At 43.1% G+C, this 144179-nt stretch overlaps 4 protein-coding genes, 1 long non-coding RNA gene and 1 pseudogene across 6 annotated transcripts in view; 2 read left to right on the forward strand and 4 right to left on the reverse strand.

Annotated features, from left to right (window-relative positions):
* The window catches only part of LOC130558868 (zinc finger MYM-type protein 1-like), a 4692-nt gene extending 976 nt beyond the window's left edge, over positions 1 to 3716 (forward strand). The window contains exons 1-3 of the mRNA XM_057341574.1: positions 1 to 2202; positions 2281 to 2383; positions 2976 to 3716. The exon at positions 1 to 2202 is cut by the window's left edge and continues 976 nt beyond it. Of these exons, the coding sequence (XP_057197557.1) occupies positions 707 to 2202; positions 2281 to 2383; positions 2976 to 3503 (2127 nt within the window). The 5' untranslated portion in view covers positions 1 to 706 and the 3' untranslated portion in view covers positions 3504 to 3716. The remainder of the gene's footprint in view (positions 2203 to 2280; positions 2384 to 2975) is intronic.
* A 10779-nt stretch (positions 3717 to 14495) lies between these two features.
* LOC130558867 (stonin-1-like) lies at positions 14496 to 31446 on the reverse strand (annotated as a pseudogene).
* LOC130558869 (stonin-1-like) lies at positions 17135 to 45220 on the reverse strand. The gene is made up of 4 exons (XM_057341576.1): positions 44755 to 45220; positions 42912 to 43007; positions 41129 to 42805; positions 17135 to 18473 (listed from the first exon to the last, which is right to left on the reverse strand). Exons 1-4 carry the CDS (start codon positions 44999 to 45001, stop codon positions 18469 to 18471), a joined length of 2025 nt encoding a protein of 674 aa, XP_057197559.1. The 5' UTR covers positions 45002 to 45220; the 3' UTR covers positions 17135 to 18468.
* Positions 45221 to 52929: 7709 nt separating this feature from the next.
* On the reverse strand, positions 52930 to 104181 carry ppp1r21 (protein phosphatase 1, regulatory subunit 21). Of its 2 annotated transcripts, XM_057341572.1 has the most exons (22): positions 103644 to 104181; positions 102603 to 102671; positions 101098 to 101244; positions 100896 to 100997; positions 95723 to 95887; positions 94499 to 94557; positions 94315 to 94409; positions 94041 to 94093; positions 89920 to 90069; positions 89752 to 89853; positions 88548 to 88636; positions 83789 to 83925; positions 83624 to 83716; positions 83416 to 83543; positions 83192 to 83338; positions 82937 to 83029; positions 66989 to 67213; positions 66868 to 66903; positions 66657 to 66773; positions 56729 to 56827; positions 56520 to 56648; positions 52930 to 53382 (listed from the first exon to the last, which is right to left on the reverse strand). In XM_057341572.1, the coding sequence occupies exons 1-22, from the start codon at positions 103701 to 103703 to the stop codon at positions 53353 to 53355; spliced, it is 2325 nt and encodes a 774-aa protein (XP_057197555.1). In that variant the 5' UTR covers positions 103704 to 104181; the 3' UTR covers positions 52930 to 53352. The 2 variants fall into 2 exon arrangements, with proteins under 2 accessions (XP_057197555.1, XP_057197556.1); XM_057341573.1 differs by lacking the exons at positions 52930 to 53382; positions 56520 to 56648; positions 56729 to 56827 and adding an exon at positions 63336 to 63663.
* A 2086-nt stretch (positions 104182 to 106267) lies between these two features.
* On the forward strand, positions 106268 to 113557 carry LOC130558881 (uncharacterized). Its single transcript, XR_008963510.1, has 2 exons — positions 106268 to 108659; positions 112792 to 113557. It is a non-coding gene; the product is annotated as an uncharacterized LOC130558881 (long non-coding RNA).
* A 23702-nt stretch (positions 113558 to 137259) lies between these two features.
* Positions 137260 to 144179, reverse strand: part of rtn4b (reticulon 4b) — a 45896-nt gene continuing 38976 nt past the window's right edge. Inside the window, exons 7-10 of the mRNA XM_057341586.1 lie at positions 142547 to 142615; positions 142441 to 142488; positions 137869 to 137927; positions 137260 to 137786 (exon numbers count right to left, since the gene is read on the reverse strand). Of these exons, the coding sequence (XP_057197569.1) occupies positions 137747 to 137786; positions 137869 to 137927; positions 142441 to 142488; positions 142547 to 142615 (216 nt within the window). The 3' untranslated portion in view covers positions 137260 to 137746. The remainder of the gene's footprint in view (positions 137787 to 137868; positions 137928 to 142440; positions 142489 to 142546; positions 142616 to 144179) is intronic.

Raw genomic sequence — 144179 nt, forward strand, 5'->3', positions numbered from 1 at the left:
CCAGGACCTTCATCACATGCGATGTTAGGGCTACTGGTCTATAGTCTGCTGGGTCGGATGGCCTCGACTTCTTGGGGACTGGGACCAAGCAGGAGGTCTTCCACAGCAACGGGACTTTCTCCTGGCTCAGGCTCAGGTTGTAAAGATTAGTGGCAGTTGTGGCCTAATGGTTAGAGAGTCCACGTGACCAGAAGGTTGCCGGTTCGATTCCCAGGGCCGGCGGGTAACAACCAGTGGCGGCCGGTCAATAGGGGGCTCTGGGGCGCCGCCCCCTTAAAGTTATCCAGAGAAGAAAGCTACTTTAATATGCCAACAATAAGTTTAATATATATCGCAAATTAATAATGTAATAAAATAATTTAGTCGTACTATTCCACCATTAGTCATATTATCATTTATTAAAAAATCAAAAAATCAAAATTGTATTTTGTTCATACGTGTGCGGGGCGCCGGACAAACGAGTGTGTATGTAGGCACGAACATTTTTGAAAAGCATGTGATTTGAGGCTGAGCTCTAATTGGCTTGTTTCAAATCGTCCTTGGGGCGCAGAACCCTCCCACTTTTGTTGTAAGCGAATCAATATTGTTTTTATATTTTTGGCCTCATGTGATTGGACCGTTCTTAACGCCTCTCATTACCGCTCAGCAGATTGTCATTTGACTGACAGGTACTGATTAACGTGGAAGCAAGCGAAATTATCTCGAGATGAAAGAAAATTCGGTTTTATCTTTACAAGAATACCCGTTCCAAAGGCGTTCGGATGAAGAAAAAAAACGGATCAAGGAGCTTGGACCAGATCGACCCAACTTGCAAATTCAGCAGCAGTCAAGTGATCGCGGTCGATCTTACACTCGGTGCTTTTCCGGCACTTCTTATGGAAAACGGAGTTGGCTAGCTGGATGCGATGTAAGTCATGCCTTTTATTGTTTTCCCTGTTTGCTGTTTCAAAGTCTTGGCACCGAAACGTTGTGGACAACAACAGGGGTTTGCGATTTAAAACATCTCTCTGATAAGTGCAAGCGACATGAAAGTAGCCGCAGCCATCTTGACAACGCTATGAGGCTCCAGTTTTTTGGGAAGCTTAGCATTGCTGAACAGCTAGATGAAGGCTACAGGATTGGCATTAGAAGGCACAATGAAGAGGTCACAAAAAATCGACACATCCTGTCTAGAATAATAGACTGTGTAAAATTTTGTGGCGCATTTGAGCTGGCTTTGCGTGGCCACAATGAGAGCGAGAGCTCAGATAACCCCGGGATATTCCGTGACTTGGTCGACTTTGTTGCTTCTCTTGATGGAGTTTTGAAAGAGCACCTCGAGAATGCCTCTGTGTTTAAGGGAACTTCGAAAACCGTGCAGAACGAGCTGTTGGACTGTATGTTGTCTGTTATGAGGGAACACATAATCCAAGAAGCACAAAACAGCGATTTTCTATCAATCCAGGCCGACGAGACCACCGATATTGCCACACAGTGCCAACTTGTGCTTGTGCTGCGCTACATTGATGGCAAAAGCAACGTACAGGAGAGGTTTTTTGCTTTTATTCATCTGCATTCAACTACAGCTGATTCCATCGCTACAGCACTAAAAGAGCATCTTACTGTCATCCTTCCAGAGGATCAGAAGAGTAAACTCATCTCCCAAGCGTATGATGGAGCCAGCGTGATGAGAGGTGCCACTGCAGGTGTTCAAAGGAAGATTCAAGATGTGTACCCAAATGCCCATTACATCCACTGCTATGCTCATCAGCTCAATCTAATAATGCAAAAGGCCACTTCTCACATACCCAAAGTTAGAATTTTTTTTTCTAACCTTGGAGGATTTGCCAGCTTTTTTTCAAGATCACCCAAGCGCACAGATGTTCTTGATAAAGTAGTTGCCCATAGACTACCAACATCAAGCAGTGTTAGATGGAACTTCCACAGCCGTGCCATCAATACAGTGTTTGAGCACAGAGAGGGCCTCATTCGCTGTTTTGAAACTATTCGAGACTCAGGTGACTTTGACCCTGTTACCACCAGAGAGGCAGGAGGCTTTGCCATGCTGCTGGAGGATCAGGATTTTAATTTTTTTCTGCAACTTTTCCACAACATCATGCCACACGTGGACATCCTCTATGCCAAACTCCAGAAGAAGGACATAGATTCAGTCCACATTAAGGGGAGCATCCAGCAGTTCCAGCAGGACATACAGAAGATCAGGTAGCAGCTGTATTCCTTCTTTTGAATTTGTTATCATTATTATTGTTATTAGTCATACATTTTCTTAATCCTTTGCAGAAATTCTCTCCATTCTCTGGTTAACCAAAGCAGTGAAGGAGCTTCTCAACCAAAGAGGCGGCGGTTGCTTAGTCCAGACGTCCATGAACGGATTGCAACAGAGGTAAGTTTATTGTAGTCCTTGTTACTCTGCAGTTTTTCATAGAAAAGCTATCAAAGGAAGCTATCAAAAAGAAAGTAAATATTAACAACAAGTTAAACGGCATGGTTTCATTTACCCTCTTTGGGTACTAAATGTGTTCTCATGTCTTTGAGTTTATAATTTTTTTGCTTAAATATTGTAGCAAAGAGTAGATCCTTTGATATTGGGCTTTATTAAACTTTATGAAACTATACTACATTTATTTGCAATGCATATTTTACTACAAGTCAATCTATTTAACCATTTTCATAGTCTTTAAATAGTGATCTAAATAGATTTGTTATTCTTAGGTTTCCTCTAGTGGTGTGCCCTTTTTATCTGATTGATATGAAAATGGCTGATAATAAAAAAATGCTATTAGCGCCCTAAGCATCAGAAGTTCATGAAACTTGGCATGTTTGTCTAGTCCATATGTATGAAGTTTGGATAAATCAGGGATTCAAACACTGAAACTGGTCTCCGTCTCTCTATGACTTACAACTGATCATGTTGCAGTTGAAATTGACATTTTGTCATCACTACATCATTTTTGTTTTTGTCCTTCACTCTGTAGGTCTGTGACACCATACTCCAACACACCATGGAACGGTTCTGCTTCACAAGCCACCTCGTTAGTGCCACCCTGCTGCAAGCAGACAGGTTTGAACAGTACACAGTGGCGTTTCCTGAAGATGCACTGAGTAGGACTTTGAAGGCCTATCCAGTGCTCAATGGGAGTAAGCTAAAGACAGAGCTTAGTCTCATCTACTGCAAGGAAGAGTTCAGAACCTGTTGTGGTGCTGTGGACCTACTGCAGCTGTTTAAGGAGAACAATCTTGAAGAAGTCTTTTCAGAGACTGTCACTCTCCTAAAGATCCTCATCACCACACCCATGACCACAGCAGAGGCTGAGAGGTGTTTCTCAACTTTGAAAAGAGTTAAGACTTTTCTGAGAAATAGCATGACCCAGGAGAGACTAAATGCATTGGCCATGCTGTCAATGGAGAAGAGAATGGTGACTGAGATCATTGACTTTAACCAGAAGGTCATTGAGAAATTTGCAAGTCAGAAAGAAAGGAGAGCAAAATTTATTTTCAAATAGTGTTAATGGCCAATGATTAGGTAACTATAGTGTGTTGTGTTTTTTTTAATGATTACCTTGATTACTTCATTACTGATAATAAACCCACATTCAATTCAAATTCACTGATTCATAGTACATTTATTTGCATGTATTAACATTGACTGTAATAATGATACATCACCTGATTAATGGCTATTTATAGTCCTGCATTACTGACAGTTGTTGTTTGCGCCCCCCCCCCCCAAATATTTGTAGCACCAGCCTCCACTGGTAACAACTGAGGTGCCCTTGAGCACCTTACCCCTACTTGCTCCCCGGGCCCTGCAGTGATAGCTGCCCACTGCTCCGGGGGTACGTGTGTTCACCATTTGCTGTGCGTGTGTTCACTACTCTCTGGATGGGTTAAATGCCTTGAACTTGTACATGTGCAATGACAATAAAGTTGAATCATCGAATCATCATCTAAAGATGTCCCAGTACCGGAGACAGCTGGCTGGCACAGGTCTTCAGGATCCTGGGTGAGATGCCATCAGGGCCTGCAGCCTTTCGCTGATGCAGTCTTTCCAGCTGCCTCTTTACCTGGCCTGTAGTCACCGTTGGGTGGGGGTTGGGGCAGTTCTTTTTGTTCAGGAGTGCCTTCAGGTCACTGGTAATCCAGGGCTTGTTATTGGAGAAGCAGTGAACTGTCCGGGCTGGCATGGTGGTGCCCTCACAGAATCTGATATAGTCCGTAATGCAGTCGATCATCTTATCGATGTCCTCCCCATGTGGCTCACAGAGTACATCCCAGTCTGTCGACTCGAAGCAGTCCTGCAGTGCCTCAGCAGTCTCCCGTGTCCAACTCCTCACTGTCCTAGTGTGCACAGGCTGCCTTCTCACAAGAGGGACATACTTGGGAGTAATCATGACCAGGTTGTGGTCTGACCTGCCAAGGGGGGGAAGGGCTGTGGCGTCATATGCATCCACGGCATTAGCATATAATAAATCCAATGTTTTATTGTCTCATATTGATGGAAGTTATTTAAAGTGTTGTTCAGTGAGGCATGATTAAAATCACCTGTAATGACCATGAGCGCATACTGATGTTCAGTCTGCAGTTTAGCGGTGGCGGAACTGATGACTTCACAGGCCACCGCTGCCTCAGCTGAGAGGGGATGTAGACAGCGATAACAATGGTGGACGTATACTCCCTCGGCAAATAATATGGGCGCATTCCCACTGCCAGCAGTTCAATGTCCGGGGTACATAGACGTTCCTTCACACTGACATGTCCAGGATTGCACCACCTCTCACTCACATAAAGTGCAAGCCCACCACCCTTCTTCTTCCGACTTATGCAAAAATCTCTGTCTCCACGTACCAAACTGTAACCGGAACCTCAACGCTGCAGTCCGGGATGTGCGAGTGCAGCCAAGTTTCACTGAAGCAAAATAAGCTACACTCGCGGTATTCTCTCTTGGTCTTCACCAGCCCTGAAAGTTCGTCCATCTTATTTCCCTAGGACCTCACATTTCCCATTATGATCGCTAGGACCGCTGGATTGTGTCGTCTCCTTTTCTCCCTCCGTTTTGTTCCAGCCCTGCAACCCCGGCATCTCCTTCGTAACTCCTGCGGGACCGCAGGTCTGTCCCCGGGCAGCAGCACAGGCTTACACAGCGCAATCAGCTGTTCACGTGTGTAAACAATGCCCCCACTACTACCGGCAAGGTTCTCTGTCACAAAAATAAAAAAGTAACAGAAGAACGCGGAGAAAAGTAACAAAACTTAGTCCAGCCATTGTCTCAACGTTTATACACGGATTGTGATTAATTCGAAAAAACAACCGAAGATTGAAACCAACAAATAAATAAAGTTAGAAAAAGCACGACGGGAGCTGCGGCTACAAGCTGCCGCCTGAGACAGCTCCATTTTACATTGTACTGGCCGCAGATAGAGTCCTTGTCGTTGGTGACTTTAACATCCATGTAGATAACGATACAGATGCCTTAGGAATGGCTTTCAAAGACACTCTTAACTCCATGGGCGTTAGTCAACATGTGTCAGGACCCACTCACCTTCGTAATCATACTTTAGATTTAATACTGTTTTACAGTATAAATGTGGATGACGTTAAAATCCTTCAGCAGAGTGAAGACATTTCGGATCATTATCTGGTATTATGTTTGCTTCACTGGTCTACGGCTGCAAATAAAACTCCTTGTTACAAATATGGTAGAACAATAACTTCAACTACCAAAGATGCGTTTCTCGATAATCTGCCTGAATTGTCTCAAATCGCTAGCATGAGAAATAAAGTTGAAGATCTTGACATTACCACTGAAAATTTTAATTCCACCTTCTCGTTAACGCTAGACACAGTTGCTCCTCTACGTTTGAAGAAGATTAAAAATGGCAGCCCCACACCATGGTATAATGAACACACTCAGGCTCAAATGAAAGCGGCCCGAAAAATGGAGAAAAATAAGAAAAATAAACATTAAGAAACATTAAGAAAAATAAATTAGAGGTATTTCGTACAGCATGGAAGGATAGTATTCGAAAATACAGGAAAGCCCTAAAAACGTCTAGATCCGCCTACTTTTCATCACTAATAGAAGAAAACCAGCACAACCCTAGGTATTTATTTAACACAGTGGCTAAATTAACAAAAAATAAATTGTCAGTAACTTCTGATCCTGTATTGTCACGATCACAAGTGGAGGAAGAACCCGAGTGCAGGCAGGCGTGAAAGGGTTAACAAAACAAGACTTTAATAATGAATATAAACACAAAACAAAAACCCACGCGGGGGTAAAATAACCAAGACAAGGGGAATAAGGATGGCAGACTTAACAGGAACAATCAACTACTAACTAGACTAACAGAACACTTAAACTAAACTGACAACAACTAGATAAACATTTACTCACAAACAGGAACAAGGTACAAAGACTAAACAGGCTTGGGGAAACACTACGGTGGCACACTGGATACACAGGTACATAGAACGTAAGTACATACACAATCCATGAGCACAGGACAAAGAAACATGAGGGCATTTTAAAAGCAAGACAAACGCAGGATAATGACACAGGGCAGGTGGGAAACATTAGACACGGCAGGGAAGCAAGACATGAAACGAGAGGGGCGGGGCCAATGACAAGACACGAGAAAGCACATGAGATGTCATAACATAAACAACTCATGGCTTTCTCACATAAAACCTAAGGGCTCCGTCCCGATCCTGCCACATGACTAGAAATACAGAACCAAGAAGGCAGGACCGTGACAGAGCCCCCCCCTTAATGAACACCCCCAGGTGTTCACCAAGGGGTCGACTAACAAGACATGACAGACTGGGACAAAGACAAAAAGCAGACAAACATGATGAACAAGACAAGGGGCAGACAAGCAAAAATTACAAATGGGTCAGGGTGGGTCAACAAAAATAACAAACATGGGAGGGGGGGTGGGACAAAACAAGGGTTCGTGGGGGGAACAGTCCTAGTCCCCGAGTGCGCTTGAGGGCGCGGAGTTTTGGGGGACTTAGGGGGAAAGTCCTGGAGGGAAGTCGGCGGGACAAGGCTGGGACCCGGCTGGAAGGCCGGCTGCTGCACCGGCTGGGCAGGACCGGACACCGGAATGGGCTCCGGCTGCACCGGACTGAATGCCGGCTGCACCGGACTGGACGCCGGCCGCACCGGACTGGATTTCGGCTGCACCGGACTGGGTACCGTTCTGGATGTCGGCCTGGTTGCCGGCTGGGACGCCGGACTGGATTCCGGCTGCACCGGACTGGATGCCGGCCGCACCGGACTGGACGCCGGCTACTGCACCGGACTGGACTCCTGCTGGATCACCGGCTGGGACGCCGGCTGGATGACCGGCTGGGATGCCGGCTGCTGCACCGGACTGGATGCCGGCTGCACCGGTGTGGACGCTCCTCCGCTGCTCCTCTCCCTCCTTCTCCGAACCACCGGATCCATAGCCGACCTTGGCGAATCCGTGGGGACTGGAGGGAGTTCCGCAGCGGAGGAGTCCACCAACTTCATCCCCGGATCCGCCCTCTCCCGCCCGCTACTGGTGCTGCCAGAGTGAACGGGGACCGTGGAGCTCAAGCCGGTGGGTACTGAGCCCCCCGGGTAGCGGCAGCCAGGTCGAGGCCCTACGGGGTGATCAACCGCGAGGTGGAAGTCCCACATGGGACCCCACCCCCGGGATCGTCCCGGTTGGCCACGAACCTGACCATTTCCGCGAACCCAAGGGGGGCCAGCAGCCTCTTCTCAGACGGGGTTAGGCGCTTAGTGAGGCAGCAGTTGAAGATCGTCTTCAACTGTGCCTCGTTGAACTCAGTCGCCTCTGCCACTTCCGAGAATGCCCCGACGAACTCCCGGCTCCCGTAGTCCCCCTGACGGAACCCCAGCAGCAAGCGGGCTAGGGCGGACAGTGAGGACGATGCCATGCTGTCCATCTTGCTGCCCGCTGGGTTCAGTATGGCTCGTGGATTCTGTCACGATCACACGTGGAGGAAAAACCTATGGGCTCCTTCCCGATCCTGCCACACAACTAGAAATACAGAACCAAGAAGGCAGGACGTGACAGTATATCAGCATAACAGTGATGAATTTATGAACTACTTCATATTAGAGAAAAATTATAACAATGAAATCAGAAGTGGAACCCGCTGAACAAACTAACTACAGCACCCTTAAGGATAAAATGCAATTATTTTATACCGTAGATCAAGATGAGCTGTCTAAAATTATTAGATCATCTAAATCAACAACATGCATGCTAGACCCTATACCTACAAATCTACTGAAAGAGATGCTCCCAGAAATTATAGATCCTCTTCTTAGTATTATTAACTCATCTCTGACATTAGGACATGTGCCTAAAGCATATAAGGTGGCTGTTATAAGGCCCCTTGTCAAAAAACCCCAACTCGACCCTAGAGAACTATGGAACTACAGGCCTATATCGAATCTACCTTTCATATCTAAAGTTCTGGAAAAAATAGTTTCAACTCAATTATGCTCCTTCCTCCAAAGGAATGACATCAACGAAGAATTCCAGTCTGGATTTAGAGCATGTCACAGTACAGAGACTGCTTTGATCAGAGTTACAAATGATCTGCTATTGGCGTCTGACTGAGGTTGTATCTCGTTATTGGTGCTGCTAGACCGTAGTGCTGCATTCGACAACATTGACCACAGCACACTCCTACATAGACTCGAAAATTATGTCGGCATTAAGGGAATAGCTTTGAAATGGTTTAAATCTTATTTATCCGACCGTTTTCAATTTGTAGCAATAAACAATGAGGTGTCACGCAAATCGCAAGTCCAGTACGGTGTACCACAGGGCTCAGTCTTAGGGCCTCTGCTCTTCGCATACATGCTACCTCTAGGAGAGATAATAAAGCGACACGGAGTTAGCTTTCACTGTTATGCTGATGATACTCAACTTTATATTTCCTCGAAGCCTCATGAAACACAGCAGTTCCATCGAATAATGGAATGCATAGTCGATCTAAAAAACTGGATGAGTAACAACTTTTTATTACTGAACTCGGACAAAACAGAAGTGTTACTTATTGGACCGAAAACCTCCATACGTAACAACCAAGAATACTGCTTAACTATTGATGGATGTTCCTTTCAGGGTTCCTGTTTAGTGTGTCTTTGTATCCTCATTATTGTTTCACTCTTCTCACCTTCCACCTATCATTCCCTTGTTAGCCTTAGTGTACTCAGCTGGTGCTTGTTAGTTTTTACTCATTTATTCACTGCCACTTCTCACTGTCTTTGTGCGATCTTCTTCTCAGGTTAGCTCCGTACCTGGTATTTGCCATATCTCCAGTCTAATCTTGTCTTGCCAAGTTTAGGAAACCCTTGTCTTGTCGTGTGGTAGTTTACCCCTGTGGTTTACCGTGTTATTGAACTGTCTTGAACTTTTAATTTGGTTAGACTCTTAAACCCCGTTTACCTTTTGTTTTGCCTAGGCTCTAGTCGTTTGTTTTTTTGTTCTTTTGTTTTGTTAGCATTCCTTGGGAGTTGTTTCCCTGCCTCAGCGCCACCCTTAGTCAGCTGACGCTGCCGTCTCAATGGCCACTGGACTCTCTGTCGGTTCGTATCGCCTTTTCAATAGCCATGGGACTCTCTTACCGCCAGCTCATCTGTATCTGCCGGGTCTCAAGTGGACTTCTGCCTGCTGTTCCCGATTCCAACTTCCCTTTGCCTGTGTGTTGTGTCACTAAATAAATTCTTTATTACCCGCAATTGAATCTGTGTGTTTCACATCCCTGACAGTTCCATAAAACCCTCGTCGTCAGCTAAGAATCTTGCCGTTCTATTCGATAGTAATCTGTCATTTGAGAGCCACATCGCCAACACCTGAAAATTTGTGTTTTTCCATTTTAAGAATATATCTAAACTACGTCATATGCTGTCAAAGTCAGATGCAGAGAAGTTAATTCATGCATTCATGACATCAAGACTAGATTACTGTAATGCACTGTTAGGTGGTTGCCCTGCAGGCTTATTACAAAAACTCCAACTGGTCCAAAACGCGGCAGCTCGAGTTCTTACACGTACAAAAAGTATGAACATATTAGCCCGGTTCTGTCAACCTTGCACCGGTTACCTATAAAGCATCGCATTAACTTTAAAATCTTGCTTATTACCTATAAAGCCCTACATGGTTTAGCTCCTCAGTACTTGAGTGAACTCCTCTTGTATTACAGTCCTTCACGTGCATTACGCTCTCAGGCAACCTGTCAGCTGGTAATACCTAGAATTTCAAAATCAAGTGCAGGTGGTAGATCCTTTTCCTATCTAGCGCCTAAACTTTGGAATAGTCTTCCCTGCACTGTCCGGGAGGCAGTGTGTGTGCGTGCTTGTCTGTGCGTGTGCTTGTCTCTGTGTGTGTTTGTGTGTGCATGCTTGTCTGTGTGTGTGTGTTCGTGTGTGCGTGCTTGTCTGTGTGTGTGTGTGTGTGTGTGTGTGTGTGTGTGTGTGTGTGTGAGCGTGCACGTCCGTGTGTGTGTTAGTACGTGTGCATATTGTGTGTGTGGGTGTTTTTTATGTGGGTGTGTCTGTCTTCTGTGTTTTCACCTTTTTCTTGTTTTTACAGGTATAACTTTAATTGTATTGCTTATAGTCAATATGTCTCATGTACAGCTGCTTTGTAACAATGAAAATTGTAAAAAGCGTTATATAAATAAAGTTGAGTTGAGAACCGTCTTCATCGTGAGATGAGGTAGAGCGGCTTCCCCTAGGGGCTCAAATGGGGCCCTTCCCAGGCCCACAAGAACCACATTAAGGTCCCAAGAGGGTACGGAGAGTGGTTGGGGAGGATTCACCCTCCTCGCGCCCTTCAAGAATCTTATGACCAGGTCGTGCTGTCTGAGAGACTTACCTGCCACAAGTGAGTGATGTGCAGCGATAGCGGCGACATACACTTTGATCGTGGAGGGAGAGAGGTTGCTCTCTATCCTTCCTTGAAGGAAGGACAGCACGACACAATGCACACAATTCTGTGGGTCTTCCCTGCGGGGCTGGGATCTTGCCTGAGTGATTGTGCACACGACTGCGGGGTGCAGGTCACTCAGGATCTCCTCGTCCCGTCCAGGAGCCAGACGTGGAGGTTCCAGAGGTCTGGTCTCGGGTGCCAGAACGTGCCCTTCCCCTGTGAAAGAAGGTCCTTCATCAGGGGAATCGGCCAGGGGGAGTTGTCATCAGAAGCGTAGCTCTGAGAACCAAGTCTGGTTGAGCCAAAAGGGCGCAACTAACAGAACTTTGTGCTCATCTTCCCTGACCTTGCACAGGATCTGTGCAAGGAGGCTCACTGGGGGGGAAGGTGTACTTCCGCTTGTCCCGCAACCAGCTGTGCACAAAGGCATCCGTGCTGACTGGGGCCTCGGTCAGGAAGTACCAAAGTGGACAATGGGAGGTGTCTAGGGAGGCAAACATTTCCACCTGCGCCTGCCCTAACTGCTCTCAATGAGCTGGACGGTGCGGGGCATGGAGTAACCACTACCCGCGGAGCGTGACGGCTGACTGGTTGAGGTCGCCCGAGATATAATTGGCCCGCAGGGATTCCATCAGCTGCTGACTCCAGAGGAGGAGGCGTCGGGCGAGTTGCGACATCTGCCGTGAGCGCATACTATGTACACCACGGGAGCTGTGCTGTCTGAGCGAAGCATCACGTGCTTGCACTGAATGAGAGGAAGGATCTCTTTATAGCAAACCAAGCAGTCAGCAACTCCAGGAAATTGATATGCCACTGCAGGTGGGGGGCCTGTCCAACTGAATGCCCATTGCAGACAGCACCCCAGCTGAGCAGGGAGGTGTCTGTTGTCACCACTAAACTGAAAGGGCTGCTGCGCAGCAGATGCCGTCTGGGACTTCGACGCCCCGACGCTGCTTCTTCACCGCCAAAAACTGAAAAATATTTGACATTGTCACTAAACAGCCCACCTTGCGAGAGCGTACTCTCTGCGTGCATCTGCGCAAGATTGGGCCAAAGGTGTAGCTCTTGGACCATTAGAGTAGACATTGTTCAATCCAGCGCACGTGCCATCACCTTGATCGCCCGGAGAGCAAGGTCAGTGGCGGTGTGCAGTTCCTGCATAACTTCTGGGTCGCGCTAGGTCCATCTGCTTCAATGCCTTGGCCTGGTGGCAGGCCCGGATTAAGAATTCAGGGGCCCCTGGGCACAAGTGTTTTGTAGACCCCCCCCATACACACGGGCACACAATAAAGTTTTGAAATAGCCTACAGGGTACTACGTGTAGGATCACCTACATTTTATACAGGATTACTTTGCCAAGTTACAAACTATGATCACAACCTGAAAGATAATATCAACACCTGTTCACATTCTCCATCATGCAGGATTTACAACACAACAATGTTTTTCTGGACCAGCAACAACAATATCAAGACATTTCCCTGCATACTGTAACTCACTGGCATTTGCAAGCACACGATGCCTCACCTCTACCTATTAATTCAGTTCTATCAGATTCTTCCATAATTCACACACAAACACGCCAGATTAACAAAACTGTTTTTAAGAGAAAATATAAGAACTTTATTAAGATAAATTATAGGACGTTCTTAAGAATATTCTTAAAAGTAATTCTCAAATATTTTCTTATAAACATATTCATTTTTCTAAGAATTAATGGGCAGACTTTGTCAATGATTATACTATAAAAGTAATTTGTCAATTTGATAAACTTCATTTGTGTAACAAGCACCTCGCGACTCACGTTCTTATGTAAGCGTGTAAAGTGTTAAACGGCATTAACAAATATTATAGGTATACTTCTTTAGCCTATATGTTCAGAGTCTGTGTAAGTAAACATTTTGCAATGTATTTAAAAGCACTCTGGATTTTCTAATAACGAAGGCTAAAAATTCGGTAAAGTAAGGCAGTTACTGATCAACATTATATCAAAATTCATTATTGGCGAAGAAACACCACCAAATACATGTAAAAAAATCTTATTTTTTGAGATTTTAAAGACAACCGTGAGGGTATTCTAACTTATCCTATAGATTATATTTACAACAATAAAGCCGTTTTCATTTACATATTTTCAGTTTCTACTGTCAGTTCTAAGTAAACGCGACATGTTCTAACAAATCATCATAAAAAGCGGCAATTTTGGCTATATTCTTTCACACAGCCTCTGTCTAGGTAACCATATGCATATTTACAGACGAAATGTGTTCATGTTTACACATTCAAACAGTGGATAACAGTGACAGGTTGTTGGAAACGCTGTTTTGTACTCATTTCATTCAGGAGTCACCTGTGGAATGTTCTGCTTCTTCCTGCCGCTCACTGAGACGATCCCTGCACTGGGAAAAAGAGACATTGCGCTCGCGGGACATTTTCCCACTGAATGAAAGCTTTATCGGAAGGTCACTGGATATTTCGCTTTGTGCTTCTCCTTAACAAAATCTGCTAAAGGGTTTGTAAAAATTACTATATCAAGAGACAGACTCGCGTACGTTAGAAACACTGTTTTATGCGCACTTGCGTGTGTGCGGGCCAGAGAGGCACACGGCAGAATGAATATAGCGAAAACATTGTTATGTGAAATGTTCTCCCCCTTTCATGGGCCCCAAGCGCGCATGGGCCCCTGGGCCGGTTCCCATAATGCCCATTGGATAATCCGGCCCTGCCTAGTGGACCTGCAGGATGGCCATGGCATGAAGTGCTGAGGCAGCTTGACCCACAGCAGTGTAAGCACCCAAATGTACAATGAGTAGGTTCTTATTTTGTGTTTCTTTTTGTTGGCAGACATCAAATCTATGTAATAATGAGTGAACTGGACCACTTAAAACAACACACCAGCAGACACTTTAGTTGAACAGCTAAAATAAGTCTGTGTTCATATGTTTATGCGTCCATACAGTCATCACATTTTGAATCATAAATGCTCAAACAAGGTCAATAAGTGATTAGTTCTTGGAAACACTTGTTTGTTCATGCGTGTCATTCTCGCATCTTGAGGATGCTGTGATCAGTGCTGTGTTTGGCCAATCAGCGTTTGCTTACATCACAGGTCGTCCCTCTCCTGCTGGTTTCATTCTGCGTTTGAAAAAATTATTATGACGTAAAATATCCGACCTCAATCCTTTCCAGTCAACCACGCGTCACATTCGCATGTTAACAACGTGATGTCACTATGAGACGCCAAGAGAACGTTATATGGTAGCTATTCGAACGTTGGCATTTGGTCATAAACAGTTTCTGGATATATTAACTTTTATGTTTATACATATTACGTGTGGTAAAAATAGTTTAAAGTTTGTTTACGGTTCACATAAGCCTGCGATGAGCTAGCCGCCATATTGTCCGTGATGTCAAATGACGTGTCTCACTGAGGTCGGGGTTGATCGATCTGCCCCGAGTTCAGAGGTCGGATAACCGACTTCGTTTGGCGTTCCGGGTGAGGTCGGCAATGCCGGAAATTCGAGTTGTCTCGAACGCAGCATCAGACCTTGACTTGGAGAAGGAGCTAAAGTGTTCCTCCAAAAAGGTTCTCTCAAACTAATATGCCGGCTGGTTCCTGCGATGCGAACACAACAAAATGTTTGTTTCTGCTGTGCAAAAATCCCCTTATGACTTGAAAACTGTCCCAAAGCCCATCCCTTGGAGCGTGAATTGTCGGGTCCCATCAGGCTCAGGCTGAAATGCAGGGCTCTATTAGTTTGTCCTTTGTCCCTCGTGAGAGAGAGATATCTACTGAGACCTCGTGGGAGAAGAGGTGGACTGGATCTATACCTTGGTTGCATTTCTATTGAACTCAATGGCAGTTGCTTGGCTGGTGTATGCAGCAGATATTTTGAGACAGCAGAGACAAGTGAAGTGAACATTCTGCTTTTCTTTAATATACACATACCTTATGATCCTTCAAATGTATAAAACATATAAATAGTTGAAAAATGCATGAGTGTACCATAATGCTAGTAATCATCACAGGCAATGCTTTCTTCTGCTAAAACGGAAACATTTTGCAGGAGATTGGAAAGGTAAAGTGCAGCAATACTATAATTCACTGGACCAACACACAAACACTTTGGAGGTTATTATAAGATTGCATTCAGAAGTGTTTCTAATGGAATTATAAGACTTACATATATTATTATAGCAATAAATGGTAAAACAATACTTGAATAAAAGCAAACGTGTAATTCCTTGTATACTAGGGGTGTAACGATACAACAATGTCACGGTTCTGTTCAGACCACGGTTTTGGGACCACGGTTCAGTTCGGTTCGATGTGAGGTCAGGGTTCATACCATGGCACAAGCAATGCTACAGAACACTAGAATCTTTTTAACTTAATAACAGCAACAACAACAATAATTTAACTTCTTTACTTGAACTTTATTGACGTTAGTTTTATATATTTTTTAGAACAGTAAGCCTCAGTACACAAAAATGAAATAAATAATACTAATGTAAACTTAAACCTGTCAGAACAGGGCTCGAGACTAACACTTGAGAGTGGTGGCACTAGAGTTATTCAGTTGGTGGCACCAGCCCTTAATTTGATAGCACCAGAGTTGTGGGGTGAGATAAGAAAAAAGAATCACTAAAACTTAATTGAAATTTATTTAATACATTAATAAATCAATTAGAAATTAATACAAATCATTGTTTGATTGAATTATTTTTATTGTATATGTAAACTCTCTTTCAACACTTTACCATATTTAAAGCACATCATTCTTAAAGCTACTTTCTTCCTTTATTTGTTGTGAACGACTCCTATAAGAGAACACAATTCCTTTAATATCAGTGAGTGTTTTTGGGCCCGTCCTTTGTTGTTTGATGAACATTATAAAGAGAGATCTTTATTATGCTGCTGCCCCTTTAAGAGCTCACGCAATATACTAGAACACACGTTTTGTTTCCCAATTGTTTGTTCACGAAGCTGAATAACTTTACAAGGTTTCTTGTTAATATGGAATTTTTTAGGTTATTTTGTGTTAATATAACCGTTTCAGAGTAAGAAGGCGTGAAAGAGAACTCCGTTTAGTATTTTGTGCTCTGACTCTCTGGGCGCGCGCATATCTCAAACAACCCGCGAGACCTGAAGGCTTTTAGTGATTATTCTTCATGAAAGCTGCATTGATACACGTTTGGCTTCTATCAATAGCGATTTACAAATAAATAGTATTTAGCGTGATGTATAACGTTTTGTATGCTTTGCAGTATTGTTAGAGAGCTTTATACAATAGTTTAGTGCTTAAAGTTTAAACACATGGTTCACTTGGACGCTTTTAAGGAGAATTAGTTACTGAATATGTATTTGTTGTTTCTGTCAATCTATGTGCATTCTGGCCATTAACAATGCACTGTCATCACATTATTGAGCGTGATCAAAAGTTGCTGCACTGCTGCTTCAGCTTACGAAGTGATATGCTCTAACCTGCGCAAGGAAAAGCGGATCATGTATCGCGGATCATTCGGTTCTGTTCGAATATCGTTACACCCCTATTGTATACTGTCCAGCTGTCTGATGCTGTCAGTGCTGGAAACGGCTGAGATTCACTGGGGGGACTCAAGTTGGGGACATTTGATTTTTAAACCACAGATGCAGAAAATGCCACTTTATACAAGTATTAAATGTGCATAGCATTTGGAGGCTATTTAATAGATTAAAGATGGAACTCCATCCCCCTTGAAATTCACTTGCTGGACTCGACATCCCCCCCCCAAGCCCTGGCGAGGACATCTTCAAATCGTCACTGTGTTGCACAACTGGACTGCTTCAGCGGTTCGGTCTCAGTCAGCTTCTTATCGATTTCCACCTTTTATCACAACATAAAAGACATTCATTAGCGTTTATTAGCAGTAAGAATGCCGAATGAACACTAGGGGACAGAGACATTTATTTTATATCGACTTCTCTCATTACCTGGCAGTGATAGTATGATCTGTTTCTCACGTGTTTCTGGGGCTGAATGTCACATTCTGTAGCCAATGATTTTACCCTCGTGTGAGACGCCACCACCTCCGCCACCTCACACTCAACCGTGATAAACGGCAACCAATCAGCAGGAACCTCTTGATCTGATGCCAGCTCCAATTTATAAGCAAACGACTGAAGCTGATCCACAGCTGAAAGAAAAGACAAAACAACTGTCAACTGTCACATGAGAAAACATTGAATTACATACTCTTACATGTCTACAGAGCTTATTTGCAGAACTGATCTGTGATCTGCGTATGATGATACATGCGAATCCAGCCGACCAATCACAAAAACACTGGCTGAAACAGCTGATCAAGATCTTCAGGATCACTTGACAATTACAGGCAGGTGTGTAGTACAAGTTGGTGTTAAACCAGGGATGTTCCACCCCGCTCCAACACACCTGCCTGTCTTTTTAAAGGGACTCTGGTGGTTCATGCGTATTTGGTTGGAAACTCTCTCAGACAGTCGATGTCGAAGTGTAGGTTTGGGCTGGTAAAATATGTCAAGCAGCTATTAAATTAAATATATTTTTTATTTATATAGTGTTTTTCACTATTTGTATTGTTGCATAGCAGCTTTACATACATTATACTTCAAATAATAATAATGCTATACATGAATGAATAAAATACAGTATGTGGTAGGGGTGTAACGGTACGCGTATTCATACTGAACTGTCACGAGCCGTCATGGGAAAATTCCAAATTAAGTCATTGTAACAAGTTCACTAGATGTAGGAAGGAAGAGGCCTGGGTCGGGTTGACTACTACTGGCACTTAATTGTAATCCTTTTCCGTCTCACATGACGTTGCGCTATTGGCGCTTCAACACACAGTCAAATAAACACACACATAGTCTTATAACTGAAGATTCTCTCAAAGTTCTCTCGATGCTCCCTCAGAGTCCGTCTCAGCTGCCAGTAGTAGTCCAGGTCTCTCTCGCCGAGCTCTGCTACCGCGCTGGCTTTTAAGCTTCCCCACTCCAGTTACTGGAATAGGACACAGGTGTTCGTCATTTGCACTCGCCCCATTTACTCACCGCTCGTCTCCCAACTCTCTCCAACTCTCTCTGCAGTCCTCGCTGAACCATGCCCCCCTTGCCACATACCCCCACCGCCTGACTAAGGCCGGGGAGCCATCCGGTCTGCAGCCCCCCCTGCCTGGAGAGGAAGTCGGCCACAGCCATCTGTGCACCCGGCCTGTGGACCACCTTGAACTTGAATGGTTGCAAAGCAATATACCAACGAGTGATCCGCGCGTTGGTATCCTTCATGCGGTGGAGCCACAAGAGGGGAGCGTGATCCGAACAGAGGGTGAATTCCCGCCCCAGGAGATAATATCTGAGGGTGAGGACGGCCCACCTGATGGCCAAACACTCCTTCTCTATGGTGATGTACTTTGCTTCCCTCTTCGAGAGCTTCCGGCTAATGTACAGCACCGGCCGGTCCTCCCCCCCATCTCCTGGGACAGGACTGCACCCAGTCTCCTGTCCGACGCATCAGTCTGCAGCAAGAAAGGGAGAGAAGAGTTAGGAGAGTGTAAGAGCGGCCCTCCGCACAGGGCAGCCTTCACTTGGGTAAAGGCCTGCTGGCACCGGTCCGTCCACTGGACCGGATCTGGCGCTTCCTTTTTAGTGAGATCAGTCAGCGGGCTGGTGAGTTCCGAATATTTAGGTACGAACCTTCTATAATACCCCGCCAGCCCCAGGAACTGTCTCACCTCCTTTTTGGTCTTAGGTCTCGTGACCTAAGTGGAAGCCCAGATACCTGACCTCCACCCGCCCAACCACACACTTCTTCGGATTGGCCGTGAGCCCGGCCTCCCTCAGCAACCTCAGGACCGCTCTCAGATGCTCCGTATGCCGCTGCCAGTCATTGCTATAGATAATGATGGCCCGGGCCGATTCTATGTGCCCAAAGTTCCCACCACTCCCTTTCCACAAATGGGCCACACAAATTTTGCTACCTGGGTATAAGCATAAAAATAAGCCAGCTCAGTGGCAAAACACACTTGGACACTCGTCTTCTACGTCAAGCATGTAGAAAGGCAGAGCGCAAATGGAAGAAAGATAAATTGCATATTTCATTTGTTATTTAAAGACAGTTTGTCATCTTATCAATCTGCTGCTAAATCTGCAAAGGCTTCTTATCTCTCTGACTTAATTTTCAAACACCAATTCACTCCTAAAGTGCTGTTTTCTACTATTAACTCTGTTATAAATCCTACTGACAACACCCTGGCTGGTGCTTCTAATGCTCTGTGTCAAAGCTTCTTGAGACACTTCATTGAAAAAATATCAAATTTGAGACCCAAATTCAACTCCCTCCACACTGTACCTCCTCCGCTCTCTCTGCATCCTGTTTCTTGGGTTGTATTCAAACCCATTACTCTACAATCACTCAAAAGACATTATTGCTAATATCAAACCCTCTTTTTGCCCACATGACACCATACATCCTAAATTTCTACAATGAATCACTGACACCGTAGGGCCAGGCCAGACCATGTCTCTCTACTGGCTCAGTTCATGCTCCTCTAAAAGTAGCTACTGTCACCCCACTTCTCAAGAAGCCTTCACAAGACCCTTCTATTCTGAACAACTTTCGTCCCATTTCTGTCCTGCCTTTTATTTCAAAGGTGTTGGAAAAAATTGTGTTCGATCAACTGCAGTCCTTCCTAAAACAAAACTGCATTACAGAAATTTTTCTGTCTGGTTTTAAGCCCGCTCATAGTACGGAAACAGCCTTTCTTAGAGTGTTAAATGATATTATTTTAGCTACATATTCTGGTGATTCCGTGGTCCTGGTTCTTTTAGATCTTTCAGCAGCATTCAATACCGTGGACCACTCTATTTTATTATCCCAATTAGAGTCTGATGTGGGCATGAATGGGACGGTCCAAAAGTGGTTTCAGTCTTTTTTATCTGACAGAACATTTTTTGTCAAACTAGATAACTTCTCATCCTCCACTGCCCCACTCATATGTAGCCTGCCTCCACGTTGGCGTCCTCCCTCTTTTCCCTGTACATGCTTCCTCTGGGCTCCATCTTTAGATGGCATGGGGTGTCCTTTAATTTTTATGCTGACGATACCCAGATCTACCTATTAAGAGGAATGATCCTTCTCCTCTGAATACACTATTAAGGTGCATAGATGAGGTTAAAATCTGGCTAGGTCAAAAATGTTTAACACTAAATGAAGATAAAACAGAGGTGATTGTTTTCAGCCAGTCTGCTCATTCTCAGGCTCCCAGTCCTGATCTGGGCTGCATATCAGCCTTTAGATCTTCTCGCGCAATTTGGGTGTCCACTTTGATGAGTCGTTAAAATTAGACAAGCAACACTTTTTAAACACTACAATGCTAGAGATGGTCGTCCACGCTTTTATCACTTCATGCCTAGACTACTGCAACTCACTGTACTATGGTGTTGCTCAGTCACAAATCATCCGCTTACAATTGGTTCAGAATGCTGCTGCGAGATTCATTACAAAAAGCTGAAAATACGACCACATCACCCCTATTCTGAGGGCCCTCCACTGGCTGCCCATTCAATCCAGAATTGCTTTTAAAATTCTTTTATTGGTCTATAAGTCTTTACGCAACCAAGCCCCTAGTTATCTGTCAGAGCTGCTGCACTTTTACACCCCCACTAGAAGCCTACGCTCCATAAATCAGAATCTCCTTTTAGTCCCCAGTCCAGACTGAAATTTAGAGAAGACCGAGCTTTCTCTGTGGCTGGCCCTCTGTTGTGGAACAATCTGCCACTCGAGATCAGAGTGGCACCCTCTCTTTTCACTTTTAAATCTCATTTAAAACATATTTGTTTGATCTGGCCTACCTAATCCACTTTTCTTCCATTTTTACTATGTATTTTTATTACTATTACTGCGTTTTCTGTATGCTGTTCTGTTTTTATTACTGTTTATGTGGTTTTAGATTTTCATTCTAATGTACAACACTTTGGTCAGTCTTGTGGTTGTTTTAAATGTGCTCTATAAATAAATGAACTTGATTTTGGACTATATAGCTCAATTTGCCCTTCATGACAACTTTAAGGGAGGTGAATTTTTTGTATAACTCCTACTGATCAAAGAGCTGTAGTTCACAGAAGAGCTGTGCATAAAACACAGAATCGATTTAGACATGTATAATTAGTGTGAATCGCGATATATATCGCCAGTGGCGGCACTAGGTGTTGGCTTAGGGGGCTGAAGCACTGAATGTTTTCAGTAAAGCCCTGAATGTTTTATTACCATGCCGTGTACGAATCACTTAGGGGCCGTTTACATTTAGCGTCTTTTGCGTGTCTAACCCATGGGCAAATGTGAGTGGGTCCTTCTTGGAAAAAAACATTTAGAGTGTAAAAACAATGCAACTCTCACAGCAGCTTCTGTGGTGTAGTGAGTAAGACGTGTGACGTAGTACTGACGCTACATCTGAGTGCAATATCGAATCCATCTTTTACCAGTGTTTATAATAAAGTGTATGGTGAGGTTAAGGGTAGTAGAGAGGTCTTATTGGTCATCTATTTAATCATTTTAATACAAATAATCATTTACACTCTTATTATTATTGTATAATGTAAATTGAACAACATTGCTTGTTTACCTTTCTGTGTTGAAACGGAATGAAGTTTAATTTATATGAGCTCGTCAATATCAATCTAATTGAGGTGGTCAAACTAATGAAAGAAGGCGGGATTTGCTACGGACAGAAGCCGAGGTTAAGGTCCGCTTTAACTGTGAAAGAGCTGGACAGGAAAGCTTTGGTTAGAGACAAGAGAGTGGGACCGGCAAAGGACGCATGAGACGGAAATCGAACTCAGATCGTGCTGCAAGTGCTTTGGCACCACCGAGAACAGCTTGATGTCAGCAAATACAACTAAAACTGCCCGCTGACTGGCTCTAATGTCACTTTAGTGGTAACACAGGATATTATTAGTTTTGGTTACATTTCATAATGGGCAATCGTGGTCTGATGAATCTATTTGTTCCCAGACTAATCATTATGACTGAGGTCAGAGTTTCATAACTATACACAGCCTAGCTGTATGTATTTATTAGTTAAATGTACTCTTTGAGCACTACCTGTGTATTGTTTTTCCCTATTGCACAAACATCTTATACTTTAAAATAAAATATTGTGTTTTGTATCATATTTCATTTTATTAAAAATTAAAAGAATCACATCAGATGACCTAAACCACATACATATACACTATTTAAAATGAGTGAAAAACTGCACTAGCTTTATACTGTTCAAAAAAAGTACCTTGCGGCATGCCCATTTCTCCGACCTGCAGAGACCCCTACTTGCTCCCTTGGGGTCTGCCCAGGGATGGATTACTGACCGGGCCAGTGCTCAGGGGCCCTTGACTACCATGAGCCCGAGGGGGTCCTGGTCTTCAAGGTTGCGCCACCCAGTTTGGTACAGAAAACCCAACAACAATGAAAACAAATGTTTATCTTTGTTTAATTTATGGGTCCCATAGCCTTAACAAGGCCTCTGTGAATACCCTGTACAAAATGAAATCATGGCAACATTTGTTTTTATGTTACTTTAACTTATTCAATTAAATTTAACTTATTTATTAAATTACAGCACATTTAAATAGCATTTTCTGAATCTTTTGCTTGATGATTTGATGTTTACAGACTTGTCACAGGGGTCATTTCATGGTGAGAAACTTTTTTATTTATTTATATGATGCATTAAATACGTGTATGTTTGACAGTTAAATAAAGACGTGTGTTTCATACGCTTTAATTTTGTCAATGGTTGATTTTTCGCTGTGTAGCTAATATTAGACTTCTATAAACCCTGTACATATTATTTTTAGCACAGCGCAGGCATTTGACGCAGAGCGAGAACGGTTTTAATATTCATTATCATCTTAACTTTCACTTTCTATAACTGTGAATGCACAGCTAAGGGAAAGAACGGAAAAATTGTGGGAGGGGGGCCCATGAAGGTATCTGGCCCCGGGGCCTTTGAAGTCATAATCCGTCGCAGAGCGCAATTGACTCGCATTAACATTTAAATAACAAACCTGAGTAGGGATGGGTACCGAGAACTGGTACTTTTTTGGACCGGTACATAATTGGGTCAATACCAGAGTATCGATAAGCTTCATGACAAACGATACTGTTATCGATACTTGTGTTGTTTTATCTCTGTGTATTCGGGTGTTAAATGGCGAATTAGAGGCTGCTGGTGTCATTTTCCATCCCTGAATGATGTCCGAATGGCTGAAGTTTGCTCGACGTATGTGTGATATCTAGGACCATATGATTTCCGTGGTGTATTTGTAATCTGCTTGTTTTGCGTGTTTAAGAGTGAAAGAGTGGCATGGTTGCGCTTGTGGAGCTTTCAGCATCTGTGTTTCACAAGAGGAAGCTTCCGTCAAACACCCCTTTGCAGCAACCCGTCAAAATAAAAGTCCTTTATTTGAGAACAAGCTATAATATTGTTTTTAATAATTCGGCCACGGAGTATATTTACTTACTTTAGTTAGTACTTTAGTTTACTTACTTTGAAGTAAATGTGCTAGTAAAATTACAAAAAAGTACATATAATTTAAAAAATATTGCTTAGAAAATAGTACTAAAGTTTATTTAGACCTAAAACCAGAAAGGAAAAAAGAAATACGGTCTACCAGCCAAATAACCATAGTGATGTAAAGTAAATATGTTGAATTACATTATGATGTGCTCATGCTAAGTGCAGTAATTGGTATGCTAAGGAACACACACACGTTTTGTTATGTGGCATTTTCTGTGTGCTCAGAAGCATTTGTAAACTGCAGTTCTAAAGCTCAGCTGTAATAAAGAAACTTAAAATGTTTAACATCTTTTCACATCATGTGTTTTTGTAACAAATTATACAGCGTAGTATCGATAAGCAGTATCGATATTGATAATCTTAACAATACCCATCCCTAAACCTGAGTAAACAACCGATGTCCAGTAATGCACAACAAGTTCGCAAATAGACGAAGGTGCCCCGTAGAACCGCCCCTGTATATCACCCAGCCCAAGCGTGGTCGCTCAAGTGGCAGGTGGTTTCAGCAACCAGGCACCTCAGCTTCACCCACGTCCCGCCTCTTTGCCCATTTTAGATTATCTGGAAGTGACGCGCTGCTAAAATGGCTCTGCCCGGCCCACATTGGGCTTCAAAAGGCTCCTCAGAAACCTACGAGTGGCGTCACGGACACAATGTCCATGTTTTATACGGTCTATGGTTGTTTTTCAGTGTATTGCGTCAAAACAACTACACCACTGTCACTTGGCAGCCCAACCTGTAGATTAAAGGTATACTTCACCCAAAAATATTAGTAACTGACATTTCTGGGACATTATTGACTACTCAACTTTATTTATAAGACTACCATAGTAAGAAAAATTTAAATGGTTGTCAAATGTGCTTTGGAACTGTCTGCTTTATTAAATTCTACAAAGTATCTAATTTTGTGTTCAACAGAACCAAAAAATGATACAATTCAGTGTTTCCGCTAGGATTTTGTGAAACTGTGGCACTTGGTGACGTCCCATGCTAATTAACATACAGTATTTGTTACCTCATCACATAGTTTTAAAACTGCTTTCAATACACCTCGGAAGTGGGATATTTCCCACCACAAACACGGAAGTAAAATATGGTTTTACTAACATTAAAAGTATTTAGTAACTTTAATGCTACTCAGGCATGTGATCAGCCAAGGACAAAAGAGAAGGAAGACCGCACACACCCTCGCCCAACCCCAATCCCCCCAAAAATAGTCCTTAATGTTACTAATTAAATGAAACATGATTAAAAACAGGCAACTGTTTGCCAAAAATAGATATTTTTCACTTAGCAACACAAAAACTATTGTAATTGACCAATTTGGAAAATCAGCTCAAATGTTTATTAGTTTAACAATCCCCTAAACAATATTTAATAAAATAGGTTGATGCTTTGTGCAAATATCTTATGCTAATGTCAAATGAAATGACATTAACAAATGGCACTCCTTGAGTGGTTTATATTAGGCCTACTTTTAATTTCATTGTAATCAGCAATAATTAATTAAACAATAATTGAACACGAAAAGTAAAGAATACTGTCATGGCTCTGCTTCATTTAGTCATGTTTTTCTTGGTCCTGTAGCAGAGTCATGACAAAGCCTTTGGTTATGTGTGGAGAGAAACATATTATTGTCCTTTTGACAATAATATACGTTCTCTCCAGTGTCTCGTCATTGGCCCCGCCCCTCTCGTTTCCTTGTTATCTTTCCCTGAGTGTTTGATTACCCACACCTGCCTTCGTTCGTTATCCCTCGTTTGTCTTCCCTTTAAATACCCTCTTGTTTCTTTGTCCTGTGCTCGTGGATTGTCTTATGGATATGTTCTGTGTACGATTGCTTCGTGTTCGTGCCCGTGTCATTTATTCAAGTAAGTTTAGTCAGTGTATCTTTGTCTAGTGTTGTCTTAGTTTAGTTTATTTAGTGAGTGTTCCTGCTCTGTTTGTGTTATTATATTCCCCGTGTCGTTGTGTTTTACCCCCTCGTGGGTTTTTGTTTAGTTTAGTTTATTATTTGTAAAATTAATAAATCTGTTAACCCCTTCATTGCCACTGCCTGCCTGCAATTGGGTTCTCTTCCACGCACCTTTCTTGACAAATACTGTGTCCTCAAGAGACTTCCATACACAGCCTCTAGATGGCACATCTACGTCATTCATACAGCGTTCGTCCGCATTAATCCGCATGTAATAAAGGTATTTGCTAACGCTGCATGTTGCGGTTTTAGTTCGTTTAAATGTATGCATTCAGTAGAGAATTCAATGTGTTTATATATAGACAGTGACTAGATCGGCCATTTGTATAGTTTCAAGCCATTCAAATCATGTTCTGAATGAAGCGGTCGCTCTGCATTTATAACAAGCGTGTTCATGACGTAGAGAGCGTAGAAAGGATCCTGTTGGTCGGCTGTATGATGACTATGTTTACATTACCAAACCCCCACCCCCCAATCCCGTAACAAAATAAAATAAATTGAATTCATGCTATTTACGCGGGTGATCCCACTGACATCAAAAAATATAGAAAACCTTATTTATACAGAAAAATCACATCCCTGGTTAGTAATGATTTGATAGCATTAAAATAAAAAATCTTTTAACTTTAAAAAAGCACCGTTCCATAAATTATTTCCGGGTTGAAGTGGGAATTATCGAATTTCCGAGAGCGCGTGAAGGCAGCAAAAGTTGCAACTTCAGACCCATTTCGATTCTGCTCTTTGAACATTACACACAGCTTATTGCCCAATAAAACCCACTGATTTAAAGCAACCGTTTATCCAAAAAGAAGCTAGGTTTGTTGTTATGTCGTCTTCTGAACAAAAGCCACTAAAGTGGTCAGAAAAGTCACTAAATCTAGTGAAAGAGTTGCAAATTTAGCAACAATGGCCAGACAAATTATGAATGGGAAAAATCTAATCTAAATCTAAAAAAAAATCTAAATCTTGGTTACGGATGTAACCTAGGTTCCCTGATCCGTCTCGGCTACGCGATCCAGTCGCCTCACGCCCGCCAAGTTCAGCATTCGATATACCTCAGTCAGAGGCTAGGATGTCCCCGTACTTCGGGCTGAGGCCGCCACCCTTCTGGTGAAGAGAGTGATCGAGCCCGTCTCACCAGCCGAGATGTTCAGCGGGTTTTACAGCCTTTACTTCATTGTCCCCAAGAAAGGCGGGGGGTTGCGCCCTATCTTGGGTCTGTGTGTTCTGAACAGGCACCTACACAGTAGCTGCCTTTCAGGTTGATCACGAAGAAGCGCATCCTGACGTCCGTCAGGTGTCAGGACTGGTTCATGGCAATCGACCTGAAGGACGCGTACTTCATGTCTCGATCCTCCCTCGACATCGGCCGTTCCGACGGTTTGTTTTCTTTGGACGGGCATATCAGTACAGGGTCCTCCCCTTCGGTCTGTCCCTGTCTCCACGAGTCTTTACGAAGGTCGTGGAAGCCGCCCCTTAGGGAAGGAGGTGTGCGGGTACTAAACTATCTCGACGACTGGCTCAGTTTGGCGCACTCTTGAGATCTGTTGTGTACACACAGGGACCTGGTGCTCCGGCACCTAGATCGGTGGGGCTACAGGTCAACTGAGAAGAGCAAGCTCTCCCCGGTGCAGAGCGTCCTCTTTCTCAGTAGGGAACTCGACTCTGTCTTCATGAGCGGCCCTGCTCACCCCCCGCGGGGGGCGCGAGACCCGCGACAAGGAAGCCCGCACCCACGCGGCCTCCCAGAGGCAGTGCGACTGACTACAGAGCGCACCCGATCAGTGTTGAACTGCCTGAAGCTTTCAGACAGTCAGCGGTCCCCCTGAAACAATTTCAGAGGCTCCTGGGATACATGGCATCCTCAGCGGGGGTGGTCCCCCTCGGGTCGATGCACATACGACCGCTCCAACACTGGCTACAGAGTCAAGTTCCTTGGAGAGCGTGGCACACCGGCAGCAGGCGTATGGTCACACGCTTTCTGCCGACATACCCTAACCCCCTGGTCTCCATGACCTTCTTGGGGTTGGGGTGCCGTGTGCAAACGGGCAAGCAGTGTTGGGGCGGTGGACGGGCCCCCGCCTGCGTTGGCATTTCAACTGCCTAGACTTGTTGGTTGTGCTACTTGCATTGAGGAGGCTACTACCTCTCGTGCAGGGCAGGCACGTGCTGGTCCGGTCGGACAGCACAGCTGCTGTGGCGTATATCATTGGATTCGCTCACGGCAGCTAAACATGACTCGCCCGGCGCCTCCTCCTCTGGAGTCAGCAGGTGATCAGTTCCCTGCGAGCCACACACATCCCAGGCNATCCTGAACCAGACAGCCGATGCGCTCTCTCGTCAGTCGACGCCTCGCGGGGAGTGGCGACTCCATCCCCGCACAGCCAGCTCATTTGGGAGAGATTTCCCACCTTGCGGTTAACTCCTGCAGTCCGCACATTCCTCCCATGAGTTCTCCCCTGATGGTGAGACCATGTGGTGTCTCCACTATTCCTCCCTACGGTAGGCAGTGGCCTCTGCAGCGTTTTTCCCCCAGGGTGGAATAATGCTTACCCAGTGGCCCGTATGGTGCCGGGCGGCTTCTCGCCATTTAGAGAATTAGGCCTCCGCCCGTGACGGCCGGTGACAGGGGCTTCCCAACTTTGTGTAAAGCTCTGGGTCCCCCTTCCTCTCCACTGGAGGGTCATAATTTCGCGTTAGCGTGTTCGTCTGACTCGCCCAGGCCAGTCAACGTCGCTCCGCAGAGATTGTGACGCGGCTCAGTGCTGTGGCGTTTTCCATAGGAACCCCATTCTGTCGGTTCGACACAACGTCGAGAGACCGACAGAAAGGGAACGTCTTGGTTACGGATGTAACCTCGGTTCCCTGATGGAGGGAACGAGATGTTGTGTCCCTCATGCCACAACACTGGCCGCCCACCCCAGCGGTCGGGGGTGGATGCTTTAGGCTCTGAGAACACAAAGGTGAATGAATGAGCACGCCGGCTTCCCTCTTATACCCGGACATCCGGGGAGGAGCCCGGCATGCAAATTTCATTCGCCAATTTTCATTGGCCTTTTCTAAATACTCAGAAGATGATAGGTTCTCAAGACAAACCCCATTCTGTCGGTTCGACACAACGTCGGCCACAGAACCGAGGACATCCGTAACCACTATTGACCTATGATGTCGGTGGAGATTTTCGTACCCTCACGCAAATTGAATATTGTGAAACATTACACAATTATTTTCTTACAAGATTAGTCATCGTGTCTCCAGAATATGTCAGTTGCTCAAATTTTTCCAAATATCTTTCCTTGTGTTCAACAGAACCAATAAATGTATACAGGCTTGGAACAACTTGAGGGCGAGTAAATCGTGACAGAATTTTTAGGTGAATGGTCCCTTTAATGGGCGATAATATTATAATATGAACCCCTACCTATCAGAAGGGAAGAGAAATCTGATCAGCTCGTTATCTCACATGCTTGCAGAGAAAGGCTAACCAAAACAAAGTTAGTGGGTTCTCTTTTTTCACATTTCATGAGTTGGCACCGGGGACTAGATTATAGCAATTAAACACAGAAGTTTCATTTTTTTCCGATAAGCCCTTTAATGTAACACTGACGCAATTACATAGAGAATCAATACTGTGAGATTTTATGGAAATAACTAGGTGGAGAAATAACTTGTGGGAATAGGAAAAAAGATGTCCAGGTCTCTTCCATACTATTCTGCTTCTGGGTGACTATAGGTCATGACTGTAGTCATTGTCACGTGACAAAAGCACAAGGGTCTGGCGGAACTGGGATTCAGCCAAACACAAGTGGCTTCTGTTATACATTAAACATTAAATTCTCTGTACATCATTGTTGACAGAACTTAAAATGATGAAGATAAGTGTCAACTATGTCATACACGATCAATGCAAAACATCTCTGAAGTTACGTCTCACTGATATCATGTATAACGTAAATACTATTCACATCAAGTATTATGTGATGTAAATGTAGTTTCTTACCAACATTCTTCTGAGGAAGCCTGTCAATTCTCACACGAGGGCTCGGTACACATTCTCGTATTTTACTGTGCCGATGGACACTCGCATGACAGACTGAGATTTGCCATGTGCCCTGAGCCCAAGCATGCATTTCTGTTCATGCGAGCTTTGAGAGACCTCTGTCGCAGCAGTGACGTGCTGGTTAGGCACTTTCACCCAGTCACCTGGAAAGACGAATCTGAAGAGTGATGTTTCACACAGAGTTCTCTGGACACTCACATAAGACCTGCAGCTCAACACAGGCACCCTGCACAGTCACCACAGCTTTACGGACGGGGGCAACTCCCACTGTGAAGGGATGCAGTCCTGAAGCGCAGAGGCTCCACGCGACAAGCGTCAGGAGGACAGAATTCTTATCAGCCGCGTATCGCAAAGTGTGCTTTTCTCACAACGCGATGAAATGGTAGTCTGCGATCTCCATCCAGGGCTCACTGTCCTCCTCGGAACCAAATGCGGGAGCTTGTTTGAGAAGTCCAAGGTCGTTTAGTGCCAGGAAGCACTCCAAGGAACCATTAAGAAAGCTAAGCAGTGAAGATTTCGGAAAGTGCGATGGCCACACTTTGCGTATGCACCGTACTTATCCTGTCGTATCCAGATGTGGTCGGCTATCTCCAAGGTCAGCTCCTGCTCTTCGTAGTGTCTGTGGTGTTGGTGTGGTGCCGGTAAGCGCATCAGCTCTTCCTCAATGGACACCAGCAGGTCCTTCATGTCACCAAGTTCAGTGGTGCCGAACTTCAAAAGCTGCTCCACTTCTGCTTCGTGTATCACCTCATGCCTGGGGTGATAGCGTTTCCTCTCGACGTAGGACACGTGCTCAACCTTCAGTGTGGCGATCTTGCGTGGTTCACTGTAACTCTCTAATTTGGGACCCGAGAGGCCGCAGTTAGCATTAAGCTGAAATTCTTTGAAAGGTTTCTCCAAGCCCTTCTCATAGAACAACTGCAGGAGAGCTCCGGGCAGTAGCTGCAGGTATATCGGCCCCCACTGACGAGAAGACATGCGGTTCTTTTTCTCCGGAATTCTCAGCATCAGTGACCAACCGTGTCTACTCTGGCTGAGGAACAGTCCTTCAGGAACAAATGATGGAGTTCCCACCATCTCTTTATCCTTAACTATACCTACGGCTGAAAGATGATCCTCTTTGTCCATTTTCTCATTGTGATCTTCTTGTTTGTTCTCTTCTGCTCTCAGTCTTTCTAGTTTATGGCATATATAGGAGTAGGAGTACTGAGGCTGGTCTTGAGGTGGCTCATTACCATCTTTGGTGCGGATAAAGAAGCGAGGTAAAGTGGGAGCAGAGTCAGAGTCTGACGATGAGCTCCAAGACACTCGTTTATGATCGCCTTTTACCCAGGCAGGGTTAAGGTGACCTGCCTCGTCTCGGGATGTGTTCATTAAAGTGGAGCCTTCATTCGTTTTCATTAAGTCTTGCTGTAGTCCTGAAGAGAAGCTGGCAAAAGTGCTTGAAAACAAGTCTGGCTGCTCCTGAAGTCCATAATAAAAGGGTGACTGATCTGCTGGCGTTGCCTTTACCGGAGTGCACATGGGAGTGTTGCTGGGCACACACAAGCTTCCGTTAAAGCTAAAATCCATCAAAGGGGATTCCGGGCCAGTGCTGAAGCTCCATGTTTCATTCCCTAAAGACGGGAGAACAAGTTTTAAACCATTTGGGCGAGGTATTGAACCGGAGCGCAGCGTTTTTTTAGGTGAGGAGAAGGATGACCCTTCATCTTCAAATGTTACCCAGTTGCTGGGCTGATTCATGGAGCACATTGCTTTGTGTGTACACAGGAAGTCTTTCACAGTCCACTCCTCCACGGAAACAGCCACAAAAATAATCTGTAGAAGGAATTTAGACATTATGAAAAATGACATAAGAAACGTATCATCATCATCATGCACTCCTGTCTGATTAGGAGAATAAAACAGCAGCAGATATAATAAGCTAAATAGACAAGTGTAGGCTTCATGGCTTACCAAAATAAAATGTGTTTCAAACTACAAGTCTACGGGTCTGTGAGTGGTACAGGAGTGTCTGAATCAAGCATCAGAATGAGGAAAAATGTGATCTGGAATATGGCATGATTGTTGCAGGTATGCAGGCTCATCAGGTTGAAAAAGGTGACAGAGATGTGAGACTTCCCGCAACCAATGCTCTATCGCTCTCAAATGTATCCCATCATGTATCACATTCTGGAAATAAATCATGAGACTTTTTGCCCAGGTCTTGAGATGTTGCGGAATGTTGTTCCCAGTATATACTATTACTTTTTAAGGTTCTATCTTTATTATGTAGGGCAGTCTTGGCCTAATGGGGCACTAGTGGGGCTCGAGTCCGACTCTCTAAGGTTGCCGGTTCGATTCCCAGGGCCAGCGGGTAACAACTGGGGTGCCCTTGAGCAAGGCACCTTACCCCTACTTGCTCCCTGGGTGCTGCAGTGATAGCTGCCCACTGCTCCGGGTGTACGTGTGTTCACCACTTGCTGTGCGTTTCTCTAGTATCTTTGTGCAATTGTACAGTGCTACTGTTAGCCATGTATTTTATTTAAGTTTTTTGACACATTTTACAGAACTTGAAGAGTGTCATTTGTTTATAAATGCAAACATTTAAAATTGTAATGTAAAAAATATTTTCATTGAGCAGTGTTTTGTAATTTCTTTGTTTTGTTATTTAAAATAATAAACCTTAAGACCTCTCTTCAATTTATTGTTTTCATTATTACTATTATGAGTAATAAATATTCTGTTAGCGTGTTGCAAAATTAAGCTAGTAGTACAATATAAGACTTACAAACTAGAGATGCACCGATTACAATTTTCTTTGCCGATTCCGATTTCCGATTTTATTACAAGTGAAACCTGACTTTTCTTCAATACACATTTTTTTTATTTTCATTGAATAAATGATTGAACATTACAATTTCCCCAAATTTCCCTAAATGCAGTTCTCCAAGCTGCATTAAATTACAGAATCTTCTCTTTCCCAAACAACTCTTAAATTGAATAACTCTGTGACTGAAAATAAGTACAAATAATAAAATATAACTAAACATGTCACTTAATTTACCTTTTTCATTTTTGTACTCATCTCACAAAAGTCTAAGATAACAATAAAATACTTCAACTTTATTCTCGTCTGTTTCTGTTTATGAAACTAACATTGCTTTATTTCATTTTTTCTGAAATGTAAAATAAATTGTCTTTATCTTGGTCTGTAGTATTAAAAGAAGTGGGTTGATTTTTGCTGCAACTTCAATAAAAAGTTAAAAATCTTATGAGTGAATTCTACTCTAAAGATGTATATGTATTTGCAGTTTTTTGTGTTAGTAAAGAACTCAATCAGATATATATCACATATATTGGTTGATTTATTCATTTTTTTATATTTTGGATTTTTAAAAACAAGTAGAAGTCGTGTTGAATGTCATTTTACCTAGGTGAAATGACCACAGTTTTAACGTAAGACAAGGAATCAGGTTGAATGGAATTTACGTTTGTTTTACACAGAGTGAACGACTTCAACATGAGTTTAGCATGTGTCAGAGTTTAGCATGTTATAGCATGAGCTAATAGCATCACTGTTGGCATACATACCCCATGTAGACGGAGCAGCGAGAGATGAACTACAGTGCACCTTTTTGTCTGTACAGTACATGATGCGTGTGCACGCGCGTGCAGTCAGCGGACATGAGAGATGGCGTCATCAGCAGAAGACTCGCGGTCCGGTGGACACACATGCGAGTATAAACGAGCCGTGAAAGACAGGCTGTGCGCGCAACGTTTACATGTTTACTTGCGGCTTTGAGTGTACTGACGGCTGTGACGTTCTTGCCCGCATCACGGGAAACAGAAGATCGGCGGTTGGAATAACTCAACTCAACTTTATTTATATAGCGCTTTTACAATTTTCATTGTTACAAAGCAGCTGCACATGAGACACATTGACTACAAGCAAAACAATCAAAGTTGTACCTGCAAAAACAAGAAAAGGTTGAAAACACAGAAGACAGACACACCCACACACAAAACACTCCACACACACAACACGCACACACCAACACACACAGACACAGAGACACACACACACACGGATGCACACGCACACACACACAACACACACACACACACACACACAACACCAGTACGTACACAGACAAGTACGCACACACACACACGCTCAGTGAGAGCACACATTTAGGATAAAGGAGAGAGAAGCACAGGTCAAATATAACAGATAATAAATTCCTATATGCAATATTAATTAAGTAAAACTTTAAAATTCTAAAGCAGCCCCCCCGGTCAGGCAGATAGTGCAAAAACAGTATGCAAACGGTGGCAAGCGAGACTGACCGGCCGGTCACCGGTCGGGCCGATCATACGAAAAACCGGCCGATTCCGATCTCTTGCCGGTCAATCGGTGCACCTCTATTCTATCCCAGAACACATCCAGATAATCATTTTTTGCCAATATTGCACACCCCTACGCACAGCAAGCGGTGAACACACGTACACCCGGAGCAGTGGGCAGCTATCACTGCAGCACCCGGGGAGCAAGTGGGGGTAAGGTGCCTTGCTCAAGGGCACCTCAGTCGTTACCTGTCGGCCCAGAGAATCGAACCGGCAACCTTCTTGTCACGAGTCCAACTCTCTAACCATTAGGCCACGACTGCCCTGTTATGTTCTAGGCAACAATTACTCTACAATTATTATATGCACAACAGTAGTCAAGTTACAAACTAAGCAGCACTTAAACTCTCATATATAGTACACAACCCAGATAGCACAATCCATCTGGCTTACGTCTATTTGACGTCTGCATTTACATCTGCAAGACATCTGCAATACATAGTTTGCTCATCTGCAATACGTCTCGGAGACGTCTGAACGTCTGTAATACGTCTGCTAAAGATCTGGAGATCTGCTGCGTAAAAACATCTGATAAACATCTTAGAAAGAGCTGCTTTACATCCATTCTAAATCATAAACATCTTACAGACATCTTATAGATGTCTATATGACGTCTGACAGCAGATATCTCTGAGACGTATTGCAGATGAGCAAACTATGTATTGTAGATGTCTTGCAGATGTAAATGCAGACGTCAAATAGACGTAAACCAGATGTATGTGTGCTATCAGGGAATTATTTTAATGAAAACAACAGGCAAAACACAGTGACAGTCGGTTGTAGCAGAGGTTGCTAGACTTTTTCATTAGCCGTCATTTTGATGGACAGGCTCGTAAAAAATCTGTGTTGTCCATGTTTTTGACATCATCGCATTGTACGTTTACTCTCTGAACTTACTGTATTTTAATAGAACTGAAAACCCAATAAAGCCAAAGTCATTTACATATTTAATGTTTCTGTTGTCAGACATAAAATAATAATTACAGACAAAACGGAGAAGATGCAGAGAGACATTTTTCCACTCACTGAAAGTTAAGTTTTATCCAAAATGACGATATTCGCTATCGCTCTCTGAAGGAAAAAAGTCTGTAAACACCGCACCACTGGTTTGTGCGCGCCTGTGTGTGTATGTGAGCATGCGACGCGGGGGTCTGATTGAGTGACAGATGCTTGCTTCGCAGAATCAGATCACGAAACAATGCCATAGGGATGGGGAGTCGACTCCAAAATAGTCGATTCCTCGACTCTTAATGTCCCTAAAGTCCGAATCGACTCCAAGACAGGATTTGACTCTCGTCGACTCGTGGCGTAATTTTTAATGTTGTCATTGACTCAAATCGGTTAAATTGTCTTTGTGATTGGCGCAAAGCAATGAATAACATTTAAAAAACAATAAGGTAAAAGTCTTACCTCCACTCTCTCTGATTGTAAACGTTTACATCCGATCCAAAACACAGCGTTAATCAGAGCATGAGCGACGCCAACGGGTTCTCTCACAAAAGGGCACGCAATATTTCCCGTTCATTATTCACCTTCAATCCGATCACATTAAATTCTCAAATTCTTATTAAAAACACTCCTATATTTCGTCTGTCCCTCTTCAAGCTTATATTTCTCTAAACAACTGTTAAGACTTTGTAAGTTGCTTTAAATGAAAGCGTGGCACTATGCTTTAATGTGAGTCTGTGCGCATAACTGGAAAATCAAAATCAAGTTTGTGGAAACAAATTATACAGCGTTTCATCAAGCTTAAAAACAAAAAAAATCAGCAACAGCCAGGAAGTCACAAATCATATATTAAGTTCTTGTTGCTGGGTTATTATTATAGCATATCTGTTAGATTTAAAATGACATGTTGATATTTTTAAATACTTTGGTTAAATGCCCAACACAGAAAGGCAATGAGTTACATTAAGAAAACAAACACAAGGTAGGCTCAACGTCTTTGTGGCAAGGGGGGCGTGGTTTAGCGAAGTCTGCGCCGAAGGGAGCAGAGAGCAGCCGGGAGACGATTGAGCGTATCCACCAGGAAGAGGACAGAAGTCGATGACGAAAGCCAGAGCTTGCTTTATAGACGATAGTTATTTAATGTTTAAATGTGAGAAGCGCAGTGGAGCTACCTTATTGTGATTGTGTGTGAGAAAGAATAAAAGAATCTCCGTCTCCCAGCCACGCCGACCCCGCCTCCTTTCTTCCTACTCTCTACGAACCTCATTACAGTCTTTTTTTTAAAAATGTGTTGAACTTAGCCTAGGGTGAATATGTAAACTCTTAAACTAAATTAAATAAATAAATGTTTTAGGCTTGTTTAGCGCACATTTACGGAGCCTAAATTCAAAAAAATGAAATTAAGTACAAAACATATTCATTTGTGTAACTGTAACCCTACAAAATCTTTTTTTATAAAAAAAATTATAAAAATAATAAAGGAAACAAAATGTCTTAGCTTTACCATAAGTCTACAGCTACGGTTAGACCTGGGCCGTCATGTCCTTGTGCTGCGTGCGCTTGGAAAACCACATCGGTTTAGGAAAGAGTAACTGGTCTGACAGTAGGGCTGGGCAGAATGACGGAATATTCTGTTACCGCGGAATAAAATGTCAACCGTAAGAGATTTTTCTATTAGGTGTATTCCGCGGAATGTAAATAAGTAGGCGTGGTTAACTCGGCGCTCCGCAAATTAGGCGCTATTCTGAAAAAAACTAATGAATTAATCCACCCGTAACAAATGAACGTATCAAACATTCTTTTGACCTTCTTTCAGTCTGTAGTTTAGTGATCCGCTCCAGTCCGGCGCTTCTCTCACCCGCAGTGCTCGTGCAGGGATCTGCGCCAGCATTTAAAAAAGCTAATTCTCAACACGTATTGGACAGACGCATGCGCAGCTCATGCTAAAATTGTCATTTTAAGAGGGAAAAAGACGTGCTTGGTTTTAACTGTGCAGCTCGCAAGTGGTCACAGACCAACTAATCGATAATGAAATTCGTTAAAAACTATTTTCATTATCGATTTTATCGATTAGTTGTTGCAACCCTAGACTAAAGACGCATCTTTTCACCCTTGCATAAACTACACTTCCATAATATAAATCCTCTGAGGGTTTAGGCTGCATTAGTTAGATCAACCGGAACCAAAAACACAACTGATGTACTTGTTGCATCAAAGAGTGCAGAACAGTACTCTACTCTCAGCCAGTCTTGTCTCATTGTTCCAAGGTTACCACAGCGAGCAGGATGCAGTCCATGGCCAGACCTGATGGTAGAGCGGAGAATGGGAAGCGGCGACCTGACAAGAGCTGAGATGATAGAGCTGGATAAAGAAGGAAGCGGTCACTTGACACGTCTTCACTACAAAATTTCAAATGCTATTAGATTATTAATGATAATCTTAAAACTATAATTTACCTTATTAGTAAGTTTACTTATTTTTATTTAGCCTTGTTGTGCAAGCTCTGTTGAGCTTTTGCCAGAGAGGAACTGGAATCCCCTGGTTGGGCCTGGGTTCTCCTGAGGTTTTTTTCTCCATTGGAGTTTTGGGTTCCTCGCCACGTTTGCATACTGTTTTGCCTGGCCGGGGGGCTGCTTTAGAATTAGAATTTTAAAGTTTTACTTATTTAATATTACATATAGGAATGTATATTCTGTTTATATTTGACCTGTGTTTCTCTCTCCTTTATCTTAAATGTGTGCTTTCACTGTTCGTGTGTACGCGTGTCTGTGTGTGTTAGTATGTGTGTATTTTGTGTGTGTGGAGTTGTGAGTCCGTGTTTTGTATGTGGGTGTGTTTAAACCGGTGTGTGCGTGTCTGTCTGTCTGTCTGTGTTTTCACCTATTTTGTTTTTCCTAGTATAAATTTAGATGTTTTGCTTATAGTCAATATCTTTCATGTACAGCTGCTTTGTAACAATGCAGTGTTTCCCCTACCATTACCTTAGGGGGCGCCCCGCCCCCCTTGAAGGTCAAGTTAATTTATTTTCCCTTTCTGTCGGTTTCTCGACGTTGTGTTGAACCGACAGATGGGGTTTGTCTTGAGAACCTATCATCTTCTGACTATTTTGAAAAGGCCAATGAAATCGGCGAATGAAATTTGCATGCCGGACTCCGCCCTGGATATCCGGGTATAAAAGGAAGACGGCATGCTCATTCATTCACCTTTTGTTCTTCGGAGCCTTCGATCTTATGATCCTAAAAGCTATCTACACTGATTTTGTATACTGCTGGATTCGTACGACGTGGTGCAGCGGACTGTCCCTTCCTGTTCCCAGTTAAAAACCTTTTTTTTCCCGATTATATTGGTAAATAAATGATATTACCTTGGGTGATTTGTTGGATGACTCAAATAAAACTGAGAAACAATCTCAACATGCCTGTGTTATATTCCAGTGTTTCCCATACATTAATTTATTCGTGGCAGCAACGTCGAGTTTGCCATTCACCGTCGTGCAGAGGGTGGGAGCGGCTGTGATAACCCAGAGAGAGAGGAAACTCTCCTTAGAGAGTAAGTGGGTGCTAGCCCCCCGGAGGGGGCCAGCAGATGGAGAGACGGGGCAGGATCCATCCCTATCCGACATCCCAGCGATGTGGCTGGGGTCGAGCCCAATGGTAGCCTCAATCCCCCTGAGGTCTTCCCATGAGGGCCGCTTCACCGCGGCTGCTGATGGGGCGATGGTCTCCTCTTCGCTGTCTCCTCCAGGGGGGGGCGCCTGAGTGGGGGGCGCCAGAGCTGGAGGGCGTCGAAGAGGACCAGGGCTGCTGGGAAGCAGACAGTGCACGGGACTCGACGGCCGAGGCGGCCGAGTCGCGGCACGGAGGACTGCTTCTTTACTGTCGAGAACCCTCCAGGGGAGGCTGCGCGCGGGTCTCGCGCCCCCCGACGGGCGGGGGGTGAGCGGGGCTGCAGCGGCTCAACAGTAACACCAACCAGCCCCCCCTTGCGAGACAGGTGCGTCGAGAAAGCGGACCTTCTCGGCGTTACTCATCTGCGCAAGGATCGGCCAGAGGAGTTTCTCATGGACCACAAGTGTGGACATCGTCCGACCCAGGGCCCGCGTGGTCACCTTGGTCGCCTGTAGAGCGAGGTCGGTGGCGGCGCGGAGTTCCTGCATAAGCGCTGGGTCGGTCTTACCCTCGTGGAGCTCTCTCAACGCCCTGGCCTGGCAGGAGCCATAGCGTGGAGACACCAGAGATGCCGAGACCCCACATGCTTTGGAGCCGGAGTCTAGGTCGAGGGTGACGGAACTTTGTTTGACGTGAAACGTGCCGGAAAGGGGCGTTCCAGGTCTTACTAAGTTCCTCATGCACTTCCGGTAAACACGGCACTGGGGGCGGCGCGGCTTAGAGCCGCGCTCAAACCCGAGGCGCCATGTAGCCAGCCGCAAGCGCCAGGAGAGGCAGTGCGGGCACTGCAACCCAACACTCATGGCGGCCCGGGAAAGCATGGCTGACATTTCGACGTCCGCTACTTCCTGGGCTTGACCCCCCGAGGGAGGGAGCCCGAGGAATCGTCGGAGTCGGATGGCAGTACGTCACCCCCGATGCTGCAAGAGACATCTCATCATCACGCATCGTGTCCGAATACGTGATTGAGGAATAAGACGGCGGACCGTCTCCTGGGGAACGGTCAGACGAGCGAGACGAGGTGTGAACGGTCCGTGAGCCCGTGGCTGGCGGATTATCACTCACAGTAATCCTCATATCACCCTCGCTGCTTGCCGTAGCGGACGGCAGGGCCGTAGTCCTGCCGCCATGGAACGGGGAGCAAACGAGGTGGTGGCTGAGTCCTGTGGGAACACAGCCACCTGTGACGCAATGTCTGAATCGTCACCGCCCGCAGTGCGGGCAGGACATATCCACAACATCTGCCCCAGCGTACTGGAAGCAGGCATTGTGTCCGTCCCCCTCCTCGATGAGTGTGTTGCACCTGAGAGATGAGAACAGCGGGACATGCCACGCTGGAGAAATTTGCTCTTTTAGAAAAGGAAGTTTGCTCGAACACCTCCGGAACTGCCGAGACGCCCAGGGGAGAGTCACTGCGGGAAGGGACCGTCTGCTGTCCACGTCGTAGATTCCAGCAGAAAGAATGATCACCAAGATCGTAGAGAAGCTCATCAGATGCGTAGGCTCTGAAGAACAAAAGGTGAATGAATGAGCACGCCGGCTTCCATCTTATACCCGGACATCCGGGGAGGAGCCCGGCATGCAAATTTCATTCGCCAATTTTCATTGGCCTTTTCTAAATACTCAGAAGATGATAGGTTCTCAAGACAAACCCCATTCTGTCGGTTCGACACAACGTCGAGAGACCGACAGAAAGGGAACAGTGTGTCACCATAGTCGTGGTGGGGAGGATTTTCGGGGGACGGCCCGTCACGGCAAAATGAATATTGTGGAAACACTACAATTATTTTTCCTACTAAGATAGTCAACGGTGTCCCAGAAATGTCAGTTGCTCAAATTTTTCCAAATATCTTTCCTTGTGTTCAACAGAACCAATAAATGTATACAGGCTTGGAACAACTTGAGGGCGAGTAAATCGTGACAGAATTTTTAGGTGAATGGTCCCTTTAATGGGCGGTAATATTATAATATGAACCCCTACCTATCAGAAGGGAAGAGAAATCTGATCAGCTCGTTATCTCACATGCTTGCAGAGAAAGGCTAACCAAAACAAAGTTAGTGGGTTCTCTTTTTTCACTTTTCATGAGTTGGCACCGGGGACTTGATTATAGCATTTAAACACAGAAGTTTCATTTTTTTCCGATAAGCCCTTTAATGTAACACTGACGCAATTACATAGAGAATCAATACTGTGAGATTTTATGGAAATAACTAGGTGGAGAAATAACTTGTGGGAATAGGAAAAAAGATGTCCAGGTCTCTTCCATACTATTCTGCTTCTGGGTGACTATAGGTCATGACTGTAGTCATTGTCACGTGACAAAAGCACAAGGGTCTGGCGGAACTGGGATTCAGCCAAACACAAGTGGCTTCTGTTATACATTAAACATTAAATTCTCTGTACATCATTGTTGACAGAACTTAAAATGATGAAGATAAGTGTCAACTATGTCATACACGATCAATGCAAAACATCTCTGAAGTTACGTCTCACTGATATCATGTATAACGTAAATGCTATTCACATCAAGTATTATGTGATGTAAATGTAGTTTCTTACCAACATTCTTCTGAGGAAGCCTGTCAATTCTCCACACGAGGGCTCGGTACACATTCTCGTATTTTACTGTGCCGATGGACACTCGCATGACAGACTGAGATTCTGCCATGTGCCCTGAGCCCAAGCATGCATTTCTGTTCATGCGAGCTTTGAGAGACCTCTGTCGCAGCAGTGACGTGCTGGTAGGCACTTTCACCCAGTCACCTGGAAAGCGAATCTGAAGAGTGATGTTTTCACACAGAGTTCTCTGGACACTCAACATAAAGACCTGCAGCTCAACACAGGCACCCTGCACAGTCACCACAGCCTTAACGGACAGGGGCAACTCCCCACTGTGAAGGGATGCAGTCCTGAAGCGCAGAAGCTCCACGCGACAAGCGTCAGGAGGACAGAACTTTATCAGCCGCGTATCCGCAAAGTGTGCTTTTCTCACACACGGATGAAAATGGTAGTCTGCGATCTCCATCCAGGGCTCACTGTCCTCCTCGGAACCAAATGCGGGAGCTTGTTTGAGAAGTCCAAGGTCGTTTAGTGCCAGGAAGCACTCCAAGGTACCATTCAAGAAAGCTAAGCAGTGAATTCGAGTGATGGCCACACATTTTGCGATGCCACCGTACTTATCCTGTCGTATCCAGATGTGGTCGGCTATCTCCAAGGTCAGCTCCTGCTCTTCGTAGTGTCTGTGGTGTTGGTGTGGTGCCGGTAAGCGCATCAGCTCTTCCTCAATGGACACCAGCAGGTCCTTCATGTCACCAAGTTCAGTGGTGCCGAACTTCAAAAGCTGCTCCACTTCTGCTTCGTGTATCACCTCATGCCTGGGGTGATAGCGTTTCCTCTCGACGTAGGACACGTGCTCAACCTTCAGTGTGGCGATCTTGCGTGGTTCACTGTAACTCTCTAATTTGGGACCCGAGAGGCCGCAGTTAGCATTAAGCTGAAATTCTTTGAAAGGTTTCTCCAAGCCCTTCTCATAGAACAACTGCAGGAGAGCTCCGGGCAGTAGCTGCAGGTATATCGGCCCCCACTGTCGAGAAGACATGCGGTTCTTTTTCTCCGGAATTCTCAGCATCAGTGACCAACCGTGTCTACTCTGGCTGAGGAACAGTCCTTCAGGAACAAATGATGGAGTTCCCACCATCTCTTTATCCTTAACTATACCTACGGCTGAAAGATGATCCTCTTTGTCCATTTTCTCATTGTGATCTTCTTGTTTGTTCTCTTCTGCTCTCAGTCTTTCTAGTTTATGGCATATATAGGAGTAGGAGTACTGAGGCTGGTCTTGAGGTGGCTCATTACCATCTTTGGTGCGGATAAAGAAGCGAGGTAAAGTGGGAGCAGAGTCAGAGTCTGACGATGAGCTCCAAGACACTCGTTTATGATCGCCTTTTACCCAGGCAGGGTTAAGGTGACCTGCCTCGTCTCGGGATGTGTTCATTAAAGTGGAGCCTTCATTCGTTTTCATTAAGTCTTGCTGTAGTCCTGAAGAGAAGCTGGCAAAAGTGCTTGAAAACAAGTCTGGCTGCTCCTGAAGTCCATAATAAAAGGGTGACTGATCTGCTGGCGTTGCCTTTACCGGAGTGCACATGGGAGTGTTGCTGGGCACACACAAGCTTCCGTTAAAGCTAAAATCCATCAAAGGGGATTCCGGGCCAGTGCTGAAGCTCCATGTTTCATTCCCTAAAGACGGGAGAACAAGTTTTAAACCATTTGGGCGAGGTATTGAACCGGAGCGCAGCGTTTTTTTAGGTGAGGAGAAGGATGACCCTTCATCTTCAAATGTTACCCAGTTGCTGGGCTGATTCATGGAGCACATTGCTTTGTGTGTACACAGGAAGTCTTTCACAGTCCACTCCTCCACGGAAACAGCCACAAAAATAATCTGTAGAAGGAATTTAGACATTATGAAAAATGACATAAGAAACGTATCATCATCATCATGCACTCCTGTCTGATTAGGAGAATAAAACAGCAGCAGATATAATAAGCTACATAGTCAAGTGTAGGCTTCATGGCTTACCAAAATAAAATGTGTTTCAAACTACAAGTCTACGGGTCTGTGAGTGGTACAGGAGTGTCTGAATCAAGCATCAGAATGAGGAAAAATGTGATCTGGAATATGGCATGATTGTTGCAGGTATGCAGGCTCATCAGGTTGAAAAAGGTGACAGAGATGTGAGACTTCCCGCAACCAATGCTCTATCGCTCTCAAATGTATCCCATCATGTATCACATTCTGGAAATAAATCATGAGACTTTTTGCCCAGGTCTTGAGATGTTGCGGAATGTTGTTCCCAGTATATACTATTACTTTTTAAGGTTCTATCTTTATTATGTAGGGCAGTCTTGGCCTAATGGGGCACTAGTGGGGCTCGAGTCCGACTCTCTAAGGTTGCCGGTTCGATTCCCAGGGCCAGCGGGTAACTACTGGGGTGCCCTTGAGCAAGGCACCTTACCCCTACTTGCTCCCTGGGTGCTGCAGTGATAGCTGCCCACTGCTCCGGGTGTACGTGTGTTCACCACTTGCTGTGCGTTTCTCTAGTATCTTTGTGCAATTGTACAGTGCTACTGTTAGCCATGTATTTTATTTAAGTTTTTTGACACATTTTACAGAACTTGAAGAGTGTCATTTGTTTATAAATGCAAACATTTAAAATTGTAATGTAAAAAATATTTTCATTGAGCAGTGTTTTGTAATTTCTTTGTTTTGTTATTTAAAATAATAAACCTTAAGACCTCTCTTCAATTTATTGTTTTCATTATTACTATTATGAGTAATAAATATTCTGTTAGCGTGTTGCAAAATTAAGCTAGTAGTACAATATAAGACTTACAAACTAGAGATGCACCGATTACAATTTTCTTTGCCGATTCCGATTTCCGATTTTATTACAAGTGAAACCTGACTTTTCTTCAATACACATTTTTTTTATTTTCATTGAATAAATGATTGAACATTACAATTTCCCCAAATTTCCCTAAATGCAGTTCTCCAAGCTGCATTAAATTACAGAATCTTCTCTTTCCCAAACAACTCTTAATTTGAATAACTCTGTGACTGAAAATAAGTACAAATAATAAAATATAACTAAACATGTCACTTAATTTACCTTTTTCATTTTTGTACTCATCTCACAAAAGTCTAAGATAACAATAAAATACTTCAACTTTATTCTCGTCTGTTTCTGTTTATGAAACTAACATTGCTTTATTTCATTTTTTCTGAAATGTAAAATAAATTGTCTTTATCTTGGGTCTGTAGTATTAAAATAAGTGGGTTGATTTTTGCTGCAACTTCAATAAAAAGGTTAAAAATCTTATGAGTGAATTCTACTCTAACGATGTATATGTATTTGCAGTTTTTTGTGTTAGTAAAGAACTCAATCAGATATATATCACATATATTGGTTGATTTATTCATTTTTTTATATTTTGGATTTTTAAAAACACGTAGAAGTCGTGTTGAAAGTCATTTTACCTAGGTGAAATGACCACAGTTTTAACGTAGACAAGGAATCAGGTTGAATGGAATTTACGTTTGTTTTACACAGAGTGAACGACTTCAACATGAGTTTAGCATGTGTCAGAGTTTAGCATGATGCTAATAGCATCACTGTTAGCATACATACCCCATGTAGACGGAGCAGCGAGAGATGAACTACAGTGCACCTTGTTGTCTGTACAGTACATGATGCGTGTGCACGCGCATGCAGTCAGCGGACATGAGAGATGAGCGTCAGTCAGCAGAGACTCGCGGTACGGTGGACACACATGCGAGTATAAACGAGCCGTGAAAGACAGGCTGTTCGCGCACACGTTTATGTTTACTTGCGGCTTTGAGTGTACTGATAGCTGTGACGTTCTTGCCCGCATCATGGGCAACAGAAGATCGGCTTGGAATCAACTCAACTCAACTTTATTTATATAGCGCTTTTACAATTTTCATTGTTACAAAGCAGCTGCACATGAGACACATTGACTACAAGCAAAACAATCAAAGTTGTACCTGCAAAAACAAGAAAAGGTTGAAACACAGAAGACAGACACACCCACACACAAAACACTCCACACACACAACACGCACACGCACCAACACACACAACACGCACACGCACCAACACACACAGACACAGAGACACACACACACACACGGATGCGCACGCACACACACACAACACACACACACACGGATGCGCACGCACACACACACAACACACACACACACACGTACGTACACAGACAAGTACGCACACACACACACGCTCAGTGAGAGCACACATTTAGGATAAAGGAGAGAGAAGCACAGGTCAAATATAACAGATAATAAATTCCTATATGCAATATTAATTAAGTAAAACTTTAAAATTCTAAAGCAGCCCCCCCGGTCAGGCAGATAGTGCAAAAACAGTATGCAAACGGTGGCAAGCGAGACTGACCGGCCGGTCACCGGTCGGGCCGATCATACGAAAAACCGGCCGATTCCGATCTCTTGCCGGTCATTCGGTGCACCTCTATTCTATCCCAGAACACATCCAGATAATCATTTTTTGCCAATATTGCACACCCCTACGCACAGCAAGCGGTGAACACACTTACACCCGGAGCAGTGGGCAGCTATCACTGCAGCACCCGGGGAGCAAGTGGGGGTAAGGTGCCTTGCTCAAGGGCACCTCAGTCGTTACCTGTCGGCCCAGAGAATCGAACCGGCAACCTTCTTGTCACGAGTCCAACTCTCTAACCATTAGGCCACGACTGCCCTGTTATGTTCTAGGCAACAATTACTCTACAATTATTATATGCACAACAGTAGTCAAGTTACAAACTAAGCAGCACTTAAACTCTCATATATAGTACACAACCCAGATAGCACAATCCATCTGGCTTACGTCTATTTGACGTCTGCATTTACATCTGCAAGACATCTGCAATACATAGTTTGCTCATCTGCAATACGTCTCGGAGACGTCTGAACGTCTGTAATACGTCTGCTAAAGATCTGGAGATCTGCTGCGTAAAAACATCTGTTAAACATCTTAGAAAGAGCTGCTTTACATCCATTCTAAATCATAAACATCTTACAGACATCTTATAGATGTCTATATGACGTCTGACAGCAGATATCTCTGAGACGTATTGCAGATGAGCAAACTATGTATTGTAGATGTCTTGCAGATGTAAATGCAGACGTCAAATAGACGTAAACCAGATGTATGTGTGCTATCAGGGAATTATTTTATTGAAAACAACAGGCAAAACACAGTGACAGTCGGTTGTAGCAGAGGTTGCTAGACTTTTTCATTAGCCGTCATTTTGATGGACAGGCTCGTAAAAAATCTGTGTTGTCCATGTTTTTGACATCATCGCATTGTACGTTTACTCTCTGAACTTACTGTATTTTAATAGAACTGAAAACCCAATAAAGCCAAAGTCATTTACATATTTAATGTTTCTGTTGTCAGACATAAAATAATAATTACAGACAAAACGGAGAAGATGCAGAGAGACATTTTTCCACTCACTGAAAGTTAAGTTTTATCCAAAATGACGATATTCGCTATCGCTCTCTGAAGGAAAAAAGTCTGTAAACACCGCACCACTGGTTTGTGCGCGCCTGTGTGTGTATGTGAGCATGCGACGCGGGGGTCTGATTGAGTGACAGATGCTTGCTTCGCAGAATCAGATCACGAAACAATGCCATAGGGATGGGGAGTCGACTCCAAAATAGTCGATTCCTCGACTCTTAATGTCCCTAAAGTCCGAATCGACTCCAAGACAGGATTTGACTCTCGTCGACTCGTGGCGTAATTTTTAATGTTGTCATTGACTCAAATCGGTTAAATTGTCTTTGTGATTGGCGCAAAGCAATGAATAACATTTAAAAAACAATAAGGTAAAAGTCTTACCTCCACTCTCTCTGATTGTATACGTTTACATCCGATCCAAAACACAGCGTTAATCAGAGCATGAGCGACGCCAACGGGTTCTCTCACAAAAGGGCACGCAATATTTCCCGTTCATTTTTCACCTTCAATCCGATCACATTAAATTCTCAAATTCTTATTAAAAACACTCCTATATTTCGTCTGTCCCTCTTCAAGCTTTTATTTCTCTTAACAACTGTTAAGACTTTGTAAGTTGCTTTAAATGAAAGCGTGGCACTATGCTTTAATGTGAGTCTGTGCGCATAACTGGAAAATCAAAATCAAGTTTGTGGAAACAAATTATACAGCGTTTCATCAAGCTTAAAAACAAAAAAAATCAGCAACAGCCAGGAAGTCACAAATCATATATTAAGTTCTTGTTGCTGGGTTATTATTATAGCATATCTGTTAGATTTAAAATGACATGTTGATATTTTTAAATACTTTGGTTAAATGCCCAACACAGAAAGGCAATGAGTTACATTAAGAAAACAAACACAAGGTAGGCTCAACGTCTTTGTGGCAAGGGGGGCGTGGTTTAGCGAAGTCTGCGCCGAAGGGAGCAGAGAGCAGCCGGGAGACGATTGAGCGTATCCACCAGGAAGAGGACAGAAGTCGATGACGAAAGCCAGAGCTTGCTTTATAGACGATAGTTATTTAATGTTTAAATGTGAGAAGCGCAGTGGTGCTACCTTATTGTGATTGTGTGTGAGAAAGAATAAAAGAATCTCCGTCTCCCAGCCACGCCGACCCCGCCTCCTTTCTTCCTACTCTCTACGAACCTCATTACAGTCTTTTTTTTAAAAATGTGTTGAACTTAGCCTAGGGTGAATATGTAAACTCTTAAACTAAATTAAATAAATAAATGTTTTAGGCTTGTTTAGCGCACATTTACGGAGCCTAAATTCAAAAAAATGAAATTAAGTACAAAACATATTCATTTGTGTAACTGTAACCCTACAAAATCTTTTTTTATAAAAAAAATTATAAAAATAATAAAGGAAACAAAATGTCTTTGCTTTACCATAAGTCTACAGCTACGGTTAGACCTGGGCCGTCATGTCCTTGTGCTGCGTGCGCTTGGAAAACCACATCGGTTTAGGAAAGAGTAACTGGTCTGACAGTAGGGCTGGGCAGAATGACGGAATATTCTGTTACCGCGGAATAAAATGTCAACCGTAAGAGATTTTTCTATTAGGTGTATTCCGCGGAATGTAAATAAGTAGGCGTGGTTAACTCGGCGCTCCGCAAATTAGGCGCTATTCTGAAAAAAACTAATGAATTAATCCACCCGTAACAAATGAACGTATCAAACATTCTTTTGACCTTCTTTCAGTCTGTAGTTTAGTGATCCGCTCCAGTCCGGCGCTTCTCTCACCCGCAGTGCTCGTGCAGGGATCTGCGCCAGCATTTAAAAAAGCTTATTCTCAACACGTATTGGACAGACGCATGCGCAGCTCATGCTAAAATTGTCATTTTAAGAGGGAAAAAGACGTGCTTGGTTTTAACTGTGCAGCTCGCAAGTGGTCACAGACCAACTAATCGATAATGAAATTCGTTAAAAACTATTTTCATTATCGATTTTATCGATTAGTTGTTGCAACCCTAGACTAAAGACGCATCTTTTCACCCTTGCATAAACTACACTTCCATAATATAAATCCTCTGAGGGTTTAGGCTGCATTAGTTAGATCAACCGGAACCAAAAACACAACTGATGTACTTGTTGCATCAAAGAGTGCAGAACAGTACTCTACTCTCAGCCAGTCTTGTCTCATTGTTCCAAGGTTACCACAGCGAGCAGGATGCAGTTCATGGCCTGACCTGATGGTAGAGCGGAGAATGGGAAGCGGCGACCTGACAAGAGCTGAGATGATAGAGCTGGATAAAGAAGGATGCGGTCACTTGACACGTCTTCACTACAAAATTTCAAATGCTATTAGATTATTAATGATAATCTTAAAACTATAATTTACCTTATTAGTAAGTTTATTTATTTTATTTAGCCTTGTTGTGCAAGCTCTGTTGAGCTTTTGCCAGAGGGGAACTGGAATCCCCTGGTTGGGCCTGGGTTCTCCTGAGGTTTTTTTCTCCATTGGAGTTTTGGGTTCCTCGCCACGTTTGCATACTGTTTTGCCTGGCCGGGGGGCTGCTTTAGAATTAGAATTTTAAAGTTTTACTTATTTAATATTACATATAGGAATGTATATTCTGTTTATATTTGACCTGTGTTTCTCTCTCCTTTATCTTAAATGTGTGCTTTCACTGTTCGTGTGTACGCGTGTCTGTGTGTGTTAGTATGTGTGTATTTTGTGTGTGTGGAGTTGTGAGTCCGTGTTTTGTATGTGGGTGTGTTTAAACCGGTGTGTGCGTGTCTGTCTGTCTGTCTGTGTTTTCACCTATTTTGTTTTTCCTAGTATAAATTTAGATGTTTTGCTTATAGTCAATATCTTTCATGTACAGCTGCTTTGTAACAATGCAGTGTTTCCCCTACCATTACCTTAGGGGGCGCCCCGCCCCCCTTGAAGGTCAAGTTAATTTATTTTCCCTTTCTGTCGGTTTCTCGACGTTGTGTTGAACCGACAGATGGGGTTTGTCTTGAGAACCTATCATCTTCTGACTATTTTGAAAAGGCCAATGAAATCGGCGAATGAAATTTGCATGCCGGACTCCGCCCTGGATATCCGGGTATAAAAGGAAGACGGCATGCTCATTCATTCACCTTTTGTTCTTCGGAGCCTTCGATCTTATGATCCTAAAAGCTATCTACTCTGATTTTGTATACTGCTGGATTCGTACGACGTGGTGCAGCGGACTGTCCCTTCCTGTTCCCAGTTAAAAACCTTTTTTTTCCCGATTATATTGGTAAATAAATGATATTACCTTGGGTGTTTTGTTGGATGACTCAAATAAAACTGAGAAACAATCTCAACATGCCTGTGTTATATTCCAGTGTTTCCCATACATTAATTTATTCGTGGCTGCCCGCCACACAACACTGGCCGCCACGAATAGATTTTTCATGATTCCCCTTTAAATGTTTATTTTACTATTTAAAACAGTTTAAACATGCTGTAGTTGCAGCGCCCCTCTCTCTCTCACGTTGCGTGTAGCTCCGCCCTCGACGCTAAGCGCCACTCTCTCACATGACAGTGAACAAATTAAAATGTGGCGGTGTTTTCAATATGCGTTCCTCCTTTTACTTGCCTTTCCACGTAAACGTCAACAGTCTGACAGAGAAGACGGCTGACGGAGTTTATGTTAGCAGTGTTTCACGCACACCCTTTCTCTATTAGGGCTGTGCAAAAATATCGATACATGTAACTATCGCAATATATATTTTTTTCGATAGTGTATGGATAGTGATACCTCTACTATCGATATATTTTTTAAATCATGTCATATACATACGGCCAAAAGTAAGTGGAAGCGAGCATGGCAAAAAACATAAAGAAAATTATAAAACATAAGAACACTTGGAGCTCTCAGAGCTGATGTGTGGGTGTGCCTTGGTTTTCAAAATAAGTCATGGAGTAATGAGTTATTTAAAATAATGCTGATTGTAGTCTTCGCAAGTCATGACACAAGTCACTTGGCTGCTGCAGTGCATTAGACAAAAAGTTTATTAAGAAAAGTAACAATGACATTTATTGTGCTTTCACGGATGTGACACCAGCGCATTTACAGCACGGATGAACCAGAGGTTTTATACTGCCCATGTTCAGTGTTTTAACTGTAATGCACCACAACAGCCAAGTGACTTGCGTGAGCCACCTTATTCCCCTGTGCTACCCAATTGAGGGGCGCAATCCACAGTTTGAGAAGCCAAACCTCTGATCTAAAGGTCCATGCATCGCACATCATGGCCACTCTGCAGAGGTAAGGGATGTTTTTACACTTATCCTTACAGGAAACCCCCGGTGGTGCACAGCATGTTGTATTTCTAGCTCTAATTTTTACATTTTCTATTTGAAGTATTGCAATATATCGCAAATGTGTATCGTATCGAAATACATATCAATATATTGTATTGTGACTCATCTATCGTGATATGTATCTTATCGGGAGGCACTTGCCAATACACAGCCCTATTCTCTATGTGCTCGGTGTGTCTGTGTGCGAGCTCTTCTTGCCCTCTACCAGCGACTTTGGTTCCCATATTTCTGAATTTGTTCCAAATTGTGCGCGCTAATACGTGATCTACAATAAAACTATCACTCGCATTTAAAATCAAAGAAGCGCTCATAATACAGCAACACATTGATGAGAGGAGCAACAACAGCATGAGGAAAATAGATAATATAGCCAAATTCACCTCATATCGCCGATCTTTAATGTAGATGTATGGTGATTTTGTCAGTCGATGTTGTGTTTATAAATCAGGATTTTAGCAGCAATTAAAGCAACAGCTGGTTGTATTAAATACGAGGTGTTCTATTTTATATTAGTTTCATGTCTGACAACAGAACATATAATATGTGAGAATAGCATTCAGTTATATTAAAATACAGTATATGGTGTCAGAGCAAGAGTAAAACTGAAGCAGATTTCAAGTGCCAACACCAGAACAAACGCAAACACGACGTGATGACGTCACTGATATGCTAAGTAGGGTGTGACGTAAAGACCGCCACAAGTCTCTCAAGACCCGGTGTGAAACACTGTATTCTCGACTAATATTTCAATATGTGGTTGTTTTTATGCTGTTACTTGCCTTGCATATCCACAACATGTCACTAAACATGGTGACATAGTGGATTCTCATAAATAACAGGAACAATTAATGAATATTATTAAATACCTTATGACATAGATGAATTTACTAGATCTGACTATTGAGATATGAAGTAAAAGTGGTCTATATAATATGGCCGTTTTCATTTTCATCCGCCCATCATTTGTACAGAATACACTGCTATAATATAGGCCTACATTACTTACAAATTTTCCACTGACACCTTGCTGTATTACATACATTTGATCGCGAGTGTTAAAGTTTACTTTCTATTTCGTGTGCTTCTCTACATATTGTATGTTAAGTACTCGAAGCTCAACAAACTCCTTCATAATGATTCTGATCTGTCTTGATTGACACGTCTGATAACATAGCATGATCATACAGTGAAAGACAAGCTCACGTGTTTAAAACACCTCGTACATTTTAATGAAAACATCTCTGCATGAGTGTATTAATAACGTCTCAAAACAACGACCTGGCCCGTAATAAAGTATCATTAACATTAGAAAGAACTAAATTACTAAAGCACACATTTCTGTACCTCATTCTGTATCTGTCCTGGTGAAGTTATTTATAACCGAATCAAATCGAAACGAGCAGATTCACACTGTTAAACAATAACAGCGGATTCACTTTTCTCAAACTTCACTACCGTTAGAACGGATTTATTTGGGTCGGTTCTGGTTTTATTTGGTCTGCAGTGTCTTTAACCCTAAAAAATTACAAAACTTATGTAGATGTAAAAACGCTAGTTATATTTGTGTGATGTTAGTTTACCTCATGACTTTTGACAACTTGTCCAGTGCAAAGCGTTTTCCTCAAAATGGCAGAAATAACTGAAGCAGCGGACGCGATTCCTGCCAAAGCATCCCGAACAGGAAGCGGATTCAGCAGTCCAAATATGGCAAAATACCGATTCATATTCATGAGCATAGCTTCCGCCAATGGACGCTGACCGCTGAACGTCTGCACATTTCACTCAATATTCAAAAGCAGGGCTCACTTCATATTATAAGCCGAGGGTTAAATATCATTGAATATTCATGAGACACACTTCGGTCGCATTTCTTTAGAGGAAAAACAAGACGTAAAGAAAGTTTACATTGTACGCACATGATGAATGCATGAAATCACACGCGTTTTCGATTACACTTTGATTTTAATGGTACTTCGTACATTATGATGAGAAAGAAAACAGACTGGATGAGATTTAACAGTGATGTAAAATAATCACAAGGCTGAATGAAGATCAAGTCATTTTCAGTGATATGTTCCCTTTCATAACATGTTTGTGTGATCTATGACATCATCCCCATCCCTCCTCCGGTGGCACATGTCTGGCCATCAGTTTTACATCAGATTTCCGTCATCTCCAGACACAAGTGTGTTTATTTGTGTGTGTGAGGAACAAAACAACATGAATGCTGGAATTTGATAATCCCACAAACACACTCCATCACTCGGTCAGAACACAATCACTTTTACAGACTACACAACATTGTTTTCATGTGAAGCGCACACACACAGGCTGCAGATGCGTCAGTCGTGTGCCCCTGATGTCAAATGTACTATCGGCCTTTGTTCTTCTTTGAGTTTCCCTGTAACAGTAAAGCAGAAGAATGACACCAGTATAAACCTTCAATCACACTCAGAGCTTCAATAATTGTTCACTCACATTATGACAGACAGCAGCAAAACATTTATACAAAACAATATTTCACTGATTCAATTCCAAATTTTTTTAATGGTGCCATTTAAAATTGAGCAAAAAAAGCAGTTTTTCAGTAAATAAATGGAGAGAGTAGAGAAAATCAAACACAACAGGGTGGGGGAATTATCTTTTATAAGATGTACACATGATGCAACTATAAGAAAAACTGTCTGTAGGACTGTTATATTCACAAAGTGATGTCTTAATGTGAACCCTGGGTATAGACAGAAGTATGGCTTCATATATCAACAATGGCATTGACTTTATCAATTATATGATCAATTATATTTTGTTTTGCATCAAAATACTTGACGTCAAATGGTTACAACTTCAACCCGTTTACTTAACACTACGGCAAAGCACACACATTTTCCATAGATGTAAATATATATATCAGTAAAGATGAGACGTCAAACATAAGATCAGGGCCTAGTTGCAAGAAACCCCTTAAGTGTAATTGACAGTATTGTCACTAAGGGTTTTCTTACCAAGGGATAGTTCACCCGAAAATGAAAATTCTGTCATTATTTCCTCACCTTCAAGTTGTTCCAGATCTGTATAAATGTCTTTGTTCTGTTGAACACAGAGAAAGAATGCTTATAACCAGACAGATTTTGCCCCCCCATTGACTCCCATAGTCAAAAAAACCAATGGTAGTCAAAAGTGCCCCAGAACTGTTTGCTGTCCTACATTCTTCAAAATGTCTTTTGTGTTCAAGTATTTTTTCCTACTCTGGGAGTCAATGGGTGTTGAGATCTGTTTGGTTATAAGCATTCTTCCAAATATTTTTCTCTGTGTTCATCAGAACAAAGACATTTATACACTTTGGAATAACTCGAAAGTGAGGGAAGACAGAATTTTCGGTGAATCGTCCCTTTAAAGGGTTTCTGGCTGCAGATATATAATCCACACAAATGAACAGTAGGTGGCAGTATGTCCTCTTGACACAAGCCTGCCTGCCATAAAGAAGAACGCCTTCAGTAAGCCTCTGTTGAAGGTAATCACAGCTTTCAACCTTTGTCTTTAAGACAGTTAAGACTATTTAAGACATTATCATCCATACTTAATACATTATGAGAATATACTGACAAACCCAGTAGCAAGTTGCTTGCGGTTTAGTTATTTATTCTAATGACCGAGAGAGAGAGAAGACAATATTAACATAAAAAATTCCTAATCTGGATAAAATGCATTTTATAATGGCTAAAAATTTGTTGTATAAATTAAATTTACAATTATCTTTGGTTATGAATATGTACAGTATGTCTGTATTGTTTCTGACAAACAAGATTAAAATGTATAAAAATACACCAAATAGGGTCTTTATTTGAAGAGTTTGGTTCCAAAATGAGATAACTCCATTTTAAAATCATGTTTTTTTATTGTGCAATTAATATATCAATCAAACTGCAGTTGGTTTGTTTTGATTTAAGCCATAATAAGCTAACTATTCAACTATTCCCGGTGGTTTATTTAGCATATTCAGCATTAATGCTTTGCTGAAAAGATGTGTCTTTAATCTAGATTTAAATTGGGAGAGTATGTCTGACCCTTGAATAGTATCGGGAAGGCTATTCCAGAGTTTAGGTGCTACGTATGAGAAAGCTCCGCCCCCTTTGGTGGATTTAGTTATTCTAGGTGTTATCAAAAGTCTGGAGTTTTGAGATCTTAGAGAGCGTGATGGGTTGTAGTGTGGTAGAAGCTCTGTTATGTAGGTAGGGGCTAAACCGTTTAAGGCCGGATTCACATTTTGCGTCTTTTCCGCGCGCATATTCGTTATTTTAAATGTAGACGCGCGGAAATAGGGGGCGACGCGGTCGCGATGCGCATACGGTGCGACGTGCTCTTTTTTTCAGGCGCGTAAACGCCGCATCGAGATGAAAAAATCTCCTATAATGTAAACGTGCATGAAGTGCAATCCCTTGTACCCTATACCATTTGGCTTATACCAGCGTAAAGTGCAACAGAATCCACAAAGTGCAATAAACCTCAGCAACTTATAACAAACAGCAGAGGCATAGTAAACTATTGATGAATACTGCAGCAATGCATCGACCAGTTCACAGTGATTCCAGTTGTGTGTGTGTGTGTGTGTGATGACCTGGGTGTAGACTGAAGGGTGAGTCTGACTGCACTAGGGCAGAGGCTACGGGTCAGTCTGCTGGTTCTGGCTCTAATGGCCCGTATTGGCAACAGAATCTAGACTTTTTACATTATCTAAATAATGTAAAAGTCTAGAATGATTCCTATATTCATAACAGTAGTCAAGTTACAAACCGCTACTAAAAAAGTTTATACATGGACACAAGAAAGAAAACCACAGACAAAACAGAGCGGCAGGGGGTCTGTTCATGTAAACGGGCTTAAACAGCACTTCTGTCACAGTCCACATGAGCACTGAAAACTACATCAGCACTTACTGACAGATGATTCACAGGATATATCGCCCTTCCGAGGGTCCTTGAGAACAAAACCTCACAACCTCCCACCAAATAAAGAGAAAATGCCCTTGTTTTATTGCTCCTTTTGCCAAGTGAATTTTAAACGGACACATTAAGAGATTTGTATGATTGCGTTTTTTCCGCTAGTTTACACATTAAGAGCTGTACCCTTCGCAGGGCATAGGGGTGATCACTGTGGAATCGAACGCAGTACTGTATACTGTATGTGAATAGTGAGTTGGTTTGAGATCGGCTTTAAGCGCGATCTTGCGCAGTCTGGACAAACACAGAGCCTGCGTGTCATTTTCTGTTCACTGATGTGCTCCCTTATCTTCATAAAACTACGAATGTGTCCAAATATCAGCTTTTAAGGCATTCGGTGCGTTTATCAGCGCTGGCTCCTGCTCTCCCTTACGCCTAGAAGTGTCATTTACTTCCAAAGGTCACTTTTTTTCATTGTGTGCATGGATGCAGAATGCTTTGCCGTCAGCATGGGGATGCATGTATGGTAAAACCCCTTGTTTTCACAGCTCTATTGTGCAGGTTTGACAGGACAGGAGGAGAGTTGAGAGAGCCATCTGACCTTTGAGTTGAGTTTGAGCGTGTCGATCTCTTCTCTCTGTTTGCTCAGCGTGTCGTTCATACTGCACAGATGATCGCTCATCATGCTCAGCTGATCTTCATAACTTCTCTTTGTGGTGCTGAGTTCATCCTGAACAACAAACCATCGGCTCAATTTCAGCAGCTCATGGTCTACTATGGAAAGTTCTAAACTAGAAGTAAGGGCAGTACCTGTAAGCGAGTGATGTTGGTATTAGAAAGCTTCAGCTCCTCTGCCAAAGCCTCGCGACACTTTTCTGCAATGGAGAGACGTCGGGCAACAGCTCGACACTGAAAGAGGACATGACAACGTTCTTCAACTACGCGCCATATTCACTGGCCATTTCAAAGAACAACATCCAGTGATGGTTAGGAAAACCAGGATGTGAAATGTAAAGATGCATCTGGACTAGGGCTGTGCACGATTAACCGAAAATATAGCACACGTTAGTGATGCGCGGGTCCCGCTTTTATGAAATTATTTGGGCACCCGCACCGCACCACTATATCTATTTTTACAACCCATCGAGAACTGCGACCATTTAATAGACATACTAGGCATTGTAATGTAAATGAAAACAGACTTTATTTCAGCCTAAAAGTGCTTGGAAACAGCCATTAGATTACATCGCCCTGTTCACTGGCAACAACATACGTTTATGAACCATAGAAACCAGATTGGTCATATTAATAACAAGATAGGATGATGATAAACATTTTCAACATTTACAAAGCAGCGTTTGTATTCATCTGAAAAGAAGAACTATAAATACCTCTACTTTATAGTACTTGCGGTAATATTTCAAGACGTGTCGTCCTTTTTCTTACACCCCCACCACAAATATGTCTTGACATGCTGGAAGTGCCTGTTTTGTGGCTCTTGTGGATTTTGTAAGTTTGCCTTCTTACACAGAAATTAAGGATCTATTATTTTTATGCTAGGTTTATTTTAACTGATAGAGACAGAATATAAAAAATCAGGGGGAAAAAATGTTATATAAATGTTATAAATTTCAGTCAGTGAAATAAGTATTTGATCCCCTACTGACCAGCAAGAATTCTGGCTCCACAGATTGGTTATGTGCCTATATGGACCGCAGATTAGTCCTGTCACTTTAAGAAAGTACTCCTAAATCAGCTTGTTATGTATATAAAAGATGCCTGCCAACAGAATCTGTATCTTCCATTTCAGCCTCTCCACCACCATGGTCCAGACCAAATAGGTTTTAAAGGATGTCAGCGACAAGATTGTAGACCTGCACAAACCTTGAATAGGCTACAGACAGAAGCTAGGTGAGAAGGAGACAACTGTTGGTGCGATTATTTGTAAATAGAAGAAATACTAAATAACTATCAAATGAACTTGGTCTGGAGCTCCCTGCAAGATTTCCCCAATGGGGTAAAGATGATCATGAGAAAGGTCAAAGATCAGCCCAGAACTACACGGAAGAAGCTTGTTAATGATTTCAAGACAGTTGGGACCATAGCAGTGTTAATTTTGACAGCAAATTTTGATTTAGTTTTAGTCATAGTCTTTTGATGAAAATGCAATTTAGTTTTAGTCACATTTTAGTCAACCCCATCATTTTAGTTTTAGTCTAGTTTTAGTCGACGAAATATGAAAAACATTTTAGTCAAATAAATATACATTATATTTAGTCTACTAAAATCTTCTTCTTCTTTTCCTTTCGGCTGTTCCCTTCAGGGGTCGCCACAGCGAATCATCTGCCTCCATCTTGCCCTATCCCCTGCATCCTCTTCTCTCAGACCGACTACCTTCATGTCCTCCTTCACTACATCCATAAACCTCCTCTTTGGTCTTCCTCTTGGCCTCCTGCCTGGCAGCTCTAACCTCAGCATCCTTTTTCCGATATATTCACTCTCCCTCCTCTGAACATGTCCAAACCATCTCAACCTGGCCTCTCTAACTTTGTCTCCAAAACATCTCACATGTGCTGTCCCTCTGATGTACTCATTCCTGATCCTATCCATCCTCGTCACTCCCAAAGAGAACCTCAACATCTTCAGCTCTGCTACCTCTAACTCTTCCTCCTGTCTTTTCCTCAGTGCAACTGTCTCCAAACCATACAACATCGCTGGTCTCACTACTGCCCTGTACACCTTTCCTTTCATTCTTGCTGGTACTCTTTTATCACACAACAGACCTGACACTTTTCTCCACCCATTCCAACCTGCCTGTACACGCTTCTTCACCTCTTTTCCACACTCCCCATTACTCTGGACTGTTGACCCTAAGTACTTAAAATCATGCACCTTCTTTACCTCTTCTCCCTGTTACCTCACTGTTCCACTTGGATCCCTCTCATTCACACACATGTCTTCTGTCTTGCTACGACTAACCTTCATTCCTCTTCTCTCCAGAGCAAACCTCCACCTCTCTAGACTTTCCTCCACCTGCTCCCTGCTCTCACTACAGATCACAATATCATCCGCAAACATCATAGTCCATGGAGATTCCTGTCTGACCTCATCTGTCAGCCTGTCCATCACCATCGCAAACAAGAAGGGGCTCAGAGCCGATCCTTGATGCAGTCCCACCGTGAACTCCTCTGTCACACCTACCGCACACCTTACCACTGTCCTACTGCTCTCATACATATCCTGCACCACTCTAACATACTTCTCTGCCACTCCAGACCTCCTCATACAATACCACAACTCCTCTCTTGGCACCCTGTCATACGCTTTCTCTAAATCTACAAAGACACAATGCAGCTCTTTCTGACCCTCTCTGTACTTCTCCATCAACCTTCTCAAAGCAAATATCGCATCTGTAGTGCTCTTTCTTGGCATGAAACCATACTGCTGCTCACAAATGCTCACTTCTCCCCTTAGCCTTGCTTCCACTACTCTTTCCCACAACTTCATTGTATGGCTCATCAGCTTAATACCTCTGTAGTTTCCACAACTCTGCACATCTCCCTTGTTCTTAAAAATCGGCACCAAAACATTTCTCCTCCATTCCTCAGGCATCCTCTCACTCTCTAAGACCTCGTTGAACAACCTAGTTAAAAACTCTACTGCCATCTCTCCTAGACACTTCCATACCTCCACTGGTATGTCATCCAGACCAACCGCCTTTCCTCTCTTCATCCTCTTCAAAGCTCTCCTAACTTCACCCTTGCTAATCCTTTCTACTTCCTGCTCAACAATATTTGCCTCTACTACTCTTCTCTCCCTGCCATTTTCCTCATTCATCAGTTCCTCAAAGTACTCCTTCCATCTTTCCCTCACCCTCCTGTCACCTGTTAACACATTTCCATCTCTATCTTTAATCACTCTAACCTGCTGCACATCCTTTCCATCTCTATCCCTCTGCCTCACCAACCGATACAAATCCCTCTCACCTTCATTACTATCTAACCTTGCATACATGTCCTCATAAGCTTTCTGTTTGGCCTTTGCCACCTCTATCTTAACCTCACGCTGCATCTCCCTATATTCCTGTCTACTTTCCTCTGTCCTCTCACTGTCCCACTTCTTCCTAGCTAACCTCTTCCTCTGGATACTCTCCTGAACTTCCTCATTCCACCACCAAGTCTCCTTGTCTTCTTTCCTCCTTCCAGATGATACACCTAGCACCTTCCTACCTGTCTCCCTGATCACTTTGGCTGTAGTAGTCCAGTCATCTGGAAGCACCTCCTGACCACCTAAAGCCTGTCTCAACTCCTCCCTGAAAACAACACAGCACTCTTCCTTTTCCAACTTCCACCACTTTGTCTTCTGCTCTGCCTTTGCTCTCTTCATCTTCCTCACCACCAGAGTCATCTTACACACCACCATCCTATGCTGTCTAGCTACACTCTCTCCTACCACTACTTTGCAATCGCTAATCTCCATCAGATTACAGCGTCTACATAAAATATAGTCCACCTGTGTGCTCCTGCCACCACTCTTATATGTCACCCTGTGTTCCTGCCTCTTCTGAAAGTACGTGTTCACCACAGCCATCTCCATACTTTTAGCAAAGTCTACCAACCTCTGTCCTTCTGGGTTCCTTTCCTGAAGACCAAACCTGCCCATCACTTCCTCATCCCCACTATTCCCTTCACCAACATGTCCATTAAAGTCTGCGCCTATCACCACTCTCTCACCTCTGGGAACACTCTGCATCACTTCCTCAAACTCGCTCCAGAATCTGTCTTTCTCCTCTTGCTCACAACCTACTTGTGGAGCATAAGCACTGACAACATTCAACTTCACACCTTCAATTTCTAGCTTCAGACTCATCAACCTATCTGACACTCTCTTTACCTCCAGAACATTCTTCACAACTCCTCCTTCAGGATCACATCCTACTCCATTTCTCTTCCTGTCCGCACCATGATAAAACAGTTTAAACCCCTGCTCCAATGCTTCTAGCCTTGCTCCCTTTCCACCTGGTCTCCTGGACACACAGAATGTCGACTTTCCTCCTCTGCATCATATCTACCAGCTCTCTGCCTTTACCTGTCAACGTACCAACATTCAAAGTCCCTACTTTCAGTCTGAAACTCCTGCCTTTCCTCTTCTCTCTCTGCTACGGACACGCCTTCCATCCTCTAACACACCTTTCTCCTCTCCTTCTTGACCAACAGTAGCCCAATTTCCACCAGTGCCCTGTAGGTCAACCGGCACCGATTTTTTTTTGCGGGTCGTTTCTATTAACCCCGGGGGGCCCCCGGGAACCGAAAACTCCGGTAATAGGCAACGCTCCAATGTAGTGATTCGCAATATTGAATTTGCAAAGATTTCATGTCGGACTGCCCATCTGACACAACCCTCTCTATTTATCCGGCTTGGACCGGCCAAATAGTTTATAAAATCATCTGGCTCTTGTGACCATCCGTCGTGCTAATTTAGTCTACTAAAATCTAAATGGTTTAAATCATTTACTTGGTGTAATTAAATGTTCCATACAAAGATTCAACTGTTTTGACATAATTTACTTCACCTTAGAATAAAATTAAACCAGGTCATTACCTTTATTTTTCAGAAAATTCCAGTAACTAGATATGCATTGTTGGAACGCAGAGTATTAGACCATGAACGACATGTTCCAGTTCGTTCAATTCCATTTGACTCAATGACTCGTTAAGTAGGGCGTGTTCATTCAGTTCATTCAACCAATGAAACGCTCTGACAGGGCTCACACTCAAAGGCTATTGGCTCATGGCATGCCTCTTTGAAGAAAGAGCGCACTGTCTTTGCTTGATACAGCAATGAATGAGAATAGCTTTCAAAAAGACATATTATATAAATTGTATTACATTTCTTTAGTCATGCAAACATGTTACATACTTGGTTGGAATGTACAGTTTGACTCACTTCATCACTTCTATAATCAGTAGAGGACAGCGCTGGTTTCTTTTGGCTGACTCTATGTTGCATTTCACGTTATGCAGCAGCTCGTGTTAAGTTAACATGGCATATAAAACCTTTGAGCTGCCTTCGTAATGTGTTTCGGGGTGACTCGCCTGCAGTCGCGCTTCAAGTTTGCGGCGTTTTACCGGCGATCGTGAAGGAAAATAAGACGCTTTGTAACCCGCGTGGAGACACAGAATACATGTGTGTGCTTCCCCTTCTCCCAGAGACTTCTCTCTGCCGTTTATATGAGATAAGCAGCACATGCGCGCAAACTGATGTCCGCCAGGTGGGACAAGAATATTTTCGTCTCGTTTTTATTAGTTGACGAAAATGTCAGTATATTTTTATTACAGTTTTCGTTATAATGCATTCATTTTTATTTAGTTATCGTCTCGTTTTCGTCAGTGAAAACATGTCGTTAACGAATACTTTTCGTCATAGTTTTCGTTAACGAAATTAACACTGGACCACAGTAGCAAGCAAACCATTGGTAACATGCTGTGCCACAATAGATTGAAATCCTGAAGCACCCACAAGGTCCTCCTGCACAAGAAGACCCGCCTGGCTCGTCTGAAGTTTGACAATGAACATCAAGATGATTCAGAAAAGGCTTTGGAGAAAGTGCTGTGAGACCAAAATTGACTCCTGTGTTTGGAGGGAGAGAAATGCTGACTATGACCCCAGGAACACCATCCCTACAGAGAAGCACAGTGTTGGAAACATTCTGCTTTAGGGCTTTTTATCTCTGCTACGGGTATACAGGATGACTTCACCGCATTGAGGGTCTGAGGGACGGGCCAGTGTACTGTAAAATCTTGGACAAGAACCTCCTCCCCTTAACTAGATCACTGAAGATGGGTCGTGGATGTGCCTTTAACATGACAAAGACCCAAAACATATTGCCAAGACAACCAAAGAGTGGCTTAAGGAGAAGCACATTGAATGTCCTAGCCAGTCTCTAGACCCTAGTCCTATAGAACTTCTGTGAAGGAGGCTAAAACTTCAATTTTCTGAGCGACTGCCAAGAAACCTTAAAGATTGACAGAGGAGTGGACGGTTGACGGTTATAGAACCGTGCTGAAAATTCCGAGCCGAGAACAGTTATCGTGCCATGTCGAACCAGGCTCACGTGGAAACATAACTGTAACCGTTTCAGACTGTGCTTAGAACCGTTCAGCGCGATGGTGGAAAAACGCTCCTGGTGACCAACTATCAGAAATGTCTGACCTCTGTGCTTGCCAACAAGGGTTTCTCCACCAAGTACAAAGTTATGTTTTGCTCGGGGATCAAATACTTATTTCACTGACTGAAATGCAAATCAATTTATAACCTTTATATACATTTTTTTCCCCACATTTTTTTATTAATATTCTGTCTCTATCTGTTTAAATACCCACCATAAAAATGATAGACCCTTCATTTCTTTGTAAGCAGGCAAACTTCCAAAATCAGCAGGGGATCAAATACTTATGTCCCTCGCTGTATTTCTGAGAACCGGTCCCAAACATTAGGTTTAGCAGCTTGACCTTCTTTTCTTTTAATGACGTAAATTCCCGACCTTAATTTCTCCAGCACCTCGTCTTCAATCTTCACTTTTATTTCTCCGTTTGTTTTGCTGTTGTGGCGGGAGCTGCTTGGCGCTTTTGTGACGTGAGACCAAAAGACCAACACAGAACACTGTTCCCAGCCTTACAGTAGACGAGAGAGCAATGGATATATTTTGTTTTCAATGGAAATCCACCAGACTGAACGAGGCAAAGCTGCAAATAAAGACATTGTAAGTACCGTTATTTTTTAAGTAAGACCTCAGGGACCTGTGGCAACTTTAAAGTAGATAAAATGTCAACGTGACACGTTTGTCCATTTACTCATAGAAAGCAATGTGTGTGGCTTGTAAACACGCAACGGGATTGTCCTGTGTAACGTTACTTTCACTTAGAGAACACGCGATACGTTTGTCTTGAGTACCTTCGCTTATAGAAAGCAGTGTGTATGGTTTGTAAACATGCAACGGGTTTGTCATGGTAACATGATTTCCCGCCACCCTCCCGTTTTGTTATTTCACCCGAGAAACCCTGTGACGCAATCGCGGGTCTCACTCCCGAAAGCGGCCGTGACCGGACCAACAGGGACCGGAGCGCCTTCGCGAATGGCCCCGGGGGAAACAGGTGTGCTTATAGAAAACAATGTGTTTGGTGTTCAAAGACGAGACACAGTAGTTTCTCATTCGCTTTGTGACCCTTCTTTCTTGGGTAGGCTACTTTCACTTGTAGAAAGCAGTGTGTATGGTTTGTAAATACGCGATCGGTTTGTCATGTGTGTTTCCGCGTACAGAAAACGCGACGCCTTTGTTAGGAGTCTGTTCGCTTATAGAAAACAATGTGTTTGGTGTTTAAAGATGAGACTTTGTTTCTCATTCACTTTATGTGACCCTTCTTTTGTCGATGGTAGCACAGGCTCACAGCCCTGGCTGAGTTTTCTGCTGAAAAGGGGGCGGAGACTAGCAGCTCATTTGCACTTAAAGAGACACACACCAAAACAGCGCGTTTCTCCTCACATGCAAAACTGGGCAACTAGAGCATGGTATAATAAAAGATCTGCAGTGTATTTTGAGCTGAAACTTCACAGACACATTCTGTGGACCTCTAAGATTTATATTACCATTGTGTAAAAGGAGAAAAAAATCTCCCCTTTAAGGACTGTAGTCGAAAGCACTTGCTTGTTAACATATTAGCCCCAATGTTATAAGTTCTGTTTTATTTTTCCTGTATCGGAGTCGGAGAATTTCACAGCGGCAGCTCTCACAAACACTGCAGCTTGATTGAGGGCTACGTTACTCTGCGCCGCTCACAGACAGCACCGTGCTCGGAGACACAGAGCTGTCCTGACCTGGAGCAGCCCAGAAAGGTGTATGACATTTGTTCGGAAGCATGGTTTGATGCAGACAATAGCTGGGTTTCCATCAAACTTATTTGCACTAATGAAAATTCAGCTCAAGAATACGCGCATCTACGTGTGTTTCCATCAACTGTGTAATGCAAATAAAAATGGACATCATCCTAATAAAGTGACATGTTCTGACCAATGACAATATACAGGTGCTGGTCATATAATTAGAATATCATCAAAAAGTTGATTTATTTCACTAATTCCATGACCAGCACCTGTATATACGTTGCACAGTTATTATCCTCATTAAACCTGTCTAACGTTAACCGTCAAGAATGTCATAAAGAAGTCTTAAAGAGACAGCAGCCTATAATACCTGCTTCTGTCTGCTAATCATCTGTGTTTAACTTATGCAGTAAGCATTATTGTGTTGTTTTACACTTAATTTTTACATTTCTGCACCTGAATACTACTGTTACTGTCTTTATTCAAGTTCAGTTCAAGGTTCAAATCAGTGTTCAATAAATGATGATAAGTTTAGAAATGTTGTGCATCCACTTATTATTAGTGTGACATTTTAGCATGCAAATGAAGGCCCTAAAAATCGGCAGCACATATCGGCCATCGGCTGACCCTGACTTCTAAACATCGGCATCGCTTATAGAAAAACCCATATCGGTCAATCTCTAGTTGCTACGTAGGCCTTCGTATTGTAACCTGATCAAACCTAATAAAATCAGAAAATATTGTGGTGAGTCGCCTATCTCCCAATCAGCGTCGCCATGGAAACGCAGACAATCATCCCACACACCTGCCGGTCATCAACAGCTAAACCTCATCCCCAACCTGCATAAAAGAAAGAGCCACAGTCAGAACGGTGAGCGACGACTCTAAACGAGATGCTGACATTGACTCTGCCTTGTTCTGTCTCTTTTGTGTTTCTTGTTCAGACTACAGTGGTTGACGACCGGCAGCACGTACCTTCACCCGATCCGAACAGACCCGGCACGGCACCTTCTGGCACGGCACCTTCTGACACCCCCCCATTTTCACCTTGCACGAGTTGATCCTCGCATGAATCTCTAATTTATTTCTCTGTTGGTACACGTGTGACAATAAAATCCCTTCGGGCCTTTGATTTTCACTGCAATTGTGTTCATCTCGTGTCTTCCCTGCTACAATATACTGTATATTCCCAAATATTTAATATAGGTTATAGGGAATTGCACGCAACATACATTTTTTTTTTAACGCCCCGCAAATAAAGTGACAATTTCTTTACCCGCCCCTACCCGATCCGCCAGTTATGAGACGTCACTAGCGCACGTGATTTATGCACAGCTTGTAAGTGAAGTATGGTAAAATGCTGCTGCAACCGAAAGCCAGAGGGCACTCTTGTGCAGAAACTCCAAGTACACACTGCAGAAGAAGACCATAACACACGTAGTTCTAGGAAATGCCTAAGGACATGTTTTTATCACTGATCCTCAAGCCTCCTCAGGTATTTTCATGATAATAAAGTATATTTATAATGATCATGTTTGACGGGTGTTGCTTTTTTAAATGCACGTTATAAGCGACTCAAACTCACACTGCTTTTAGATGGAGCAGCATTTCCTACTGATCCCAGAGCCCTGCTTTACGGACAAGCTACGCATAAAAAAATGATTGATGCCTTGCATAATCGCAGCCAGCTCCATTTCAGCAGGATTTGGTGGTAACTGCAATTAATCGTGCACAGCCCGAAAATTCTGAAGTTCAGCCGACATCCGCACAGACCAATGTTTTCAAAACAAGCATCATTATTCAACACAAAGTGATGATGAGAAGTGAGCGTGATATGCGAGTTTGGGTTCAGACTGACCTCAGCGTAGAAGTGGACGGCTTTACTGTCACACATCTGCAGTTGTGCGGTGAGCTCGGACACGCGGTTCAGGTAATGTGTTTTTATCAGCCGTTCACGTGATTCCTGATCATCAGCCTACAGCGCACGAACACAAACACCACTCCATAACACTCATACACTGCACATGATGATCAACACCTCATTCAAACACATAAGAATAAATACATACGCTGTCACTGCAGGACGTGATCGTCACCATACCCACCTGATGATACAAAAACATGTGATTTCATGGTCAACAACCCTTTTAAATGGCAGGCGTTTCAAATCTTTGAGGCGTTTGTCCTCACCACACTGGTGTCCTGGATGAGCTCCGTGCTGTCTGTTTGTGCAGCATCAGAGCTTTCAGCGCTGCTGTGAGACTGCCCTCCATCCCCAGCCCAGGCCACTTTAGCCTCCAGTTGAGCGATACGCTGGTTCTCCTTCTCCAAACGCACCTGCCCCAGCTGAGCCTCCAGCAACCAGTGCTCCTTCTCCTGCTCCAGACGAGAGATCTTCTCCTGAGTCTGAAGCACCTGCCCACACACCAACAGAGAAAGAGAGAGATCTGTGATGAACAGTAACACTTTGGATGAGCTCCAGATATATTAAGAACATTTTGGAAAATGACCTCTTACTGTAGACAACTGACCCGGACATTTAGATATGATTGATTTTACTAAAAAATAAATCATGACACATATATGCCGACTAGGGATGCCACAATTCTCAATATAATATTGAACCATTCTGTACGACCTCAATGGTTCAATATGTGTAAGTGAATTGAGGTTTTTTGGTTGGGTTGCATCCCTAATGCTGATTCACTCAAATGTTTATGTATGTTCTCCGCGTGAGCGTAAAATGCTTTTGTTCTGTATCACTTTCCTAACACACTACATATTTTCGATTAATAAACTTAGAATATGAGGATATAGTTGATTTTAAGTTATATTACGAGTAATATATTATTGATTGTACAGTGATTTTTGTGTTGCATTGGTTTGGTGCAGTTACTGCTGCACAGATTTTGGCTTAGTTTTGTTTCATTTACACTTCGCTGTGTTCCGTTGTCATTTGCAGGCTAAACAATTAGCTTCCATTTGACAAATGATATTTAACTTAAGATGGCTAAGTGTAAAAATTTTCATAAAGGAAAAACGTAATTCTAATTGCACCTGTTGTCCGGCATTAAAGAATAACAATAGAAAGTGTTCAGATGCAAAACCCTCTAAAAGTCTCCGGCAAAAATGCTTTCACGATATTGAGTGAATGCTCTCCATGCATGATGTAGCCTATAGTATATGTTACTCGAAGCATTTTCCTTCAAAACCTGTTAAATACCCCAAATGCTCATTTAAAAGAAACAAGGTCTGACGAATTCAGAGGGTTTTGCATCTGAACACTTCATATGTATTTCCCGTTAAAACTGCCGTCTTTATTATTTTAAAACGTCTATATAATAACCCCAGAAAAGTTTATTCTTTTAGCTTATTTCTTTGAATTTAGTCAGCATTTCTCTCATTGTTACTGCCTGTATACCGTCTCCAGTGAGGCTGTGATGTCATCGGTCGCAGCCGCCAGTCGTAGATATTAAACACCAGTGTTGGGGGTAACGCGCGTTACGTAATCCGATTACTTTTTTAAGTAACGAGAAATGTAACAGTTACTTTATAAATTTACATATCAATACTCAAGTTACTTTGTTTTTCAAGTAACTCGAGTTACTTTTCAGTCTAATCATTGATTTATATGAACATATTTTTAAACTGCATAAGTGAAATTCTGAATTAAAAGTATTGTAGACATGATCGCTCATGCTAGCGCAGAAACAGTCGCTAGTCAGACATAAGCAGTGTTGCCATGTCTGCAGTGCTGCAGTGTTCCGGCTTCGTTTTTGTTACCCAAATCTGGCAACCCTTGACACAGCGATGGGAGGCCAGAGCTCAGATGTGGAGCTATAGTGTGGCTGCACTCGCCACCATGGACAAAATGCCTGCAAATGCTGGTCATTCTCAATAGATAACTTTCAGATCCTGAAATTAGCGCGAGTCACGAGTCGCAACAGCAATCAATTGTCCTGCAAATGCTGATCATGTTTGGAAAATAACTTTTTTATTGCGAAATTTGCGCAAGTCATTACGCAGAAGCAATCAATGGTCTCATGCATCGTGAATGTAAACATAAGCTGTGTTCGACTGTTTGTGGCGCTACACGCACAGACAGATCTGCAGATTTAAATGGGCATGGTCACAGTTAGAAGAAGGGTTGGGGAGCACGGGAGAAAGAGAGAAAACAACTGTCATCTGTTAGTCTCCTCGCCAAATACCAGCATATACAACATAATATGTTAAATGTCATTTTCCCCTCAAAATAATATAATATAATATAAGTAATATATTACAGTATACATTAGATTAATCATACTTTCTTATAACACTATCGAGTTGTTTTGGCTCATATCATATGTCATATCACTTATATATTACTTTTTTAAATCTAAAAAAATCACCCATATTTGCCGGCCAAAAATCCTCCTTTTCCCCACACAGTGTTATACGACTGGCTCACCGGCGCCATCTTCTAAGACTAGAATCATGAGACACTACACACTGAACCATTTGATCTGCGTTTCTTAACAACAACTGACCACATCTGGAGTAGACTAGGCACAGTTATTGGTTATGATCAAATTCCCTTCATAATGGTAGTGAAAACCGTTAAATGTGTCCCCAGCTTGACAATGATCCCAATCCTATGAGTAATCTGCTCTTCTACACTGAAAACAGCTCTTTATGGCATACTGCTTTTGGTCAACACTTCACCGTAAAAAAGGCATACGTAAAGGCAGACATATCTTATTATTTGAAGACGAGGAAAGAAATGAAGATTCAAGAATTCTATCCCTGAACATTTATCAAAATGGCACTGTCATGGTCCAAGGGTCAGAACCTGCCCTCCATTCATTTATAGTGGACTTTACATAAATGAAAAAGCAGTCATAGCTCGAAACAAGCTCCATACAAGCACATAAGGATCTTACTACTGACTCTTCTCCTAAAGACATCCAACAGACGACAACAACTACAACAGCCTTAACTCATTCTCCCATGTCAAAAATGAAAGAACATTTTTACCTCCTGGAGATGGAATTCATAATGTCCCAATGTCTGAATGACAACAGCAACATGGAGCAACTTAAAAAGGATATGATGACTCTAAGACAAGAGGTTGAATAGAGAAACAAGGAACAGATGTCAAAGGAACTCAAAAACAATGAACAGAACTTAAAGCAGAAATGCAGGAAGAGCTTTTTATCTTGAAATCAGAACTCCAAAAGAAAGATGAACTTATAAACAACATGAAGGAACAACTTTCTCGTGTTTGCATATGTAAAGAACACCTGACCTGTTCAGAAATTCTCACTGACAATCACTTACAGTGGATGAGAGTCAATCCTCACCAGAAGTCCACAGCACCACTTCAGACAACACTACTGAAACAGAAGCTCTAGTTCTGATCGACACGAACGGTAAATACGTCAACGAGAAACTCTTATTTCCTTTCTGTCGGTCTCTCGACGTTGTGTCGAGCTGACAGATGGGGTTCGTCCTTGAGAACCAATCGCTTCCGACTACTTAGAAAAGGCCAATGAAATTGGCGAATGAAATTTGCATGCCGGACTCCGCCCCCGGATATCCGGGTATAAAAGGGAGACGGCGTGCCTCATTCATTCACCTTTTGTTCTTCGGAGCCTTCGCTCATGAATTTCAGACCTTCGCAACTACTTAGCAACACAGACTGACGGTTCTACGACTTGGTGCTGTGACTCTCCCTGGTCGTCTCGGCGGTTCCAGAAGTGTTCGAGTTTTTTCTCTAAAAGAGCAAATTTCTCCGGCGTGGCATGTCCCGCTGTTCTCGTGGATGCAACACACTAATCGAGGAGGGGGACGGACACGAGGTCTGCTTCCAGTACGCTGGGGCAGCCCTTGTGGATACGTCCTGCCCGCATTGCGGGCGGTTGACGATTCAGACGTTGCGTCACGGGTGGCTGTGTTCCCACGGGACTCAGCCACCACCTCGTCTGCTTCCCGTTCCGTGACAGCAGTGGCTACGGCCCTGCCGTCCACTACAGCGAGCAGCGAGGGTGATATGAGGATTACTGTGAGCGCTAATCCGTCAGCCACCGGCTCGCGGACCATTTGCACATCGTCTCGCTCGTCTGACTGTTCCCCATGAGACGGTCCCACCGTTTCGTTCCTCAACCACGTATTCGGAAACGGTGCATAAAGATGAGATGTCCGTTGCAGCATCGGAGGGTGACTTACTGGCATCGGACTCCGACGATTCCTCGAAGCTCCCTCCCTCGGGTGGTCGAGCCCAGGAAGAAGCGGTCGTCGAAATGTCAGCCATGCTTTCCCGGGCCGCCGGCATTGGGTTGCAGTGCACCGCACTGCCTCTCCCAACGCTCGCGGCTGGATACATGGTACCTCGGGTTTGAGAGCGGCTCCAAGCCACACTCGCCCCCAGTGCCGTGTTTTCCTGAAGTGCATGAGGAACTTAGTACGACCTGGAATGCCCCCTTTCGTCGCGTGCACGTCAACTAGAGTTCCATCACCCTTTCTTCCCTCAATGGTGGGGAAGCTAGAGGATACGTCGATGTCCCCCAGGGGCTCGACCTAGACCCCCGTCCAAAGCATGTAGGTTTTTCAGCATCTTAGGTGTCGGGAGCTTACTCTGCTGTGGGCCAAGCTGTCCCCTCTCTCCACGCTATGGTCATCCTGCCATCAGGGCACGGCGTTGAGAGAGCTCCACGAGGGTAAGACCGACCCAGCACTTATGCAGGAACTCCGCGCCGTCACCGACCTCGCTCTACGGGCAACCCAGGTGACCGCGCGGGCCCTGGGTCTGGCGATGTCTGGCTGAACCTTGCACAGATGAGTAATGCCGAGAAAGTCCGCTGTTTGGTAATCCTGTTGAGCCGCAGTTCTCGACAGTAAAGAAGCAGACAGAGGATATCAAGCATACCTCCCCCGCCGCGATTCGGCCGCCCTCTGGCCGTCGAGATCCCGTGCACAGTCTGCTTCCCAGCAGCCCTGGTCCTCTTCGACGCCTTCCGGTTTTGGCGCCCCCCACGTAGGCGGCCCCCCGGAAGAAGACATTGAAGAGGAGACCCCCGTCAGCAGCCGCGGCGGAAGCCGAAGTGGCCCTCGTGGGAAGACCCCAGGGAGATCGAGAATACCTTCGGGCCCGACCCCAGCCATTCCATCGCTGGTTGGTCGATCCGGGACGGTTCCTGCCCCGTCCCAACAGCCCACTTCGAAGAGTTTTTCTCTCTCTCTGGGTGTTTATCACAGCCGCTCTCACCATCTACACGATGGTGTTCGGCAACTCGACGTTGCGTCACGGCGAGACCCAATGTCGAGGATAATCAGCAGCCTAAGCACTCTCAATCGACGGTGCGTTGTGCTAAATCATCGTCTGGGTATTATCACAGCCGCTCTCACCCTCTACACGAAGGTGTTCGGCAACTCAACGTTGAGGCAAAACCCAGTGTTGAGGATAATCATCAGCCTAAGCACTCTCAATTGATGGTGCCTTGTGCTACATCATCGCCACGCAGGTAAAACAGCAGAGCCGATCTCCTCTCCGGGGGCCTCCCCACGGCGAAGGATCCGCACTGCCAACCATCGAACCACCCCCCTGGATGTCGATGAAGCAGAACGTACCCCTAGCCTCCCTGTCTCGGTCCCTGGGAGTCTGACAAGAGCTTCCCAAACCGTCACGGGATACGGTCCGTCTCTGCTACACGGTCCAACTCCCCAGACGCCCGCCCAAGTTTTGGGGCATCCTCTCAACCTCAGGCAGAGGCAAGGATGCTCCCGTACTTCAGGCCGAGGTCGCCACCCCTCTGGAGAGGAAGTGATCGTGCTCATCCCTCTAGCCGAAATGTTCAACGGGTTTTACAGCCCGTACTTCATCGTCCCCAAAAAGGGGGTTGCTAGATCTGCGTACCCTGAACAGGCACCTACTCAAGCTGCTGTTCAGGATGCTCACGCAGAAGCGCATCCTGGCATCTATCAGATGTCAAGATTGGTTCATGGCAATCGACCTGAAGGACGGTTACTTTCATGTCTCAATTCTCCCTCGTCATCGCCCGTTCCTACGGTTCGCTTTTGAGGGTCGGGCATATTAGTACAGAGTCCTCCTCTTCGGTCTTTCCCTGTCCCCACGAGTCTTTACGAAGATCGTGGATGCCGCCTTCACTCCCCTCAGGGAGAGAGGTGTGCGGGTACTAAACTATATCGACGACTGGCTAATTTGACACACTCGCAAGATCTGTTATGTACACACAGGGATCTAGTGCTTCGGCACCTAGATCGATTGGGACCACAGGTCAACCGGGAAAAGAGCAAGCTCTCCCCTGTGCAGAGCATCCACTTTCTTGGTATGGAACGCAACTCTGTCTCCATTACAGCGCGACTGACTACAGAAAGCGCTCAGTCAGTGTTGAACTGCCTGGAATATTTCAAGCAGTCAGCGGTCCCCCTGAAACAAATTCAGAAGCTCCTGGGCACATGGCATCCTCGGCGGTGGTGATACCCCTCGGGTTAATGCACATGAGACCGCTTTAACACTGGCTACAGAGTCGAGTTCAGAGAGTGAGTGGCACACCGGCAGCAGGCGGATGGTGATTACGTCTCTCTGCCTACGCACCCTAACCCCTTGGTCTTCAATGACCTTTCTACGGACGGGGGTCCCTCTTGGGCAGGTCACGAGGCGCGTTGTGGTGATGCAGGGTTGGGGTGCCGTGTGCAATGGGCACACAGTGTCGGGGCAATGGACGGGCCCCCGCCTGCACAGGCATATCAACTGCCTAGAGTTGTTAGATGTGCTACTTGCACTGAAGGGGCTACAACCTCTCGTGCAGGACAAGCATGTGCTTGTCCGGTCGGACAGCACAACTGCCATAGCGTATATATCAACGCCAGGGTGGCGTTCGCTCACGGCAGCTAACACGACTCGCCCGACGCCTCCTCCTGTGGAGTCCGCAGGTGAGCAGATCCCTGCGAGCCACACATATCCCAGGTGACCTGAACCAGACAGACGATGCGCTCTCTTGTCAGTTGATGCCTCGCGGAGAGTGGTGACTCCACCCCCGTGCAGTCCAGCTCATTGGGTACAGTTCTGGCGGGCTCAGGTAGACCTGTTCGCCTCCCTGGACACCACCCATTTCCCGCTAGGGTACTCCCGTCCGAGGCCCCCCTCGGCACGGATGTTCTAGTGCACAGCTGGCCTTGGGACAAGCGGAAGTACGCCTTTCCCCCAGTGAGCCTCATTTCACAGACCCTGTGCAAGGTCAGGGAAGAGGAGCATCAAGTGTACTAGTTGCGCCATACTGGCCCAACCGGACTTGTTTCTTCGGAGCTAATGCTCTTGATGACAGCTCTCCCCTGGCCGATTGCCCTGACAAAGGACCTGCTTTCCCAGGGGAAGGGCACGTTATGGCATCCCAGGCCAGACCTCTGGAACCTCCATGTCTGGCCCCTGGATGGGACGAGGAGATCCTGAGTGGCCTACCCCCTGCGGCAGTTAAGACCATCACTCAGGCTAGGGCCCTGGCCACTAGGCGGCTATACGCCTGTAAGTGGTGCCTCTTCTCATCCTGGTGCTCTTCTCGAAGAGAAGACCTGCGGAGTTGCTCAACCGGGAACGTGCTGTCTTTCCAGAGACTCGAGAATAATCTCTCCCCTTCCACACTGAACGTGTATGTAGCCACTATTGCCGCTCATCACGACTCAGTTGCTGGTAGTCTCTAGGACAGCACAACCTGATCATTTTGTTCCTAAGGGGCTCGGGAAGGCTACCGCCTCACCCACGCTCTGTACCCTCTTGCGACCTTGATGTGGTCCTGGAGCCCCTCGGAGATGCCGCTCTTTCTCTCCTCACGATGAAGACGGCTCTCCGGATGGCGCTCAAGAGGGTAGCGGACCTACAAGCATTCTCCGTGTCCACAGATTGCCTAGAACTCGGGCCCGGTGATTCTCACGCTATCCTGAGACCCTGGGCCCGGCTATGTGCCCAAAGTTCCCACCTATGTGCCCAAAGTTCCCACCACTCCCCCCAGACACCAGGTGGTGAACTTACAGGCGTTCCCCACCGGGGAGGAAGACCCAACCCCATCTGTGTTGTGTCCAGTATGCGCATTACGCCTCTGCTTGGACCGAACGCAGAGCCGCAGGAGCTCTGAGCAGCTCTTTGTCTGTTTTGGAGATCAGCAGGGAGGGCTGTCTCAAACAGAGATTGGCGCACTGGATCATGGACGCCGTCACTACGGCGTACCTATCCGAAGTTCGCCCGCGCCCACTGAGTGAGAGCTCTCTCCACACAGAGTATAGCCTCCTTGTGGGCACTGGCTCGAGGCACCTCTCTGGCAGACATCTGCGGGTTGGGCTAAACCCATCACCTTCGCGAGGTCCTACAGCCTCCGCGTAAAACCGGTGTCAGCTCGAGTCTTGCAGGCATAAGGCAAGACTGGTGGCCGGTAGGGTGTACGCCTATGACAGTACCTTCCCCCCTTTCTTCTAGGGGGGGTCGGCGTACTTAACTAGCCTCCCTTCTTCCCCCACTGGGTGAAGAACAGGCACTCCATCCATCACTAAGCAAGCACCTCCTGCGGACGGGCTGGGCAGAGCAGCCCTGCCCCTTAGGCCAGGTACAACAGAGTTATCCACAACATAGTTCCGTCTGATGTATCCTCATGATTGGTTCCCACCTTGGTAACCCATGACCTTCCCTAGGTGGACCACCACTTTGCGGTTAACTCCTTCAGTCCGCACTTTCCTCCCATGAGTTCTCCCCTAACGGTGAGACCATGTTGGTATCTCCACTAAACTCCTCCCTGCGGTAGGAAGTGGTCTCTGTAGCGCATTCCCCATTTGAGGAAGTAGCGCTTACCCAGTGGCCTTACGGTACCGGGCATCTTCTCGCTGTTAGAGAAACAAGGCCGCCGCCTGTGAGGCCGAAGGCAGTGGCCTCCCCACCTTTCAATAAAAGCTCTGGGAGCCCCCCCTACCCTCTGGCAGGTTACAATTTCGCAGTAGCGCTCACGTCTGACACGCCCAGGCCAGTCACCTTCGCTTCGCTAGAGATTGTGACAGGGCACAGTGTTGTGGCATTTTCCATAGGAACCCCATGTCGGCTCGACACAACGTTGAGAGACCAACAGAAAGGGAACGTCTTGGTTACGGATGTAACCTCGGTTCCCTGATGGAGGGAACGAGACGTTGTGTTCTTCTTGCCACAACAGATGCTGCCCACTGCAGCAGTCGTGAGAGGTCTCAGGCTCCTCAGAACAAAGGTGAATGAATGAGGCACTCCGTCTCCCTTTTATACCCGGATATCCGGGGGCGGAGTCCGGCATGCAAATTTCATTTGCCAATTTCATTGGCCTTTTCCAAGTAGTCAGAAGCGATTGGTTCTCAAGGACGAACCCCATCTGTCGGCTCGACACAACGTCTCGTTCCCTCCATCAGGGAACTGAGGTTACATCTGTAACAAAGATGTTTCCAAAAATGAAAGCACAGAAGTTCTGGTGCCCAAACACAAGAAAGGCTCTTCCTATCTGACAAAAATCTGAATGAAACCTACAAGCCCATCATAATCCACACAGGGACGAATGACTGAAGAGCAAAGGAAGGTCACGTGGCTCCCGCACTTCATCAAAGCTTCAGAACCATTTCCAGAGACTAAAATAACACCCGTCATTGCTCCAAGAAACAGTTGTGACAATATCATCAACAGAAATGGGAAGCAGCTGTTAAAGCTTTGTAAAGGTCTAGGGCTGTATATCATAATGGCAGAACCAGAGGAGGTTCTTCTGCTAGATTTACTTACTGCTCCAAACTAGGAGCCAGTGTGGTAGATTACTCAGTGACAGATATTGAGCCAAACTTTATTAATGCCTTCACAGTCAGACCTCAACTTCCAGTTTCTGACCACTGCCAAACGTTGCTTTAGCTGAAGCAGTCAGAACATCACACAAACATGAAAAACTGTTCCCCTTAAAACCCAAGTTCATTTGGAATCAATCAAGATTGTTGAATGACAATCTTTTTTTTTTCAGATTTGAAGTTGTTTCGTGATTCAGTTAAGCTATTCATGAAAAACACTGTCAGATGTCCTTTACTGAAAAAGAAGTCTTTCGGCTCAGAAAAATAAAGCACAAATAGCGAATGATGCTTAAGTGTATTTTGTTTTTCTTTTTCTTTTGGGTTTACTTGCCTGGTCTGCTTTTACCTAATATGTGTGATGTAAAGCTAGCCTCTTTAAATATCTATGGTACCAGGGAGGATGTAAAGAGGGTTTCTCTTTTCAATCTGTTTAAAGTTACACAACTAAATGTTCTTTTTCTGCAAGAAACGCATAGCACTGTTGAAAATGAAGCAGCTTGGAAGAAGGAATGGGATGGGGAGGTTGTTCTCAGTCATAAGAACAGTAATAGTGGTGGAGTTGGATTTTTTACCAATTTCTTATGTTACTGAGAAAATCATTAAGGGCCATTTGCTTAAAATGTATGCTGTTTTTGAAAGTGTAAAAATGAAGTGTAAATGTGTATGCTGTATAACTGTAGGTACTGAAAGGGTTCTTTTTAAACATGTTAAGCTCTGTTTAATTGTAATTGTGATGATGATAGTTATTTGGTTCTGGGTGGTGATTTGAATTGTACTGCAGATGCAACTGTTGATAGAAACCATCTAGAACCACATGGTCCCAATAAAAAGTGTTTGCTTCAATTAATTGAATCAAATGATCTATGTGATGTTTGGAGGTCTTTTCATCCTACCCAGCGACAATATAGCTGGTCTCATGTTAAAGATAACTCTATATAGATAAAGATAACTCTCGTTAGCTAGACTTAATAGATTTTATTGTTTTAAACATCAGTGCATTGTTTTTAAAAATTGTTCAATACATCCTGATGGCATTTCAGATCATTACCTTGTCCAATGTTCCGTTTCTATTAAGGATGTGAAATGTAATAGTGCATATTGGCACTTTAATGTGGCATTGCTTGCTGACAATGTTTTTAGAGATGCTTTCAAGTTTTTTTTTTGGAATGGTTATACAAAGACAAAATCCAAGAACACTTCTTTACAACAGTGGTGGGACATAGGGAAGAGTAAGATAAAACAGTTATGTTTGCAGTGCACTTTCAATGTCACTGAAGACATGAACAGATCTATGAAGGATCTGGAGAGTGAAATAGTGAAGCTGCAAGAGTTGGCAGACTCCACAGGAGAAAGAGAACATTTGATCTGTCTAACTTGTTGGGTTTTTCTGCTCAAGGTGCTCTGGTCCGTTCCCGTTTTGAGAATGTTGTCAAGATGGATGCTCCTTCTCATTTTTTCTTGAACGTAAAAATGGACAGAAAAGACTTATGCATTCTGTACAGTCCAACACTGGGCCAACACAAGGCTGAATGCTGAAATCTCCGCAGACGAGCTGCACATTGCTTTGCAGAGCATGGAAGGAAAGTGGTAAAGCTTCAGGCATTGACGGACTCCCTGTGGACTACTACCTGTTGTATGTACTCAGGGACAGTGTAAAAAAAGGACAACTACCACTGAGTTGCAGGAGAGCAGTCTTCACTCTTTCCTAAAAAAGGGGATTCACAAGAGATTACGAATTGGCGGCCTGTGGCTCTGCTATGTACCGACTACAAGCTGTTGTCGAAGGTGTTAGCCATGAGGCTGAAAAAAGTGATGGAGCAAGTAGTTCATGTGGACCAGACCTATTGTATACCCAACAGGCTGATATCTGACAATATTATTTTTATTTGTGATGTTTTGGACCTCTCCAGTCCATTGGGTTATGAACTTGGTTTAATATCTATTGACCAAGAAAAGGCTTTTGACAGAGTCGAACATCAATACTTGTGGCAAACATTTGACAAGTTTGGGTTCCGCTCTAGTTTTATAGCAATGATCCAGGTCTTGTACAGTGACATTGAGAGTTTACTTAAGATTAACGGTGGTTTAAGTGCTCCTTTTAAGCTTCAGAGGGGTATTTTGCAGGGTTGTTCACTATCAGGCATGTTGTACTCCCTAGCCATCGAGCCTCTATTACATAAACTAAGAATGCTTCTTACAGGCATAACTTTTTCTGGTTGTGAATAAATTTTTAAAGTATCTGCTTATGCGGACGATGTAGTTGTTTTTGTCAAGAATCAAAATGATATTGATACTCTTGTAAAATGCATTAATAATTTTGGTGGTTTATCTTCAGCTAAAGTTAATTGTGGAAATACGAAGCCATAGCTGTTGGGGCTGAGCTAATTAAAACATAACCTTACCAGGGGGGTATCTTGGAGTCAAGGTGGTTTTAAGTATCTTGGTGTCTTTCTTGGTGAGTCTTTTGTGTTTAAAAATTGGGATAATGTCTTAGAAAAAGTTGAAGGTCGTCTTAAAGGGGTCATATGGCGTGAATACTTGTTTTTCTGTGTTTTTGGTGTGCTATAAGTTGCCCATGCATGTGTTAGACACGTAAAATTGCAAAAATTAAAGTGTTGGAACAAAAGATGCATTCTATCTAAAAGCGAATGCTCACCCAGACCTGCCTGAAAAGCCTCGTGTAACCACACCCCCACGAATGTACGTCATTTCGTGGTATGACTTGACTAAGACCGCCCAAATGTAAATGCAAGTGAGGTGGGCGTACTTGTAAATCTCACTGTATTGTCACCGCCGCGGCCATGCCGTGGAGACGCTGTGGTTCGTTTGCGAAAAGAAAGACTCTTTGTTTGCCCTTCTAAAAGATGAGACAACTAAAAACAAATGGTTACATTTTATTACAATACTGTTCCAGAACAGTACAAACAGTGCATTTCACAGATGATTGCTTCATGAACCTGGGAGAGATCTATTTCTGCTGTGCACGAAAGCTTTGGTTAAAAAATGGTGAAATTCCAACCATTACAACTTCACAAGCACATTCTGGCGTATCAAATTTGCAGCCTGTAAGTATATTTTCATTGCAAAAGACTTTGTTATGGACTAACGCGAGTTGAGTTTGTCGTGTGTTTGTGATCTGCAAATGCAGACACGCGCGCAATGTGAAAAAAGACAACATAAGTCCTAATTATCAGTAATTATGTTCCAACTAGAGGCAACAAATGTGGTGTTTATAATGGGGTTTATTGTCTTTGTTGAGTCGCGACGAGACATGGCGTAACACTGGTTGATCACTAACGGCAAATCTTTATAACGTCGTATATAAAAGTTAAAACAGTTAGCTATAGTTTTTAACTATTTAACATAATATATTTTTTTAAAACCTTACCAATCCTTTACATCCTGCTCAAGTCGCGCTGACAAAGTTGATGTATCGGCTTGATCATCTTCATTTTCCGGATCCGATTCTGGCTCGAATTGATAAGGAAAGTACCGATGACATTTTATCACCTGTCAGTACAATTGCTTTGGAACCTGATGTTCCAAATATGGTAAGAGGCGTTACATTTCCGTCACGCACTTGCAGTATTCCACCAAGCACTACGCACTGGTTAACTGGCCAATCATAGCACACCTCGCTTTTCAGAGCTTTGTAAAAAATCTGCACGTTTCAGAGAGGCGGGGCACAGAGGAGATACAAACATGCATGGTATGTGGAAAATACAGCGTTTTTTAACCTTAAATCGTGTATACACATTGCATTACATCTAAAACTAACCATAATATTCCTTTTAGCCCTGTCATTTGACACATTTAAAAAATGGAAATGGATTTTACCACACATGTCTTTTAGGGGGCGCAATTTAGTGATCAACAATTTGGTGTCTTCTGTTGTGGCACCGATTGATATGTATGGATCCTCCGCCACAGCTGCTAGTTAAGATACAAGTAGTACTGGTCAACTTTTTTGGGGATCGTTTGCACTAGGTCCCGCAGAGCGTGCTGTTTGAAAGAAACGTGGACTTATTCATCTCCACAGTAGGGGCGCTACCTTACGACTCCAGTTCATTCAAAGACTACTTGCTGGGCCTGCAGATCTTGTCTGGAGACCTTTGGCTCAGACTACATTGAGTAGTGGGGAAATTTGGTCTTGCTGAGCCTTTGTTTTTGATGGACCTGAACACGTACAAGTTGTGTAATCTCTCAAAGTTTTATCATGGACTTTTTACTGTCTGGGGAATTTTCCACAAACAGAGGATGAGTTGCTCCTTGTCATGGCTGTTGAAAGAACCAGTACTGCATGGGATTCATTTTAATGTTGAGCTCATAGCAAGGACCTTCATGCTGCAGCGCTTTCGTCTGGCTGGGACTGTCACTTTGGGTCAGGTTGCTGATCTGTGTGGACCTCATATGGCTAATGCTGAAAGGCTGGCGTCTCATGTAGGAGTCAGGTCTATCAGGATTATACATCACTTGCTCAGCACTTGGAAATGTGAACTTATAGATTCTGAACTCTCTTCTCTAAACAATTATTGCAATGGTCACTGTCAGCCTAATAATGATGATCCTTTTCCTGAAATGTTTTTTTCATGATTTTAAAAACTGTTCTGGTCAACTCTTAGAGTTAAGCGAAACTCTCACAAATAGGTTAGTTGACATGGGGGAAAAACATGTATTAGCTGTTTGTCAAGGTTTTAAATAAAGATAAACTAAGTGGTTGGGCTCATTTAGGGCTTTACAGCAAAGCCAGACCTGTGTGGAGAGTGCTATACAAACCACCGTTAACAAAGAAGGTTGGAGATTTACAATGGAGAGTCCTGCATGGAATTGTAGCTGTTAATGCTTTCGTTTCTGTTATTAATCCTAATGTAAGTGACAATTGTCCTTTTTGTCCACAAAGGCAAACTGTGTTTCACTGTTTTTTGGATTGTGACAGACTTCGTTCACTTTTTATGTTGTTACAGCAGATGTTTTTAATGTTTGGTGAAATGTTTTCTAAGGAGGTGTTTGTTTTTGGTTTTAAATACAGTCAGACGTGCAGGTTGAAATGTCAGTTATTTAATTTCATTCAAGGCCAAGCAAAAATGGCCATCTACATTAGTAGGAGGAATAAGATAGAGGGGTCTCTTGAAGCAAATACTATCTTTGTCAGAATGATGAAAGCCAGATTCTGTAGCCATCTTTAAGAATCGGCTGAAAACACATCTCTTCGATCAGCACCTGACTGATTAGTTCTGACTTCTATCTCTTTTCAACTCTTTCTATCCATAAAAAAACACTTAGCTCTGTATACTGTGGTAGGCTATATAAGACCAGTTTTACTGCACTTATGCTTTTTGTTGTCCTTATGTTTTTCCTAATGCTTCTATTGTTCTCCTCATTTGTAAGTGGCTTTGGATAAAAGCATCTGCTAAATCAGGGGTTCCCAAACTTTTCAGCCTGCAACCCCCAAAATAACAGTGCCAGTGAATCGAGACCCCCATGATCCTCGGAGGATTTTAAAGTATACAAACGTTGCGGGCACCTATTCTACCCAAATGCGCATAATGACAACACAAAAGAGCACAGTCTAACATAATATTATTGTATAGTAATTTACTCATTACTTTACTTGTTCTTCTACATAAACTATGAACTATTACTACAGATGGTCAAATTTCATCAAACTGCCTCTTTTCGTAACTGAGGTCGATAGCCTTTCTGACTGTGGCGCTTCTCCACCCTCCTCTCCACTGGTCTACCTGCGTTGTCTTTGGTCGATATTAATCAAACATTTATTTCAACAAGTAAGAATATCAAAAATTTATTGCTTAACTTAAAAATAATCTGCGTGCACATGGGGTTGTTTAACGTGGTGCTGTAAATGGACTTGCTGCACGTAACCTAATGCAGTTGCTAATGTCGTTAATGTGACGTAATCACCTCAGGGGTCATGATTGAGGGGGAGGAAATTCCTAAGGCTGATGGCTTTTTATTTACCTGGTTTTATTCTTAACTTAACTAATATTTTTATATTTTGTTACACTTATTGATTACATACGCTATTTCTAATAAAAAAAAAGATTTCTGGAAATCATCTTGCGACCCCGCCCTCGTGGACTTGAAACCCCCCGGGGTCCCCTACTACTTGGGAACCCCTGTGCTAAATGACTATGTAAATGATTAACGTTAGAGTTCGGTTGGTTTGGACGATGCACTCAGGTACCCCATAAAGCCAAGAGAATTTGAGTTACAGAGAGAGAGATAGTGATAGACAGAGAGGGACTGAGAGGTTTGCACAGAGTTTGTATCTTTGTGTTGTCATACCTGCTGCATGAGCCCCTCTCTGCTCTCTGTAGAGCTGGTGAGAATGTGTCGGTTCGATAAAGCTTCTCTGTATGGGACAGACTCGGATCTCTCCTGGAAGTACAACAACAGCATTATTACAAAAGACCGCAAGACGCTTTATGACTGGAACTGTAGGCTGCTGGTGATTTATTGTAGAAGTTGTCAGCCATTTTACAAATATGACATTGAAGAGAAGCACGTGTTCATAATCAAGACCAACAGCAAGATTCAGACCTTTCTGATGACGCTCATGTATCTGGAAGCGTGTCTCTTGTTAGCGATCATGCTGTCGGCCTGCAGCGGGTTCACGCCACACCCTCGTGGACTGTAACCAGGACATGAGGCAAAGAAATCCAGATTGTTGCTGAAGAAGGTGGTGATCTGCACAAAATACAGGACTTCAAAAATCACATCACCATAGACAACATGTCGACGCGTGCATGTGTGTGTATGAATACCTTGCTGCAGCTGTTGGTGAGGGACGCCAGCGAGGACAGCAAACACTCATTAGTGGTACGAAATTTCTGCGTGACGCTCGGCAGATCCTGCTCCACACAAACCTTCTGACTGTAGTGCTGAGACAACTCTGATTACAGACACGAGACAGACATGAGACTGCTGGCATTGCAGTCTTCTGCAGACGCTGAAATCATGACATCCTCTCACCTCTGGTTACGTCATGCAGGCCGTGTAAGCCTGCGCTCAACTGGGTGAAGACGGCGTTAGCGCTGCTTTGACACATGGCATCCAAACGAAGGCCTGCGGCACAAAACAATCTCCAATCATTCAGACGCACCAGAGGCGGCGCTGCACGCGGGACATGCTACTTACTCGGGACGGCTAACAGGCTGACGTAAGACTTGAGTTTGTCAAAGACGGCCGTCAGTCTCTTCATGTCGTTCTGTATCTCGCGGTTCTTGGCCTTCAGCGCTGACGTGCAGAGAGGAGCATCGCATTCCTCTTCCAGACTGCAGAAAACACACACAAACCTCACAACCTCTCAATTCATCTTCTCCTCGCAAGATATTTTCTTGCTAATAATAATCGCACAACACACAGCTTAGGCCACGTTCAGACAGTCAGCGACTGACTGACTGTGTGTCGTAGGGTTGGCTCAATACCAAAATTTTGGCTTTGGTACGGTACCAGAACCTAATACCGGTAATATCAGTACCACACCAGTACCATAGGTGATCAATAACCAGCTCCAAAATAAGAATTTAAGAAATACGAATAAGTTTTTCCACAGTTAGGGTTAGGGTTACCTAACCTTCCCAGCCATTCTATAACCGCCGCTCTCTTTATATAGAGCTTTGCTTATATATCTGTTTTTAGGGAGGGGTCACTAATCAATGTTTGTTTTACCGCATAAACAGCATAAATAAAACAGATGGAATTAACATATATGGCAAGCATTCATCAAACTTTTTGGCAATTAACTCTACAATTAAACAAACATTTCTCTTTCAGATGAATCTGTTTTTATCTGCGACACCTTTTGCATAAGTATAACAAACATACACATTCACAAACAATATTCATCACCATTAGAAATGAGAAAAGCCCTTAACTGATTGTCCGTGAGGATGGTAATGTTTGAGAGTGTAACATTAACGATTGTCCGTTCACAGCGGTAGATGAGTCAAAGTTCATAAAATCCCTAAAACCAAGTGAGTAATCCAAAAACGTTCCCAGTGTAGCTGTATTCCTTAACGTATTTCCAGACACGCTGTTAGCAAGAATTGCAGTTCGTAATCATGGTTCCTCAGAAGTGTTCACAGTTCATAGCTCACAGCCTTTAAACCCTTCACATCAGCTTTACTGATATGGGTTAAAACATAGGCTTACAAGACAGAAGGAATATATTTACCACCAAACTGTGGAAAATTCCCTAACCCTAAACCCTAACCCTAGCCCAAAGAATAAGAAATTGAAAAAATATTAAGACTGCATGAAACTGCTGTAACTGCTTTAAAGCGGCCCTAACACACGCGGTTTCTGCCAATCTCATATTAATCTTGAGTACCTATAGAGTAGTATTGCATACTTCGTATCTTCGAAGAGTATTTAGTTTGATCGCATTTATAAAAGATAGATACAGCTGTACAATTAGGTCCGTAAGCATATGGCGCGTGCGGGGGGGGAGGGGTAGGCAGAACTTAAGCACGTGCGTACCCATTGCCAACAAAACACAGACATCAGTTTCACTCACCGCATGCGGTTCATGTCCGGCATCTTTTAGCGCTGGGATGGCTCCATATATCAGTTTCAAACGATCTCCAAATCCAGCATTATATCCACCGTTTATATAACATTCATCACCCAAATGCAGTGAACAAACAAACACCTGAACTTCGCAAACGTATGCTCTCTCTCTCTCTCTCTCTCTCTCTCTCTCTCTCCTGCACACAAGTGTAAGTGACGTCTGCGCATGCTCCTTCTCCTGCTCTCCTTGCTGCCGCGTGGGAGTGCCGCATGCTTTTCTGGGAGAATTGTCCAATAAGGGACTAAGAAAAACTGTTTTACGAAACAGTTTTATATGTTCAAAAAAAACTTGTACGATCGCCGGGGGAGTGTATCGAGCACAGAAATACTACGTAATACGCCCAACTCGTTTTTTGACAAGTTGACCATGTTAAGCATGAGAAGACTGCACGTTTAACATTGTAGAGAAGTCAGAATGCATGACACACCGTTGCACCACCCCTTTAAACAGTAGCATTCAAGATGAAAACTGAATGATCAATAAAAATAAAACACTGCACAGTCTTCACTGTATAAAATAAATGTGCAATGACTCTAAATAAAGCTACAAAAGTTTCATTTTCTCTTTAATATGTGACACAGATGTATTAGGTTACTGTCACTTTAAGGCAAATTCTTTTTTTGATGCGGATAAACATTTAAAACACACCGGACTGTGCTTCTGTGAACCTTTTGTGTTTTTGACATAACAGCTTGTGTATTTGACAGTATAAGAACATATACAAGAGGCGAAAGAGAACTTCATGATGATTAGTAGACTAACTGAGATGTCTGGAATGGCGATAACGTTATATATGCTATGGATGCCGTTGAATGGGGATGTACAGATGCATCGCAGCATGTAGAATATACGTTACACTGTAAAACAATCTAAAGATCTCTCAGCAAAAGTAGAAAGAGCCGAATTTGTAATAATTCACTCCCAGTGTCTCAGTTTAAATTATCGCAAAAGCGTTTGTAGAGCGATTCATCTTGTTCTATGTTGCCGCTTCTGCGTCAGTTCTGTGGCATACTGCCGCATAGCGTTGAACTTTGGAACAGCAGCGTTTCAAGTACTGAAACAAGCAAAATTCTGGTAGTGAACCATTTGAAGTATAACATGTACCGGTAAATTTCCAGAACCGGTTTACCGCGCAACCCTAGTGTCTAGTTCTGGTTGTCCTAGCAACACTTGAGTGAATGAGAAGCTCATCGCTTGTCAAAGTTCTGCTTGCTGAGAAACAGTTGCCAGCGGTCACTGTTGTTTGCATCGTCGGAAGTTGCAAAACTCCCACTGAAATCAATCAGATGATGTCGCTCTGTTCATGAAATGACTTCAGAGGCACACGAAAACACACCTCCGAAGAACAGATTCAGACAGGCTTTACATTTTTATTTGAACCAGAATATAGAGAGCATCATTTAAAAACTACATCACTAACTTCTCCGCTAAAATGCACTCTAGATCGTGAAAAAAAAGACACTTAAACAGAAGCTGTGCTCCCACCACTTTCTAGGACGCTATTTTTTTCCAGCTAGACCCTTCGGGGGGACGCACGAGCACGGGATTGTGGGACGTGGAAGGAAGTGAAGGATACATTGATGTTGCCTTGATCGGATGAAGCAAGTGCCCTGATGTGTCCCTTCCTTCCACAGCCATTATTTTCCACATTAAATCTGTCCTGAGTGGCTGGTGCCAGTGGTTCAGTGGACTGAGCAAATCCTGCCTCCTGTAACCCTCTCCCTCCCAAGCCATCCGTGTGTTTATTTCTTCTATGGAAAACAAATTGAGGCTTTTGAGGAAAGCTCTCCAGGGTTCTTCTGCATATAATGCTCTTTAACGAGGGGCTGTTGGTAAAGGTCCAAATTTCAGTTTCATCACAGCTTCAAAAGACTCTACACGACATCAGCCGATGAATAAAGGTGTTGTCCAGCCAAACTATTGGTAACGAAAAAATGACATACTTTTTAAACATAAATACATGGTTTGCTCTGCCTCAGAGTGCCTCCAGGATGCGCGTCCACGACTTCACTTATTACGCACTCACTTTAGAAAGGCCACGCGTCACGTAGATTTCAAAAGATTGAAACATCCCTGATATGCACATGAACTGACCATTTTAAATAATAATCTTGCACAAAGCCATGCCATTCAACATCCATTGATGTGTGCGCGTGATCTGTTCTGGGAGAAATGCCCAGATGTAAGTGAGGTATATGCTCGAAATAATACTTTCTGAAATGTGTACGAACCCTGACGAAGTGTATCTGGCACCGAAAAACTCATTTATTGACACTTTGCCCATGGTCATCATGAGAATCCAGCACTTTTAACAGAACGAGAGCAAGATAAAGATCACGTCCATCAATGTGCTTGGTTGGGATTTTGGAAGGTGTAGGTGTAAGTGTGTGTTTTTGGTTGGGAGGGAAAGGTAACTCGGTTTAGTTTCCAGTAAACCCAGCGCTCAGGGAACATTGGATGCAGTTTGTTTTTCCAGGGCAGCAACTGAGTTGTGCAAGTGTGTTTGTTCACATCTTTTTGGTGATGAATGTTTTAAAAGGGTGCTTGGATTTGTGGATAGTTTGCAACCGAAATATGAAGCGGTCCCAGCAATAAAAGATCTGGATTATGAGTCGGAACTAGTGGTCTGCATTGCGGGACCTGATACGGATTCTTGCGACGTGGGATTACATTTTTTGGATAAAAGATGGTAGCGGTCGGAAAACTGTGGTACTATGGATGGGAGTGGGTCTTTGGACATTGTATTTAATGAATTGAATACATTTTTCTTATTAAGAAATAAGAAAATTTTTTTTTTTTGTCTACTGTATTGACATTAAAATGTAAGAACAATGTTGTATATTGACAAGACAATAAAAAATAACTGATATGTTTTTGTATAGCGTATTTTATATTTGTTATGGGATCCATCAGGTCGGGACGAAAATCAATCTAAGCAGATAGCGGCTGGACACAGAGTGAATTTTCAGCGGGAGCGGGTGGGTGCATAATAAAATTTAGCTGGCGCAGGCGGGACAAAAAAAACAGTCCCGCGCGGGCGGGACAAAGAAAAAACAGTCCCCGCGCAGACCTCTAGTCGGAACCGCAGGCGGTAAGTTTAACTGCATCAAATATCAGTGTGTGTTTGGCTATTGCCACGTAAGTGCATATCATGTAAACAACACAAATGTATAGTGAATCAAAAGTTATGCAGGGATAATGCAACGATGACTTAAAAAGCTAGAAAGTTAAGCAGAACATGAAAATAAAACAGAACTGTTCTCTTGGACTCTCAGCAACTTTACAGACAGATGAACAAACAAACCTTAGTGCAGATGAACAAACCTTGTGAGCTGATAGGGAAGAATCTTCTTGAGAAAACTGCTGTAGGCTGAGAATGATGTGGAGAAATCCTGCAGTTTTCCCACAGTCTCCTTGACAATAAAAACACAACGTGTCATTTCATGTTGAATAAGTAGCGCTGTCACTTCAACACATTCTTTAATAATGATAACACATGTGAGAGCTTTGACATGGTTTCCTCCAGTCAGCATTAGCCCTATTCGCATGAGATTAGTATTACCTGGGGACCTCTAGTCACTTCTCTGTCATGCCATATTTGGCAGAATATCGAGGTCATGTGATAATATTAGTCTCGTGAGAATTGACATCTATATGATTTGGGGGGTCATGTATCATTTTTTCAAAGTTTTTGTTTCCTGTGCGCCTTTTATCCATGTTTGGCAAAGGATGGAGGCTGCGGTGGAGTGTTTTGCTGCTGGGCAGTGGCGTAGCGGTATGCAGGTGCATCCACATATATTGGGCCCCATCACAAGCTGACGGAGGGGAAAGTGGAGAATGTGATCACAAACAGACGGAGGGGAGTCCCTGAAACGGGATTGTGAATAGGCGTGGACGCATTTAAATGTTTGCGTATGGGGCCGTGGATGACGCCACTGGTGCTGGGTCATATCGCCATACACCATACAACTATACCATTTGCAGAAAGAGAAAACTCCACACCATCAGAAATGGACGACATCTATAGCAGCATGCGGTAAGGAACATTCTTCTGTTCATGATATATCATACAGCTAGACCAATAACAACAAGACATTTTCAAGCAATAGCCCATCCGAAGTGCTGAAGTCTTGATACCGGGAGATGAGTCAGTTAAATCACAGGCTCCACTTATCCCGTGCGATCAGAGTTGAAGTGTTCTTAACATTTCTAACAGTGCCACACTTATTGGTCGATCATCACAAAATATGACTGTAGAGTCGCCTATTGTGTACAGTACACTGCCTCACATTCTGAAATGACTCCGTAAGAGCCATTCATATATGAAGGTTCAAGTTTGTTTGGTAATAACTGATCTTGAGATTCCAGATATACTTATTTTTTAAAAAGTACTTCATTATAAATCATCTTGAATGTTTACGCAGTTTGACACCAGACAAAAGTTGTGATGATATGACTAACTTGTGTATGAGAGTATGATGTGTGTATCAACGCACATGTAAAGTATTGATTTAGTTTTCAGATTTACCAGCGTTGTGATGGCGTCCTCTGTAATACTGTCATGTAAGTGTAGTAAGTCCTCCTCCAGCGGCCGCAGATATGATGCATTCTCATGCAGATACTGAGAGAACTAACAGACAAGCAAACGTAAGAAACATGTTTGACATCATGACATGAGGAGCGGCTGTGTTTGTACCTTCTGGTTGACGGGTGAGATGGCTTCAATGGACGAGTCCAGCGGGTAAATGTGGACCCTCTGTTCAGTGTAAGAGTGAAAGTTGAGCAGGGCGGACACCAGACACTGAACAAAACCCTGCGCCTGAGCACTGACATCACGAGCTTTCAGCTGAACACAAAACAACCAATCACACCTTTCTCTGGCATATAAAGTTCAATTCAAATCTAATGCTAGAATGCAATTCACAATACTGCACTGCATTAAAACAAAATTGAATCAGCTTTACAGCAAATGCAGAGAAGCAAAGTACTGGAAAGAAATAAAGGTGTATGAAATATATAGGGTTTATGGTATTATTACAAAATACCACAAAAAAATCAAATATTCAACACATTGGGGCAGTTTCCCGGACACGGATTAGATTAATCCAGGACTATGCCTTAGTTAAATGACCACATTTGAGCAGTTTTTACAAACATGCCTTACAAAAATAAAATATGACTCCAGTGCATTTTTAGACCAAACAACGACACTGATGTATTTTAAAATATGTTTTTAGTTTAGACACTCTCCTTTTTACTAGAGGTTCACAAGGATGTGCACTTTCCCCTGTCTGTTTATTCTTTGCACAAATGTCAGTGGGGAAGCATGTTGTTCTGAAGCATGCACTGTAATTGTCGGTCTGCTTCAGAACAATGAGATGAGTCATGGACCAGTCAGTGGTGTGAGGAGGCTCATCTTTAATGAATGGACTGAAGACTAAGGATGTGGTCATTGATTTCAGAAAGAATGCTCCTGTGCATGAAGTCACATCCATTAAGAGTCAAACACTGGAGTGTGTGCCATCTCACAAATACTTAGGGACAATCATTGATTTAAAGTTGAGTTTTGAAGCTGTCTGTGAAAAGCAGCATCAACGTCTGTTCTTTTTAAGGAAACTGTGTTTATTTCAGATTGATCAAACACTGCTGATTTTCTTTCATCATACTTTTATTGAATCTATTCTATTGTTTTCTTTGGTCTCTTGGTATGGGAATTTATCCTTAAAGAATCAGACCTCTATCAATCAAACTGTGAAATGGTCCAGCAGGTTGATTGGTGAGGCTGCTTCACGGTATCGGACAGGTCCAGCCAATGAGTGTTTCTATTCTAAACCATTGGCAACATCCCTTGAGTTTCAGTATCTCCCATCAAATCAACGGTTTGTCCCAGTAGCGATTAACCACGTGAATAGTAATAATTGGTCTACTGTCATGTAATGTGGGTTTTTTTGTGTTCTATTGTTTCGTCGTCTATATGTATGAGAAACTGCCTGAACTTTGTTCACTGAAATGTGCCTACGGGTACTGAATAAACTGAACCTGAACCTCATTTTGACTTTAGTCTAGGAATAGTCTTTAACCCTGTACAGGAAAGCAGCCCATTCAAATGTTACTATCAAAACATCACATGTGAGTGAATGTGATATACTTCTACGCAGTTATTAAGGTTCACTTATTTTTGCTCTGTGAATTGACCTAGGGCTGTGACGGTGGCAGTTTTTTACCACCGCGGTGGTAATAGACAAATCGACCGCGGTGGTGCGGTGGTTGAGAAATATATATTATTTATATAAATAATATTTATATTATTATATTTGCTTGTAGCAATCACATTACGAGTGGAAGAGAAATATAGACCTTATTTAAATACTTGAAATTGAAATATGATATCTGAAATAAATGAGGATGAAACATCCTTCAATGTTTAACACGCAAATCCATCAGTGAAACGGCACACTACAGCACATAAAACATTTAAATAAACATCAGTAAATAATGAAAACTTAAACGATATAAGAAAGCTAAATACTAAATAAAAAAGCTCTTGTTGCAGTAACTTCAGTCAGTGGCGTATTAACCCTTACAGTCCTTAACAATTCCATTTGAAACAAACCGTTTAATCCTACATTGGCTTTCCTGTTCAGATTGCCATAAAAACTTTACTTTTTCCGACTCGTTGATGTGACATTGTCCAGATTAAAATGTGTACAGCTGCACTAAATGCGCGTTCAGAAGATGTGCACAGGAGCGCAAATGAAGAGATGTCTCTCCGCCACCGCGGCAAAACCTGCGCGCGCTCCGACACTAAGCAAGCGGGTCATAGCCAGTTTTGATTTTACGTATCTGTTCATTTCACAACAAGATCCATTGCAAAACCCGCAGAATAACCTGGGTTTTGCCGTGGAGGCCTGCGCTCGAACGCACCAACAGAAACGTATGCCAATAATTTCTGTTAATGTAAAATCTTTTAAATAAAACCATCCACAACTGAAAGGCTACAACTAGCAATCGTTATCGCAACTCTCATATTTATTACACCTATATTTGTCAGAGTGACGTGCACTACCGCCGGTGGCAGTTCGCCACCGTCATGGCACTTTACCACCGCGGTGGTGCGGTTGTCATGGCCACCGTCACAGCCCTAAATTGACCCTTCTCAAAACCCCGCCCCCTTCGTTCCTGTTGCTATGTTCGACAAGCTTTGGGTCTCAGCCACGCGCTCCCAGTGTAAATGTGTGCACTCTCTGGGGAAATAGTGAAGAAGTTCTGTAAAAATGACACTGATTTCAGAAAGAAGGTCTGCGATATGCATTCAAGGGATACATTCAGGATTTGAGATAACAATAATTTTACCAATATTTGTGTCCACACCAGCAGACAATAACATTACGTTAATTCTAAACTCGGCTACGACTGTCACACAGATGGATGTATACTGTAGCTAACCTAAATGTGGTGTATTAAGTGTTTATATTTACTTTGTTTGTAGTAATAACAATTTTAGAGAGAGAGAGAGTAACTTCAGGCAGAGTTTTGGTAGGCCGTGATCTTTCTTTGTGAAAACAAAAGTAAACTTTTAAATTGTTCATACAGAAAGAATAACAGTCCATCAGTGTCTTAATCTTTAGTTGTGTTAAATACAACAAACACAGTACAACTGTTGCTTTACAACTTCATTTCTGAAAACGTCTTTCCTTTAAAATGTGACTGTAAATGCTGCTCTCTGAAGGTGCGCTCGCTCGCTCATCACATCACAGGGACACAAAGCATATCATATGTGAGGAATATATCAATAAGTATTATATTCCACCTTAAAACACCACTTCCTGAACGCTTCCGTCTGTAATTTGTAAAGTAATGATTCCAACAATATCGTGTCTGGGATCTGTATCGGTTTAGTTGTGATGTGCTATTCTCCTTCATTTACAATGATTTTGAAAAGTTATAACTTAGTTATTGTTTATCGTTATATAAAGCTGGGTATATAACTCTCTCTTTACTATCACAATTATTAAAAAGCAATTTTTTCATATTAATCACCAAAGCTCTACTACGCAGGGTTTGTCGCACTGGTTTAGTTTGTCGGACAAAATGGCAGTCAGTCACAGGGGCACATAATATCCGAGTTATGATGGTCAGATCGCCTGTCAATCAAACTGCTTGTGAAGGGTCAATTGTTACTGAGCGTTCACACCAGACGCGACTTGCACGAATGAATCGCGCTATTCGCACGTAGTTGGACGCTTGAACATTTTCAGTTTACTCGCTTCATTCGCGCGTGAAATTCGCTTCACAACAGACGCGAATTCGTGTCATGGGAGGGGCTTCTGCCAGGCGGCTCCAGTCTCGTATATATACAGTATATAGCTTAAATTGAGTAAAGAGCGTTTTTTACAATTTACCAGATTGTCCGACCTCCTCACTCACTTCTTCCAAGCAAGTTCCTTTTTATTCCTGTTTCAATAAAAGTAAGATGTATCGTACAGCTCCGGGAATCCACATACAGCGACGATGATTTTGTCCTCCATTGTTGTTTCTGCCTCCGCTCGCTACGTCATAATCACGTTACTACTAGAGCAAGCTCCTGATTGGTTAACTTGGCGCAAATATTCGCCAAAGTTCTGTTTTTTCAACTCGCCTGAAATGCTCAATTCACACGAATCACGTCATTCGCGCCGCAGGATGTCCTATCGGGTCTTTGCATTGACTTAACATGTAAATCACTTGCGCTTAACGCAGCATTATTGAGATCTTTTTCAAACAGAACTCGTGTATGCTGTGTACTCTCTCATCTGTACTACAGGAGAATGATCTCACCTGATGTCGTCTGTTGTGGATGGGAACATTCAGACTATTGTAGTCGCTCCGCTCTTAATAAAAAAAACATATTCACTGTTACAAACTGCTTTAATGCAAGAAAACTCATGAATACAGTGACTGAATATTCTCAATATGTCAATAAAATTCAATTAACATTCAGTGTCTTTAAGGACTGTGTGTGTGTGTGTGTGTGTGTGTGTGTGTGTGTGTGTGTGTGTGTGTGTGTGTGCGTGTGCGTGTGTGTGTGTGCGTGCGTGCGTGCGATACTCACGGGTGTCGTTGAAGGGCACTTTCTCCTGAATGACCCTGCTGCTGTGCTTTAACTGACCGCTCAGTTCAGTCTGATATTTCCTCAGCTGCTGCTGACTGACAACACAAACAGACAATGTTCATTATATAACATGTGAAATTATATCAATGTGAATGAATAAAATTCAGATGAAATGAAGATTTACCACTCCTCAGTTCTGATTCGGCAGTCTTTGGCTTCTCTTTCCAGGGTTTGAACTTTCACCTGTCATGACATTATTAAACAGAACATTTACAACATTCATGTGAAGTACACTCAGAGGTCAGCACAAACAAATGAAAAATATCTTTTTTACAAATACTTGCTCATAAAATACAAGACAAAACAATGTTGTGAAAATGGTCTTTGATTTAAAAACACAAAAATACATCCATAGATACATAGAACACTGGGTGCTGCACAGTGATGGGTCATTCATGTACGAGTTGTTTATTTTGAATTGGTTTTTGGCACAGGAGTGATGATAGATTCTTTCAAAGTACGCGGGGACTAAAGACTGAGCAAGTGACTCAATTAAAATGGATGTAAACCCGCCACTTAACACGGGATCTCAATACTTGGGAGGGGATACCGTCAGGGTGGGCTTCCTTCCTGATGTTCACACATTTCAGAGGCCTGTGTACCTTGTCCTCTGAAACCATGATTGCGTGGTCGTCACATACACGGTTGAATCCTTCTTCGGTGCTCGTTGGCAGACTGGTGTCGTCACCCTTGAAATATGCATAAACCAACACACCTTGTTCAGCTTGTTGGTTACCACGACAGATTTTCCCCCAAAGGTACTAAGAGTCCTCGGCCCTGCTACACGCATCATTTAGTTCGAATGTAACTCCCCTTGATGTCTGTGCTGTTGATTGGCAGTTCACAGTTCTCCTGATGTATACAGCCGTGCGCACATTTATCCCTGCTCAGATGGTTCTATCACCCACGGTTTCTGGTTGGAGAAAGTTAATATTGTAGTGGTGTGGGTAACATCCTAACTTCCCGACAAGCATCCCAGTCTACGTCATCCAGGGTCCTAGAACGCGGCTTCTGATTGGGCTCTTTACCACCCACCTTTCCAGCTTCCTGTAGCGCCTTTCTTCTGTTTGATTTCATCTGCCTGTTTTTTGCACCCTCCAATCATCTCAGGCTGGTGGAGACTCAAAACTAAATGTCCCCATACGTTGTGTCAACTTCAATTAAAGCAACCTCCGCTAACCAAGCATACAGTCAAACATAAATAACTATTTAACCATGGCTCTTTTGGCACATTCATCTGAACATCAGTGAAATGTTGCACATGCATAAATATTGTGTCATTACGGGCCCATCTGAGTACTGGAGCATTAAACATACGATCAGTTTTACACTGCAATGACTCTCTGACCTCTAGATGGGCTTTGTCGCTCTGGAGTTTCTCCATGCTTTCTGTGTATTTGTTGGTTAGGGCTTCCACAACAGCCTGATGTTGTTCAGACTCTTTCTGCAGCTGATGAAGTTGAGCTTTCAGATGAGCCTCCTGTCGACGATACTGCTCATCTGCTTCATAGAACTAAACACAATACATCATCAGAACACACACACACACACACACGCACACACACTCTCTCCAAAAACTCATCTCTCCAATTACCTAAGATGAATCGCTTTCTTTTAATAAAAGCATCTGCTAAATGCCTGAATGTAAAGTCAAGATTCAATGTCATACCCGTTATACAAAAAGAACACACACACACACACACACTCTCTCCAAAAACTCATCTCTCCAATTACCTAAGATGAATCGCTTTCTTTTAATAAAAGCATCTGCTAAATGCCTGAATGTAAAGTCAAGATTCAATGTCATACCCGTTATACAAAAAGAAAGACTTTTATCAAAATATGCTATCATCACTATGATCTTATACAGCATCCCACATGCAAAGCTGAAAGAAGCACAGACATTCATCACTGAAGTAACTGATAATAAAGGAAGTTGTCGTGATGTAAATCTAAGACTAACAGCTTCTTGACAGCGGTGGAACATACAGTACTTCAGTAGTTTTACTCTCAAGTACAGTTAGGGCCATTAATATTTGGACAGAGGCACATTTTTTGTTATTTTAGCTGTGTATCAATATGTTTTCGAGTTACAGTTTTATAATAGATATTGTCTTAAAGTGCACACTCTCAGCTTTATTTAGAGTGTATTCACATCCAGATTAGCTGAAGGATTTAGGAATTACAGCTCTTTAATATGAAGCGCCCCCCTTTTTCAAGGGACCAAAAGTAATTGGACAGTTGAATAAAAAGCTGTTTTATTCACATGTATGGGCTTTTCCTTAAATAATTTTGTCATAAATGAAGCATGTTAAAGGTCTGGAGTTGATTCTACATGTGGTGTTTGCATTTGGAAGCTGTTGCTGTGAACCCACATCATGGGGTTCAGGGAGATCGCCATGCAAGTGAAACAGACCATAGTTAGATTTCAAAAACACTACAAATCCGTCAAAAAGATGCCAGGAACATTAAGAGTGGCCAAATCAACAATTTGGGACATTCTAAGAAAAAAACAACACACCGCTGAGCTCAGTAACAAAACAATCCTGGGCGTCCATATGAGATAAAAGTGGTGGATGATGACATTATCCTCTCCATGATGAAGAAAAACACCTTCACAACGTCCGGACAAGTGCTACGAAAAAATGGGTCTGTGCTAAGAATAAATTCCCCAGTGTAGCACGCGTGCGATACAGTTTTGCAGGCTCAGTGTGTTTGCTGTCGTGCTTGTTAGTGTGTGACGTTAATCAATGGTGCACCGCTATTATTGTAACTATTACAATGTCCTTAAAATGCCATTTCATGCAGTGTGTAATGTTGCTGTGTGTGGATGTAAGCAGTCTGCCAAGTTGTAATGCCGAAAGTGAACTAATAAAGTTATTGGCTTTGGAAAAAAAGGAGTCGACTCTGAATCACGCGAACGAGTCGTCTGTCGTTCTAATTTCAGTTCCGGGTCAGATTTGCGTCACTCCGTGTAATGCCCGCCTACGTTCCATTTGCGAAACTGCACGCGGTAGACCAATCACAGCAGACTAGACCATTTGACCAATCAGACCAGTGTGGGCTGACAGACAAGAGGGGATTAGACGGATGAATCGCCGAACGAGGGTAACTGAAAACACAAACTTTTGAAAACGGGTCTCAAAGTGCAACTTTTTGAAAACACCGCCGTTTTGTTTTATGTAAACAGCAAGATGGAACTTTTTGAAAACGATGACGTCACGCGCATGCGTATTACGCGCTCAGTAGCGCGAGTATAGGCAAAACAAAATGGCAGCTTCTCTTACTGTGAGCTCTCACTGCTCGACTATGTATTAACATTTCCCCAGCAAAATGTGGATTTGCTGCACCAATAAGACCAGTGGAGACACACTATTTACATTCACCAGACTTTAAACACACATATACGTCGACCAACAGTATTAAAAAGCACTTTTAGCTTATAAATTTGCATTACACTGTCATGTGTACGTGAAACTTTTCAAAAACGCAAAGGAAAAACTTTCCGTTTTTAATCGTGTAAACATGGCCTGAGTCGAACACTCTCTCAAATGTCTACAGGATGACCTGCCAAAATAAAAGTCTTTTTAACAAGAACACTAAGACGACAAAACACTGTTGTGTAAATGTGGCAAGGGGGGCGTGGTTCAGAGAGGTCTGCAGCGGGAGAGAAAGCTGGGAGACCAGCGGTGAGTAAATGGGGCAAGTGCAAATGACAAACACCTGTGTCTCATTCCAGTAAGTGGCGTTGGGGAGCATAAAGCCTGCGGAGAAGCAGATTCAGAGGAGAGAGACCGGACTACTACTGGCTGCCTGAGAGATGGAACTACTGAAGAGAGAAAAAGACAATTATGTTTTGAGTGCGAGTTGCGCAACGTCGTGTGTGACGCACAGATTGTAATAAAAAGAGCCAGTAGTAGTCAAAGCTGACCCCGTCCTCTTCCTTCCTTGTCTTGAACTTGTTACAGTAAATTAATGAAAAACTATAGTAAACACTGTATTATGTTTTACTATTTATAACAATAAGGTTCCAAAACACTACAATATTAGGAATTTTACTGCAAAATATGCTGCAGTATTTTTATGTGGACAAATATATTACTATTGTAGTGTTGTCAAAAGTCACGGTACTTCTGGTCCAAGTCGAGTTTTGTGGTGAAAGGAGGAAACATCCAGATTTATTTGAATGAGTTCAAACGCCAAGTTTCAAATTCTTTTCAAAGCGGTTAGATTATGAATCTTGTATCATGTTAAATTAAATATAACATGAAAATAAATGTTCCTGTTTGTGTGTTCATTTGTTAGCACCAATGCTAATCCAGTCAAGTGTCCTTATTAACCATTTAGTGCTTTTTTAACTTTATTGAGGTAAAATAATTTGGAGGACATGATGGGGTTTACAGTACCTATTTTATAAATCTGAAATCCATGTGCTAGAAAACAATAGATGTATGACAATGACAAGCAATGTGTATGAAATCATTCAGTCAGAAACAATTATCTTGTAGCCTATACTTCATGTATACAAAATGGCATTGCATTTTATACATTTATATTAATAACAAGCTTTATTAATAAAATCGTGTTTCAATTGCCATGTACTGGTGAGAACCGTGGAATAGGGATACTCATTTCAGTTAATTTCCGTAGCCGAGAACCAACGCTCGTTATCCGAACATTAACCGTTAACTGATAAGATTGTAACATCAAATTGGAATTAAATAAAAACACATGCTGCGTCTCATTTTGAAGGCTGCGTTCTCCGGAGGACGTGTTTGTCGGCCACATACGCCTTTGCATGCAACATCCGGGGGACGCAGACTTTAAAATGAGACACAGCTACAGTTGACGAGGGTGTAGACACGCCAGGAAGACAGAGAATGTCACAGCATGTTGTGAGCGCGTCTACATTAAAAAAAAAAAAACTTGAGCAAGGCTGCCAGTGGAGGAGTAAAGACCTGACAGATGTGGCCTCAACGATCAGATGAATTTCACTTGTCCAGTTTCGTCAAGTGGTTTGCGTAATCGGATTTTAATCTGTCTCGAAAATTTTTCGGAGGGCATTTACACCTGGTGGCACGCGTGAGATTACACATGTAACTCCGTGAGTTAGCAGATGTATAGCATATTTTTCTTTCACTATACAGAAAACTAAAAAACATGTATGATATAATAGTTATTTAAAAACGCATTATTAAATTATTATTATTTAACTTAAGAAATAAACATACCTTTTAAATCGTTTATCTGATAGTATTAATCGGTCAAAATGTTTACTATCGGTTAACGGTTAAACGGTCAATATGAGCATCCCTATCGTGGAATTTTACTGGTATTGGTACACACTACTGAAATTTTGGTCCCGTGACAACACTATACCATTGTTTAGTAACAAAAAAAGAGAAAACACAGAATTTATGAATTTAGGTAAGGTTTTGTAGCACCAGTGCTACGTGCAAAAGAAGTTAACGTACATTCCTGGTATGACAATGGGCTAGTTGCACAAGATGGCACCGGTGAGCTTTTGTGACGCCAGGTTCAGCAAACTCATTTCCGGTCGTATAACACTATTGAGTTGTTTTGTTTTAGCAATCTAAAGAGGATCTGTCATACCATGATATATTACTTTCTTATTTTTTATCTAAGAAACACCCATATTTGCCGGCCAAAAATCCTCTTTTTCCCTTACAGTGTTATACGACCCTCATTTACACTGCTCGCGTGTGCGTCCACTCTAATCAATGCTTGTGTTTATACCAGCACGTTACTGAAGTGTCCCAGAAGTGGTTCTCTGCGCAGCCTCGTTAAAGATACGCACCTTGTCTATTTTTGACGGACGCCGTGTCCAAGCCGCACAGTGTTATGTCAAAATAAAAGTCCCTATTCAGACTTCCGTTCATATTTCACATCACATATCCCTGACATGAGGCAAGAAATGGACGACGAGAGGTTCATCCTCAAATGAAACCATGGTTATTTTGTGTTAAAATATTGTTTAACTATATTAGTCATGTTTTTTTTCTTTTAAGTGTAGTAAAACGATGGTTAAAGGGAACAAATCATGACTCATAGCAATAAACACAGCATTATAATGGACGAACATATCCATTTAGCCAACTTTCCTTTGGTATAACCCCCCAAATCATGAAAAAAAACATGATAAATGAAGAAAAATAACTTCGGACAGGCAAATCACGTGGTCTCACGAATTTAGCCGCTTCACGCTTGAGACACTCCTGGTGTACATTGGCACCACGTTGAGGACTGAACAAAACCTCGTCGGAGCCGTTACGTGCCGCAGATGCGTGCGGTGTAAACAAGCTGTTAGTCTGCTGAGTCTGGCGTCCCAAAAGCTCACCGGCGCCATCTAGTGCAACTAGTGAATTGAAATGATGAGTAATAACTGAACCCTGTTCAACAAAATGACAAACAGTAAGAAAATCAAACACAATCCCTGATCATTCTACAGTCCAGGGTGAAGCATTCTGGGGGAAAAAAGATCTTAAAATCACAGCAAATACCTGAATGTGAAGCCTTTCATTTTCCTGAATCTTCTTCTGCAGATCTTCATCAAACACACTCTGTGTCTGCAGATTCATTTGTGATGGGGAATCTCCTTTATTCTGCATGAACACACACACACAAACAAACATTTACTGCCATCACAGATGATATAAAGACTCCTCCTGCAGTGTGTGTGTGTGAGAGTGTGTGTAGCTTTACTTTACTCCTCTTGTTTTTATTCTCTGACGTTAGTAACTCCTCCTGCAGGAGCTCCACTCTTTTGGTCAGTTGTTGGTTTCTGAAGCTCAGGCTGTCCATTTCCTGATGCACTTTTCGTAAACTTTGTTCTTTCTGCTTCAGCTCATCCTGCAGATAAAGAATGTCATCAACACTGATTTCTTCTGCAGGGCTCCAAACTGCGCATAAAACGGTTGCATTAGCCATTAAAAATATTCATTTGCGAGTGATATTTTTGTGTGCAAATTTACTCGTTTTTAAAGTGTTTCCGACGGAAGCGTCACACTTTTTAAAAAACTCCAGGCTAGCGAGAGAGAGAGAGAGAGAGAGAGAGAGAGAGAGAGAGAGAGAGAGCTGTGCAGGTCTCAGGGAAGGTGCACTTCCCCACCTCAAGAGGTGCTCTAGCGGCAGACGCGACCGCCCAGTTCGAGGTCCCCTAGTAGCAGGAGCTGTGCGAGTGACAGGTTACACAAGCAGTTTCCCGCACGCTCAGCGCCAGCAATCCGTTTATTCCACACTCTGCGTGCGTACCGATGCTCCATGAGGCAGCACCGGAATAAGCGCTCGCAGATCTCCACAGATAACTTGGTGGAATCCCGTGGATGTTAGCGCTTGTTATTGACAAGTAGACACACACAATGTGAGCGTGTTTGTAGTATGCGTTGTTTGCTGTGACAGACTGTAATGAGCCTGAGAAGTTCAGGGAACGTATTTGTTATAAGGCACCGCTGTATCATTTCAAATCCGTTCACAGCAAGAATGAACGACAGGCGAATGCTCTTGTTAAGTGTTATTTGAAGTTATCTTTACGTTGTGTTGTGAACATGCGGAAAAGTGTCATTATTACAAACTAAAATCAAGCTAAGCCCTTTCGTAATAATAATAAAATATATAGCCTACTTTTTCTGACAGTATAATATATAAATATGGTCTTGACATGCACCTTTTCTGTTGGTTCAAATGAATTCAGAGGAATTTGGTCAGGTGTATTCAGAGTTTAATCAGTCTTAGCAATAATCAATAACACTTCTCTGCCTCTTTTAAACAAGCAGAACCCAATCTGCTGTCATCTGCCTTTAAATGCATAGACAGGCAGCATTTGAAGACTATTTGAACACATTTACACATATTTATATTTCTGTACAAATGTTAACACATTTCAAACTATTCTGTGGAATTCTGCAGATTTTTCCCAAAATTTAGGGTGGAATTAACAAAAACGTCCTGTATGTTCCGTATGACCCTGCTTATGAGGGAAAACAACTTGAAAAAAAAACTTCATGTGGGCAAAACCTATGAGAGGGAAGATTTACACACAACAGGATAACTAAAAGTATGTGATTAAAAATGTAAGGTCATGTTATGTGGCTCTTAAAAAAAATAATTTGGCACCTGTTATTATCCCCTATGGGAGCCAATGGCTCCTTAACTGATCTTTGTGTCTGGAGCCCTGTTGAGTTGTTATGAGTAACATGTGGATCACACACCTTTAATGAGTTGGAGGATGTCTGTTCGTCTACCACAGCCTTCTTCAGCACCTGATTCTGAGCCCGGAGCTTACAAACACAAACACACACTTTTGCTTTATAATACACAACACTTTGGTCAGTATTCATTCATGCCTTGCGTTCCAATTCGCCTACTTATACTAGCCCTAATAGTAGGTAGTGTTTTTGTGTTGGAATAGTAGGTACTTTGAGTGCACGGCAAAAGAGATTGCACACACTGGGACACTAACATGAAGAGAAAGTGGCCGTTGTTGCCTAGACAACATTGTGGCCATTAACTGTCACACACATCAAAATACAGCTCTTCTTTCCATTGAGGTATTTATTCATTCATTATTTCCTATGTAATGTTTACTGTATACTTACATTTGTTCATTTAGTGACGCATCAATTATATCATTTATTAATGCAGTGGAGCGTCACTAAACTCGCGGTGAGTTGTGGGTAATATCAGCCGTTTAAGTGTGCGTCGTTCAGCACTTAATTTCTATGTATTTGCATTTGCATCCGGGAATCTTTGTAATACTCTTTTCAACATACTACGATTTGGGACATTCTAATTCTAGGTTCGAATACTATTTAGGGCGGAGAGTATGCTGATTGGAACGCAGGGTAGGTCTTTGTGACATTTGATTGGTGAAATGAGAAACAGGAAGTTGTCACTCACTGCCGACTGCATGTGATCGGTCAGCTGACTTTATTCACAGATATTATGAGTTACAGTGCACAACATCTTCACACATACCAGCTATTATTTCCCTGTTCTAAGCACAAATCATGTCATACATTGCTACTGTTTTTCTCTTACGTGTAACGTTACAGACTGCAACATTCATTTATGTGACTGAACATTACGTTAACATGAGCTCTTACAATTCAATGTAATCCAACGTTATCTACTGAGTATTCAAATAAAGCCGTTTGTTCAATGACTGTTTCATAACGCAATATACTGACATTTTAACTGAAGTATGAAATGTCAGCTAACCGCTGTTTAATAAAACAATGCTGTAATCTTACCTTTGAATATTCTTGAGCCAGTTTACTGTATTTAGTCTGCAGATCAGACACGTTTGCCATGATGATGATGATGATGATGATGATGATATATTCCGCGTGTTTTTCTATAATATCTGCACTAACATGAAGCTTTCATTTCACATCACTGACAGTCAGTCATACATCATCTTATTTGTGTATGTGTCTGTCAGCCAGCTGCTAACGCTAATGCTAAGACACGAGTCAATATTATAATGTCCGCGTCTCAAACAGAAAACACTTTTTAACATCGATCGGATTTTCTATACGATCCTCGATCGTTTACATTAAAAGCTGTCAGAGTTTGTCAATAAACGCGCCTCTTCATCGCCTCAATAACTTCAATAACACAGAGATTTACATCCAGTAGATGAGAAATAAACTGCTGTAAAATCATAGTAAAAAATGAGAATTTAAATTAAACTGATATAAAATAATGTATTTGCATTTAGCTGCTAGAGAATCATCGACCAAGACAGCGCTGATCAAATCAACAACATGGCCACAGCACGCACACGCACACGCCTTTTAAAATAAGAGTCTTCCCAAACAAAATAAAATCTAAGTTAGCATCAAACATGCTAAGGTATCCCATACGAAAATGCAATATATTCACATATATGTGAAACACTGCTGAATATATTGAAATATATTTTGAAAACGTATTTTCAAAATACATACATCCTAAACCTTACAAACTGATGTTAATGTTTAATTTCTAAATATGTTTATTTATGTGTGAAAATATATTTCATGTCTCAAGTCATCTATCAAATATTAAATTAAGTGATTTTTTTTGCAATGTGTGGTTTCTACTAGTAACAAACCTCCATATGGTAATCTAAATCTTAAAATGAAAATATTACAATATTAGAACTTTAATTTAGTGAAAATATTTTCATTTGATCAAAACAGCAGCTGTTTTTCTGCACTGCAGTCAAACTAACAGCAGCAATTTTACTTGTTGTTTGCCATATATGGGTCTTTCTGATACTTGGCTATTAAATATTGCCAAATATGGGCATATTGATGTGTGACGCTCTGGTGACGCTCTGATGAGCTTTTCCCGCTCATCAGTCCTGAGGTAAAATTAGTACAAGCCTACACTAAACTGAAACTGAATAGTTTTAAGATGTTTGGTCTCATTTCTTGCAAGATAGTGTGAAACTGCAACATATAGCATTGAAAAAACAGAGAATATTTGAGACTGTTTTGATAAAAACAACGATATCTTTCGTGGAGTGTGTCCAGGAAACACAAGGTGGTTGGCCGGTCTAATGTTGCATTGGTATGTAGCTGCTTTAATTCCTCTCTCTTGTAAACATTTATGTACCTTTCAACATTAATGTAAAAATGTCCATCCTATAAATGACCTTATAGTGACTCTGTGTTACGTCAGTTTGCTATAAAGGAATTACTGGCGACAGAACCAAATCAATTATTCTGCTAATATATGCCACAGTTACCACACCTCAAGACATTGTTCAGATGTTACTTCAAGATGTTTGTTGACCGCATTACAGTTCCATATCACCACATCACATAGTCCTACTCACAAAAGCATTTAAGGACAAAAACCTGACAACTGTCTTGAAATATAATGTCTTGTAGTGTGCATGGTAACTTTGATGTGAGATAATCACAGGCCTGTAATGAATTATTCCTTTCTTAAATTTCTATTACAGGGAACAATTGTCTGCACTGTAGTTACAAAGTCAATTCATTTACAAAGTCAGTACCACTAACCATGGGGATTAATCCAAATGTTTTTATCTTCTTTCCTGTTATTTTGCAGACACATAAGAAGGCAACTGTTGGACAGTTGGGCCAGACCATGAATTCTGAGGCAGTACTGAAGTTCCAAAATAAGAGAAGGGCTCTTGGTGTTTCGAGTCTGATGTCATCACGTGTTTTTTGGCAAGTTTAACAATCATAGATAGTTTAGATGGTTAGAGTAAGGTTAGGGTGTTGGTTAGGGTAAAGGTTTCTTAAGACTTGAAACACCAAGGATTTAGTCAAAACCAACAAGCCACGCCCACGGATCTGACTAGAAACACCAAGGATTTATGAGAGCCATAAGAGAAGGGAGACATAAGCTTGTTCCACATTCACATTTAAAGGGACAGTTCACCCCAAAATGAAATTATTTCATCATTTACTCACCCTCTTGTCATTTCAAACCTGTATGACTTTCTTCTGCAGAACAAAAGAAGATATTTTGAAGAAAGTTGATAACCGAACAGCACTGGACCCCATTCACTTCTCTTGTATGGACACAAAACCAATGCAAGTGAATGGGGTCCAGCTAACAACATTTCCCTTTCTGTCGGTCTCTCGACGTTGTGTCGAGCCGACAGATGGGGTTCGCTCTTGAGAACCTATCGCTTCCGACTATTTTAGAAAAGGCCAATGAAATTGGCGAATGAAATTTGCATGCCGGACTCCGCCCCCGGATATCCGGTGAATAAAAGGGAGACGGCGTGCTGCATTCATTCACCTTTTGTTCTTCGGAGCCTTCACACTGTATCGACTTCCGATATTAACTCTACGCCGAATTACTGCTGGAATCTTACGACGTGGTGCAGCGGACTGTCCCTTCCTGCGGCGACTTCCCCTGGGTGTCTCGGCAGTGCCAGAAGTGTTCGAGTTTTTTTCTCTAAAAGAGCAATTTTCTCCAGCGCGGCATGTCCCGCTGTTCTCGTGGGTGCAACACACTCATCGAGGAGGGGGACGGACACGATGTCTGCTTCCAGCACGCTGGGGCAGACATTGTGGATACTTCCTGCCCGCACTGCGGGCGGTTGACGATTCAGACGTGGCGTTCACAGGTGGCTGTGTTCCCAAGGGACTCAGCTACCACCTCGTCTGCTTCCCGTTCCGTGACGGCAGGACTACGGCCATGCCGTACGCTACGGCAAGCAGCGAGGGTGATATGAGGATTACTGTGGGCGTTAATCCGTCAGCCACTAACTCACGGACCGTTCGCACCTCGTCTCGCTCGTCTGACCGTTCCCCAGGAGACAGTCCCACCGTCTTGTTCCTCAACCACGTATTTGGAAACGGTGCGTGATGATGAGATGTCACTTGCAGCATCGGGGGGTGACGTACTGCCATCCAACTCCGACGATTCCTCTGGGCTCCCTCCCTCGGGGGGTCGAGCCCAGGAAGAAGCGGATGTCAAAATTTCAGCCATGCTTTCCCGGGCCGCCATGAGTGTTGGGTTGCAGTGCCCGCACTGTCTCTCCCAGCGCTCGCGGCCGGATATATGGTGACTCGGGTTTGAGCGCTGCCCCTTTTCGGCACGTCCACGTCAAACAAGTTCTGTCGCCCTCTCTTCCCTCGAGGGTGAGGCAGCTAGAGGATATGTCAATGTCCCCCAGGTGGAGTGTGCCGGCAGGCGGCGGCCACCTGGGGGGCTCGACCTAGACTCCTGTCCTAAGCATGTAGGGTTTCAGCATCTCTGGTGTCGAGAGCTTACATTGCTGCGGGCCAACCTGCCTCCTCTCTCCACGCTATGGCCATCCTGCCAGGACAAGGCTTTGAGAGATCTCCCCGAGGGTAAGACCGAACCAGCGCTTATGCAGGAACTCCGCGCCGCCACCGACCTCGCTCTACGGGCGACCAAGGTGACCGCGCGGGCCCTGGGTCGGGCGATGTCCACACTTGTGGTCCATGACAGATACCTCTGGCCGAACCTTGCACAGATGGGTAGTGTTTCCCAGGAAAGCTTTATTTGGTGTCTTTCGTCTATGTGTCATTTGTCACATTCGTGAACAGAACGAAGATGATCCGGCTGCTAGCCCGCGTGTGAATGCTGCGGGTGACAGGTAGCATTGTACACAGAAACTTTTAGTATTATTTGTGGCGGCGTTTAGTACTTTTACTTTTAAACGCCAATAAGCACTGACATCTGGGGATTCATCAGTTGTAAAAACCAAGAAAGTACGAACTGATGAGAGTTTACAAAGAAAAAGGGAATGTGTTAGGACTCGTGTGAAAACAAGAATTAATATTGGCAAGGGATTTCAAAGGTGGCGTGAACTCCATGATCTGAAAGGATTGAAAACGGATGCAGACATGGCTTTATTTCTTCTGAACAGAACAGGTAAGACATTTCAATATTTCAATAGATAACACAAATACCGTAGCGCACTTGTTGTGTTAATTCAGATGGGTACTTGTCATGGTTCTGCCCCATCTTGTCTTGCTTTTCTTGACCTAGTGGCAGAATCATGACAGAACCTCTTGTTTTACGTGGAGAGAGATGTTTTGGCCCTGTTGGCCATCCACTCTCCGGTGTCGCGTCTCTGTTCCCGCCCTTTCGTCTCTTTAATTGCTTGTTATTGGTTTCATGCCCCACACCTGTTCCCTCTTGATTTGTCCCCTTATTTAATGCCCCTGTGTCCTCTGTCTTGGGCTGGATCATTGTACTGTTGTGTTGTGTTTGTGTCATTGTGGTGAGTTCCTGTGCTGTAGTCAGTCTAGTTTATTGTGGTTAATGTCAAGTGTTGTTATTATTTCTAGTGTAGTTAGTCCTTGTTCCTGTTTCCATGTTTTGTTATGTTCCCCATCGTGGGTTTTTGTTTTGTATTAATATATTATTAAAGTCTTGTTTAAACAAGACTTTAATAACAACAAAAAAAAAAGGAGAATAGCGCTTGAGTCCTTGAGACGCTCCTGTTTCCTGCAACAGGCTTCCTGTTTCCTGCATCGCTGCCGGCGGCTCGTTTGTATCAGTGCTCTTACCACTTCGCTCTAATATTAGTGTATTTTATTGTCGTTGCTAACTTATCCTGATATCTCAATAACCCTGTTCTTGTTATCTACTTGAAAATTCTAAACCAAAAGTGATAGTTAACTTAACGCCGTTAGCATAGCAATAGCGTGTTAGCTTGCTTTCTGTTTACACTGTGGAATATCATCTTGCCTCTGGTTTGTCTTGTGTGCTAACCGTTTCTCTTTTTAAGCGATTATACTACGATCCATCGAGCAACCTTGGTAAGTTGGAATTGCACTTCAAATCCGGTGAGTTATGGCTTCTATTCCTATTGTTGTTACTTGCACCTCATGTCATATGTTTAGCTTAGCCTTCTCTGTCAGCTGCGAGGGTTTTATATGCGATAAATGCAGGGAAATAGTTAGGCTGACAGAGAAGATCTTAGAATTAGAGTCTCGCATCCAATCTTTATCTGAGGATAGTAAGAGTTTAACGACGATAGAAAACACTTTGGATGCGAGCAACATTAGCGCACACAGCTCGGTTCCGGTTGAAAATTCCCCACAGCTGGGAAACTTCGTGACTGTGAGACGGCGTAGTCGCAGGACAAAACATCACTCGACCGTTCCGATTACAGTCTCGAACAGGTTTGCCCCGCTCAGTGACGCACCGACTGAGAAACCTGCTGAAAGTGCCCTAGTTATCGGTGATTCTATTGTTCGGAACGTTAACATAGAGGCACCAGCCACCATAGTCAAATGTTTACCGGGAGCCAGAGCGCCTGACATCAAGTCAAATTTAAATGTGCTGGCTAAGGCTAATCGTAAATTCAGTAAGATTGTCATTCACGTCGGCACAAATGATGTTCGACTCCGTCAATCGGAGATCACAAAAGATAACATTAAAGAGGTGTGTGAGCTCGCAAGCATGATGTCAGACACTGTAATATTCTCTGGCCCCCTCAATGCTTATCGTGGTGATGAGATTTATAGCAGATTATCATCACTAAATGGCTGGTTGTCTGAGTGGTGCCTGCAGAATGATATAGTTTTTATAAATAACTGGAAGAGTTTTGAGGGCAGACCTGACCTGTTGAAACGAGATGGTCTCCATCCCTCCTGGGCTGGGACTTCCATCCTGTCTAGAAATATGGCAAAAAGTCTTAATGCTAATGCTAAAACTTGACTCGCTGGGGCCCAGGTCAGGGAGCAGACAGTATGGCTTAACCAACTGTCTGCTTGCCGTCTCACGTCGCAGAATACACAAAATGTACAACATGTAGTAATCCGTTCTCCCAAACATCACAAAATAGAGACTGTGTCTGTCCCCCGGATTAGCAAACATAAAATAATGCGTAAACCTCTTGAAAGTAATTTAATAAACGTTAAACAAACTAAACATGAACAAAATACAGATAATCAACTGTTACGACTCGGATTGCTAAATATTAGATCTCTCTCTAATAAAGCACTTTTTGTTAACGATATGATAACAGATCATAAAATAGACATGCTCTGTTTGACAGAAACATGGCTAAAACCAGATGATTATATTGCTTTAAATGAATCTGTCCCCCAAGATTATTATTATAAACACGAGCCTCGTCTAAAAGGCAGAGGGGGAGGTGTCGCAGCACTTTACAATAACTCTCTTAGCATTTCCCAGAAGTCGAACTCTAAATATAATTCTTTTGAAGTCATGGTTCTTCATGTTTCAACACCTAATACTAAAGATAAAACACTTTTTAAATTGATTCTAGCTATTGTATATAGGCCTCCAGGGCACCACACAGATTTTATTAAAGAATTTGGTGGGTTCTTATCAGAACTAGTACTGGCCGCAGATAGACTCCTTGTCGTTGGTGACTTTAACATCCACGTAGATAACGTTACAGATGCCTTAGGAATGGCTTTCAAAGACACTCTTAACTCCATGGGCATTAGTCAACATGTGTCAGGACCCACTCACCTTCGTAATCATACTTTAGATTTAATACTGTCTTACGGTATAAATGTGGACGACGTTAAAATCCTTCAGCAGAGTGAAGACATTTCGGATCATTATCTGGTATTATGTTTGCTTCACTGGCCTACGGCTGCAAATAAAACTCATTGTTACAAATATGGTAGAACAATAACTTCAACTACCAAAGATGCGTTTCTCGATAATCTGCCCGAATTGTCTCAAATCATGAGAAATAACGTTGAAGATCTTGACATTACCACTGAAAATTTTAATTCCACCTTCTCGGTAACGCTAGACAAAGTTGCTCCACTACGTTTAAAGAAGATTAAAAATGGCAGCCCCACACCGTGGTATAATGAACACACTCAGGCTCTAAAGAAAGCGGCCCGAAAAATGGAGCGCAACTTTAAGAAAACTAAATTAGAGGTATTTCGTACAGCATGGAAGGATAGTATTCGAAAATACAGGAAAGCCCTAATAACTTCTAGATCCGCCTACTTTTCATCACTAATAGAAGAAAACCAGCACAATCCTAGGTTTTTATTTAACACGGTGGCTAAATTAACAAAAAATAAATCGTCAGTGACTTCTGATCCTGTATATCAGCATAGCAGTGATGAATTTATGAACTACTTCACATATAAAATCCAAGATATTAGAGAAAAAATTATAACAATGCAATCAGAAGTGAAACCCGCTGAACAAACTAACTACAGCGCCCTTAAGGAGAAAATGCAATTATTTTATACCGTAGATCAAGATGAGCTGTCTAAAATTATTAGATCATCTAAATCAACAACATGCATACTAGACCCTATACCTACAAATCTACTGAAAGAGATGCTCCCAGAAATTATAGATCCTCTTCTTGGTATTATTAACTCATCTCTGACATTAGGACATGTGCCTAAAGCATATAAGGTGGCTGTTATAAGGCCCCTTGTCAAAAAACCCCAACTCGACCCTAGAGAACTAAGGAACTACAGGCCTATATCGAATCTACCTTTCATATCTAAAGTTCTGGAAAAAGTAGTTTCAACTCAATTATGCTCCTTCCTCCAAAGGAATGACATCAATGAAGAATTCCAGTCTGGATTTAGAGCATGTCACAGTACAGAGACTGCTTTGATCAGAGTTACAAATGATCTGCTATTGGCGTCTGACCGAGGTTGTATCTCGTTATTGGTGCTGCTAGACCTTAGTGCTGCATTCGATACCATTGACCACAGCACACTCCTACATAGACTCGAAAATTATGTCGGCATTAAGGGAATAGCTTTGAAATGGTTTAAATCTTATTTATCCGACCGTTTTCAATTTGTAGCAATAAACAATGAGGTGTCACGCAAATCGCAAGTCCAGTACGGTGTACCACAGGGCTCAGTCTTAGGGCCTCTGCTCTTCGCATTATACATGCTACCTCTAGGAGATATAATAAAGCGACACGGAGTTAGCTTTCACTGTTATGCTGATGATACTCAACTTTATATTTCCTCGAAGCCTCATGAAACACAGCAGTTCCATCGAATAATGGAATGCATAGTCGATATAAAAAACTGGATGAGTAACAACTTTTTATTACTGAACTCGGACAAAACGGAAGTGTTACTTATTGGACCGAAAACTGCTATAAGTAACAACCAAGAATACTGTTTAACTATTGACGGATGTTCCATAAAACCCTCGTCGTCAGCAAAGAATCTTGGCGTTCTATTCGATAGTAATCTGTCATTTGAGAGCCACGTCGCCAACACCTGTAAAATTGCGTTTTTCCATCTTAAGAATATATCTAAACTACGTCATATGCTGTCAATCGCAGATGCAGAGAAGTTAATTCATGCATTCATGACATCAAGACTAGATTACTGTAATGCACTGTTAGGTGGTTGCCCTGCAGGCTTATTACAAAAACTCCAATTGGTCCAAAACGCGGCAGCTCGAGTTCTTACACGTACAAAAAAGTATGAACATATTAGCCCGGTTCTGTCAACCTTGCACTGGTTACCTATAAAGCATCGCGTTAACTTTAAAATCTTGCTTATTACCTATAAAGCCTTACATGGTTTAGCTCCTCAGTACTTGAATGAACTCCTTTTGTATTACAGTCCTTCACGTGCATTACGCTCTCAGGCGTCCTGTCAGTTGGTAATACCTAGAATTTCAAAATCAAGTGCAGGTGGTAGATCCTTTTCCTATCTAGCGCCTAAACTTTGGAATAGTCTTCCCTGCACTGTCCGGGAGGCAGACACACTCTGTCAGTTTAAATCTAGACTAAAGACGCATCTTTTTAATCTTGCATACACTACTCTTCCATAATATAAATCTTCAGAGGGTTTAGGCTGCATTAGTTAGATCAACCGGAACCAAAAACACAACTGATGTACTTGTTGCATCAAAGAGTACAGAACAGTACTCTACTCTCAGCCAGTCTTGTCTCATTGTTCCAAGGTTACCACAGCGAGCAGGATGCAGTTCATGGCCTGACCTGATGGTAGAGCGGAGAATGGGAAGTGGGGACCTGACAAGAGCTGAGATGATAGAGCTGGATAAAGAAGGACGCGGTCTCTTGACATGTCTTCACCACAAAATTTCAAATGCTATTAGATTATTAATGATAATCTTAAACTATAATTTATTTTATTATTAAGTTTATTTATTTTATTTAGCCTTGTTGTGCAAGTTCTCTGGAGCTTGTGCAGAGGCAGCAGCTTTTGCCAGAGGGGAACTGGAATCCCCTGGTTGGGCCTGGGTTCTCCTGAGGTTTTTTTTCTCGATTAGAGTTTTGGGTTCCTCGCCACCGTTTGCATACTGTTTTTGCACTATCTGCCTGACCGGGGGGGCTGCTTTAGAATCTTAAAGTTTTACTTAATTAATATTGCATATAGGAATTTATTATCTGTTATATTTGACCTGTGCTTCTCTCTCCTTTATCCTAAATGTGTGCTCTCACTGAGCGTGTGTGTGTGTGCGTACTTGTCTGTGTACGTACGTGTGTGTGTGTCTCTGTGTCTGTGTGTGTTGGTGTGTGTGCGTGTTGTGTGTGTGGAGTGTTTTGTGTGTGGGTGTGTCTGTCTTCTGTGTTTTCAACCTTTTCTTGTTTTTGCAGGTACAACTTTGATTGTTTTGCTTGTAGTCAATGTGTCTCCTGTACAGCTGCTTTGTAACAATGAAAATTGTAAAAGCGCTATATAAATAAAGTTGAGTTGAGAGTTGAGGAGTCCGGCAGCTTCGACCCTGGAGGGGAGCCCGGCGGCATCGACCCCTGCCACTGAGATCCCTCTGTCTGCTGCCTATGCCTTTATAACCTCTTATGGTTTAACAAAACCCAAAAATCAGTTATATCGTTTTTTTATAGAAGGTAACCTACTGCATTAAGAAAATCAGTTAGAAATAGTCATCCAGTTCAAGTTTCAAACTTCACAATATTTACACAAATCACACCAAATTAAAGACAAAAATAAGCAAACGTGCGATGTCAATGTAGGAATAAACAAGAATGTCCAGCATAGCAGTCGCCAACGTTTATGGCAAGTTGGAAGATCCACATGAGCATCTTTGAGAATAATGAGTTGTAGAACTTTGTGGCACAAGGGAAATCATAAAATTCCTCTACGGTCTTCACTCATGTCCTAAACCTCCACAGGACACAAAAAGGTCCTTCTACACTAATGATGCACGGGTCGTCACTTTATTTGCGGGGTGGGTTTGGGCGGGTCATTAAAAACAAAATAAAAAAAACATGTATGTTGCGTGCAATTCCCTATAGCCTAAAAAATATTTGGGAATATATATTTTCATATTTTATTTAGTTCTTTGATAAGGTTACAATACATAGGCCTACGTAGCAACGTAACTTGAGTGATGTCCCCAAACCAAACATGTCACGAAAGCGCCAAGCAGCTCCCACCGCCAGCCACAACAACAAAACAAACAGAGAAATAAAGTGAAGATGGAAGATGAGGTGCTGGAGAAATTAAGGTCCGGAATTTACATCATTAAAAGAAAAGAAGGTCAAGCTGCTAAATCGAATGTTTGGGACCGGTTCTCAGAAATAGTTGCAGCAGGAGACAACAGTAGTAACGTTATATCGGCTATGTGAAGTGCAAGTTTGTATGGTTCATACGCGTATGTTGTTGCCAGTGTACAGGGTGATGTAATCTGGCTGTTTCCAAGCACTTTTAGGCTGAAATAAAGTCTGTTTTCATTTACATTACAATGTCTAGTATGTCTATTAAATGGTCGTGGGTGCGGGGCAGGGCGGGTTAAAATAGATACGGGGCGGGTAAAAATAGATACAGTGGTGCGGTGCTGGCTGGGGCGGGCCAAATAATTTCATAAAAGCGGGACTCGCGGGTTGGAAAAAACGCTGACCCGCGCATCACTATTCTACACACAAAAGAAAGTACAGAAAATGTCCAAATAACACTTCCAGTACACCATATATGATAAACATGCACTTCATACACAAGCATAACTTTACATACTTTCAGTTGAGCTTAAAACACACGTTTCTCAACTAGGACCCAAAGTTTGAGCATAAAGCAAGGCCATGGCTGAATCCGAAATGGCATACTCAATGAGTAGGTACTTAATTTCAATAAGTACCTACTTAACGAGGGCTAAATGGGTATGTACTGTTTTGCCTGAATGGGTGCAATATGAATGCGATCGGCCATCGTGCGCCATATTGACGTGATCGTGACGCAATTCTTCTACTGTTCCTTTTCAATGGCGGGTGGCTGGCAATTTATGTTTTAGGTGCATATCTGCCACCTACTGTACTGGAGTGTGGGCCAGAGATTAGCCATGTGATGTAATGACAAGCCCAACAACTTAAGTTATGAAAGACAGGCTGTAACATGGGTTTTGTTCAAGTAAACAACACATGAAACAAAGCTTTCAATTTTCTTCAAGTACAGCACATTCAGAGCTTTTTATTTTCATGTATTTTCATTTTTACCTTGTAGGGCTATATGCTTTTCATAAAAGGAAATAAATAAAAGGAATACAACAGCAGGGGCGTAGCCAGAACTTTTTTTTAGAGGTGGCCAAGTAAGACCCAGTGATTTTATTAGGGTGACCAAAAAATCCTTACAGACAGAAATTCTTTAACTTCTACTTTTTTCTAATTTACACCAATTCTTCATTACACAAAATTTCCTGGTCAATAACATACACAAAGAACGTAAAGTAAACAATTTATTTGCAATGCTTTCATGTGCTAACATTATTTTAAAATAATTTGCTAGCTATCATTTGCAGTAAGTTAGCATTTTTTGTAGAAAATAAACATTGCAGTACCCCAACTTAAACTTTCAGGAAAATGTAATTAATGAATGAAATCCAGTTAAACAAGACTGATTTTACTGACCTGATCATTCTGCTCGCGATGAACTTCCATGGTACACAGACAATACACTGGCACAAAGCGGTTAGCAGCTGTTCAGACATAGCGCTCAGACTGTTTGCATCAGCGTATGACATCATATTAACGCGAGAGTAATGTTCTCGCATTACTTTCAGTGCATACGCTAAATGATCTGCACAGCATTCCGTAAACTCCGATACACATCTTAAAACTGCTTCACACAACAGAGGTGGCCAGATAGGTGGCCCTCCATCATTCAGGGGTAGCCATGGCCACCATGTAGCTATGCCCCTGTACAACAGCTTTGTGATTTTGCGATGCATTTTCTCAGTTTAATTTCTGCAATAACAGGCCCATCCACACTTCCCATTCACTTTCACCTCATCTGTTCTTTTCATTTTTACACGCCTCTTAATTTTTCATTTGGATAAATAAGTAATTTAATCTGAGTAATTAATTGGTTTAGGGCTTTTTTTTTTAATGAGTTGTTTATGAAAGGTAATTAGAAAGTTGAATTGCTCCAAAGTGTATCCGTTAAAACCACCTGATTAACTCGGCTCCTCGCCTACTCTTTTATCAATACTGACGATTCGGACATACAGCTCTGTTCAAGTACTGTTTTCTTCTACTACATAGTAGATGAGTAAGTAAGCATATTGGGACACAACATTAGTATATGTGCATCTGAATCTCGCGAGAAATAGTCCACTGTTTTGTGAATACTGACGATTCAGACATACTATTTGGTCGCCTACTGCTTTTTGCCTACTATATAGCAAGGAAGTATACCATTTCGAACAGCCCATGCTTCAGCCTCTGATACTACCTACTTCTTCTACATCATTGGATGACTTATACAGAACATCTTGCACCCCTAGTCCCCCTAGTGGTGAGGAAGTGACAGTTCAACCGATAGAAAAAAATCAGCCCAGCCCTATAACAGGCTTGTGACTGTTATACATTGAGCTCCTTAATCCGCGTTTATCCGTGGTTGAGTATGTTTTGGAAGCAATACAGACGCGTGTGCGCACAAAACAGAGACAGAGGCGGAAAGTTAACTATACCCGGCCCTTGAGACGTACCTGGACCAGACCATATGTGTTGTGATGACATAACTGTCCCAAAGTAAATGAAGAGAGTGCATCTCCCTGCTTTCCTTTGGGTTGAGTCTTATCTTGATGGTTTGGTATGGGTTGCTAGTCACCAGAGGTCTGTTTCTGCATCTGGGTGTTTTACAAACCCCCTGGTGACTAGCTTGCTGGTTGGGTGAGAATGTTGTAGTCATATTTAAGAAGTGTCTCAGGCTCACACAGAAGCTCATTGTAGATTGCTGTTTGAATGCTTTCATTTGCTTATCACCCATCACTTTGTGAAAGCTACAGCCATGTACACTGATGCTAAGCTACAGCACCACATTTACATTTAGACCCAATCCCAATTCTACTTTATATTCCTTCGCCTACCCCTCGCCCCTTGAAACAGAGTGGGGTTAAAACATTCCCCTAACACATGGGACACCACTACTACACCATCATACGTCACTGCTAGCTCCTACATCAAAGAAGATGCAACTATGTTTACACCATCATACGTCACTGCTAGCTCCTACATCAAAGAAGATGCAACTATGTTTATCACAAACTTCCAAGATGCTGCCATCAGCTGTAGTCATATCAGTTTTGCAGATTACAGCCTAAAAAGTGATCCTGGACTTTTTCTGCAAAGGCAGCACACCACACACCCCTCCGTTCGGGATTGCATTCAGATTCCCCGGACAGATGGGAAGACCACCGAAACATGACACAAACAGACCGGAGGAAACGGAACGCAGAGACAGGCAGATCATTCCACCATCATGGAACAGCGGCCTCATTTAACCACTGATCTGTATAAATGGCTGGATTGCTCATGATGTCATTACACTGAAGCTGCCGCGCCACCATGTTGCTATGGTCAAACGTTCTATTAAATTAATAAGGAGTTATCACATATTCATGATAAAACAGTAACTTACCAGTCCCCGTTTTTATATCTAAAGTCTCACAGTACATTATTACGGCGCAAATGTCTTAAGCATGTAAATGGGTAATTACAGTATTTAAAGTCGGGAATTTCCCCATCTTATTAGATATAGAGTGAGTTACGGTCATTTTCATTACAGTAGCGCACATATCAGATCAGTAGACTAACGAGACACCTCAACATAATGACAAATGTGCTTATTCTGAAATCTAAATACAAGCTCTTTAAGCTATGTTCTTTAAGTCATGAAGCTTTATTTCTAAACATTTACACATGTACCATTACAACAGTGTGCAATACAAACTCACCGTCTAAACATTGATTTCTATACGCCGCTATTCTGCCCAAAATAAACATAAACATCAGAAGTAACAATTAATTTAAACATACATGTGAACTAAACACTTATTGCGCGCCTAATAAGCTGAAAAACTGGTTATTTTATATGGTCATTTTGACTGTAAGTCATTGGTGCTCTGTCAGTTGGGCAAACCAAGATGGCGGCACGATCGCTTCTGGTGGCTTCACCTCCTGCCGTTGGTTTAGCGTTCTAGGCGCAATCCAGTCATTTATGTAGATCAGTGGTAGAAACCGTCCTAAATTTGATTCCACAATCATTACAAGTGCGTAAGTGTAATTCATAGAACGAACGAACGCACAGGAAATGTGTGTACGTCTCTCTTTCAGATGTGAAATCTATAAATCGCAAATGATCTTGAAACTGTGCGCTAAGCACTTTTCCACATCAAAGATCGTTTTTATAAATATGAACATTCCCATAGATTTATGCATATTCACACTTTATGATCAAATCTGTGCATACGCATGCTTTATAAATGAGGCCCCAGGTGCGTGAACGTGTTTTTATATCTTTCTGGCATACAATCCCTACAAATATGCTTCCGAATGTGATTCATTGGCTAATAAGAGAGAAAATACTAAACAAACTAAATTAATGGAATGTGACTAAACCCTTTTAAATAGATATCTTGATTATGTTGTTATAGTGATTTATTTTGACCAAGGAAATCTGATAACATGTCAACCCTAAAAGTGCATGTAAGGCACTCGAAGGCATTGTTTTCCTAATGTCTCTGTCATCATCCCCATGTGTTAACTGTTGCAGGTGTCTTGTCCCTGAACCATCACGGAGGCTTTTAGGTTACACTCATCATGTTTACAAACAGCCAGTGTTGCCAGATTGGGTGGACAATTTCCAGCCCAAAGGCTCACTAAACCTGCCAACTCCAACAAAAACCAGCCCAAATTTTAACTGCCAAAATAATGTCAATCAATGATGATAATGACTATTTTATCTCCTTAAAACGAAGTATGACAAGATGACAAAATATTGTAATGAACTTGGGGACCTGGGTTGTGCTAGGGGGTGTGGTTGGCTGGGTCCGCCCCCATGAGCCAGTTTAAGTACAGTAGGAACCATTTAAGTGACCTGATGTGAGAGACAAGGCGGCGAGAGTCGGGGTCCAGAGTTGGGTCCGAGAGTCCGGGAGCCGACCCGGGAACCGGGAAGACCGGGGAACCAGCGAACCGGGAATAGATGCAAAAGGGCCGTATGCGCTCAGGGATGGATCTCAGTGGGGACACTGTGTGTTGCTCGAGGCCAATAGGGTCTGTCCGGCAACGAAGATAGCTAGATAGCGGGACCTGTTGGGTTTAGACAGATAAAAGGGGGATGTTAGGAGCACTGGCCACTGGTTCGTGTGGTTGTGAGCATATCAGACTTTGTGGGAGGGCCTAAAGGCAGCCCAGATACGGAAGGATCCAACGACACGTGAGGACGCGCTGAGCAAGTTGTGTCTCAGTGTTAATGGATGTGCCGAACTGTGACTGAACGCTGCGACGAGTGGTGTGGACATTGACCCTGCGTATCGGCGACTGGCTGGAAGTTGCTGTGAGTGGCGGGACATTGACCTTGCATATCAGTGACCGGCTGAATACTGCCGGGCGTTTTGTGGACCTGAATCTAGGATACCGGCGACTGGCTGCAGGTTCTCTGTGAGCACTACAAACCGGGAATTCCCCTGTGGATGTAAAGGCATCCTGGCCGTACATTCTCCCAGACCCCGGGGCGGGGTCTTGTGTCATGATTCTGCCCCATCATGTCATGTCTTTCTTGGTCTTGTGGCAGGATCATGGCAAAGCCTTCCATATACTCTCTCTCCAGTGTCTCGTCTTTGGCCCCGCCCCTCTCGTTCTCTCGTTAAATTCCTTTCAGTGTTTCATCCCCGACACCTGTCCCTTGTTAATTGTTTGTTCTCCCTATATAAAGCCCTCGTGTCTATTGTCTTGTGCTCATTCGTTGTGCTTACGCGCTTTGTTCCATGTCCTGATGACGGTGTCTTATTGTTATCTGCTATATTTCCCCAAGTCAAGTCTAGTCTAGTCTAGTCTAGTCTAGTCTAGTGTTAGTTCATTGTAGTTCCCTTTCTGTCGGTCTCTCGACGTTGTGTCGAACCGACAGATGGGGTTTGTCTTGAGAACCTATCATCTTCTGACTATTTTGAAAAGGCCAATGAAATTGGCAAATGAAATTTGCATGCCAGACTCCGCCCCGGATATCCGGGTATAAAAGGAAGACGGCTTGCTCATTCATTCACATTTTGTTCTTCGGATCCTTTGATCTTATGATCATAAAAGCTATCTACGCTGATTCTCATAAGACTGCTGGATTCGTACGACATGGTGCAACGGACGGTCCCTTCCTGCAGCGACTTCCCCTGGGCGTCTCGGCAGTTCCGGAGGTGTTCGAGTTTTTTTCTTTTTTGTCTAAAAGAGCAAATTTCTCCAGCGCGGCATGTCCCCTGTTCTCGTGGGTGCAACGCACTCATCGAGGAGGAGGACTGACACGATGTCTGCCTCAAGTGTTTGGGTCTCCGGCATGCTGAGGCAGCCTTTGTGGATACGTCCTTCCCGCACTGCAGGCGAATGGCGATTCAGACGTTGCGGTCACGGGTAGCTTTGTTCTTTTTGGAAGCAGCCGCCACCTCGTCAGCTTTCCGTCCTAGGACCGCAGCGGCTACGACCCTGCCGTCCCCGACGGTGAGCGGCGGGGATGATATGGGGATCTCTGTGAAACGTCAAACCGTCAGCCACAGGCTTGCAGACTGCTCACGCCCCGTCTCGCTCGTCTGACCATCCCCCAGTAGACGGTCCTCCCCCGTCTTGTTCCTCCGCCACTTACTCGGAAGTACATGACGACGATGAGATGTCGCTTGCAGCATCTGAGGGCGACCTATTGGCATCCGATCCCAACGATTCCTCGGAGCTCCCTCCCGCGGGGGGTCGAGCCCAGAAAGAGGCAGACATCGAGATGTCAACCATGCTTTCCCGGGCTGCCGCGAGCATTGGGCTGCAGTGCACTGCACCGCACCGCCTCTCCCCCAACGCTCGCGGCTGGATACATGGTACCTCGGGTCTGGGCGCGGCTTCCCCGGTACCGTTTTTCTCAGAAGTGCATGAGGAGCTTAGTAAGACGTGGAACGCCCCCTTTTCGGCTCGTTTCCGTCAGACTAGCTCTGTCGCCCTCACTTCCCTCGATGGTGGGGCAGCCAGTGGCTATGTCGACATCCCCCAGGTGGAACGGGCCGTCGTGGTACACCTGTGCCCGCAGACGGCTGCCACCTGGAGGGGTCGGCCTAGACTCCCGTCTAAGGCGTGTAAGTTTTCGGCATCTCTGGTGTCGAAGGCTTACGCTGCCGCGGGCCAGGCTGCCTCCTCCCTCCACGCCATGGCCATCCTGCAGGTCCACCAGGCCAAGGCATTGAAGGAGTTCCACGAGGGGAGGACCGACCCAGGGTTAATGCAGGAACTCCGCACCGCCACCGATCTCACCCTATGGGCGATGAAGGTGACCGCGCGGGCCCTGGGTCGGGCGATGTCCACTATGGTGGTCCAGGAGAGACACCTCTGGCTCAACCTTGCGCAGATGCATGACGCTGAGAAAGTTTGCTTCCTCGACGCACCCATCTCGCAAGGGGGGGCTGTTTGGTGATGAAGAAGCAGACAGAGGCCATTAAACATATCCTGCCCCGCCGCGACTCGGCCGCCTTCCGGCCTTCGAGATCCCGTGCGGCATCTGCTTCCCATCAGCCCCGGCCCTCCTCGTCGTCGGCTACGGCTCCAGCGCTCCCTAGGCAGGCGGCCTCCCGGAAGAGTCGTCGAGGAGAAGACCACCGCCCCGTCAGCAGCCTCCATGGAAGCAGAAGCGGCCCTGACGGAAGGACCCCAGGGAGATTGAGCGTACCATCGGGCCCGCCCACAGCCATTCCATCGCTGGGTGGTCGGATTGGGATGGTTCCTGCCCCGTCTCAGCATCTGCTGGGCCCCTCCGGGGGCCTAGCACCCACATACTCACAAAAAGAGTTTCCTCTCTCTCTGGGGTGGGATTACAGCCACTCTCACCCTGACCCAACTCGACATTGCGTCACGGCGAGACATAACGTGGAGCACACTCAGCAGCACTTGCGTTGAGCTGCGTCAGCAGAGCCTATCTCCTCCCCGGGGGCCACACAAGCGACAGTCAATAAATTAACCAATAACTTTAACCCTCAAAAAACACATGCAACACTATGTATAATTTTTATTTATTTTTTTGTGCAAAAAGTACCCACTATAATTAACCGGAAAGCAACATGAGTAGGCATTTTACACTCGTTCATGAACTTCATGCACACACCACGCCACGGCAGCCCAAAATGTGCAATTCATTGATGCATACTGTAGCGAGGAAGGCGGGACGAGAGCCGTGGGGCAGGAAGGCGGGGCCGGTGGCGTGAGTGAATGAGTATCAGCTGTACGCGCACCGGTCCCGCATGCCTCACGGGGAGCTAGGGAGCATAAGAGGCCGAGCGGCAGGGGAATACGGCGAGAGAGGACCGGGCCCGGAAGTTGCTAAGTTTTGTTTATGTTTGTGTGGCCGGCAGTCGTCCATGAGGGGCTGCTTGGCCTGTTTTAATGCTGTTTATTGTTTATTTATTTTTGATTAAATATGTTTAGATGTTTGCAGGTTCCCGCCTCCTTCCTTCCCTACATTGAACTTTGTTACATTGGTGCCGAAACCCGGGAGGAAGGAGGGACATGCTGTCGAAGAGCCCTCGCCGCCGAGCGGCCTCGCGGTGCTGAGGAGTTCGGGCAGCGCGGACGAGGGCGTCCGCCAGCGGCTGCCCGAGATCGTGGTGCTGGAACGATGGGATTCGGTGGGGACGGAGAGCCCGCGGCCGTGCTCCTGGGACGAGGTGGGATGGCGGCCATGGAGGGAGCTCGGGAGTGCCGGCTGCCCTCAGCCAGAAGCCATCGCCGGCCGCCAGGAGCGGAGATCGAGCCGTCACAACCGAACATCCAGCACCACAAGTAGACCACGAGAAGAGCCTCTCGGCTGGGCTCAGGACCGAATGACAGCGCGTCAGGGAACCGGACCAAATTTTTTTTTCCCTCTCTCCCCTCTCTCGTCCCTGTCGCTCGGGGTGCTCCCGGCTCCGTTCTCTTGTCTCGTCGGTGCGTACCCCCAGGCGCTGGGGCTCTCAAGGGGGGCCCCCCGGGGGGAGTAAGCACAGGCGCGGTGGTACCCCCGGCCTGTGAGGGGCGATGGGGGTATGTAGCGAGGAAGGCGGGACGAGAGCCGTGGGGCAGGAAGGCGGGGCCGGTGGCGTGAGTGAATGAGTATCAGCTGTCCCGCATGCCTCACGGGGAGCTAGGGAGCATAAGAGGACGAGCGACGGGACTGCCGACAAGAGAGGCCCGGAAGCTGTTAAGTTTGTTTATGTTTGTGTGGCCGGCGGTCGACCGTGAGGTGGCTGCCGGTCTTTTATTCTTGGATTATTGTTTGTTTATTTTTCATTAAAGTTTGTTAAATGTTCGCCGGTTCCCGCCTCCTTCCTTCCTGTTCCCTTGAACTTTGTTACACATACTAATACTACAGAACAAAAAAAGAGCAGCAGCAACAATAATGCGATTGACATCTGACAGACATACAAGTTATTTCCCAGCTAACACAGTACGTTCTGACAACATCGCCAGTTCTTCACCGTGACATTACTTTGTGACCAAGTTCTGAGGACGTCTTGGCAATGTTCCATTTCTTAGAATTTTTGCTAACGCATTTAAATGAACTGACCCTGATGTTTGTGAATGTGACTAAAGAAGCTTTTGGTTGTTGTTTCTAAAAACGGACAACCTGCTAAACGTATGTGGTAAAACAAGAATATAATGTTAAGCTTAAACATAATGTTTATTCATCTCTTTCAGTAAACATCTGCGGTAAATCCTCTTTATTGTGCTGAAGTCTTTGATTATTTATGTCATGTACAACAGTATAAATAAAATATCTGATTGTGATGTACAGTGCTGTGTTAAGTTTTATCGTTTTAATCGTTATACTGTGCTTTATTATACATATTTGAATAGAGAATTACTCCAATTGTGAATAAAAATTGAATCTTTAACGCACAGATTAAATCACAAATTAATTTAATCCATGTGAGGGATGAGAATTGTTTAAATTAAATAAAAAATTAGATTTTAACAACGTGACTGTTTGGTCGTTAGGACGTGCTCATCACATCCCAGAAACGTTTTTTGGTTCGTCCAGACTGTCCTCCCCAAAATACGACCCAGTCGGTCGTTTGTACAAGCACCTTTTTACGACCAACAGTTACGTATTAAGGATGAGCACCCTCTAGCACCAGCATCTTATTATGAAGTACAGTCATTCCATTGCTTTAGCTTGTTAATATTTTCATCAATATTTATAGATTTAAACATATTTTTGATCCCCTAACCCACCCACCCCCCGACCCTAAACCTAAATACTACTCAACTATACAAAACACATGTGAATGTACAGTCACAGGTATTTACTGCATAAATTGACAAAACAAACAGTATATTACAAACTAAATCACGCTACAAACCTTCTGAATTGAATCCAAAAATAAGTTTAGACGAAGATTACATGCGTTGCACACACGGATAAGCAGCTCGTTCAGACTGACGTCATAACGCAATCGAGAGCCAATGAGACTTCACATTCAGTGCAGGCTTAATGACGCAATGGGTCACAAGATTGCTTTCTCGCAATCACAGCTGACCTATCACTTCATCTGGCGGTCATTTTAAATGTGTGTTAACCCGGAAGTTCACAGGACGTGAAGACTAACTGCAGATGGTGCTCATTTCAGTGTCTTTTGTTCATAAAAATTGATCGTTTGACGTCGGTACATTTGGAATATTTGTCCGTTTTGAAAAACAATTGTGACTGTTTTATATGCTGTGTTTAATGTTATACAATAAATAAATGGGTTACGTTGCTTCCTCAAAATGCATGAATGGTGTCATTTGTAATGTAAATACAGTTCATCCTGACAGTTTAAAGTGAAAATCACACTCCAATACGTGTCATCATTGCAAAATAATAGCGCAATATATAATTTTATAATTACTGTAGAGAATAGGCTTGTTCGACTTCATGCGGCGCCGCAAGAATCTGCAGCCGCCTGACAACAGCAATGCATTCTGGTTAGACAATTTGTCCGACTTTGATCGGCGCTGCAGCCGCCTTAAGATCACATGTGCCATTAAAGTACCGCGAGAGCAAAACGAGACCAGCCGCCTAGGTCAGGCGACGCAGTTGCTCAAAATCGTCTGCGAAAGCCTTGATGACGACACACTTTATTCTCATTGGCCAGAATGTTCACGTGTATGTGTTGCGTGTTTATTCTGACACACTCGGTTACGATTATACTCACAAATTTGATTTTTGTATCACATTTTATGTTTATTGTACTGATCTTAATGCAAAGAAATATGTTTTACTATCATATTCACTTAATCCGTGATAAAGAAAAGAATATCCTGTGGTCTGCTGTAGGTTCAGCTCCTTACGGAAAGCACGGAGTGTCACAGACCTTCTTTATACTCCTCCCCTGCCTGCAACCGGCTGATCTCGCCAGTCGGTGGCAGGCTAGAATGGGTCAACTCGAACAAGCCTAAAAGCTTTTCCTGCTGCCGGTGTTCTGTCAATTTATGCTACCCATAGAATTTTGCTACCCTCGTGTTGTGATTGGGTTGGGGCAGGGGTTAGTCCTTTTTTGTATGGAGGTAGCAAAATTTGACAGGGTAGCATAAATTGGCAGAACACCGGTAGAAGCGCTATTTTAGGAAACACTCCACTGGGTCGTATTGGGGGAACGTTGTTAACGACCAATGTGGTCGTATGAGTTGGAGGACTTGTTGGGTTTGTCGCTGCGACGAATATGGTACTTTCCAGGTATGTCTTCAGGAGTTTTTTTTTTACATTTATATTGAAAATAGTACAAGGGATTTCAATATTATGTATAACAATACATTTGTAAACATAATATTCAGAAGAAAAAAATGTAAATCATAAATTTTAAAGAAAAATTATAATAATGAAAGTGACAAAAAAGTACTTTTTTGAGTAGAGAAGGGGGTAGAAAGGAATCAATTAAACATAATTCTGTTCACTGGTGATCTAACAATTACATCTAATATTTTGTGTTTTAACACTTTTTTGTTTTTTCTTCAATTTATAAAAAGTTTCGGCAAAACGTTTTAACTCAGAGCAAAAAACAATAATATTAGGATTGGAACCTATAACTTTACATTTATGGATATCATTTTTTCCAAGCAAGCACAGGATTCTGATAGCATTGTCCAATGTAGTGAAGCCAGTGTTGGAAAATAAACACAGGACCATTTCTTCTTTAATATCAATCAAATTATTAAACAAAATAAAAATCAATAATGAAACCTCAGTAAAAAAAAACTTTGTTACTGTACATCTAAAAACAAATGAACTGCTGATTCAGCTTCATCACCACAAAAAGAATCTGGTTGAATATCCATAAACATGGACAAAAATAATTTACAGTGGCAAAAGTTATGGAGAATTTTTATGTGAAGTTCTTTAGCTTTGTTTGGAATTACAAAATGATTATAAACAGCCCATATGTTATAGGAAAGTATTGAAGGGTACATTTGTTTCCATAAAACAGTTGCTTTCGGGACAATACTATTTGTACTAATGAATGTTTTTCTGATATGCCAATGATTGAATTTTTTATAAAACAAGTCCACCCCACCAAATCATTAAACGGGTAATTTCTTCCATTAACCTAGAATATTGTAGAGATGATTTGATAACCCTCAAATATTATACACGAGTAATATTAATTGGGTTATTTTCAACAAATTTTTCATAACTAATTAGGTTTCCATTGTATTCTATACATTTTTCAACACATTGTTTGTTAAATATGGTCCTGTTTTTATAGAAAACATATTGATTTTTCCACACAATGCACTTGTGAAGTGAAAAGTTATGCTTAAAAGCCAATTTCCATGAATCCAGTGCTTGCTTATGAAAATTTGCTAGCTTGATGGGCAATTTATTACGTGTAAAATTACAACTCAACAAAAACTTTAGCCAGCCACAATGGTCAAACAATAAGTTTGGGATTAAAAACCAAGGAGAATTTCTTCCAAGCATACATTGTTTGACCCAGTTCATTTTGAAAACCTGGATAAGAGTTGTGAAATCAATAGCATTGAATCAGCATAATTCCTAATCATTGTTTTTCTTTTAGATTTAGATTTAGATTCAATTTATTGTCATTGCACATATACAAGTACAAGGCAACGAAATGTGACCTCTGCATTTAACCCATCCAGAGAGTAGTGAACACACGCACAGCAAGTGGTGAACACACGTACCCCCGGAGCAGTGGGCAGCTATCACTGCAGCGCCCTTTTGATGTATTCGGTCTTGTTTTTCCAAATAAATTTGAATAGAACAGAGTCAATTGCATATATTGTTTTAGAGTCAATATATAATGATAGGGCCGGGTAAACCATTCTTGATATTCCTTCAGCCTTTGACAGCAATGTGCTTCCTTGTATAGTTAAGTCCCTTTGAAGCCAAACATTGAATATATGCTTTGTTTTTTGTAACTTAAGTGTAAAGTTGTCCTCCAGTCTTTCCTTTGCCGATTTATTAATTGTCATTCCAAGATATTTCACAGATTATTTGACATAAATTCCGTTGATACGGGTTTTGTTGGAATCATGTACAGGTTATTTCACTCTTGTCTGTGTTAAGAAGGAGTCCTGAAGCTTTTGAAAAGAGATCTAGACCTTCAGAACATTCAAGACCTGTTTTTCATCTTAAAGAAAAATACATGTGTCATCTGCTAGTTGAGAAATTAAAATGGAATTGTCACCAATGTTTATACCTTCAACGCTGATACAATTTACCGTATAAAGATTCAATAACTCTGCTGCAATCCAGAACATAAAGGGTGAAATTGGGCAACACTGTCGAATACCTCTGCTAAGAGTAAAACTTCTATGTTCCTTCCGCTAAAGAAACACTGCTGTTTATATCCTTGTATATAGTTTTTACCATCTTTTGAAATTTTAATCCAAAACCAAATTTGTCTAAAGCTGTATAGATAAAATCATACCCAATCAAGTCAAACGCCTTGTAGAAATCTATGAATAAAATGAGGGCACATTTTTCAATGAGATCAGAATAGTCCAATATATCTAAAACAAGTCGAACATTATTTGAGATATGCCTCCCTTTCATAAAACCTGATTGGGTAATTGAGATAATTTTTTCCAGACAAGGTTTTAATCTTTTTGCAAATGCAGAGGTTAACAGTTTATAATCTGAATTTAATAAAGTGATGGGGTGCCAGTTTTCAATATAGGCCTAGTTAATATTTTTATTTGGTTTAGGCAAAAGTGTAATAGACTCTACTAATTCTCCAGAATTGAGGCATTCTTCAAAAACAGATAATATTAATTCTCTAAGATCCTTCCAAAATGTTCTATAAAACTCAAATGGCAGGCCATCAGGACCAGCAATTTTATTTAAGGGAGTTTTGGATAAAATGTGACCCTGGATGACAAAACCAATCTTAAGGGTCAATTTTTCGAAATTGAGATTTTTACATCATCTCAAAGCTGAAGAAATAAGCTTTCTATTGATATATGGTTTGTTAGGATAGGACACTATGTGGCGGAACAACAACTATTTACAAAGCTGGAATCTGAGGGTGCAAAAAATCAAAATATTGAGAAAATCGCTTTTGAAGTTGTTAATCTGAGGCACTGTAGCAGGCCATCCACTCACAAAAATAAAGTTTTTATACATATACAGTAGGAAATGTATAAAATATCTTCATGGAACATGATCTTTACTTAATATCCTAATGATTTTTGGCAAAAAGAAACATCGTAAATTTTTACCCATGTGTTTTTGCCGATTACTAAAAATGTTCCTGTGCTACTTAAGACTGGTTTTGTTGTCCAGGGTCACAAATATGAAGTTTTCACAACTGTTTGAGTGCTGCAAAGACAGTTTAGGTATGAACTGATCAACTTTATTATAAAACAAATCACACCATTTAGTATTAACAGATGAGGTATAGAGATTTTGATAGAAGGTTGAAATATATGCATTTATAGTTTTGCTATGAGTGGTAAGAATGTTGTTTATATACAGGTTTTGTATTTTATTTGAACGAGCACGATGTTTTTCCAAATTAAAAAAGTAATTGGAATTTTTTCACCTTGTTCGAGCCATTTTACTCTGGATCTTATAAAAGCTCCTTTTGCTTTTTCTGTACATAAATTGTCCAGATTCTCTTGCAAAGTGTGTAGATTTTTCATTTCACTTTCATTAAGATGTGGTTTCCTGAGGAGAGCATTTATTTTGCCTAATGTATCCTTTCGAATTTGTATTTTCTTTTTAGCTTGTTCTTTCCCATATTTAATTGAAAAACTTCTACACTCATTTTTTAAGGATGTTGACATATCTTTCATATCTTTGTATTTTTTTTATAAAATCTTGTATTGCATTATTGTATGAATATTGGTCTAAAAAAGAACAGTTCAACTTACAATAGCCTGAATTTACATTTTTTATATTTCTATCATTCAAAGGGATTAAAGAAATTGTCTGTTAACCAGAATGGTCTGTTATGTCTTCAGGAGGTAATCACCATGTCCCAAAAACGTCCAATGTTACGTCGTCATGACGAATAGGGGAATCAAAAAGTTACTCGCTGGAACGTTATTATGGTACGTCGTGGAAACGAATGTGGTCCGGTCCAGGTACGTCGTCACAACGTAACTGTGTTAGCTGGGTTAGGCCTAACTGTCACAAATATATCTGATCCTACTTCGCATCACCAGAGATCTTCATCTCTGGAGTTTTAATGGACTTCATATCCCATAATGCATTCCCATAAACCGATTACGGTAGCACCTGTTCCTCATTCCACAGACTATATAATCTGGACTCACCTATACCTGGTTGTAAAGTCTTGTTTGTTTCTGCCTACATTTCTGAGCTTTTATATCTGGATTGTTTATCAGTGTTTGACCTTGTTACCCATTTGTATTTACGATTGTTTGCTGCCTGTCTTGACCATCTGCCTGTTCCTGTTTACGATTTCTGCCTTGCCTTGGATATACCTGTTTGCCTGTGTTTGACCTCATCTGTATTGACGCTGCATATTCTAATAAACTGAACACGGATCCACAACCGTCCAGCTCTGGGTTACACTAACGTTAGCAGCTGTCAATGACGAGTATGCCAGTGTCACGTCGGATGGAGGACAGAACCCAAACGCAGGCAGCTTGACAGGTTAAACAAAGAAGACTTTAATAAGACAGAAATAAAAACCGACGATGGGGAAAACAGTACAAAACAAAACAAGGAATCAAACTAAAATACTTCCCGAACGGGGAATAAAGTAAACACAAAGAATAATTCAAATAATAAATCCAAACATGAAAGGAGTCCTGGGGGAAACACGTAATCCACACAATACGACCGGGGAAGCACAGATGAGTAGTCAACGACACAAACAATGAACATCACAAACACAATGAACCGACACAGGACTGGGAATAAACTGGATTTATAAAGGGGAAAACTAATGAAGGATAATAGGACAGGGATGGTGACGGGCAGGTGACAAGACTTAGATGATTGGGACAGGTGAGGGAGATGAAACACTAACGGAGAAACAAGGGGGTGGAGTTAAACGAAAGACAGGAGGACACGCGGCGAAATGTCAAAACAAACCGCCACGTGTCTCCACACAAGACGAAACACACAAGACATGGTACTATTACGACCCTGTCCACAAGGCACGAAAACTCAGGACAGGAAGGACAGGATCCTTACAGCCAGAGCACAGTCTGTACAGTTTAAAGGTGTGCTGATGATGAACAGAAGTAGTATAATCTCATATTCAGTTTGATTTTTATTAAATAATTAAACTGTGCTCTGAATTCAGTTATAGTTATATTTACAAAGTCTTGGAGTTGTCTATTATGGAATTCCAAACCTGACTTAATTAAAAATAAATAAATACAAACATAAATCCATGAAGAAATGTAAAAAAGCAAAAATAAATGAGTATTTATTCTTTTATTTCCTTATTTATGTGTAATTATATATTTTTTCACTTATTTATTTATACATTTATTTATTTCCACTTTTATTTATTTCCACATTTATTCATGTATATATGTATTTATTCCTACATTTATTTATTTTCACGTTTATTTATTCCTACATTTATTTATTTATGTATTTCTTTGTCTGTATGTTAATGAGTGGGGGCGTGTTTCACCTCAGACATTAGCAATCGATCTCAGAGCGGCGGTGCTGAAGCTTTAAAGCCACAGGGACACCTTGTGGTGTGACCAAACGAAACGAGGTTGACGAAGTTGCATAGAGAAGGCAATCTAGTCATTTAATATCACCCTAACTGTATGTAGATAGGGTTACCACACATAGCCTACATACTCTTTATTAGGGACATTGCGTAAAACATTATTCGGTCGAGATTTCTAAAATGTCTTTGCACACATGAACAGAAACTGCACAACAACAGGTCTGCTATGAGACACTTGGAAGAATACACTTGGACATGGAAGCGCGTGAAATTATCCACTAGTGATCACATTTAATGTAATGCGCTGGATGGAGCTGATAAGAGCTTGAGTTGTTTGTCGATGAGACTCTGCACAAACCAGCTCAGAACGCCGAGAGAAACCAGCGCATTTCACTGAAGTCTACCAAGCATTATGATCAATGCGTTTAAACGCGTCTGCAAATACAGTTTACATTCGCGTTTCCTAACTTTGCAATGCATAAACATAAATTATAACGCATATTTCATAGATGCTGCTCTTAGATACTAAGAGTTTAATGAAAAGTCATCAATTGGATTTAGGGATCCGGGATTAAATCAAACCAAAGTGCATGCTCATGTAAACGCAGTGAGACACGCATCTCACGCCATCGATACGTGCCTATCATGCCCATTCAAACAGCACCGTTAGGTAGCCTACAGGTACATCAAAAAATTAGAATATCATGAAAAAGGTTAATATTTTTTGTCACTCATTTCAGAAAGTGAAACCCATATATTATATAGATTCATTACACATAGAGTGAATTTATTTCTTGAAATTTTGATGATTATGGTTACAGATAATAAAACGTCTCGGTTACGTTTGTAACCTCGGTTCCCTGATGGAGGGAACGAGACGTTGTGTCGAACCGACAGATGGGGTTCGTCCTTGAGAACCAATCGCTTCCGACTCTTAGAAAAGGCCAATGAAAATTGGCAAATGAAATGTATAGAGGCATGCCTCATTCATTCACCTTAGTTCTGAGGAGCCTGAGACCTCTCACGACTGCTGCAGTGGACAGCACGTGTTGTGGCAAGAGGACACAACGTCTCGTTCCCTCCATCAGGGAACCGAGGTTACAAACGTAACCGAGACGTTCCCTTTCTGTCGGTCTCTCGACGTTGTGTCGAACCGACAGATGGGGTTCCAATGGAAAACGCCAAACACGTGCCCTGTCACAATCTCAACGAAGCGACGGTGACGGCCTGGGCGTGTCAGCCGTGAACGCTACCGCGAAATTGTAACCTACCAGTGGGTAGGTAGGGGGTCCCAGAGCTTTCTTGAAAGGTGGGAAGGCCCCTACCTTCGGCCTCACAGGCGGCGGCCTTGTTTCTCTAACAGCGAGAAGCCGCCCGGAACCGTAAGGCACTGGGTAAGCGCTACTTCCTCAAGTGGGGGATGCGCTACAGAGACCACTTCCTACCGCAGGGAGGAGAATAGTGGAGATACCAACATGGTCTCACCGATAGGGAAGAACTCATGGGAAGAAAGTGCGGACTGAAGGAGTTAACCGCGAGGTGGAGGTCCACCTAAGGAGGTCATGGGTTACCAAGGTGGGAACCAGCATGAGGATACATCAGACGGAACCGCCCTGCTGGGGGGTTGCAACGTCTGGTAGCACTAGGTCCGGTTAGAGCTATGTTGCGAATAACTCCGGTGATACCCGGCCTAAGGGGCAGGGCTGCTCTGCCCAGCCCGCCCACAGGAGGTGCTTCTAGTGATGGATGGAGTGCCTGTTCTTCACCCAGTGGGGGAAGAAGGGAGGCTAGTTAGTACGCTGACCCCCTTAGGAGAAAGGGGGGGAAGGTACTGTCAGGCGTACACCCTACCGGTCGCCGTCTTGCCTGATGCCCGCAAGACTCAGCGACCGGTTTTACGCGGAGGCTGTAGGACCTCGCGAAGGTGATGGGTGTAGCCCAACCCGCAGCTCTGCAGATGTCTGCCAGAGAGGCGCCTCGAGCCAGTGCCCACGAGGAGGCTGTACTCCGTGTGGAGAGAGCTCTCACCCAGTGGGCGTAGGCGATCTTAGGACAGGTACGCCATCGACGGCCCATGATCCAGTGCCCAATCTCTGTTTGAGACAGCCCTCCCTGTCTGATCTCCAAAACAGACAAAGAGCTGCTCAGAGCTTCTGGGCTCTGCGTGCGGTCCAAGCAGAGGCGCAATGCGCGTACTGGACACAACACGGATGGGGTTGGGTCTTCCTCCCCGGTGGGGAGCGCCTGTAAGTTCACCACCTGGTGTCTCGGGGGAGTGGTGGGAACTTTGGGCACGTAGCCGGGCCGGGGTCTCAGGATAGCGTGAGAATAACCGGGCCCGAGTTCTAGGCAATCTGTGGACACGGAGAATGCTTGTAGGTCCGCTACCCTCTTGAGCGTCCTCCCGAGAGCCGTCTTCATCGTGAAGTGAGAAAGAGCGGCATCTCCGAGGGGCTCCAGGACCGCATCAAGGTCGTAAGAGGGTACGGAGCGGGGTGATGTCCTTCCCGCGCCCCTAGGAACCAAATGATCAGGTTGTGCTGTCCTAGAGACTACCAGCAACTGGGTCGTGATGAGCGGCAACAGCGGCTACATACACGTTCAGTGTGGAAGGGGAGAGATTATTCTCGAGTCTCTGGAGAGGACCGCACCCACTTGATCAAGCAACTCTGCGGGTCTTCTCTCGAGAAGAGCACGCGAGGGTGATGAGTACACTTGATGCTCCTCTTCCTTCCCTGAGGCTAGGGGTACGTTCTGCTTCATCGACCTCCCGGGGGTGGTTTGATGGCTGGCAGTACGGATCCCTCGCCGTGGGGGGGGACCCCCGGGGAGGAGATCGGCTCTGCAGTTTTACCTGTCTGGCGAAGATGTAGCACAACGCACCATCGAATGAGAGTGCTTGGGCTGATGATTATCCTCGACATTGGGTCTCGCCGCAACGTCGAGTTGCCGAACACCGTCGTGCAGAGGGTGAGAGCGGCTGTGATAATACCCAGACGATATGTGGCACAAAGCACCGTCGATGAGAGTGCTTAGGCTGCTGATTATCCTCGACATTGGGTCTGCCGCAATCGAGTTGCCGAACACCGTCGTGTAGAGGGTGAGAGCGGCTGTGATAATACCCAGACGATATGTGGCACAAAGCACCGTCGATTGAGAGTGCTTAGGCTGCTGATTATCCTCGACATTGGGTCTCGCCGTGACGCAACGTCGAGTTGCCGAACACCGTCGTGTAGAGGGTGAGAGCGGCTGATATAAACGCCCAGAGAGGGAGAAAAACTTTAGAAAGGTATTCTCGAACTCCCTGGGGTCTTCCCATGAGGGCCGCATTGGCTTTCGCCGCGGCTGCTGATGGGGTGGTGGTCTCCTCTTCGATGTCTCGAAGAGGACCAGGGCTGCTGGGAAGCAGACGGTGCACGGGATCTCGGCGCCAGAGGGCGGTCGAGTCGCGGCTGGGGAGGACATACGTGATATCCTCTATCTGCTCCCTAACTGTCGAACCCGACATATCACCAAACAGCCCCCCCTTGCGAGATGGGTGCATCGAGAAAGCGGACTTTCTCAGAGTTACTCACCTGTGCAAGGTTCAGCCAGAGGTGTCTCTCCTGGACCATAAGTGTGGACATCGCCCGACCCAGGGCCCGCGCGATCACCTTGTTCGCCCGAGAGCGAGGTCGGTGAAGCGCGGAGTTCCTGCATAAGCGCTGGGTCGGTCTTACCCTCGTGGAGCTCTCTCCGCGCATTGGCCTGCAGGAAGGCCATAGCATGGAGAGAGGGGACAGCTTGGCCCCAGCAGAAGTAAGCTCTCGACACCTCAGATGCCGAAAAGCCTACGTGCTTTGGACGGGAGTTAGGTCGAGCCCCGGGGGCATCGACGTATCTCTAGCTGCCCCACCATCGAGGGAAGAAAGGGTGATGGAACTAGTTGACGTGTACGCGCCGAAGGGGGCGTTCCAGGTCGTACTAGGTTCCTCATGCACTTCCGGGGGAACACGGCACTGAGGGCGAGTGCGGCTTGGAGCCGCTCTCAAGCCCGAAGAACCGTGTATCCAGCCGCGAGCGTTGGGAGAGGCAGTGCGGCGCACCGCAACCCAAAGCCGGCGGCCCGGGAAAGCATGGCTGACATTTCGACATCCGCTTCTTCCTGATCTCGACCCCCCGAGGGAGGGAGCTTCAAGGAATTGTCGGAGTCTGATGCCAGTAAGTCACCCTCCGATGCTGCAACAGACACCTCATCATCACGTACCGTGTCCGATACGTAATTGAGGAATAAGACGGCGGACCGTCTTATGGGGAATGGTCAGACGAGCAAAGCGAGGTGCGAACGGTCCGCGAGCCAGTGGCTGACGGATTAGCGCTCACAGTAATCCTCATATCACCCTCGCTGCTCGCCGTAGCGGGCGGCAGGGCCGTAGTCCTGCCGTCACGGAACGGGAAGCAGACAAGGTGGTGGCTGAGTCCCGTGGGAACACAACCACCCGTGATGCAACGTCTGAATCGTCAGCCGCCCGCAGTGCGGGCAGGACGTATCCACAATATCTGCCCCAGCGTACTGGAAGCAGATATCGTGTCCGTCCCCCTCCTCGATGAGTGTGTTGCACCCAAGAGAACAGCGGGACATGCCACGCTGGAGAAATTTGCTCTTTTAGAGAAAAAACTCGAACACTTCTGGAACCGCCGAGACGCCCAGGGGAAGTCGCTGCAGGAAGGGACAGTCCGCTGCACCACGTCGTAGAGCCGGCAGTCTTGTAGCGAAGTCTGTTGATCACGAGCGAAGGCTCCGAAGAACAAAAGGTGAATGAATGAGGCATGCCGTCTCCCTTTTATACCCGGATATCCGGGGGCGGAGTCCGGCATGCAAATTTCATTCGCCAATTTTCATTGGCCTTTTCTAGAGAAGTCGGAAGCGATTGGTTCTCAAGGACGAACCCCATCTGTCTGTTCGACACAACGTCGAGAGACCGACAGAAAGGGAACCCTAAATTCAGTGTCTCAGAAAATTTGAATATTAATAAAGAAAAATAATATTTTAAACAGAAATGTCAGGGTTCTCAAAAGTATGTTTATTTCTATGCACTCAATACTCGGTTGGGCCTCATTTTGCATGAATTACTGCATCAATGCGGCGTGGCATGGAGGCAATCAGCCTGTGGCACTGCTCAGGTGTAATGGGAGCCCAGGTTGCTTTGATAGCGGCCTTTCCGGATAGCGGACTAATTTCTTACGCATCTCACCTCAAGCCTCTTTTGCTAAATAATTCCCAAACGACATTTCAGAGCAAGTAACGCAGGCTTGAACCCGTTTAGGCAGTTATGAGAGAGATATGCACATTTGCTCTATTTATTTCTTCAACAGCCCTGTGATGTTAGGTTCTGGCAGTGCCCTAGAAAGCTTGCTGCTGTGTATTTAAAGGCCGTTTACCTCTTCCAAAGATGTATTTTTTACTTTAATCCAGTCATTAAACAAATGTAAGATGTTGTTTTTGTGTTTTATCTTTAACCTTCTGATTGTTTCATGTCGTTTGCTTTTACCTTTGATATGCTTTTGTTTTTCATCTGAACAGTCCTGTCGCCACATTGTTATTGACTTGTCCTGCTGTCCATAAATATGAATAGTTATTTCTCCTCAGACTATGGAAATGACCTGTCATGTTGTTGTTGACTGAAAACTAATGCACACCCATAGAAGGTCCGTCAGCCAATCAGAATGAAGCATTCCACATCCCTGTGGTATAAAGAGTGAATATGAACTGCATGTGAATGTGCTCATTGCCCATTGAGTTTCAAACACAGTTCATTTATTATCTTGCAAGCTTTATTAGTGCTCGCAATGCATTTCACAGAATTCAAAACTTTCACTCACAATTCCTCCATCTCATGTCAGTTTCATATTCATATTAACAGATAAATAGAATTAAATACAAGAGGTTCTTTTAAGTGAAGTAAACATGTTTATCCAGAGATTTTACTGCAGCCAAAACATGAAATAAAGCTTTTTTTCCCAACTCTTGAGTCAATCAATCTAAGAGTAAAACCACCGTCAATTTCACTTTCCCTCGTTAAAAAGAAAAAACAAACATTATTCAGAAGTGAAGAGATGAGCATTCAGACGTGTCTTTACAAAACCAGAGATGTCAATCTCGAATTACACAAGATCATCATGATTCATTCTGCATTAATCAACACTTCACTTCAAAATAATCTGCTCGTGTAAACAAACAAACAAACAAACAAACAGAAATGACTGAAGGGAGGTGAGGAGGAGCCACAATAACATCGCATCACTCTAACTTCTTCATTCCAGGAACTTTTGCTTGAATCCTGCGAAGAAAACCACAAGTGTGCATTACAAACCACAACAACAAACTAATCTCCAACACAACTGAAAGTGCGTTTCGCTTACTTCCCCCAGAAATCCTTCATCTGATTCTTCAGCATGGAAATGAATGCATCAATCTGGGCCTGAGAGACAGTGAAAAGCAACATTAGCATTAGTTGATGGTAAATGATGCTGAGTTCTGGGTTCAACAGCCCGGAAGAATGAAAGCAATGAAGGATGCTGGAAAGGTTGTCGCTGGGAGGGCATGGAGACCGCCGCTTATGATTGACAGGATTTTTATTATAACTTTTGTTCATGCATCAACCCACGTTTTAATTATAATTGTTTTCTTTATAAAGGTTTCCTATAGGAAGGCAAACGCATTGTGTTCATGGACTCATCTGCTTGCCTGTATATGCTTTATTAATAAGATATATTATAAACATGATGTTTTGTCAACATTGTCTCAATGAATCGACCCACATACTGCAGGTACTGATATGCTTCTGTGCTTTTATACAGATGCTAGTCAACCAGAATAATCCTGTCGCCGTCGCTGTCTCTGCGGTGGCACTTCTTTAATGTGTGTTGACTCTTGACTCTCTCTCCGCCGAGTGGCAGTCTGTTCACAGATCTTCATTCAGCTCATTGTCTTAATGGAGCCTCACTCAGCCGGCTGGCTAGACTTGACAGACTGAGGCGTAAAAAGACGAGCGCTGTCTACAATATCAAAGTTAAAAGAACTTAAATCCACAGGCACAAGTAATTATATTTAATACTAGTCATAAATACGTCATTTCATTTAACAAGGCTTCACATTTTAAATGAGTTTCATGCATTCTATCAATGCTTTATTCGGTTTGAATCATTTTCAATATATAATCAATCAGATCAGAAAAACATTATTTAAAAAAATGTCTTTTAATGTCATTTATTATGTATCTTAATTAGAGTGATTCAGGGACATTAAATCTGTAAATACTATGCTATAGGTGATAACCTCTAATAATTCAACTTATCCTGGGAATGAGGCCTGCTAGACTGGGAATCGAACGTGCAACCTTTCAGTTATAAGTCTATCTCTCTAACCATTACACCACAACTGCCCTGAGATACCTCAAATATGATACAGTTAGAGGGGAAGAGTAATGAGATGCAAATTCTTAATGAATTGTTATGAAGTTACAATAATTGTAAGGTGTGCATACTATTTATGCTCCAATCATATTTGGAGATTTAATACATTTACATTTACACATTTGGCAGACGCTTTTATCCCAAGCGACTTTATATTGCATTGTATTATACATTTGTTTCTAAGTATGTGCAATCCCCTGGGATCGAACCCATGACCTGGCATTGCTAGTGCCACGCTCTAACCACTGAGCCATAGTACAGTACAGTACAGTATTCAATGTAAACACATGAAGCCTTATAGCTCACATTATTTTATTTAAAGATTCTTTTACATTAAAAAGGTTACAAATCATAAAATCAGTTGTGAATGCTCAGAGGCAATGGGTGAGGCTGGAAATGTAATACTGTCAAATGATAATATATTATACGTAATCTGTGCTTCCACGCCCACTTGACGCTCATCAAAAGTGCATTATCTTCAGAGAGTGAGTTGCTATGGTTACTTGCATACCCAGAAAGTTACCTGTGTTTTTGGACCCATGAGGTTATCAGCTAACTGACCCTTAAACTTACCCGGGTATGTCACATAACCAGCTTTCTGGATTACCCCCAGTAAAGAGTGTGCGTTTGCTCATGTGCATTGCACTGCGCGTCATTCATGAACACAGGATTTAGCTTTATTTCCTTTACAACCAAATGTGCTCCATTATCAGCATCTATCCCCATATAGAATAAATACCACCCTGGGCAACAAAACCACCCTAAAGTCCCGCACTCATTCAAACTAATCATTGACCATCAAAATGGCATATTTGACCATTGTTTTCAGCCTTAAAATATCTTGAATGTAACTCTAGACTTTAGCTTCATTAAGTGTGCGCAGATAGATGAACATGCAACTGAGCCCCACCTGACATGAATGAGTCTAATCGATGGAGCTGCTGATCCACAGGGTCAAATGAGTTGACGTGATTGGTTACAGGTTTATGACATCGCAAACTGGGGCGGTCTTTAGCCAACTTCAGTTTTATGGAGAAACCATACTCAGCAGTGGTTTAAAATGATAAATTAGCACGTGGTTTGTCTTGAAGCATATTAAAAACACAACATTAAAAACTTGATTTTCACCACGGGGTCAAATTTTTGAAATAGAGATTTATACATCATCTGAAAGCTTAATAATAAGATTTCCATTGATTATGGTATGGTTTGTAAAGATAGGACAATACCTGGCCAGGATACAACTAATTTGTTGTAAACAGTCGTGACAGTCGGAAGTTTTACCGTCACCACAACTGGCTGTCAGCAGTCTCTGCTCCTCACCTTCACGCAAAAACCCTAAATCATAATTCTATATTCATCACGGCGTGAATAACCATGAAATACATCCACATGCCGGTGTTCTGCATTTGATGTGAATATATTAAAGCAGTAACACACATCTACTGTCTCTGAGATCAGCGCTTGTGCTGTGTATTACACACAGCACATCACTACCATCACAGCTAGAATACAACTTACTGTATCCTCAGTCACTTTGGATATGTTATATGTTAATGTCAATGAAGCTTATAGATCTTCACCGCTTCATCCATTAGGCCGATCGGATCACAATCTTGTGTATGTAAAGTCAATTTATATACCGGTTGTCATGAAGCAAGCACCAGTTATAAGAATTGTTACAAAATTGTCTGAACCGGTATATGAGGCATTAATGGATTGCTTTGAAACAACTGACTGGAAGGCTTTGTGGAGAGGACATTGACAGTGTATCACAGTCAGATTACATTCACTTCTGCGTTGAAAATACAGTCCCTACTAAAAGGGTTAAATGCTATTCAAACAACAAGCCACGGGTTACTCCTGAGCTAAAGGTGTTATTAAATGAAAAAAAGAGAGCTTTTATAGATGGTAATAAGCACGAGCAAAAGAGAATACAGAGGATATAAAAAATTCAAATTAGAGATGGGAAGGAAAGCTATCAATTAAAAATGGAACAAAAATGACAACAGAATAAAGTAAGAGAGGTCTGGAAAGATCTTAATAAGACGTCTGGTCATGAACACAAAGTATGGGCGAGTAATAGCTTGTGTGATCAGATATGGGTGGATCAATAAATCTAGTTTTAAACAGATTTGATGGTGGGTCAAATGATTTTGATGATTTCTCATTAGACGCAGACTCACTGCAGGGTTCACTATCTGATCTACCTCTAGTCTTGAGTTCATCTGTTTCTAACACGAGTGGGTAAGATACGTCACAGTGTAATGCATCAGCACAATCCCCGCCTTCCCGCGAAACAGGAACACTCTTGACCTGCCCACTAGCACTTCAGGTAGTGTTGCATATACAACATGTCGAGGGGACGCTGTGTTTTGTGCTGTGAACGCAAATGTACTTTGTTTTCGCTGCCAAAGGATGACGATGTGAAAGATCAGTGGTTACATTTTTTTTTCCACGATACCACTGCAGTACAATTCCAACCTTGTGTAATGTGCTCGTCATTTTACCGACGACTGCTTCTCAAATTTTGGCGAGTTCAACGCGGGATTTGCCAGCCGCTAGACCCTTAAAGATAAGTCAATACCAACTTTATTTGGACTAACAAGCGTCTCAGAACCACAAGCTGTAAGTATGATAAATACGTTATGTGTACATGTTAAATTGAGTGCTTACAATATACGTTAAAGTAATTGTGCTAATCCGTGTTGTATATTTAGTACAGCTGTAGGTTTCCAGGTAAACAACGTATAAGTTAACAGTGTTACAGTTTTAATAATCCAACTCTTACCTAATAATGTGGCGGTTATTGTAGACTGTTGTCGTTCTACATGTCGTAGTATTGTACAAACTGTATCCCTTTATCGTTTAGTCACGGTAGCATTTGCACGAAAAATCAACATAGTCTGAATGATGAAAACTTGTGATATGGTAATACTGATGCCATTTTTACACACAGCGTCTTTGTTTACAAAAACCTTCCTGAGATAAGAACTGTGGTAATGGGCGTTTCGTTTCTGACACGCAGTGTATGAAGAAAGACCAATCACAACTGATTGGGCCAGTTGGCCAATCGGAGCACACTGGACTCGGGTAGGGAGGAGCTTAGAGAAGCGGAACATTTGAACAGCTTCGGAGGAATCGTTTAGGGATCTTTGAGAAATGGATAGATACTAAATGCTTATTTTAAGAAAATAGCACCTTTTTTTTTACCTTTGATGCATTTGAACATGTTGTTGGGGACTCTAATACAACATTAGGACACTTACAAAAACCTTGAAACCTGCTCTTAATAATACCAACATTACCATAACGCAGAAGTGAAGCATTTCAAGTCAAGCAGAAGCATAAAACGTAAAATGTACTATAATGCTGAAATATATTTTCCCCTGCAACAATACGGTTTAGCTAAAATCTGATGTCTGTTCATGTCTGATTTGTATTTGAATTGACTGTGCCGTCCAGCATGTGTAGCAAACACGAGAGGAAAACATATGAACAATGACTGTTTATCAATACCTGATGTTGTTCATAGATGACTGGACCGGCTGAAAGCGCCAACCAAACCTGCAACATGACAAAATCCTCTTTAAACATCAACAAGACCACAACACAATGATCTTACCCAGATGACAAAGTCAGTTCCATTAAACACTGCACCAACATACGTCAAGATCCACAAGAACACTGCAAAATGTGGAGAAAACACAGCATCAACAAACGGCTGAATAATACTGTACATTCTTTAACACAATCACCTTTAATCGCACTTCAATTGAGAATCTGTTGTCAATATTATAAAGTTCCTCCTCTATGAATATTGTAGGGTATGTAGATCAAAGTTTACCATCTGTGATCGTAAAACACAGCAACCTCTCAGCAGGACTTCGAGCAGGCACCGACGAGTCTGGGCAAATGGGCCTGTCTAAACACTCCCCCCTGGACTTCAAAGGAGGTTCGGGGGGGAGGACAGGGCTGTTCACCAAAGTGACAAAAACCATGTCGCCCACAAGCTGAGAGCCTCGGTTTATTCCAAAAAAATCTCTCTTTCTCTCTATTTAGCAACAAAAGACTGGTTTAAATTCAATTCAATTCAATTCAATTCAATTTTATTTATATAGCGCTTTTCACAATGTGCATTGTTCCAAAGCAGCTTTACAGGAGCAAATAAGAAAAACACAGAAAGGTAAAACACAGCACAGTGCATGGTGTTTATAGACCAAGCAAGATCATTATAATAAATAATATCTAATAAATAAATGAATAAATAAATAAATAAATGCAGTCTCCCGGTGAGCAAGCCAACACTGCACTGCTCTGCTGTGGCGAGGAACCCAAACTCCAATGATGAATAATGGAGAAAAAAAAACCTCGGGAGAAACCAGGCTCAGCCGGGAGGGCCAGATCTCCTCTGACGTGTCATAGCTGCACTCAGTGACCCCGACCAAAGCCACCGAGCAACGTCCACGAAGAACAGGGAGAGCCCACGAGCCGCGACCCAGGAAGCCCCACCCGCCGAAACCGTGCAGGTCCAACCCGGTCCCATTCCGCGATCAACAACAGACAAACAACCAGGGAAAAGTAGTAATGGCATAATTAACTTTATTCCTCTGTTGTCCAACATCGACCACAAAACAAGACCAACCAGACCAGACCCACACAGTCCCAACAAATGAAATGCCCCGAACCACAACCAACAAGCCCTCCCACTCCCTACAACACCCACCCAGCTACCTCCAATCAAAGTTACTGAGTGCAGCCATAACTTCAAACTGCTGTCATGTGATGTAAGTTTAGCATATCCATATACCCCCACGTTGTATGTTTGTCTCCCCGTTATTCACCTTCAATATATATCCTCCAATGCATGTGTGCGTCGTGGTATTCTGTGTATATTTACATTCTTGTCCAAACTACAGGTCAATGTAATTGTAACCCCCTCATGTTTCATATCCACGTGTTTCCCTTTTCATGTCTTAGAATATGGTGTATAGCACAGTAATGTATTTTATACCATACTCATTTTATTCTATTCTAAGTCTATTCCTGCTCCAAACTACCAGGCGACCATGAATGCAAATGAGTTAGTGTGCTGGAGAAAGAAACATGTTTTCGCGCCGAAAACTATCTCATCACATTGGATCGCCCACCTTGGAGGGGCGTGACGTCCTCTGTGTTAAAACATCTGAACACGCAGGAAAGCTCGCTCTTTTGTGTATGTTCGTTCGCTTGGGTGCGTTCGCGCTCCTGCGCGTTCG

The sequence above is a fragment of the Triplophysa rosa genome, linkage group LG9 (genome assembly GCF_024868665.1).
Source record: "Triplophysa rosa linkage group LG9, Trosa_1v2, whole genome shotgun sequence".
Lineage (NCBI taxonomy): Eukaryota > Metazoa > Chordata > Actinopteri > Cypriniformes > Nemacheilidae > Triplophysa > Triplophysa rosa.

Excerpts from the sequence above, each read along its gene's own strand:
- LOC130558869 (XM_057341576.1), bottom strand. The coding sequence starts at position 45,001 with ATGATGCGGGCAAGAACGTCACAGCTATCAGTACACTCAAAGCCGCAA. Across the intron at positions 43,008-44,754 it reads CGCTGCTCCGTCTACATGGG|ATTATTTTTGTGGCTGTTTC; the intron begins GTATGTATGCTA and ends TTCCTTCTACAG. Across the intron at positions 42,806-42,911 it reads TGAATCAGCCCAGCAACTGG|GGAATGAAACATGGAGCTTC; the intron begins GTAACATTTGAA and ends TCCCGTCTTTAG.
- ppp1r21 (XM_057341572.1), bottom strand. The coding sequence starts at position 103,703 with ATGGCAAACGTGTCTGATCTGCAGACTAAATACAGTAAACTGGCTCAA. Across the intron at positions 100,998-101,097 it reads ATAAAAACAAGAGGAGTAAA|AATAAAGGAGATTCCCCATC; the intron begins GTAAAGCTACAC and ends GTGTTCATGCAG. Across the intron at positions 94,410-94,498 it reads CGAATCAGAACTGAGGAGTG|TCAGCAGCAGCTGAGGAAAT; the intron begins GTAAATCTTCAT and ends TTGTGTTGTCAG.